The 111043-nt window shown below is 40.2% G+C and overlaps 5 protein-coding genes across 13 annotated transcripts; 1 reads left to right on the forward strand and 4 right to left on the reverse strand.

The window, feature by feature from the left end:
* Positions 1-10388: 10388 nt before the first annotated feature.
* anp32e (acidic (leucine-rich) nuclear phosphoprotein 32 family, member E) lies at positions 10389-20182 on the reverse strand. 2 transcript variants are annotated; one of them, XM_012879307.3, is made up of 7 exons: positions 20004-20182; positions 16539-16688; positions 14970-15092; positions 14715-14877; positions 14548-14639; positions 14000-14039; positions 10389-10845 (listed from the first exon to the last, which is right to left on the reverse strand). In XM_012879307.3, the coding sequence occupies exons 1-7, from the start codon at positions 20055-20057 to the stop codon at positions 10760-10762; spliced, it is 708 nt and encodes a 235-aa protein (XP_012734761.2). In that variant the 5' UTR covers positions 20058-20182; the 3' UTR covers positions 10389-10759. The 2 variants fall into 2 exon arrangements, with proteins under 2 accessions (XP_012734761.2, XP_012734760.2); XM_012879306.3 differs by having other exon boundaries at positions 14512-14639.
* Positions 20183-21675: 1493 nt separating this feature from the next.
* gabpb2a (GA binding protein transcription factor subunit beta 2a) lies at positions 21676-41883 on the reverse strand. Of its 3 annotated transcripts, none has more exons than XM_036145455.1 (8): positions 41738-41883; positions 38361-38468; positions 34877-35044; positions 33186-33380; positions 32215-32368; positions 27990-28166; positions 27778-27896; positions 21676-24545 (listed from the first exon to the last, which is right to left on the reverse strand). In XM_036145455.1, exons 2-8 carry the CDS (start codon positions 38466-38468, stop codon positions 24204-24206), a joined length of 1263 nt encoding a protein of 420 aa, XP_036001348.1. In that variant the 5' UTR covers positions 41738-41883; the 3' UTR covers positions 21676-24203. The 3 variants fall into 3 exon arrangements, with proteins under 3 accessions (XP_036001348.1, XP_036001347.1, XP_036001346.1); XM_036145454.1 differs by lacking the exon at positions 41738-41883 and adding an exon at positions 40482-40839; XM_036145453.1 differs by lacking the exon at positions 41738-41883 and adding an exon at positions 40360-40478.
* Positions 41884-43531: 1648 nt separating this feature from the next.
* Positions 43532-48263, reverse strand: mllt11 (MLLT11 transcription factor 7 cofactor). The gene is made up of 3 exons (XM_012879290.3): positions 48137-48263; positions 45614-45789; positions 43532-44248 (listed from the first exon to the last, which is right to left on the reverse strand). The coding sequence occupies exons 2-3, from the start codon at positions 45776-45778 to the stop codon at positions 44156-44158; spliced, it is 258 nt and encodes an 85-aa protein (XP_012734744.1). The 5' UTR covers positions 45779-45789; positions 48137-48263; the 3' UTR covers positions 43532-44155.
* A 3612-nt stretch (positions 48264-51875) lies between these two features.
* On the forward strand, positions 51876-81800 carry cdc42se1 (CDC42 small effector 1). The gene is made up of 5 exons (XM_012879221.3): positions 51876-52007; positions 66810-67207; positions 75149-75253; positions 77111-77182; positions 78352-81800. Exons 2-4 carry the CDS (start codon positions 67058-67060, stop codon positions 77177-77179), a joined length of 324 nt encoding a protein of 107 aa, XP_012734675.2. The 5' UTR covers positions 51876-52007; positions 66810-67057; the 3' UTR covers positions 77180-77182; positions 78352-81800.
* A 12193-nt stretch (positions 81801-93993) lies between these two features.
* Positions 93994-106660, reverse strand: LOC105937755 (BCL2/adenovirus E1B 19 kDa protein-interacting protein 2). Of its 6 annotated transcripts, none has more exons than XM_036145456.1 (14): positions 106453-106660; positions 103348-103395; positions 103134-103216; positions 101292-101351; positions 101100-101192; positions 100859-100915; positions 99312-99395; positions 99009-99188; positions 97495-97728; positions 97306-97408; positions 97074-97205; positions 95074-95160; positions 94856-94954; positions 93994-94725 (listed from the first exon to the last, which is right to left on the reverse strand). In XM_036145456.1, exons 2-14 carry the CDS (start codon positions 103386-103388, stop codon positions 94701-94703), a joined length of 1278 nt encoding a protein of 425 aa, XP_036001349.1. In that variant the 5' UTR covers positions 103389-103395; positions 106453-106660; the 3' UTR covers positions 93994-94700. The 6 variants fall into 6 exon arrangements, with proteins under 6 accessions (XP_036001349.1, XP_021180528.2, XP_036001351.1 ...); XM_021324853.2 differs by having other exon boundaries at positions 101100-101195; XM_036145458.1 differs by lacking the exons at positions 103134-103216; positions 103348-103395; positions 106453-106660 and adding an exon at positions 100986-101022 and having other exon boundaries at positions 101100-101214; positions 101292-101340.
* Positions 106661-111043: the final 4383 nt, after the last annotated feature.

The raw sequence follows: 111043 nt of genomic DNA on the forward strand, positions 1-111043 counted from the left end.
CTTCTGGTTACCAAAGAGTGGACCGCTGAGGTAAAAGGTCCCGCAGGGAAACCCAGACCTACCACTTCCAGGCCACACACTCCCTCCAGCTCATCCTGGAGGAACCAAAGATGTTGCCAGACCAGAAGGAAAATGTTGTCTCTTAAAGTGGGACTTGCCTGGAAACCCACCAATAGGAGACGACCAAGGATGCATCCTGATCAGATGAATGACTCCTTTTGAATTGAATGAGCAGGAGCTCTTCTCCAAGCTCTTCCTGGATGATGGAGGTCCCCTCCTTTTTGTTGCTCATTCCAAACAGCCTATGGAGGAAGTTCATTTTAGCTTGGCTGGTCTATAGCTCATGACCTTAGGTGAGGGTCGGAACGTAGAAAGACCATTAAATAAAGTTAGAGCCGCCAGATTACTGCAGAAGAAGACTTTATCTGTTTTATCCATTGACTGCTCCATCTAACACCTTTCACCCAGGAACAGGACTTCAAGGGTATTACTAACCTGAAGGGAGGAATCTGTAATTTTCCAGTTCAGACTTATGGACTCAGAACTTGCAGGAATTGACTCTCTCTAAAACACTTTCACACGAGTGCATTTCAAAGGTCATGATTAGAAGACGCCAAAATAATCACATCATCTGCGAAAAGCAAAGATGAACCCCTGAGGCTCCTAAAACACGCGCTCTCCTCTCCATGATTACCTCTTGAAAGCATCCTGTTTACGAGCCCCACGAGCAGGATCAAAGACAAGGGGGGGCAGCCCTGGTGGAGAACAAGCCCCTCAATATGCAGAACACCATCACTTTCTCCGTATCCACAAAGCACAGACAACCAGACTTCTTTGACCCATTCAGTAACCCTCTGAGGATAAAGATCTGCTGCATGGTTACACCGCCACAACGAAGGTCCCACTTCTTTTACCAATTTGTCTGAGCCTGTTGACCAACACCCTAGGAAATCTTTACCAACTAAGCTAAAAAACAATATCCCTCAGTAGAGCACATTTTTTTTCATCCCTTTTTTGATCCAAAAATGTTTCAGACAGCAAATTACACTGGCCCACGTTGCTTTATGACGGCCCCTCAGGGTTCAAAATGTTTCTTTCTTTCTTTTACAATCAGACTATGTCTCAAGGGCAGGATTTTGGTGCAACACTTGATCCTGATCTGCGGCATCAATATGATCGGGCGATGTCGTGGCGCCTGTGGGCCCTGGGCTGCGACTGGCAGGCTGACATCATTAGGAGCGAGAGGCAGAGTTTCAGCTGCAGTTTTGTCATCCGGCCGCTCTCATGGCAACAGAACTAAAAATACTTCCTGTTTATTATCCACACTGTGACACACACACACACACACACACATGCGCGTTGGGTGGCATTACTTTGACTTGAATGCCATCCCTGGACAGTAACTTTTTCCCTAATGTTTTGTTTTATGATGTGCCGATGATCACTTTTGCCCCCCCAATATGCAAACGTGAAAACACACTGAGGTACCCACCACCCTAATAATATAACCATAAACAAACACAAGGCATGAAAATCAACAAATAAAGAAAAAGGAGAACATGAGTACGATAAGCTGATCATCAAATGCGAATTTGTGTCGCATCTGCATGTATCCATGTCTCATAAAAAGACCATGACAACTGAAAGGCTTTTAGGTCAAAGAGTTTTAAATATTTCAGAGGAGCTAAAATGCATTAGGGTGTCACACACTAACACACACAACTCGCAATTCGACAGAGCTTAAATATTAGAATTGGGCTTCTTACATTAAATTTAGATGCTCGCTTTTAAGAGATAACTTTTCTCATTTGGAGCTGAAATGTAAAGGCTCAGACACATAGAGCCAACCAGAAACCAGGCCTGATTTATCTTCTATCTGAGGGGACCCATAAGCCCCCGCTAACAACGCTATCCTCTGAACATGAACCCTGCAGTTACCAGCAAAGACTGATTCATATTTCATCACTAAAGCTGCGCCACAGACTGACCGGCTCCTCTGAGGAAAGGCAAGCTGAAGCTGATAAATGTGCCTCATATTGATCTGCGGGAATGCTTTCCGGGAAACACAAATGTATCACGTAATGAACTCATTGCAGACTACATAGCTTGTATTTTATGGGTGTAGCAAGGAGTTTTTAATTTCTGTTTAAACATACGGAGATTTGAATGTGGAAATATCTGCCAGGTAATTACGATCTAAATAAACCAGTGGGGCTTTGGTGCTGGTTGGGATGTTAGCTGAAAAATGTGAAAAATTGGATGCGGAAGAGCGCATCCAAATACCGGATTATGGTATTTAATATTTAACTCAGTACCGTGAAAAGGAAGTATTTTGGTACACAGAGACAACACTGTATAAAGATGCATTCTTTTGGTTTAATGTCCCCTGCGTACAACATAGACACACAGCGAGGAAAATACCTTCTCAACTTACAAAGAAATAAAGATCCTCTAATTTTATGCCAATTTTATTTTAAAATAAAATTAATTTGTACGTCTCTCTTTATTTTTCATTAAAACTGAATTTAAGGGCAAATGTTATCAAAAAATCATGTCGTTGGACCATGTAAATATTTGATTCCCTAAAATAAAGCCAAAATCAAAGCTCCAACCAGCCCAACTAACTAACTAACTAACTAACTAACTAACTAACTAACTAAATAAATAAATAAATAAATAGTCAAACAACCTACTGACTAACCAACTAATCAGTAAATACTCTAATCTATCTTACAAGTCAACTAACCACCTCGTCTAGGAACCAACCAACCAACCTATTGACTGACCAAGCAATCCGTTCATCAGTATCTCCACCAATCCACCAAACCATAAGTTAACAAACCACCCAGTCAGGACAAACAAACAAAAAAATAGAGAAACCTGCAACAACTCAGTCAACCAGCCAACCAGTCATCCAACCAGTATATATACTAATCTGCAACCACCCAGCCAATCAACCAACTAAATAATTGGCCAAACAACTGACCAATTGAATAACCAACAAATTCAACCAGTATCTCCACCAAACCACAAATCAACCAACTAATTAATACACTAATACACAACCACCCAACCAACCAAGCAAGCAACCAAGCAACCAATCAACCACCCAGTCAACCAACCAACCAACCAACCAACCAACCAACCAACCAATCAACCAACCAGCCAACCAGCCAACCAACCAATCAGCCAACCAACCAACCAACCAACCAACCAACCAGCCAACCAGCCAACCAGCCAACCAACCAACCACCCAGTCAACCAACCAACCAACCAACCAACCAACCAATCAGAACAGGTTATCCAGCACACACCACAGATTGGAGTGTAATCTGTGGAATACTGATCCCAATTCAACAGCTCAAACTCAACTTTGTGGTCCTTCCTCTATTCCTCTATGTTTGCCATATAGCAGGATGTATTATCTGGCTGAAAGGTGCTACAGGTAAGGGAATACATTTTCTATGAAGGTGTGTACACAGTCTGCACCAGTGCTTAGATAGGTGGTATATGCCCAACAGTTTTCCAGGACAGCATTGTCTAAAGAAAGAAGTCCACTTTCCATCATTATATCTAGTGCGGTTCTAATGCTAACTGCTTGGTTGGTGTGGTGGACAGGGCTCAGCATGGGCCCTGATCTGCTGATATGCTGTGTTCTCTGAAACCTTTCGATAAGAAGTAGTGTTATCTTCTCTAGTAATGTCAGCTACACGAGCTAATCTGGTGAAGCAGGCGTCACCAATCAGGTTAGATAGGAACTTTTTAAGTTAAAGAACCATCCACTCTCTGGTAATTAAAGAGCTATTATACAGCTACCATTGGGTTCTTGGTCTAACTTCCTGATTTCTCAGTTCAGGTGAGCAGCCAGATCTAGGTAGAGTCCTGGTGGCTCTAATCATCTTCTGAACTCGCTCAATTCCTGACGAGTTTTCCTGTTTCTGACAGTTAAACTTGCTTCCCATCAATCCCAAAGATTGTGCTCACGGGGACAGTAAACAAATGTAGTAAAACATCCTTACAGCATGGCCATTCAAGCACATGGGACCCCACAATAACAGATTTCTCTTCCCACCTAAACGAAACAGTCTGAACGACCTCCGTACACAAAATCAATCAGCTCCCATTGGTCATTGATTCTCCACATTTCTCACTGGCGCTCCATGTCTTGCCACCCCCTAACACCTCCTGAAACATTAATTGATTGATTGATTTGAAGATGCAGCTCCACGGTGAGCTGCTCCTGCAAGTGAAGCTGCATAAACGCCCCGCTTTGTAACGCATCATATCACTAAATCCTTATTGATGACACGTCTTCTGCGATCAGCTGACCTCTTAGCGACCGACCGGCAGCTGAATGAATGCTTGCAGTGTGAAGTGTTTTCTCCGGGGAGGCAGACAGACAGGGAGCTCTCAGGGGAGGATGGAGGAGACATGTGTTAATGTGTGTGTGTGGCCGCAGCTGTTGTCTCCATCAAAGGACAATTTATCTATCTGAGCTGTTTAAATTCCACAAAGTGGATCAAGAGGAGGAGAAAAAAGGGGGGGTTGGGCATTGGAGGTCATGATTGGGAGCGTCCTGATCTCACCTCCTGGTTTCCTTCCCTTGCTCCCTTCCCTCCTGCTTTAATCTGGCCAGTTTCAGGGAGACTTTTGGGCCTCTGCAGATCAAATGTTCCTCCTCTGGTTGCTAAGTAGTTGTGTCAGAGGCCTATTATCAGGGGAGAATCAAACATCTTTGAACAGAGCGAGAGCCACAATGGGGAAAGAATAGGAAAGAAAAGGCTTGATTAAGTTTTGATCTAATAGACTGAGGAAACCAAAGCCGTGAAACGTCCTTTCATTTATAACGAATATAAATATTCTTTCTAAAATCCTGAAATTATCTTTGGTTTGAAGCCCAGTGAAGAGATACCAGAACCAGGACAAGATTGCCCCCTGCAGGATGTGATTAGAATATACAGGGTGATTCAAGAAATCAGTTAAAGTTAATATTTTTTTTATTTTGAACCAAAAAGTGCAGCCTCTGTGTTATATAGATCAGCTACAGCCAGAGATATATATTTAAAGAGTTTCTGTAAACGTCAATGATTATATGTTATAGCTAAACCCAAACTCTACTTTTTTTTTTTTAAATACACAAGCTTAATTGTGGGAAAGAAGCAGAACTGTCAGCCTGCTAAGATTTACGCTCATATGTTATAGAGCATATATGTGGTGGGAGCTCCTTTTGTATGAATTACTGCATCGATGCGGCGTGGCGTGGAGGCGAACAGGATGTGGACCTGCTGACGTGTTCAGGAAGCCCAGGTTGTTCTAATAGTCTGTCTGCATTGTTTGTCCTCATCCTCCATAGCCTCTCTGCGGGGTTCGCTGTCATAAAAGCAGATGTTGGTACTTTTAGCAGTGTGCTTCCCAATAAAGCTCGTTAGAAGAGGGAAGCATGAAGTTCTCCAGAATATCCACGCTGATAGCCGAGTCGACTGTGGGCTCAGTAAAACCCAGTGGACCGACACCAGCAGAGGATCATCACTGGTTCTGGAAATGTCCCACCTGATCTGAAGCAGGCTCCTCCTCCAGACTCTAGGGCCTTGATTTAGAGCAGAAATGGAAAATGAAGCTAAAGGCGGAAAATTCAACTGAAGAAACTCTTGCTTACTTCCATCCAATCAGAGGCCGGTCCGCCTCCGACGCAGCCAATCCGCTTCGTGCCACACCTCCTCGAAGCCCAATCATCATCCAGTGTTCACCTTTAAAAGCGACTTCAAATCATCTCTCGGCCTGCTTTTCAGCAAGCGCAAGAACTGTCACACCATGTTGGATTTTGATTCAGACGACCATTTCAACCCACCTCCATCCCCTTCTCCACCATCGTAGCAAGCTCCATCTGACTTTTCTCGACGCTCCTTCAACCTCGCCTTTCCAGAGTGTAGTTCCTCCTGGACTCTCATGGAGCTCCCTGTTACTCTTAAAACGGTCCGGCAGAAGACCGCCATGTTGAGCCTGGTTCTGCCAGAGGATTTCTTCCCAAAGGGGAGTTTTTTCTCTCCACAGTCGCTTAATGCTTGCTCATCATGGAGAGTTTATGCAAACTTTGTTTATCCAAGTTGACATTTAACTCAAGCAAGTACTATGCAAACCAGCCTCTATGGATTAACCAACTTCATCTATCTAAACTCCACCACCAGTTTCAGGCCTGGGGGGAAAATATCCCTATTCTCATATATCTGCTTATCTACATTAATGTTTAAATCAGCGTTTATGCTTCCTGCCGAGGTCTGAGCGCCAAAGTTTAAATCATTGTATCAATAAATTATTATAATTGCCTTTCCTCTCTTTGTGAGTTTTTCAGATTGAAATATCTTTGGACGACCGAGCATCAGGTCCGGACCTTCTGTCCTCGTCCCAGGTGAGACACTTCTGACCCCCTGGGAGCATCTTAACCACAGCCGCAGTCCCAGGGGTAAGCAGAGATGGGTCACTACTAGTCTATGGAGTGGCACACCAGAGCCACAAGTTGGGGAAGATTTTCAGGAATTATATTTAGCTTTGCTGCCATGGCAGAATTTTATGTTTAGGTCTGAAAAAAACATTTTGGGTTAAAGTTTAGATTTTTTTTTTTTTAAACAACCTAATGGGTAAATATAATGTTGTATAAGCACCCCCTTTATCAAATATCAGCTGGTTTGATGTTTTAGAACACATTTATTTGGCCAAAGCTAAATTTTATTGTTTCTGTGAATTTATAATTCTGCAACTCTCCTGATTTTAGAGCGAGATTCTGTCACCTGAGGGCAAAGACTAGGCGTACGAGAGTAACCACAAAATGAGCAAGGACGAAGAAATAAAAACAAACCTATTTAAAGTCATCAAAACTTTCCTTCTTCCCTTTTAAACGTTTGCATAAGGAAGACGCCTGGGGCTCCAGCAGGAGACGGATGGATTGACTGGGGTCTCGGCTGCAGTGGTGCCGGTGCTGCCTCAGTCTGTCAACAAGAGGCCAAAGCGGAGTCACCAATCACCATTTACCGGCTCTGTCCAGCGTCAGACACTAAAGAACGACCAGAAGAACCAGATCCTGGATTCAAGAGGTAGAAATGAGCTTCCTCTCTGAGGTGGTCAGGCTCAGCCTTAAAGAGAGGCTGAGGAGCATTCAGGAGAAGCTCAGACCAGAGGTCTGACCCAGATGCCTCCTGCAGGTCTTCTTGGCACCCTCCGCCAGGAGAAACCCAGAGGAGGATATGTGCTTCCCTTTCTGGTTTTGAGGTTCCTTCAGAATGAGCTGGAGCATCGTTGGAGAGGGATCTGTGGGTTTCTCTCCTGGACCTGTTACCTCAGATCTTTGTCTCAGATCAGCAGAAGACAATGAATGGATGGATAAGTCATATTCAGCAGTTTTATTCAAAACGCCTTTCACGTGTAATGATCTAGAAAAAAAAAAAAGGTTTCCTAAACAGGAGATGAAGAAGGCCATCTGAATGCTTCTTTGCATTTGGTGAAATTCGAAGCAATCTGGATCTAAGCCAGAAAATATGTAACAAAATCGCATTAAAACTAGGGCTGCACAATTAATTGCATTTGCAATATAATCGCAATTTAGAAAAGCAGTTTCCAAATCACAGAGGTCAGCAATTTTTGGCTATGTAACAATTAGTCAATGAGACTTGTCCTTTAAGTTTCAGTAAAATGTTTAAAGTGGGTTTTCCTCCACGTGGAAGGGAAGACAGTTGCAGCAGTGAGATAATCAAAATCTTACTTGTTTTAGAGTTTATATAATCATACTGTTTTACCCGAAACTTTCAGGAATCTCATCATAGCATCAAGTACCGGTCAAACAGTTTAATACACAGACTTGTTTGTTGGTTGCACTTTAAGTTCAACAAGGATTGATGTCCAAATCAATTAAAATCTGTTCTCTTGAATAATATTCTGATTAATAGAAACATTAAAAGTTCTTGTTTTAAATAGTCCTTGTTTACAAACAAAATCTTTATCTAGAGGTTATTTTTGTTGCTTAATGCAGAGAAAAGTCAAAATCAAATCACAATTTTGGTTGAAATATATCGTAGGCAGAACGCAATCATTTCTGCTCAGAGTTGAGACGCAGCGGCTCTTTTAGCACCTAGTCTGCACAGCGATGAAACAGATTGATTTGCGGTTTGTATATGTTTAAAAAAACATGATGAATTAAACTGAAGAAAAAAAAATCGTATTAAATTAAAATTGCTATATTAAAATAAAAAAAAACGCAATTAGATTATTCTCCAAAATTGTTCAGCCCTAATTAAAACCATGTTGTTGTACCCGAACAGGTCTAACAGAGTGGACTTTGCTTTGCCTCCGCTGCGTCTCGTCATCTCCTCTCTGCTGCAGCCGCACTCAGAAATCAGCCCCATTACAAAAGAGGTTAAAACAGTAACGTGCAGAAGAGAAGGCAAACAAATCCCACGTGGTAAACTCAAGTCATAATAAATAGATTTTAATGAACACTGTTAATGCTGATCTGTCAGAGATCATAAAAATAACAGAATGACAGTCAGACGGAAAGTCAGACAGCAGGTTGAACTCATGTTGCTTTAAAACGACAGCTCTGACAAACAAAGATGTCTCCCTTTGTTAAAACCAGGCATCCTCCACATCTCTCACGCTGAGCTCTCGGTGTTTGTCTGGCCCGTTTCCAAAGGACAAAACTTTGTGTTTACTGCAGGTTAAAATACAAAACCTGCAGGAAACAGCAAGGAGGAGGGAGGAAAAGAAGGATGGACGGAGGAAAGAGAGAGACAAGAGAGCAGAGAGAAAGAAGGAAAGGAGGGAGGAAGGATGCACAAAAGGAAATAAGGATGTAAAGGATGCATAAAAGGAGGGAAAAAGAACAGATGGAAGAAAGGAAGGAAAGAAGGAATGATGCGACCAAACAAGGAGATAAAAAAAGTGGATTGAAGATAGGAGGGAAGAGAAAAAAGAAAGGAAAGACAACAAAAGTTGTAAAGGAAGTAAAGGAAATAAGGAAGAAAGAGGGTCAGAAAGGACAGAAGGAAGGAAACAAGAGAGGATTGAAGGACAAGAAAGGAAGGAAACAGAAGGACAAAACAAGGATGAGGATGAAGGACAAAAGGAAAGAGCGTTTAAAACACAAACTAGGGAATAAAGTCTGGAAACACCCTTCATCGTTATTTTATCCATCCTATTCAGACCTGGAATAAACTTAGAAAACACTCCATGATTTCCAGACTGTGCACGAACCTTGTAAATATGCAGCTCCGCGCTCCGCCTCCTGATTACAACAAAGAGAGCCCGAGGAGGAGCGGAAAGGAATCGCCGCTGTTTCAATCTGAGATAGGTGAGGACCAGAAGGGGGCGGAGCCTGAGCTGTGACGACTTGGTGATACGACAGGTTTGATGTTCTTTTTTTTTCTTTTTTTTTTAAACAAAACAACAAAAACGAGCCGCTCGTTTTCAAAATATTAACAGCTGCTGATTCATGAACACATAAAACCAAAAAAAAGGAAGAAAGAAGAAGAAGAAAAAAAAAACCAACAACACTTTAACAAAACAATAAAACACACAAATCAAAGTAAATCCACAAATCTAAAAATGTCCTTCCACTCTCTTTTGCTATCACAAAAAAAAAAAAAAACAACGTACAAGTCAAACACACAAGGAAACGACAGGATCTGCTTCTGTGGACCTGAGGAGAGGAGGCCTACCTACCGCTACCTGGAAAGGGGAGGATGGGGCTCCATCTACGCGGTTCTAAACTGAAAACAAAGACGGATGGCTTCCCTGAAGGGCTCTGAGGTTCTGATGCGAGGGGAATAGTGGGAACACAACGCTACCAGCTGCAGTAGCAATCAGCTCTTGGGTTCATTTTTAAAGTATTTGTTTGTAGCTGGGGAACTTCTGCAGGATCGCCCTGAAACAGGAAAACCCCCGAAGGTCTAAACACGATCTAGAGGCGGGGACATAAAAACGCGCAGCGACAGCAGAAGAGCAATTTCTGGTTTTCCAATCAGCCGGACACATGAAGAAGTCAGTGGATTTGGAATGAAGTGATCAATGAACCCCAGCGGAAAGCAGTGACGGGCGGAGATCCGTTCAGTCCCGGGCTGCGGTCAGACTCCACCGACGGGATTTTGAGATTACGCAGCAGGAATACGCGAGGGTTCCTGCAGCAGACTGACTGGATGCAAGCTGGATGCAGGCTGGATGCAGGCTGGATGCAGGCTGCAAAGACAAGAGGGTCTTGGTTTGGTGTCAGAGTGTCGTACAGCTTTAATTAAACTACGTGGATAAAAGCCTCCGTTGACACTGCCGGGACTGAACGGCTCTCCGGTCTGCACTGTGCTTCCAATAGGTTTTTCCCTGAAGATCTAAGAGAAGCATGTTTTTGATTTTTTTTTTTTTCTGTGCTTGAAGTCGCGACGAGGAGGCAGAACTTCAGCGGTCCAGCGACGCCTTCGGGTGGAGAGCCAGGATTTTTGGGCTGTGTGGGGTTTTGAACCCTGAAGCAGGTTTTTTTAAAGGGAAACGAGTCTTCAGCTGGAACCAACAGGTAAAGTTCACATCAAATCTCTTTCCCTGTAAATATAATTTTATCTAAAAAACAAAAAAAAAAAAAAAAACAAGTGACTCTCTAACAAACTGAAACCAACTATCTCGGGACGCAGCGCCGCGGCGGCTGCTGCTGCTGGGTGGAGGTCGGGTCCGGAGGAGGACTGAGATGGGGCAGGACGACACACGGACGACGGCGCCAGGCGGACCACTAGTTGTCTTCATCTTCGTCATCTTCCTCCCCTTCGTCGTCTACGTCTCTCTTCCTCTTCTCTCCCTTAGCGCCCTCCTTTTCCTCTGCGGAGACGGGGGGGAACGTGTGAGAAATACTGACACCATTCAGATTTACTCACATTTTGTCACGTTACAAACGCAAACCTCAGGTTTTTTTTTTTTTTTATTGGGATAGACCAATGATGAAGTGGAAGGAAAATGGGGAATCCTTTCAAAAATGTTACAAATAAACATCTAAAAAGTCTGCCGTCTATTTATGTTCAGCCCCCCTTTACTCTGAGACTCCAAAATAAAATGCATTAGAAGTAAGCAGATTAGTAAACAGAGGTTCACAGCTGGATTGGTTATTCTCAGAACCAATCCAGCTGTTCGGTGATGTCTCTCTAATTAAACATTAATAAACATTAATAAACCGTTTCAAGCAGGTTTAGGTCATGTATGTTGTTTCCAGGCTGTTAACGTCTCACAAATCCCTGTTAAGTCGGGCGTACACTGTACGAGTTTTTGCCCTTTTTGGGCCGATTCCTCAGTCGTGCGAAATTTTTTTGGATCGGGCCGAGTTTCATCTTGATCGTGCGTCATGCGTCGTGTCGTATATATTGGGGGTAACGAGGGGCGATTAGCCTCTCACGATCACCTCCCATCAGGAATCGTACGGTCGGATGAAAATCAAACATGTTTGAAATGATCGTGAGCGCCTCCTGCTGTTGGTGCAGAGCTATGAGCGTCTATGAGCCGATTTCCTCCAACCTCGCACACTGCGCATGTGCAAACAAGGGAATTCTTCTTCTTTTTCTTCTCAGACAAAAACATAGGAGTGGAGAGAAGCATGACGGCGGTACGGGTGACATGCAGTCAAACTACAGGAGCAACACGTAGAATTGCCAAGGCACCGCGTTTCGTTCTAGTGAGCCTCATATTTAACAGTTTCTTCTTCTACTGTTTACGTTTGGCTGCTGCATAGACAAGAACGACAAGCGCCATCTCTCTACGGGGCTGAGTCCGACGTGTGGTTTTTGGACGTACAGTGTGAGCAGTCAGATCGCATCAGAGCGTACGGTAAGAACAGATATGGTGAGCAGGGAACTTTTAATCCCTGCAGTGTCGCCATACAGTTTGAGCTGTATCTGCGTACAACGACTGAAAATATCGTACAGTGTACGCCAGGCTTAAGGCGCCACTGCACACCTAAAGACTCAAGTGTAGCTGCTTGCTCTGCATGTTGTGTGACGGCAGAAGTAGCCAAGCGGCCTCAACTCTGCCTGCGTCCTCACTAAGACCAAGAAAGTAGAGCACATAACCCCAGTTCTAAAGTCCTTCCACTCGCTCCCTGTATCTCAGAGAATAGACTTTAAAATACTTCTGTTAGTCTATAAATCCCTAAATGGATTAGCACCTAAATACATCACAGACTTGTTATCAGTGTATCAACCATCCAGACCACTCAGGTCTTCTGGCTCCAGCCTGCTCTGCATACCTAGAACCAGAACTAAACATGGAGAAGCAGCATTTAGTTCCTATGCTCCGCTTATCTGGAACAAACTTCCAGAAAATTGTAAAAGTGCGGAAAGCCTGAGTTCCTTTAAATCAAGATTAAAAACACATTTGTTTAGGATTGCCTTCAACTGTTAACTGAATCACCACTTTTTTGTTCTATCTACATTTTATTCCTACTTGCTTTTATTCCGTTTTAATTTGCTATATTTTAATCATGTAAAGCACTTTGCATTGTCTTTGTACTGAATTGTGCTATAGAAATAAATTTGCCTTGCCTGAACTCTGCCCCCGTCTAAAAGAACACCCCAAGAAGATGAATGGCTAACGGCTCGGAGGAAGAAGGTTGCCCAACAAGCGACAGGAGGAAATACATGTAGGGCATCAGCAGGAGCACCTCCTATTGCTAGTTTCTAAATTCCAGGTAAAGATTATGGGGTCTTAAAATGAACGAGTGCCGGATATGCCCCCGATTTCAGCGTTTTGTGAGTCGCACGCAACAAGAGCTTTAAAGTGACCTGGTTGAGCTGTAAAATCGGAGCGACAGCCACCGGTTTATCGGTGTATGGATCGCACTAAGGACTGCATTTATTTATTTCATTTAGAAAGAATTCAATTACTGTTTTAAACAGATGTTTCTTCTGTTCCCTGTTATAGATATAGTTTAAAAAGATAAACAGCTGTTCAATGGATATCGTCCCCCTGCCCCCTTTTTTTTTATATTCCAACATAAATGGCAGAAAATCATCACTGCACGTTCGTCTACATAAATCCTGCCCACAGGGAGACATTGTTATCTAAATGATCTTCTGACTCCTGACTCTGTGCAATAACCTGTGTAATAATCCAGTTAAATAAGTGACTTCAGCTGTTATAGCTATCTCACTACCTCACTGTTGTTCTTTACCTGGTACCACTTTAATGTGCAACGTCAAATCCATATGTAAATAAGTCACCTTAAATGTACATAAGTCATCTTAAATCTCTGCTTTATTTCCTTTTTTTCCTTTTTATTTTTTTCGATCCACTGTATATATTTGGATGCACTGTATATACCTTATGCACCTCATCCTCCTTTTGGCACCTTCTTTTGATTATTGAGCCGATGTGACACGTGAATTTCTCCTCTGTGAGATCAATAAAGTCTATCTTATCTTATCTTATCTTATCCTCTCACCTTCAGCTGTCCCTCCCGCGCTCTCCGTTCCTCCAACACTGACTTTTCACACGTTCCTCGGACTTGATCGCCCACCGTGGGGGTCCGGGCCTTTTCCTGCGCCGCCCCACGGCTGTGGAACAATCTCTACACACCCTGACCCATTTCATAACAGGCCTTAAAACCTTCCTTTTCACCCAGTGTGTTTAACGCTCTCCCTTTAGTGCTTTGCTCTTGCTTTTAGTTCTCTTGCATTTAATTGCCTCCGAAACTGTTACTTCTGCAGTTTATTCGCATTTTAATGTCCTTGTTCTTATTATATTAATTGTTTTCCTATCGACTATAGCGCTTTGAGATTTGTTGCAACTATAAAGTGGCTTAAAAAATGAAATATATGATTATTATCAATCAAGCTTGAGGTCTATCAACAGGAACTGAAAGTCCTTTTCCTTCCACTTCAGATTCACCACTCTGTGTTGATCTGTTCCTATCGCACACATCTGTAACTGTAACACGACAACAAGTGGAGAAGGCTAAGGGGTCGTAGCAGTAGTGCAACTTCCTCACCTTCCTCTTCTGCATAGTCATCCTCATCCTCGTAATCTTCCTAAAATGAAGGACAGACACAAGAAGAGACGGAGAGAGAGGTTTAAAAGCACATTTAAAAACACAGCGTAATTTAAAACCTTTAGATGCTTCTATTCGGGCGGCACTAATGAGGCTCTCCGTCTACTCGTCAGGACAACGGGGCGACCGGGCCGGCATCCATCAGACCAACTCTGACGGGCTGTGATGCAACAAGCATGAGGGGGGGCTTCAAAAACGACCCCCCCCCCCCTGCTTTAATGAAAAGCCCTTAAGGGAAGTGAGCCAAACGTGCCGTCAGAGGTGGCCCAGTTGGTGCCGGACCCGGTCCACAACGACACTACGCCTGAGGTGAGTCGGTCCGACCAGCCAGAGAACGGACCGAAGCATCGGCCGATCGTTCTCTGCCTGATCCAGCACTGTTGCATGATGGGATGGGAGGGAGCGGGTGGGGAGTGCTACGAATCCTGAAACGTCTACGGTGAGTTGCCCACCTGATTGGCCTGGTTCACCTGAAAGCTCAGCCCCACCTCTCTTCCCTCTGAGCCATCCTCATCCTCCTCTTCGTCGTCCTCCTCCCCGTAATCTCCGGTCGGCCCCGCCCGGTCCTCGCCGTCCTCGTCTGCAAACGGAGACCGACTGGTAAAAAGCCGTTATCGCGCGTCGAGTCATTTCTGGCCCGTAGACTCGGGCTCACCTTCGTCGTCAGCCTCGGAGTCCGGCGCCTCGTTGTCCTCCTGGTCGAAGCCGTCCAGGTAGGTCACCTGAGGTAGCAGCTCAAACACGCTCTCCCTGTAGTCCTCCAGAGATGTGATCTCACAGTTGAACAGGTCCAGGCTCTGCAGGCTCTTAAGGTTTTGCTGCGGCGTGTAAAAAACGTTTACAGTGAGTATCTACGGAGAATAAACCTTAAATAAGCCTTAAACAAAGCGAACAACACGGAGCAACCGACCAGCGCCTCCAACGTGCTCAGCTCTTTGATCTTGTTCCCACTCAGGTTGAGGTAGGTCAGGTTGGGACATTTCTGTGCGAGGGTCTCCAGAGACCCCGATAAGTTGTTGTCGCTCAGCTCCAACTGAGGGAAACGAGAGAGACTTTTGAGTTTATAAAAAAAAAAAAAGAAGTGGTGTAACCTCAGCTTTACTCAGACCTTTCTTTTTTTAAGCAAACATTAAAAGAAACGGAGCTTTACAAAGATGAAAATGACCAAAGCAAAGAACAGTTTGGGCGTTTACGGTAGCTAAAATTATTTAACAGTGCATGAACTCATTTAACGTGTAAATTAAAGTAAAAAAAAAAATCAGCCCAGCTTAAACCAGACTACTAGTAAAGCTGATTGTAAGACGATCAGGACTTGCCTGGCTAGTGTTTCATTGTTGCTTTAATCGTGATTTCAAATCATTTTGAACTCTGGATCTTTAGGCAGGCCCCTGAAATTAGGTTGCTGACTCGTTTTATCTTGGGTTTCCTAGCATTAGAGGCTCTGGGTAAAAAAATAAAAATTAAAAACTATGCCTGGGCTAATGAAGCACATACAGAAAGAGCAGAAATGGTCCGAGTCCAGAACCTTGTGGGACACCATACTAAACAAAACCTTTTGAAAATGGCCAACATCGCCCAGATACACTGATCTAAACCAACCCAATGCAAGACTCGTGATTTTAAATGTATTTTAAAAGCTCCCCGTCTTCACCCTAAGCCTCAAAATTAATCTTTGTTCAAATGTGCATCGTGAATATGCAGTTGAATGGCAATAAAGTCTAAGTCTAATAAGATGTGGAGATTTATGGATTAAAGGCAGCACTGAAACCTAACAGGGAGGTTAGGAGACAGAAGGACCAAACAATGGTAGAAAACAATGAGTATGAAAACAGGATCAATAGTTGGAATTAAAAGAAAACGATGAAAGGCTTTTTCTCTGACCTATCCAGAATTGACTCCTGGATAGGTGTGGAAACGTTTTCAGAAAAACTGAGCAAAAGTCCGGTCGCCTCTGATTTAAGCCTGCCTGCTGTTGCCATGACCCAGATAACTGACAATTTACACAGGCTTTGCTAAACTTTAACTTTCTTACCAGGATCAGAGATAAAAACAAAACAAAAACTACTGACACTCTGGTGTCGAGCACAAGGCTCGTAGCTTTAACCTGAAAGTTCATTGATGATTTATTTCTCTTAAACCCATCAGCAGCAACCTGCTCTGGCTTTCAGGGTTTCAGATGAGAACAAGGATGACACCTAGCGGATAAACAGGGGAACTACACCAACTATTCATTACACCAGACAGAAACCCAAAACCTTTTTCTCATTCATGCCCAAACCAATCCAGCATGAATCAAGTTAAAATACCAATATAATAAAAAAAATGTTCCCACCCGCTCCTATTAGAAATCTTTAAGCTGTTAATTTAATTCTTATAAGGTGTTTTTTTTTTTTGCATATTGATGGTTATTGACTTAGATTCCCTTATTGAAGTACCAAAAAAACAAAGTAATATTGAAGTCAACACAACACGTGATTACCTTACGTAGCTTGGGCAGCGACGGCAGCTTCGCCAGTGAGCTCAGACCCACGTTAACCACGCTGAGAAACTCGAGCTCCGTAAATTCGTCCGTCAGACCCTCGACCTCTCCGTCAGCAGACCGGCTGTTGTCCACCACCAACTCCACGATCTGAAACAGCGAGGATGGATCCATCAGTTGGCGACGAGAAGAGAAATTACTGGATGCTTTCTTTCTGTTCGCTAAACACATCGAAAACTGAAATCTCCCTTTTTTTTTTATGACTGCAAATGGATCGATAAACAGAATCTCTTCGTACGATTTATTCGGATCGAGTGGCGATGAAAAATAGCGGCTAAAAAAAAAAAAGTGATCTCTGTGAAAGCTACAGGGCTGTAAAGACTCTGACCAATCAGAGTTTGATCAGATGATTGGCCCCGCCCTCACACCCCTCTGTCCATCAAGTTGCGGGAGTATCACCTCATCTATTGGTTGTCCCACATGCCAATCATTATGACGCGCTCACATGTCGGCCATGTTCGTGTACGTTCCTTGTTACGTTTCCGCTTGCTGGCTGCGCATTAGTGTTTATGTGTGTGGTTAGTTTCAGCGCTAGCCGCTCACTGTAGCTCCGATGCTCTCGCTGTATACTTTGAACATGGCTGAGAGTGGCAAGAAGCGAACCGCGTACAAGGAGAAGAGGAAGGCCTCAGTTAAACGAAATTAGCCAAAACAAAAATGTAGAACAGATTCCTGGACCAATGTGTGCTTCTGTGCTTTTTTTGTTTCTCTTGTCTTTTCTAACCGTTCACACTGAGCCTGGTTCTGGTTCTGCTGGAGGTTTTTCCTCGCTGTTAAAGGGGAGTTTTTCTTTCCACTGTCGCTTCATGCTTGCTCAGTATGAGGGATTGCTGCAAAGCCATGGACAATGCAGACGAGCTCAATGCTCTTTCAGGAGTAAATGCTGCTTGTCAAGACTTGATGCAATCTGCTGGGTTTCCTTAGAGAGAAAATTTCTTTGACCAATCTATGTAATCTGTTTGAATTTGACGTTGGAAAGTCCCTTGAGATGACATGTATCATGAATTGGTGCTATATAAATAAAAAGGAATTGAAAAAGGTTGATTTTAGCCAATCATGGTGTCAAATTAAAACTTAAGCAGCAGCTGCTACGAGAAACGCTTCTTTTTGTTCTACTATCAAAGAAGAAATCGTGGATTCTTACAAAGCAGACGTGACAGCAGCAGCTACGCGTGCGTCCTCCTGCGCTGCTGTGTTTGTTTCGTTCGACTGTGGGCTCAACCACTAATGCTTTCATTAAAGCAGTATGTCCCGCCTTAAACCAACACGCCGCAACGCGATTGGCCCGAACTGTTTTTGGTTCGGTCACAAACCGGTTGAAGCTGGAGGGGTAACAAGATGGATTCTGGTGTGTCTGTTGAACGCACAAATACGGGCAGAATTCAGCTTGGAGGCAAGGTTAGCTTTGAAACTTCTGGGCCAGTCGATGTTAGTCGTAGTGGAGGGAGGTGATCTGTTACGGCGCCCCCTACTGTGCATAGCCAAAAAAGAAGAACACTTTCTGCATTTCGCTACCAGACATCCACGATAAAGAACATATCTCTGCAACCAGACTGTCAGGAGCGCGCTACTCAAAAGATTATACTGTGCCAAAGTATAAACGAATAATAAATGTTGCGCCCAATGATTATATGTTTCACTGTCCATGTTGCAACTAGAAGTTGTTTCATCTTTAGGATTTTAAATGACCTCTTAAAGGGTTAAACAAGAGTTTTTTTAATGCTGTGTTCATGAATTGTTGCTGTGCTTTTCTTAATGTGAGTGTGGCAATAAACATCTTAGCTATGCATGATGTATAGCTATGTATTTGGTTTCCACCTATTCAATATAACAAAAATAGTCAAAAAAAAAAAAAAAGAATGGACTAAAGAGATAAATGAGTCAAAACTGTTTAATGTTGAGTAGATTGTGTATTGGTGAGATTACTGGTGGGGGGTGGGTTACTCTGACTGGTAGATGCTTTTATTTCCCAGAGTCCTTTGGTCTTCCAAGCTTATATAACGTAAGAGCCTGAGCAAAGCATCGGCCTGCAGCTCCATCATCATCTGCTGCGCGGTGAGCGTGCAGGGTTTAACCCACTGTAATCTGCATGCAGGGCGCTGCAGGAGGAGGAGGAGGAGGAGGAGGTGGTGGTGGTGGAGGAGGTTTCTCTGCATTAACCATCTGCCGACTTCCCCCAATTTATAAAACATGACCGCAGCGTTTCATCTGCTCACGTAAATTAACTGGGAGTATTATTTAACCTGAGCTGCAGGTTACATAACACACACACACATACACACACACACGCGCGCGCGCATTGACAGCTTCAAAGACCTGGTTTATAACAGGCGACACAACCGGATACACCAATTTCTTGCGCTCACGGCTTTCACGTAGCTCGTCGAGAACCCACCACAGTAATCTCATTCCGCGTACTTTTAAAAGCTCGTGAGTAACGCCATCTTGTTCCGTTACGTCCTCCTCGTGCCGTCGCCGAACGAACGCGCCCCCCTCCCCTCCCTTCCTCCCCCGTTACCTGCTAAAACCGCGTTACCGCGACGGGGCCGCGGCGTTAACGCTGCCTCGTTTTAACCGGTTTCTGTAGGTCACGGGAGTCGGTCGACATTTACGCGGTCGTCGAGCATTCCGCTCGACACGAAAGCTAATCCGCTTTCCCGTAGCGGCAGGTCGGTAACGCGTTACCGCTCCGCTGCGCAGCCTGTGACCGACCTTTGCGCGCCACCGAGCTGGGTCGAACCGAAACCAACGCGGAAGAAAATAGAAAAAAAAGAGAGACGAAAACACGATGATTTGACTATAAATTTAAAAGGTCATGTCGTGGCGTGAGCGGACCTGTTGAAAGAAAGTCGGCTGTGATACAATGTCGTCGAAGTTTAAAGCGGCGGCGACTTAAAAATGTCCGCTCATAAAGGACGGCGAGTCTGTAACGGACATCAGAGGAGTTGTTGTTTACACCCCTACTGTAATGTAAAAAAAAAAAAAAAAAGAAAAAGAAAAAAACAACAAAAAGGCTGAACACAAATACAATTACTGCCTAAAAGAGGATTCGCCCAGAGCAGCAGATAAGACGGAAAAGTTAAAGCCGAACAAGTTGAAGGAATTAGCAGCGTCTATCGACCGTTGAGCCGGAGTGAGAGACGGAATTTTATCGGAGAGCAGGGGGGCGGTGCGACCGAGCAACCCGTAGGATGCTCCACATAAAACCCCCAAAACAACTGTAACGAGCTGGGCTCGAACTCGCACTGTCAGCGCGTCGATGGATACAGTTTTTGCAGGCAACGAGTCCGTCCGAACTCCATAACGGGAGTAAGTGATTGCTGAAAGGCGAGCAGCAGGGTCCGGGCTCCGGACGCGCATCGCGGACAACAATTACCATCTTATTACAGTTCCGACTCGCCTTACCTCTGCTGGGCTCCGGTTCCGGAGCTCTAAAGTAATCCTCTTCTTCATATCCATGTTTGAATGTGACTGTGTGGTTGTTTCGGAACGGAGCGCCGAGCAGTTGAGAAAAGTCTCGAGGATCAGAGCGGTTGCTGCCCTTCTCTGTTGGCCGCAAGTTGCCTACTGATCCTCCATGATAACTTGCGCCCTGCCCCCTCCACTACAGCCCCGCCCACCGAACGAACGGGGGTTGGCCGGCCCTGTTTTCCTCGCCTGTGATTGGACGGGAGCCTTGTCAATCACGATCAGAGGCATAATAATCCTCTGTCTGGATGGCTTAAAAGGCGTAGGAGTTGTAGTATTGGATGCAGGTGACATTTTTAAATTTGACATAGAAAGGTGGATCTATTTAGAAAATATTATCAGATTCGTTGAATTGTTGGTGACCTTAACAATTACGCCAGAGTGAATGTATCTTAAGTGTTCCCCCCTCTAATATACTGCAAGTTTTTAAGTTAATCGGGATTCTTTAAGACCTCCTTAAAGTAGTCCATTACTTCCCGTTTCCCTGTAGTGTAAATGTGACATGACACAGAGGCCCATATTCACAAACCTCTAGGCTACATGAGGACCTATTTTTATCTTGCCACCACTCGCAGTGGTGATGGCTTTAAGGGACGTAAACAAAGGCTCACCGGTAAAGAACTGCTGCAAAGAGGGATTTCTCAGGATCAGTCTCCATTAGACACCGTTTACATGGTAAATGGTTGGAGTTGATGCCAGGAGAGAAAGGCTTACTCCGTCCTACCATCACAAATGTAAACACGTGGTTTTTGATAAAGTCCAGTGAGACATTTATTTGGACCATGTGAGTTTTTTTTTTTTTTTTTTTTGTCAGATCAGACATTTGGCTTTCTTAAGACTCGAGTGGGTGTGGCTCAAAACAAGAGCTCCCCTTGTGGAACAACATCTCATGGGTTAAGTTTAGAGCGTTTCTCTTCCAAACGCATTGGCAACCTTGTCAAGAGTGTGTGAGATTATTCAAATACTCTTATTTTACGAGAAAAATCTGTAGAACTCTTAATATTGATCATCATTGGGTCTTTCAGATGGTTAAGTATCCAAAACATACGGCCATATACAATTTATATACAGTACATTTCAATATAGTCTGTGCAAAATATATTGTTATATGTCCCATCTGTATAGTACGGAAGAGGATTAGGGACATAAAAAAAAAGTCTATTAAATTCTGACTTTAGTCTCAGAATTCTGACTTTATTTTCAGAATTCTGAAAATAAAGTCATAATTCTGAGAAAAAAGTCATAATTCTGAAAATAAAGTCATAATTCTGAGACTAAAGTAAGAATTCTGACTTTAATCTCAGAATTTTGAGAAAAAAGTATTTTTAATGTTTTTAATGAATTATCTTACCATATATATTGTTGCTTTAAATGCCATGATGTTTATTAGAAAATAACATAAAATGACTCAGATTAGATGGGGGAAAAAAAAATAAAAAAAAAAATCACATATTTACTTATTTACAAATACATTTCTACAAAAATATCATGACCAACATTAAACTATAGAGCAAAGCTAAGCTCTATAGAAAGCTCCTAAAGATGCAAAGCATGATCGTCACGCTGAGGGTAGCCATTTCTTTAAAAGCTCAGAGACACGACAAAAAAAGTTCTTCAAAAAAAGTTTTATATTTAAATGCAGGCAGCCATCATCAACATCATCATCACAGAGAAGCCAATAGGTAATGTTAAAAAAATACAACTTTGTATGTACATAGAAAAGGGTTGGTTTTTGCAAAGCTTATAAAAATAACTATAACACAAACAACAGCTAGTCTCAGGGTGAAGAAGAAGAAGAAGAAGAGGGGGGGGGGGGTGACGGGCAGCTGAGAGGATACGTGTGATCGGGCGAAGTGAAGTGGACGAACAGGAACCTCCTCAGAGGAGCGCGTGTTTGGCTTCAGGGCATTCACCTCAAACTTTACTGTAAAACTTCAACCTGCTTCCTAATTTCCCTTAGGTACATTCATCTCCACTGGAATTCAAATTCTTGAACCTGCAGCCAGGTTTAACTCGATTATTATAAATCTATTTCTCTACAGTGATTAAATTCATAGCCAAAAAAAAATCACAATTTTTCTCCCCCTCAAAAAAAAAGTCAAAACGGCTCAAAATGAGAATATCAGTGGTGCCTTTTTCTGCTGGTTTGTTCCACGCCTAGCATTGTACTGAACAAACCGTAAAGAACCGGTAACCATTGGTAGGTGGATGGACTGGCTGGGTGTGGACAGACGTCCCATAGAGACGCAGCAATGGAAAGGACTGAGATCGGACTCTGTTTTTTTTTTTTTTTTTTTTTTTTTACTCAACTGGCTCTGATCAGCAGATTAAATACCGAAAGATTTGTAATTTCCATGTTCATCAAATCACAATTTAGAGACCTGACTAAATTATTAACCAAGAACATGTAATTGGATTATTAGCAGTCAGATGAGACATTTTTCTCTTTTATGTGTCAAAATCCTTAAGGGAAGAGAGGGAAAAATATCCTAACGGGTCCAGAATCGGAAACCATCAAGCACCAGCCTGGGAGAAATATAAAAATCTTTACTGGTTAGGGCTTCTCTAACGATACAAATCACAGCAGAGCAACCTTGAGGAGCACTTTCATCCCGTCCCTCTGAAACCTCAACAGGGTATTAATCTCACGCAGAAAGAGGAACACTGTCTATGATCTGGTTCCCAACCAGGAGACCCTGACAGCAGGCAAGATTGCGTGAAGCTCTAAGATAAGGCGGAGAATGCGCGGAGAAACGGGAAACATCAAGTATTTATCAGCTTCTCAAGGGGAAAAAAACATCTTCATTTCTGCTCGGAACAGCTGATCTGGGTTCAGCTTTGACATACACCTCAATTTCAGCGGTATTTAGCGAACAATCCGCTTTTAGAAAGCGATTTGTAAACCATAAATAGACAGTTTGTTGGTCTAATAGAGAGGAAACTTGTTTATGCAGGCGTCTATTGAGACGCTGAATAAAATTTAGGTAATGTAATAAAATAAATGTATAACTTTTACCGTTCTACATCTTGGCACTATTGGATGTAAAGGACTTCATAAGTTACTTGATGGTGCAAACGAATTAGGCTCTAAATAATTAATACTGTAGAAGAGCCTTCCTGATTCACACCTGGATCTTCTCTAACCAGGACTATGGGAGTGATTTAAAGACGTAGCATCGGAAAACGACCCAGAAAATGATCCTCGCTGCTTGTTGAGAGTTCGACCGGAGCTACCTAAAGCCTTCCTGCTCGATACGAGGATAAAAGTTGTGCAGAAGGTGGGAAATGCTGCCCGACGTGTAATCGATCCCTACAGCATCATGTGACATGGTTTAGGGTTTGCCATTAAATCATGCTGAAATCACATCTGGAGGAATAAAACAAGAAAAAAAAAAACAGCTGGTTATAAACATCACTGAACAGGAAACGCGGTGGAGAAGGAATCACTGTAGTGTCCCGATACTAGTTAAAAAAAAACAAACCTTTGTGTTTTTACTGTGATTTTTGAAAGAAGCTAAAAAAAGTCGTTCGGTTATGAAGCGATTACACAAAGTAAACCGACTTTGGGATTCACTAAATTAAACTCTGAATGTGTATGATGGCCTTCAAAAAGAGGAGGTAACAGGGCAAACCTTGCATTAAGACAAACACTAAAAAGTTAAGTTTCTGCTGGGTTACATTTCAAATAGGGAAGCAGAAAGCTTTTTTTTTTTTTTTTATAGCAACGTTCAGGGAACATACATGTCTGTGTCCATGCAGGAGAGCCCCTACGTCTCGTCTCATTACTGCTCGCAGGCGGGACCACAGAGAAAAGCAAACCATGGGTTTCAGGGTCCTTGACAGTTCATGAAGCTCGTCCCGTTGTGTTGGACCGGCTGAAGGAGGCGTTCAGGGACACGGCGCAGGCGGAGTTTACTGGAGATGTCCCGGCACGTCCGCCCACCTCCACCTGACCTGTTGCTGTCAAACGGTTTAGGGATTGAAACCTAAACTTTGTGAGGACCCCATCCTGTCTGGGGTTGTCCGTGACGCTGCACTTCCTTCAGCGAGTCGCCCCCCCCTCCTCCGCCTCAGTCAGATGTAAGAGTCTAATCAGCCGCCTCCTGTTGTGATGCGTCTCCCCGCCCTTCCTCTCCGTTAGGAGCTGACCTGCGTCGCCTCGCCACCCGTCTCCACCAGCGTCACCTGGCCTTCCTCCCCTTCCATGATGATGCCTCCCTCCTGCAGCACCACCATCTCCCCCTCCTCCTCCACTACGCCGGCGGTCCCCTCCTCCTCGTCCTCCCCTCCCACCACCTCCTCCGGGCTTGCGGCGTTGGCGCCGGCGACCGTGTTGCCGTTGCTGGTGTTGGCCTGACTTTGGGCCATGGCTTCCAGCTTCATGCGGTACTCCTCGGCCTCCTGCTCCTTGCGGAGGAGCTGCTGGCGATACTCCTGAGCCTTCCTGTTGGCTTCCTGCAGCTGCCTCTGCAGCAACTCCTGCACAGAGAGGAGGGAAGTAAGTAAATTACAGGGTTCCCACACCTTGGTGAACATCAAATTCAAGGACCTTTCAAGGACTTTCCAGGATCAATTTCCTCAAATTTAAGGACCACACGTGGCGGCATTTACCTACTGTGACCGCTGAATAGGTTATCATATTTTAATACAGTACAAATTCAATAAAAGACTAAACGGCATAGAAGTCGTTGGGTCAGAAGCAATGCAAGAAAGTGGACTTAATTTATAGCCTACATTGATGTTGATCATATTCATAGCCTACATTTATATCCACAGTACATGGCTATGCCATACTACATTACATATAAGATGTACATTAGCCTACCGTTTCATGTAATTTTATGGAAAAAAGTGCAGCATTGAGATGTTCAGAATTATATCAATTTGTTTCACTTACTTTCATCTTTGATTAAGCTAGTTTTCGACTTTGACTCTGAAAAGTTACTAAATATAGCGACAAAGTCGCTGAGTTGGCAACACTGCGTGAATGTAACCTATTGGACGCACGTAGGCCTAAACCGTAGCCTACCAACTAACGAAGAAGAGTAAACGTACTTTTGCAAATTAAAAGTCTGCGGAATCAACATAATTTTAAAAGATTGTATGGTAGTAAAATAATGACACACGAGTCGTCATCCGTGTGAACTTTCAACCCCACAAAAAAATTCAAGGACTTTCAAGGACAAGGTGTTTTTTTTGGCTGTTTTCAAGAACTTTCAAGGGCCTTGAATTTATTTTTTCAGATTCACAAACTTTCAAGGATTTCAAGGACCTGTGGGAACCCTGAAATTAGAACTGACAAAAACTATCAGAGCATTTAGAGAGCAGAGGTTCATGTTCTGTCATCCACATTCACCTGAGTCACTTTGCACCGTGGACCAGTTTTTTGTTTCTCCGCACCAGAAGTAGCCTAAATTTTCATGTTTTTCCAGATATCAGGGTCACATTCGTGATCCATTTTCCACATTCACCAGTCGGTCTGTGCTGAGTCACGCTCTATTTTCTCTTTACCTTCTCTCATAGGGCGAGGATCAGGAGAAATGACGCCGTTTTCCCCCGTCAGTAACAAAGTTTATGCTCACATTTAACCGCTTTACCGTAGTCTCTACTGCTGACAGAACGCTTTGAAAACAAAGCTAAATCTTAAAAATTCATATTTCACTGCCTGCGTTGTGTATTTTTAAAATGCACAGTTTGATTTTCTTAACTTACATTATTTAATCTTTTTTATCTACCGTATTTTCCGGACTATAAGTCGCTCCGGAGTACAAGTCGCACCAGCCATAAAATGCATAATAAATAAGGAAAAAACATATATAAGTCGCATTTTTGGGGGAAATTTATTTGATAATATACAACATCAAGAACAGACATGTCATCTTGAAAGGCAATTTTAAATAAAAATAGAACGGAGGCAACAACAGGCTGAATAATTGTACAGTTAGCTTACGCTACATGACACAACTGAGAACGTGTCTGGTATGTTAACATAACATATTAAAAGCTATTCAGATAACTATAGCATAAATAACATGCGAAGAAGTTAACCAAAGCGCCCGTGTCACTCCAAATAACTAAAATCCAGTGAAATCTTCATCCTCGGTGTCACTTTCAAATAACTCCGTTAACTCTGGAGGCAGAAGATGCGGCACTTCCGCTTCTACGTCGCTTACGTCTGATTCAACACAGGCCTAGAGCGCCCCCTTGTGGTTTGGTGTGAGAATAACAGGTGTAATGATATACCGGTAAAAATGTGTAATAATTTCACACATAAGTCACTCCAGAGTATAAGTCGCACCCCCGGCCAAACTATGAAAAAAAAAAACTGCGACTTTCGGAAAATACGGTACTTCACATTTTCATTTGTATTACCATTTTAATCTTCACTCACTCCTGTTTAGTTTTTTAAAAACATTACAATGTCTGTTTCATGCCCATCTTTTGTCTGAAAAGTGCAATAAATTAGGATTTAATAGACATATGCTACAAATTGTGAATAATAAATTAGACATGACATCCTTTTATTACTTTTATAGCCTGTTAGGTATTTTCAAATACATTTTTTTTAAATAAAATTAGTTTTAGATATTTATTAAAGTAATGAATAGCCACAATATTAACTTGTGTAGATTGATAAAATGAGGCAATGATGATTTATACTTTTAAACTTGACACAATTATCAACGTTTAAAACAAATACTCTAAAATTACTGCAAACAACCAACAACTGTGAGCAAAAGTGTCTTCTATGATAATGTCCAACGTTATCAGAAATTAATGGACGAATTAACCGTCCGACGCAGAAACAGAGGAGCGTAGCTTCCACAAAGTCCATTATTTCTGATAACGGGCATCTCAAAGGGCATTATCCCGCTTATATCACGGTCACTTATCAAATAAATAAATATTAAATCAATTATTAATACTTTAATGTTGTGTTTCACTAGTAAAATTTTTTCACCAGAAGCGGCTATTTAATGTCTCTCGTTGTAACGCGTTGCCAAGGTAAGCGCAATAATTTAGAACAATCAGGCTATATGACCAGAACTTAGGACGTATTAACTTATTAACAGGGTGCTTGCTCTTTTTCCAAATTAAAATTCCAGACTTTTTACAGACTTTTTTAAAACTGATATTTTTTTCCCCCCCAATACCTTAACTTTATGTACTTGTATACTTGTGTGCCTACTGCCTACTTCATTGGTTGAGATTGTACAAACTGTTTATTAGAAATGTTAATTTTTATAGGCTAGTATTCAATGAACAAATGCATTATTCACAGTAAATTATGCTTTTACTGATGAAAACGTTTCAAAACATGAAAATCACAAGTTCATGAATTTCACATCAAACAAGTGTTTGATTTCATTAGGCTAATACAGTACGTGACCAGTTAGTAAAATTATAGTTTTATAGCCTACCTTCCCTATTTCTCATTTCACAATGCCTTTGAGCATACTGTAAAATTCTACCACACATTTTTTCCCATACTTTATTAAGACTTTCACACAAAATTCAAGACTTTTCAAGGTCTGGAAAACAGTGTTTCAAAATTCCACACTTATTAAGACTTTCAAGACCTGATTAACGAACACCACACAGCCAATCAGAATCGAGTATTCACCCAGGCTATGGTACAATTAGCGAAAAGTTACTTTCTGGCAAAACAGGAAATGCAGAAGTCTTAGTCTGCCGCACATCCACTACTCACCGTTTCTCCAGTTTCGTTGTGGTTGTTGGTCACCTCCAGCTTCCTCTTCCTGGAGGGCGGCGGCTGAGCCTCCTCTGTCACCACCTCCTCTGTCACCGTGTTGGCTGACATGGCGAGCACTGAAAACACAAACAAACAAACAAACAAACGCTGAGCACACGAGCCGCCCCGCAGCCTCCGAGCCTCTGATGAGGAGCGGTCTGAGCCCTTACTCGGCTGGCCGTGCTGCATGGTGACGAAGAAGGGCTGAGACATCCCCCCGGTGGTCTGAAGGTTGCCGTGCTGGTCCGTTACAATGGTGATGACCCTCTGGCCGCTCTCGCTGACCACGGTGGCATGCTGGATGTTGGAGTCCAGAGCGTTGGCCGCCATCGCCTCTTCTGATTCTCCTGCGGAGCGAGTAAATGTGGGACGTCACTTCGACTGGAGACGTTGACTTTTTAGGATGAGCAACACGTGTTTAACTTCAGTGGAGTGAAGGAGTATTAATACGGCTTAAACCTTTTCACATTTTGCAACATTACAACCACGGATTTCAGTGTAACGTATTGTGATTTTATTTAGGAAATACGTTTTTTTTTTAAACAAATGAAGACCTGAAACAGGGTTCCTACAGCATAAGTCAAGTTAAATTCAAGACTTTTTAATGCCACTTGAAATAAAAAGTTAAGACCAACATGACGATAAACAAGAAAAAACCTGGTTGCGACAACTTTACCCAAATGTTTATTTTAACATAAACCATTACTTTCTGGTCCAGTAGACATGTTTAAAATATAGGAAGAAAGCTAAAAACACACAAATTACAGATATATTTTTTAACAACTACTGAACTGAATTCACAAACGTTGTTTTGTTCCCTACTAAAATAAACTATAAATCAGTTTTAAAAACCACAACATAACCAGCGGCAACTCTTTTTCGCAGCTATGGTCCGGCCACAACAGTCTTTATTGGTTCCGCTATCGGGACGGAACCAATAATGGTTACGTTGAGCCGTTTGGTAAATTAAAAAATATATAATTGTGTCAATTATTTTACTGTTTGGTAAGGATTACAAAAATAAAATCCTATTTATGACCTGGTAACAATTTTAAGACCTAAGAAAGACTGATTTTAAGACATTTTAATGCTAATTAAGACCTTAGTTTTATATTACAGTATTCAATGCCTTTTAATACTTTTTAAGGATCCGCGGGAACCCTGTGAAAGCGTTGAGAGGTCCTGCAGCGCGTTCTGAGCGTCGGGGGAGCGGCACGTTTTGAGATTTCAAACGTCTGAGGATGGAGTTGGAGAATCTGAACTTTTGCAGCTGGACGCGTAGCACCAACCAATCAGAGAGACACTGTTATGTGACGTAGCGGCAGATTTTACAACAGGACGGAAAGACCGTGAAAAGGCGGGAAGTCGACAATGGAGGACAAACTCCTCGCGCTGTTTGTGTGCCTCTTATTGCTGGTGAAGATTCTCAGTCATCCTGGGGTCCGTTCTTCGTACGTTGCTTAAAACATCCAAGATCAAATGAGACATCCAAGATGATTTCATTCGGCTAATCATGATCCGGCTAATTGGGTTCTTCGAACACACCTGTTGTTTATGATTAGTATGGCTGGATTGAGTTATCTGAGACAACTGCACGTTCATGCGTTTGTCTAAAAGGGGAAATGTATCGATAGTAGAAACAATGATCAGCAACGCTGCTACTGGCTGTTCAGCAAAGAACGCCCACAGTTTTTCTCCCAAGCAGAACACGAGCTTTTAATGGAAGGTTATGTCGAATTTGAGTCATTAATTAAAACACCTCAAAATATGTTAAAGCCAGGAGAGAGGGCTGGCAAAAAGTAGCAGACAAATTAATGCGTAAATACTGTCCATGTTAGATGTTTCTACCACTTTCTACAGTATGAATTTTTGCATTTTAATAATTTGATATTAACTTTGTTCTTTTATATCAGAGCCTCCACGGGACCCACTAGAACATGGGGACAAGTAAAAGTGAAATACAACAATATTCTACAAAATGGTAGCCTTTAATTATTATACTTTATTTTAAAAAGGCACTTGTTATGTCAAGAGATCCAAATGTCAGTGTCATTCCTTAGACACGGGAAGTAAAGGACACGTGCAAATTGGGAATTTTAACAAAAAAAAAAAAAAAATCTTTATCCATAAAAAATGAAAAATTTCCTTTTCCAAGTCATACACAGTTTACACGGTAAAACTGTATTGCTCCGTGTCTAGATAATCCGTCCATAGTTTTTTTCTAATACAATATACGGCTCGACAGGAAGCAAGCCTTTCAAAGTAAACTAAACTTCACAATAAAATGGCCCGAACAAATCTTCTTACTATAGGATAAAAATAAAAAGCAAACCATCATACAAATAACTTCAATATTTTAGATTTATGGCTCCAACATCACTTTTTCCTCTTTAAAAGCCACTGTTAAATGATGTGTCTGTTTATAACAGTCACCAAGAAAAATCTCTCTACAATTACACTGTCGCGCTGCGCTAAAGGATCCTGTGTATTGCGCAATACGCGATTAATTCGAAAAACTCTGCAAATTATTCTTGCACCTTCCGCAACAGGTTGCTGTCCTAAAAATGGACATGGCTACGGCAGACTTCCCTATCTCCTCCGCTTATACAGCCGTGATCTAATCTTGTTTACATGAAATAAGCCTGCTCGCGAGCAGGTTTAAGCTGGCGCACATGTTGCTATGACAACAAGTGCAGGATGTCTTTCGAAGAACCAAACGATCCAAGATCATGCCAAATCGTCAACAATGAAATCCTGCTAACTGAGTTAGCGACGTACGAAGAACGGACCCCAGGTCATGGTCATTCCAAAAACAAAACAAAAAAAGTAAAAAAACAAAAGCAACTGGACGGAAAACAAGTCCAGTTGCTTTTGTTTTTTCCCCCCCAAAATATATTTATTAAAATTTTGGCAGTTTAAACAAACATCTTGAACAATCTACAAAATGACAACAGCAGTAGTAGTGTTACTTGTTCAAGTCAAAATAAAATGAAAAACAGAAGAAAAAAAGCCTCTCACAGTATTAGTTCCTGTGCAACTAGTCACATTTCGTACTTAACCTCTTTATATTGAGAATTACGTTTAACAGTATATGTCCATAAATAAATTTACTTTGGGAACTGCAGTTCACACGTTTTTCAATCACTTGCATCTTCTTCTGAGATATTCAAGTTCTTGACATACTTAATGAAGGAATTCCAGATAGACTCAAACAGGTATTGTTTTCCTTTAATATATATGTAATTTTTTCCAGAGGGAGGACAGATAACATTTGCTGCAGCCATTGGTTTATGGTCGGTCTGTGAGTCTTTTTCCAAAACATTGATATACACCTCTTCGCATTAAGCAAACTTAAGTTTATAAACACTTGTTCATTTTTTTGTATAAGTATGTTTTTCAGGGTACAGTTCAAACACAAACAACCTTGGCTCAAAAATTATTTGTTTGGACATGCTTTGTTTTTTACTTTTTTTGGAGTGTGCCTCCTATTATCGATGATCAGTCGAGCTGCCGCTACACAGACAGTAACAGAAAGGACCTCGCCTGGAGGAGGATTAGCCAGGAAGTTGGGATCTCGGGTGAGTTATCAAAGCTTTTCACACGGTAAATATTTCCCCGCATTTGAGGGAAAAGAACGGGGCGTCTCCTCCCAACGCGCGTCAGACGCGTCTGGCCACGCTTTGCTGACGCTCTGCACAAGTTGAGGCGCTGGACGCTTAGATCGCGTTACATCTGAACGCAGGGTTACACATGAATGTGTTTAGAGTCGCTTTCCTGCTGGGAGAGAAACCTCCGCCCCCAGTCTCAGGTCTTTACGGCATATATCAGTTTTATTCAGGACTGCACAGTTTTGTTTTTTTTAGCGCTACCCCATTTTCCCCTCACCTCTGGCTGATGTCCAAGTCCCTGCAGAAGAAAAAAGACATCCTTACATCATCATGCTGCCACCGTCATATTCCACCACGGGGTCGGTGTGTTCAGAAAAAAATGTAATGGCTTCAAACATATGAACCAAAAATAATATAAAGTTATCTACACGGCAGCTGGACAGACTACATTAAATTTTTCGGCACTCCTAGAGACTCCAAGTACATGACGAAATGTATTGAAGGGCTAATTGAGTGGACTTTGCATGATATGGACTGTTTAAAGCCACATTTTGGAGATTTTAAAACCATCAGTCAGCTTCATTCCTCCTTAAACCTTTGTGTTCGTCCATTAGATAAAATCCTAATGAAATACACGGTTGCAACGGGACACGTGTGAAGTCCAGAGGCTGTGAGGAGTGTTTTAACACTGGTCTATAAACAGGACCCTGTTTTGTTTTTTGGAGGTAATAAGAGTTTAGCTCTGTTCCAATAACAGAGCCAACGCGAACGTGTTTTGCGATCATACCTGCGTTGGCCTTGTTGAGCAGCTCCGCCAGGTTGACCACGCCCCCCTGGATGGCAGGTATTCCCTGGATTATGAACTGTGGCTGGTTGGTGGTGCTGGTCGTCTCAACATTCATGCTCACCTGGTTCATGTTAACCTGGTTCTGCATGCTCTCCTGTAAACAAAGACCAATCAGCATCTGTGTACATGGAAAGATGATCATTTTATATATATATATATATATATATATATATATATATATATATATATATATATATATATATATATATATATATATATATATATATATATATATATAGATAGATAGATAGATAGATAGATATCCACAGCTGGTTGAGTAAAAAATTTGTGAAATCGGACAACTTATTATTTTTTTATATATAAATCTAGACCTACCAAGAAAATTTTGCTTTATTATTATTATTAAACATATGGGCACATACCAAATTCATACAAAACAAAATGGAAAAAACTGCCAAATTATTTTTTTTTAAAATAAGTGTCAAATATTTTTTCCCCATGAGATTTATAGAATATGCCGCAATCAGAACATGTGATGCTACAAAAAAAAGAAAATAAAAAAAGTTTGGAACCTGTAAATGATTATTTATAATTTTTTTGCTTTAAAAATTTGTTTTAGTTATTTTTTATGCATAACTAATGCATAACAACATTTTTTAGTTATATTTGACTTTTTGTTAATTTTGTTAATTTTACATAAAAATAGTGGTTTGCGTTGTTTGTATTGTCTCTACAAGAAACTGTGATAAAGTATTATTGATTTTTTTTTTTATTCATTAATACTTTATCACAGTTTCTTGTAGAGACAATACAAACAACGCAAACGTGCAGATTTTAAGTTGGCAACAATAATAAAAACAACCCAATCAATAAAGAAATGTCAAAAAGGCCAACTTCCTGCAGAAAAAGGTTAAAGCCCGAAGCAGAGCGGATGTCCCAGCTCCTCCCACCTGCAGCATCAGCATCAGCTCGGTGCTCTGGATGTCCGCTGCGATGTCAAACGGCGTCTTGTCAAATTTACTGCGTGCGTGCACGTCAGCCCCGTGCTTGATGAGGGTCTCGCACACGCCGTGGTGTCCGTGCTGCGCCGCCCAGTGAAGAGCCGTCATCTTCAGCATATCTTTGGCGTTGATGTCCGCACCGCTCTGGAAGTAGATTTTACAGGAATTTATCCGACATTCCCGTTTACGCCACACAGTTTGCTTTTTATTTATTTATCTCTTTCTTTCCAGTAATCTTTTAAAGCTGTCAGGCATGAAAACGGGTCAGGGGTGCGTAAACTGCATAAAATACGGGCAACGTTGCCCCCTCTGCCTTTACTCCCCTCAGATCCCATGTCAGCCTAGAGCAGTGAAGACCCAGCCAATATGGCGGCGACGCAGGATGCGCTCCAGCACGTAATTAATCAGAAACACACGACGTACAGGAGAAATAAACTGACACCCAAGAGATTAGGTACATGGATATAAAATGTTTTTCTCTACAGGCAAGAAATGGAAATAGGAAGGGATAAAACGGCCTAATGTCAGCATTAACGGGTAAATGAGTTGGTGGAGTTACGAATGTGAACGCTTAAAATAGTTTTTAAAGCAAAAACTGCACAAAATGTTGCAGATCAACAACAGGTTATTTATTTGCATATTTTCTGGTCAAATTGTTAATTCGTTGGCTTCTTGTCACATTGCACAAGTTTATTATTTAGTATTATCTGTGTATGACCTGCTGTTATACATGTTGTGTAGTGAGCTACATCCAACCCAAGTGTCCAAAACGAAATTTAACCCAATTACTTTCTAGGGCTGAACGATTTTGGAAAATAATCTAATTGCGATTTCTTTTCTTAATATTGCGATTTAATGCAAGTTTTTTCCAGTTTAATTTATCATGCGTTTTAAAATATATATACAAACAACAAATCAATTTGTTTCCTCGCCATGTGGATTAGTTGCTAAAAGACCAACAGCATCTAAACTCGGAGCAGTAATGATTGTGTTCTGCCTACAATATATTTCAACCAAAATTGCAATTTTAAATTTTCTCCGAATTAACCACAAGCAACAAAAATGGCGTCTAAATAAAGATGTTTGTAAACAAGGACTATTTTAAATATGAACTTTTAATGTTTCTATTGATCTGAATATTATTCAAGAGAACAGCTTTTAATTTAATTGGACATCAATCCTTGTTGAACATAAAGTCCAACCAACAAGCAAGTCTGTATTAAACTAATTGACCAGTACTTAATGCTTTGTATAATTCTACAAACTCTAAAATAAGTAATAAAGTTAGATTATCTCACTGCTGCAACTGTCTTCCCTTCCACATGGAGGCAAACCCACTTTAAACATTTTACTGACACCTAAAGGACGCGTCTGATTCACTAATTGTTACATAGCCAAAAATTGCAGACCTCTGCGATTTGGAAATTGTGTTTTTTGAAATCACGATTATATTGAAAATGCGATTAATTGTTCAGCCCTATTACTTTCCGGTATGCAGAGAAATTAAATATATTCAGTTAAAACCTCAAAAACATATTCGAACATCTCCTCTTTGAATCTATCACACTTCCCGATGATTCATTAAAGATAAAGAAAGGAACGCAGATTATAACTAATGACACGAAAACAAGAAGTCCCACCCTGATCAGCAGCTCCACGATGACTGTGTGTCCCTCGGCGGCTGCCATATGCAGCGGGGTCCTGTCCACTTTTGTACGGGCGTCTCTGCTGACGCCAGCTCTCAGCAGGACGTCTGCGGTGGAGTAGTGGCCGTGCTGAGCGGCCAGGTGGAGGGGGGACGTCCCCAACTGCGGGAAGCATAGAAGAAGTCACAAGCAGATGAGTCAAGCGTGACGCCACTGCAGCAAATAAAGCGCCTGCGTCGGATGACCGGTGTGTAAACGTGAAGTTAAAGGCACAGAAAGGGACACATCACAATAAAATATGTCATTATTAAAGCAGCGCGTTACATTTTTAGCATTCATGACCTTCTAGACCAGGGGTGTAAAACTCATTTCTATATGGGGCCAGTTTTGCGTCATGAAGTCATTAAAAGGGCCAGTTGCACGTGGATAGACGATACTTTTTATTACATAATTTCATTCCAGTTCACATAGAAATATAAAAAATGCACAGTAACATAAAAGTAGCAACCTTAGGCCCAGTTTATACAGTTTATCTGCAAAAAAAAGTTGATTTTGGGGTGAGTTACACTTACAGGAGGCACAGTTTTAGCCACTTTATACACTTTAAAATGATATATGCCTCTACTTTATGAAATGATATACCTTTTTTTTGGCTCTTGAGGGCCGGATAATTTACCTTGATGGGCCAGATTCGGCCCGCGGGCCTTGAGTTTGACACCTGTGTTCTAGACGTATCCGTCACCTCCTTTCTGAATTTTGTCACATCAGAAACACAAACTTTCTTCTATTTTATGCGATAAACCAACAAATTATTTAAAACTAACATCTATAAAGGAAGCTGTGTGTTGGTATTCAGGCCCCTGAAGTAGTTTTCTGAACCTGATTTCATTGTAATCAGAGCTCAAAGTGCTGCTGTGGTGCGTTTCTACTGACTCTACATCGAAAGATTTTAAAATCACTTTCTAAACTAAATTTATGTCTGGACTTTGACTGGTCCCCCATCAAAGCGTTCTCATTGTAGCGCTGGCTTTAAGTTTAGGGTCACTGTCCTGCAGGAGGGCGCACCGCCACACCAGACTAACAGGTTTTCTTCTAGGACTACCGTATTTTTGGACCATAAGGCGCAATAATTATTCTTCCCAAGTGTGTAATATCACTCCACCCCTTCGCGTCCACAGCTCTCTATCCGTCTCTGTCTAAAGGACAGAGTGGTTGGACTACACTGCCCTGTTTCTAACATAAGGCCAAAATAAACGTAACTTTTATATTGAATTAACTTACTAGGTTTATTGTTGCTAGCATGTACTCCAGGCGCACGCTGCCTAGAAGCTCCCGCATACTTGGGCGTACTGTGCGCACGTTTTACCCTTCATAGTCGAGCATATTGTTGCCTACATTTCTTGTGGTAAACTCCCACAATTCCCAGACTTTCTGCCAGTGGGACAAAGCGGTGGAACTGATGGTAAAATGTGTGATTAGCGAGCTTAGAGCCGTTTCTTTTCCAGCAGGCTCCCACCAGTCAGTGAGAACGGAGAGGGACTGAGATGCTGCGCGTCACAGTTTTGGTAATGCTGTCCTATCACAAAGCAGCTCAGTGAAAAAAAAAAAAAAGATTTACTTTGCAAAGACAGACGCTACAAATCCTTTCGTATCAAGCCAGAACGCACGGTGCTTTTCAGATTGGAGCCACTGACCGGTATCACTTCTGCCAGCAAGGCTCCAGATGATCCCGCTTTTTGATACACGCTTGGAGCAGCTCGGTGTATCAAGCTTGGTGTCACATATAAAACTATGTAACAGGGTGCTTGCTCTTTTTCCAAATTAAAATTCCAGACTTTTTTAAAACTGATATTTTTTCCCCCCAAGACCTCAACTTTAAGTACTTGTATACTTGTGTGCCTACTGCCTACTTCATTGGTTGAGATTGTACAAACTGTTTATTAGAAATGTTAATTTTTATAGGCTAGTATTCAATGAACAAATGCATTATTCACAGTAAATTATGCTTTTACTGATGAAAACGTTTCAAAACATGAAAATCACAAGTACATGAATTTCACATCAAACAAGTGTTTGATTCCATTAGGCTAATACAGTACGTGACCAGTTGGTAAAATTATAGTTTTATAGCCTACCTTCCTATTTCTCATTTCACAATGCCTTTGAGCATACTGTAAAATTCTACCATACATTTTTTCCCCATACTTTAGACTTTTCAAGGTCTGGAAAACAGTGTTTCAAAATTCCATACTTATTAAGACTTTCAAGACTTGCGCAAGCACCCTGTGTAAAGACTTCTTGCCGCCGAGGTGTCGTAAAAATTTACCTCAGCACGTAGCTGTCCATGGAGTGAACTACACCCGAGTATGTGGGGGGCCTTTACATGAATGCACTTCTAGTTTAGACATTACAGTCAGGCAGTCTTGTAGACAACTCAGGGGTCCGATCAGGTAGTGACACAGTGTACCGTAATGCTCTGAATATCCATTGAGTGGAGCAGCTTCGTTGCTTACCAAAGTTCCACTTACACATTTTAACAGATTTTTGAGCGCATTGTACCACATAAAATCAGTCAGTAAACACAACGGTAATCATTTATAAGCATATCATAATTTTTTGTGAAAATTTAAGGATTTTAAGTGCGCCTTATAATCTGAAAAAAATACAGTAGTTGTGCATTTAGCCGCATCAATCTTCACATCAACTCTAACCAGCTTCCATGTCCCTGCTGAAGAAAAGCAACCCCACAGGATGATGCTGCCACCACCATGTTTCATTCTGGGGAACAATGTGTTCAGGATCATTTGCTCTGTCAGTTTCCTGCCATGCTAAGAGTTATAAATGTAAACACAAAAAAAAAGAAAAAAGTCACATTCCGGCTTTATCTAACCAGAACACCCCCTTATTTCACACTTTTTTCGTGCCCCTACATACCCTGTTGCATTTTTTTAATAGAACGGAGCGGAGCAGAAAATAGACTTGTTCCATATTTTGACGGTGACGTTGAGAGAAGTCGCGGAGAACGTGGAACCGTAGTCATTAATTAAAATAACGTAGTTACTCTGTTGGATGGGTGTGCACACATTTGAACGGAGCAATCATGGAGGATGTGGTATTTAGGAGTGATTCTGTGATTGATGCTTTCCTTACCCATGCGTTCATAAAAGAGTTTTATTCAAAATAAGATTAAATTATATATAGTGGACTCTACTTACTGATCAAGAGCCTCTGAAGGCGATGGATTTTAAGTAGGGATATTATATTAAAAGGGGCTGATAATGTAAATATGCCACATTTAGAGAGAAAAATGCATTAATATATTTTAGAAATTAGTTTCTCTCCACTACTACCTTGTGTCTTTCAATCAAACAAATTACGTTGAAGTGTGTGCTTGTAAGGTGACATTGTCTAACGTAGGGGTGAAAAAACTGATTGTTTCTAAAGAAATGTGCTTCTGTGCTGGAAACAGGCCTCTCACCCAGTCGGTGGTGAACGGCGCTCCGTTGGCCATCAAGTTTCGGACCTCGTCGTCGTTCCCTTTCCGAGCCGCCTCCAGCAGCCTCTTCCCCAGGTCCACCAGCGACATCTGAAACACATCATCCAGGAGATCATTACGTCCTGATTTATCGTCCTGTGCTACAAAGGCTTACAGCTTGTGTCACCAGGAGGGAGAACAGAGATTAGAACTGAACATTAAAAATGATGCCTGTTATCACTTAAATTTACCAATAAACAGATTCATTCTGATGAGGCTTGTCAGATAAAAATATATTAAAGTAGGCAATACACATACTTTTCATTAAGCCCAAATTTCTGTAGTAAATGTTTTAATTGACCTGATGTAATATTTTTATCTTAAATGTTATATTTTCATTAACAGTAAGCGGAAATAATCATCATGAACAGAAATAATTGCTTGATTTACTGAATAAAGTTACTCTGACTTTATTCTAATTTAATAAACATGCATGTGTATTGTTCATTTATATTTATCTTATGGTAAAATAAAATAAAATAAATAAATACATGAGACACTGTCACTGCTAGTATGTTTAGACGGAAAATAATAAACAAATGAATCAAAACCACAAATATGTCGAAGCTGTAGCGTCTTACACTTAATAATGAAGTGAAATAATGAAATAATGAAAGTTATTTATGGAGTTTTAAGGCAGGCAAATTGATCAACTAATTATGATCAATTTGTTGTCTGGTATTGATCTTTAGAAGTACTTAGTGGATTGAACTATTATTGTTTTTATGTTAGTTTTATTATTGTTTTAATTTCAGTTATGTTTAGTTACTACTTTTATGTTATTGCTGTCGATGTATGTAACAGATCTCTCTTATAAATGAGTCTCAAGAGATTTTTCTGTATAAATATACGATTAAATAAATAATAATTTTTTAAAAAGACGTTTCCTTTCCCCCCTAAATGTAAAATCTGTTTTTTATATAATGAACTGAATATTTTAACAGTGATTACACCTATTTTGAACTTCTTTCAGGGTAATTTCTCAAATGTTATGTTTAAGGCTGGTGAAAGCTTATTTACAAAATAAATGCAACATTAAAAACCCTTAAAAGATGCATTCTAATGTGTGAAGATTATATTGTGACAATGTATTAATTAACAGAAGATACATTTATGTAATTTAAGTTCACTGAAGCTCTCCATACAGGGTAAACATCTTTTAAACCAGAGGGTGTGTTAGCTTCCCCCCCATCGATTCACTGTGGCTGTGCTCCACAGCTAAAGGTGTGTCCATTTTCGGACGCAAACCCCGCCTTGCAGCAACAAACTACGTAAAACAAACTAAAGAAGACATTTTATTAAAAAAAAAAGCGTGACAACTTTTCCGACGTGTGGATATATTGATAAAACCCACCGATGCTCCTGTAAAAAAAAGTGCTAAAGGCTCATTATGGACGAGTGTCCGATAATGGAAGCAGGTCCAGAACCACCCTTTAGCCCGCTAACAGATTCCTTTAGCAAAACATGCTAATATAGCCTCAACGAAATATTTACTTAACGCGTTATTGTGCTGTGGCGGTTCTCTAAGCTTAAAGTGAAAATTTAAAAAAAAAATTGTAACTGTTAAAAGTCATGTCCGATAATGGAACCCGCGTCAAGCTACAGCGTTTTCCATTGCGAAACAGCGGAGCGGGACGAGACTTTTCTCTCCGCGGCCGAGGAGCCATTTTACGCGCCTTCACGGCCAGAAAATAGACCGCCATGTGCCACGTACCCCCCCTGTTCCCCCTCCATCTAAGGTGCTTTGTGTCCAACATGTAAAACTCTCCCTCCGTGCCGCCGAGAAATAAAGCGCAGCACCGACAGGAAACTGTTTGATATTAAGTTGTTGGGTTTTCCGGGGGAAGTCACACAGAAATTTCCTATTTTACACGCGGAGAAAAAACTACTTCCACATCCGGTTAAGTTGCCTTCTGCAAGCGTGCGCCGTCAAAGCGCTTACCGGAGGAGTGTGCGGGGGCATTGTTCCAACCCTTTGTCGTTGTTTCTGTACGCTTTAAAAGGTGAAAAGGCTCGGAAAATATGAGTCTTCTCTTGGCGTAGGACGACAGAGCGGCTACTCACCGCGTCCAGGTTTGTTCGGGTCCGAGCTGGCTGCCCCTCTCTGCTAATGTTAGCAAGCTAGCCGGGCTAAGAAGCGCAAAACCCGCGCTGCGTGAAGAGGATCTGTGCGATGCTATAGCTCGTCGATACGCAGCATGGGCTGGTTTTGCGCAGAATCTGTTTCAAAATTCGCAAAACACGGGTATTTGGGACCACTGTAGCTTGTCGTAGTCCTCGGAGCTTGTTTACTGCGGAAAGTTAGCGATTGGTAGCCGTACCGCAGCCGGATGTTTGTGATTCGGCCTTCAAAATAAGATACTAATATTAAGACTTTCTTCTCGTCGACATTTCAGTTTAAAATAAATAAATATGCGGTTATCAATTTATTTGTTCATGTCAGAACTTATATTTTATAGACAATGCATTTTTCCCAGTTAGGCTAATCTTGCCAGATTAATTAATATAAAATGAAAATTACAAAAATAGATGGATTATGTTTTAGATTTAGAGCTGCCCAGCATATTAAAAAGCAATATGTTCACAACAGAAAATATTTTGAGGATACTTTGACAATAATACACCGACAACTATTTCAAATGTGGTGCATGCTGTTAAAATATTTGACCATTTCTTCGTTTTATTTTGCTGAAATGTTATTCAGATGGTTTACAATATGTTGAATGCTTTTAAAGGCAACAACAACAACTAAATTTAACATAGGTCAGACTGCCTTAAAATGTTTATAAAAATTAAAGCCTGAGACAATACTGAATAGGCAACTCTGGTCAAAACATTTATAGAAAAGTAATGTCCAGTGTCCATCAGGTGTTTTACATTTTATCTAACATAATTTTAATATTTTAAATAACATTAGTTTTTTAAAAAAAACATTATACTACAGGCTATTTAATTGTCCTTTCAAAGCTAAATTTAGTAGTCTGAACTCACAGAAAAATGACACATTATGTTGAGTAATATTTAAATTTAAGTGAAACAAATGCATCAAAAATATTTAGCTAGTTTTTAAGTGAATTACCTTTTGAAGTATATATAAATAGGGTATAATAAATGTAAAACCTCGTTAATTGTGTACGAAGTTAACTGGGATTTAAAATAACACTAAATATTTCACCGAAATACGTTCAGCGCAGTACATTTTATTTTGAAAGTCATGGCAGGAAGTGCGTACTTCCCTCTGCTATTTACCAGCTAGCTACATTAGCTGTTAGCCTACTCGCATGCAAAGGGTTAACAAGTGCAATTTAGGCGGGTTTTACCTCTCTTTCTATCGGGTAAATCCTGTAACCGCACGTCCCCAGGCGTGAGCCGTAGTCTGGCAGGTATTTACCGGCCGAGGAACCTTTTAAAAAGTCTTTATTATTGTTTTTCTCTGGCACAAATATGGCGGCGGCGCGACACCGGAGGTGGAAGCCATAATATGCGTTAACCTCCCAGTGGGCGGGCTTAGTCAGCGCGACCAGGAACAGACCTGAGGTCAGTTCCCCGCAGCACCGCTACGGGTCAGACTGATGATGGTCTGTTTGAGACTCTGCGCTCTTTTAATATCGTCAGTGTTACACATGAAAGGCAACTGTGTATTTTTTTTTTTTTTTCATTTAAAAATATCTATTTTAAACCTTACAATATAGCTACTGATCCTAAAAATTTATAAATTTGATGTTGAGAATATTTTAAGGCAAATAAGCAGCCAACATTGAAGTGGGGAAACAATATTTAATATCTGCTATTCTTCTCAATATAAACTGTAGAAATTATTAAACCTAATTAGAATCTTTTCAGGTGTTTAGACATTGCGCCTGACAAAATACATTTAGCTTCTTATTTACACAGATGTTTCCTCAATTCTTCAAACAAACGTCGCCTCTGCTAACTATCTTTATGAGCTGCTTGGTTTATCTTATGTTATATTTTGTTTTCATCGCCATAAAATGAGAAACTAGAATTTATATATATATTTAAAATGTTTTAGAGCTATAGTTATGCAAATTATCACAGTAAAACAAAAGTATAACTAAATTATACTTTAACTGTCAAAATGTTTATTTCTGCTTTCTATTTAGATTTTGTTGGTTGTTTTCACTTCATATCAAAAACAAGTGGTTTTACTTTAGCTTAGTCCAGATCAGCTCCTGGAGGAAAATGCAGGGATCTTCCTGCTCTGTGAAACTCCCCTTAAAGCGCGTTGAATCTCAAATACGTCACCAGCTCTGGAATAAATTTGGAGGCAGCTGCATTTTGTTTCTGAAATCGGCGTCTTTTGGATAGCAGTCGCTATCTCACTAACTAAGATGACGATTAGATGGTAGTGTGAACCCAACATTGATGTGAAAGCATACCAAGACACATGGAAGTTAATGAAATTCACCAAATTTCTGTTGTTAAAACATTAATATTGAATAAATATGAAGTTGTGTTGCATTATGTGCACAGACACCCTGCAGGAACAGCAGATGTGGACATTTTCAGTATTGGCCTCCTTTACAGATGTTGTTTTTTGAGCATACTTAAATGTTTCAGGGAAAAAAAAAACATGTTTTAATATCATAAAAAGATGACCAGAATTTTCAAAACACTGTTGAAAATGTACTTGATTTAACTGTGACTTACCTAATTTTGGTTCAATTTCAATAGCCACACCCGGTCTGATCATCATTTGGAAACTGCTAATTTTGTTGTCTTGGGTTATCTGTGTCAGTTAATAAAAGTTGTTTGATGATCTGAGACAGTTAAGTGACCCCCCCCCCCCCCCCAAAAAAAAATAATAAAGGAACTGTTTTTCATTTCTAGTTTTTTTGCACAAAATTTAATAATTTTGTTTTGGGTAAAATACGATAGTTGAGACAAATTTCCTTTGAAAAGCCATAAAAACAAGATTTACATTTACATTGTTTACTTTTTAATCACTGCTGCAATTTTCCTGCATTGTCTACATTTTAATTGTTTACTTTTAATTACAAGCTGTATGCAACGAAATTTTGTTCTGTATGCACTCTGTACATACAAAATGACATAAAGATGTTTAACACACAAAAACAATCACACTGAATTCATATATTTTAAAAAGGATCCTTTTTATTTCTCGTGTTGGGTCTGTTCTGATGTTTCAGTTTTGCTCAACAACAGCGGGTGAAATAATTGAATAAATAAATAAATACATGCATACATAAATAGAAATGTGGGGAATTTGCTGTCAAAGCAGCTCCAAAGAAAACAAAAAAGGCACAAATCAAAGTATTAACTCATATTAGACGTGTAAAGTGCAGAAAATCAAATAATTAAAGTCTCTTTTCATACCAGATGAATCAGACTAATGGGATCCTGCAGCCAAAACGTGCAGATAGGTTCAAATAAACTCAGGGTTTACCCTCATGGCTGTGTTCGTCATAGATTAAAACCGTGCAGATTTTTAGATGAGGCATTTTTAAAGTGTCACACTTTGTGAGATCCAGTTTAAAAGCAGTTGCAAATAATTAAACTCGAGCAAAATGAACTGTAAATAAAGAAACTTAGATAGTCGCCATGACTTCAGGTGGACTTTAGTCTGGTTGCAGGATTAGAGATCTGGTCAAAGTGATCGCTGTAGGTCTGGGGGGTTTGGATGCAGCAGGGCTGATCAGGATTCAGACTCTGGGGGGGTGGGCGGAGGTGGGCTGGGTTGGGGGGCGGGGGGGGGTTCAGGGCAGCAGGTTCAGATCAGCCAGCAGGGCGTCCACATCAGCGATGGGAGCTCTCCAGTAATTAAAGGAGGAGAACTCAGGGAACTCGTCCTGCAGGGGGGGAAAAAACGACAATAAATGTGCTGTAGATTCAGGGAGGGACGCCTCCTGACCAACTCAAAGGCTCCATCCGAATACCCTTGATAATAACTTCTAGCTCCCGCTTTTTGACCTTTTTACGGCTTCAACAGGAAAAACTTTATCTTGGGGAGGAGTTTCGGACGGCTGTGCTGAATTCGGACAGCCTTTATCTCCGACCTCGTTACGTGACGGAAACGCACATGGATGATGAGAGTCAAATCCAGGCCTACAGCCTTCTGAAAATAAACTACAAAGTGCGCGCTCTCTTCTCTCCGGACATTTTCGTTGATTTCCGTGAGGTGGGGCTGTACTGATCCATCATGTCACGCAAAGAATTGTGGGATAGCTTAAGGCTCCTTTGAGCCGGTAATGGACGTCGTGAGGTTTCTACACTGAGCTATATAATACACTGGAGTGCTGATTTTGCCGAAAAACTGAAGTCACTGGCCGCCATCTTGCTACTCCCTACTCTCACAGAATCCCATAGGATTTGGTTGCAACAACAAGCAGTTTTCTGGTTCTGTGAAAATGTTTCACAGGTAATTCTACAGTCAGTGGATGTACTAACACTATCAACTACTAGAAATTAGGTGCTGAAATATTTTACATGTTATTCATATAAAAAAAAAAAATATATATATATATATATATATATATATATATGTAAATATATGTTTTTGTATATTGTTATTTATATATTTATAAATGTTATTTATTATATATATATATATATATATATATATATATATATATATCTAGATAGATCTAAATAAATTATATATATATATATATATATATAAATAATTATATATATATATATATATATAAATAATATATATATATATATATATATATATATATATATATATATATATGTATATGTATATAAATATATAAAATGCAAAATATTTCAGCACATGACTTTCTCAGTACGTGATAGTTTTAGAACATAACATAAAAGTATATGGCATTTGACATTTTAAAAGTTTTAAGCCCCCTGAACATGAGAAAATCCTCGTTATTCGATGCTGTAGCGCACATATTCCCTAGTTACTGGAGGAAAATAGGGAGTACCAATATGGCGGCTGGTGGCTTCAAAGCGACTCGTTCTAACAGCCGGTGATTAGCACTCCAGTGTATAATATAGCTCAGTGGGTTTCTAGGGTAAACTAGCCGTGAGAGGAAGTGAAGAGGCTCCTTTTCCTACCTCCTTCCTTACTGACTGCACTATTCGGACAGCTCTTATGGCGACCGCTGACGCTTTGGCTAAAGAGTCCTTGCTCTCTAAGGGTATTCGGATTGAGCCAAACGCTTTGCAAACAAAAATCAGCTCGCCTCGGGGTTCTGTCCTCGCTGCTGGGACGCCTTGTCCTTTCCTTTGCTGCTGCTGCTCGGCGCGCCGGCGGTGAGCCCCAGGTCTTCCAGCTCCGACAGGTCGAGGGACGGGATGGGCTGCCTCCAGAAGAGGAACGAGTCGTACTGGCTGTTAGATTTCTCCATCGTGTCGCACTCTGTAAATGATAAACATTTCATAATAAACATGGACCGACCTGCATGATGTGGCAATCTGATCTTTTTTGGACACGAGGAACTCAATAAAACCATATTTTCCAACTGAGGAAAATATGGTTTATAATTTGTTTGTACTGGAAAAAAAAGGCTTGTAGTAGGGTGTCAGAAATTATTTTTCAGAGTATTTTAATTTCATTTAATATCAGAGCTATTACCCAGACTTTCCTGTAAATTCAAACTTCCCTAGATATGGTGTGTCACCTTTAAAAACAACCTGGGACAGTTTATTTTTATTTTTCCTAATTTGTTGTTGATAAAATCTCTTTTCAGACTTTATCTACTCCAAAAAAATGAGCTTGCAAACGCATCTGCTCACATTGCACAAGGCAACAGTAAAACACAAGATCTGGACAAAGGATTAACCGGATTTAATAATCAAAGGCTCTTATTAGGGATGTATGATATATTGGCATTAATATCAGTATTGGTCACTGTTAATCATTTACCATATTGGTACGATAAGTAGAAATATTATTAAATGGAGGTTTATTTCCATCTTGCTGCTGTATGTGTTTCATCAGAGGGGGAGGGTGTTGGCCGTGTGGTTTTTGTCTGGGCATGTGACAGTGATAGGGATGCAGAGCAGACATGTTTGGTGTTTAACTGAAGCAGGTGTTGAAAGAGTAGGGGAATATGTGTAATATAGGTAAATATCGGGTATCGAAACAGGCCCAAATTTTCATATCGATGCATCTTTAATCTTTATCAAACACTTGGTGCCGATATGTTATAACATCTAACTTCCTGGGTTGAGTTTTGTTTTGAATTAGAAATAGTTTAAATGATCCTTGCCAGGCAGAAAGGCAGTTAAACCTATGCCACTGCTAACGATTTGCTAACACCAGAGGGAAGAAGTAAGAAGAAAAGAAAAAAAGAAACTGCAAGTGCATTAAGGTCCGGAAGAGAGAGAGTTCAAGTAAGCTAGGAGTTCACACTGCTGCTGTACTGGCAAATCATCTAGTTATTTAGAACAATACAATCAGGATAGAGCATTTACTTCTTTTCCAATCGGTGAATATGCACAAAGGCCAATCAGATGGACAAATTCAAACAGAATGTTCTGACCACTAAAACCATTTAAACTGTTTCGGCATCATCAGCACAACTGTTTGGTGGTAGGAGTGTAAATCACCAGCTTTATTATGATACAATGTTTTATTGAGTAGTTTGGATGACGATACGACATTTGCCGATATCATATCACCGATATGATGCGATATCATCTGCCCACCTAACACTAATATTTACATTGATATTAACACCCCCCAAAAAACTGATAGGATTATTTCTAAGTAGGCACTTAAAAGACATTCTAATTTTAAAATACTGCTAATAATAGATCACCTGTTCACTTTAGTCTTGTGCCTTGTGAATTTCAAAATAAGGGTGCATCCTAAAAATGACAATATGGACGATATTTTCATTTTGCATCGATGTAATTGAATATATATAGATATAGATTCCTTCAACGGCACTAAAACCCATCATTACCCAGATGTGTTGTCATGGTCTTTGCACATTGGTAATAAATATACAAATACACCAGTTAATTTAAAATAAGCTCAAATATAATATGCTGAGGCCGTATGGCATGCATGGCAGTCACCAAACAAGGCGCAGAATTAACCCCGGCCTGAATTAGAAGAAGATGGAGGTGATTATTGTTTGGAGGATCCCAGCTGCTCCTCTGTCTCACCGGGTGTGGCTCAGCATCCCGGTCCGCACCGGTCAGCCTTCATTGCATCAAACCGATTATTCCTGACACTGAAACAAAAAACCGGGCCATGGCGTCTCAGCAGACGGAAATAAACGCTCGGCTTTCTGCGGTGCGGGTTTTATTTTAGGCTGCTTTTATTCCTGGAAGCGCGTCCGGCGTGCGTCAGCCGGACTCATGCGGATCAGGACCGAAGAAAACCTGCCGGCTGGACAGCAAAAAAAAAAAAAAAAAAAAAAAAACGAACAAAGACGCGGGTTATCTCGCTGTTGTAGCCATTGATTACTGATTCTTGGTGACAGACAGTAGCTTCAGCACCAGTTTGAGGCGTTGGCCGGCGGAGCTGCAGGCGCAGAAATCAGGATATAACATAACATTTTACGCAGTTAACCAAAATAGATCTTACTGACAATCAAATACAGACTAACTAGAATTTATAGCTTTTGATTTGTGGCATGTACATTTTATTATATTATATATTATAACCTAATTTGCGCGCGTCTCAATCAAAAGATGTGAACGACTGATAAATTAAAATGAAGAATCAGCGGAGGAGAAGAAGCTCAGTTTACCTGTTTAAAGCAGGATGTCTCTCCTTTTGTTTCTTTTGGTTGCGGTTGGATCAGTGGCGCTACTGATGTTCTGCCGCAGCTTCAATGAGCTCAGCGCAGCAAATTCAGAGTTTTATACAGCAACACCTCCGGTTGTGCACTTCAAAATAAAAGAAGAGCAATTCTATGGGAATATCAAAAGAATATCTCATTTATTAGTCACCCATTTTAGGGATGTTCTCCAGTCGTGCAATTTTATTAGCACAACTAAATTTATTTTTATTTTATTTTTTATTTTTTTTATTTTTTTACATTTAGACAAATTCAATTGTTTGTTAGTATAGCTCAGTTCTTAAATGTTCTCTATTGCCCCCCCCAATCCCAGCAAAATGGGTACAAACCGTTTTCTGTTTTAAGGCATTGAAGCTGTCGTTCCGAATATCACCCAGAATACCTTTTAAACTTTCTGACAAATATATGGTTTCATGTAGGCCTGTAACATATAACAAGGGTTTGTAACAACCAGAATGTTTTAACATTGCCACACTTTGTTAACTATATAATATTAACAACACTATATAATATTAACAAACCAGTTTCTTGCAAATCACTGACATTTACGTTCAGGTTTTTAAACACAGAAGGTCTACTATTATTTTGAAAGGACTCGGGATATCCGGTATGCTGGACTAGTTTTCAGATATTTCTTGGTGACATGTGCAAACTGAAACAATACATAAACCTGCCAAATGGTCGCTTAGGTTCAAAATCAAATATGTATGTATTTATTTATTTATTTATTTGTGTGTATGGGGGGTAAATAAGATCTAAAAATGCAATAACATTAACAAGGAGAAGAAGAAGAAGCAATAGAACAGCTGCACAGTGGTGCAGTTAGAACTGTAGCCTCACAGCAAAATGGTCTCCAGCTCCTTGTTGGATCAGTTATGGGTTCTGGTAATAAATCCAATACCGACTAGCTGTAGCTGTGCCACCTGGTGAGTTCTCAGTCAGATTCACTGCAGATCAGCTAAAACTATAGTATAGGAGTAGTAGGTGATGCCATCGCCTACCCACTTGGAGAAGCCTGGAAGCCGTATGTCGATGATGTTTCCTGATTTGTCGAGTGCTTTTAACACCATCCAGCTGGGACTTCTGATGGACAAGCTGGGCGATGCAGGATCTTGTGGGCTGATGCCAGTGGCACCAGCTCAGAATCAAAGCAAGGAAAACCTAGGCTCTGGTCTTCATGCAGGTAGTGGGCGTTAAGACTGTGGACTATTATAGGTACCTGGGCGTTTTACCTCAACGATAAACTGGACTGGAGACACAAAACAGATGAACTTTACAGAGGGGTCAGAGCAGACTCTGCCTGCTGAGAAGACTAAACTTATTTGGACTGCAGGGGGCGCTCCTGTATACCTTTTTTTTACTCATCTGTGCCTGGTTACCTAATTTTTTACTCATCCACAGCATATTCTGTGGTCTCCTAAGCCAAGAGATGACTTGATGAGCTGATCACAGAGGCCTAAATTGTCCAGGGAAGTCCTCTCGACCAAGTGCAGGCAGGATGAAAAAGGAGAACGCTTGCAATAATATTGTCAGTTCTGGATAATTTATCCCACCCTGTGCATGAATCCACGATAACACTGGGAAGTCCCTTTAGTAACAGGCTGCTGAATCTGAAATGTACATTGCAGGTTGATTCTTCTGAGCAGCGTTTAGACATTACAACCAGCACCGATCCCAACAAGACAAATAAAAATCCGTCTACAGCAATTTTTGCACAAATGGAAAAAAGTTAAATACATACAGATACACTTCATTTAAATGGAGGTTTAAGACCCATTCATAACTGTATAGTTTATCGTTTTGCATACTTGTCATTATGTAGTTTTACATTTTTGTGTATTGTTATCTTTTTTAATAATGTGCATCCCTTTGCTTCTGAAAGCAAAGGGATGCACATTATTTTTGCCCACTGTGAGGGACGAGTAAAAAGTGATTCTATTCTATTCTATTCTATTCTATTCTATTCTATTCGATTCTATTCTATTCGATTCTGTATATTTCTATGCCATTCTATTCCATTCTATTCTATTCTATAAACTGCCAATAGATGTGTGTGTGTTCTGTCTTTGCATGCTTGTCTATTTTCATAGTTTCCCTGCAATGAGCTGACCCACCTGACCAGGTACCCCTGTGACCACGCTAGTATGAGGCAGACATAAAAGATGGATGAATGGGTGGATGGATGAATAATAAAAGGCATATTATGTTCATGAAAGAATGAAAAAATAAGCCTTTTATTCATGGATGACTTAAAATCTCTATTTAAATTCCACAACATAGATAAATAATGCAAAATGTAGTTTATGAAAGTGGAAAAACATAATTTGAGTTTGTGAATATATAAGATAGGTTATCTTGATCCTCGCCAGTCATTAAATAAAAACATGAGGAAAATAACTCAGCAAATTATTGTTTATAATATAGGGCTAATTAAATGTTAATTATGTAGCGCCTTTCATAGTCAGAAAGACAGAGCTTAAAGATTATAACATCAGTAAAAAAAGGAACATAAATTAAACAATGTGGAAATTTAAAAGCAAATGCAATGATACAAAGAGCTTAAGTAAAAGCGCATTTGAGTAAAATATCTTTGGCTGCTTTTTAAAGGGGTTGGGGCCTTTTTGACAAACTAAAAACAAAGGGAGCTGATGCCACAGTTGAGGTGCGACAGCTTTAAAAGTGCATTCCCCTTGAGTTTATTATGACCACGTGTAAACTTTGTAAGTTTATGGACTTGAAAGCTGAAGTTGGAGTATGTAGCTTTAACGGTTTGTAATGTAGGAAGATCACCCACATGTAACAGGTGTAAAGACACTAAAACTAAAGCTGCAGAGTTTTGGGCCAGTTGATGGTGATCAAGGAATAACCATCTCATGTTCATCTTCCTGTATTCCCACCAGCCTTCTTGTTTTGCATTTACAGTATTGGTAAATGTAAAAAAAACTGTTTGTGACAAAGTGTTTTGACCTTCAACACCCACACACCTGATGCCAATATCCTAAAATTTTGTCTTGACAGCAGAATTCAAATGACAAATGACAAGAGAAAATAAGCTTGATTTGGCACTCAAGACATTGCGACAGTTTGAAGATCTATGAGTTGTTGAAGAAGTACAGCTTAATGTCATCTGCATAAAAGGAATGTATTAATAATCTGTCGAAGGGGAAGTAAAACTAGCACATGTAGGTGGGCCCCCCCAAAAAAAACTTTGGCGTACCCCGCATATTAGATGCTTTAACCATTGTTTGTAATGTTAGTATCTAAAAATGTGTTGTTAGTTGTTGTAATTCTTGTTTCATAAATGCATGCTTTGTATACCAAGCAGACACATTCAGCCTCAATGCAGTAGGCCCTGATATAGATGGAAGCACCCAAGATGAGAAACAGAGAAGTAAAGAACGTTTATCTATTTTATTTTTTCAAAACATCATAGAGCCCTAGTGTGAATTGTGTCCTTAAATTTAATGTTAAATAATGTTTTCATAATTAAACCATGACATGACAAGAGACAAACTGTATTCATTTACAGCCTGTATTTTAAAGTGGGTTACATTTTTAAACTGCAGGGCTTGGACTGCATAATGTGCCGTGTTTGCCACAAGGAGGCGCTGTTCGGCTGTTCAGTATCACTAAAAGGGAGGGGAGGAAAAAGAGAAAAATGAAGGTCTTTAGTGAAAAAAAAAAGAAGGAGGATGGATTTCCTGGTTGGAGCCACACCTCACTGAGAGAGAGAGGCAGAGAGACTCTGTCAGAGACGCTGCAGCTGGTTCATGATCTCACTTCTACAGCCACACTCTGCCTGCATGTCTGCTCGTCCCTGGTGAGTCTGCTGCTATTTTGCTTTTTCTTACTAGACTGAGCTACTTAAAAAAAAAAAACACACATTTCCTCTTAATTCAGTGGAGAAAGGTTTAAACCATTTTTTTTCTTAAAAAAAGTGAAATCTTCTGGTGTTGGCTGAAGTTACCAGTTCAGCCACCCCCCCACTGAAGGACAGATTAGTCTGTGAATCATTAATCTACTATACACAAGAGTCACTTCACATTATTTGAATGACCCTGACATGTGGACAGAGAAAAGATTAGAGCCTTTTAGCGATTTTTTGACAACCCTTTGGTCCTTTTTTTCTCTTTAGGCTGAAAGCATGTTAGTAATTATGGCGTTTAAGGTACTTGTGGAACATCTGTGGAGCATTTCTACTTGGCGTTGTACAGTAACCCCCCTGGCCGTTTGCTTCAGCCTAGATGTCCAGCTTTCACGCCTGTTTTTCCCCCCCATAGAAGGAAAATTCAGGTTGTGTTCGAGGTCCAGGAGACCAGAGTAAGTCCTCAGTCAGGTCAGAGGATCTAACCAGTCACAGGATACGGCATAGCAGCAGAACTCATGGGAGGAAAAACTCCCCTTGGGCTTTATCATCCTCTGCTCTCTGGTTTGGATTTCCTGTCTGTATGAGGTAAAATTATCCCAGTTAATACAGCTTTTTTTTTTTCTTCCTTTCCCTGCTGTAGAGAAATGCGCAGGGTGATTCGGGGTTAGAGTGGCAAACTACATTGAATAGAAATAAGGAGGAAGCTGCTCATTTGGTTCTGTAAAGTCTAAATATTCAAATTAACCTTCAGCTAAATGCAGCAGACAAGCTCCTATGAGTGAGTTTTTAAATTAAATAAAGTGGTCCGAATATAATATAGGACTCTTATTTATTTCTTATTATTTTTTGCTTTTTTTTTTTAGCGAAAAAAGAGTAGAACCAGTCAGATTAGAGCAAGTCTGCAGAGGTGGAGGTGAAAGTCAAAGGTTGGAGCCTGCAGACAGCCTCTGCTCCATCCGTCAGGCTCAGGATGAACCCTGAGAAGATGCATCCGGACAGCCAAAAATAACTCCCCTGTCTTGTGCCGGCTGTGGCGGAGTAAAGTTCTTGTATTCTGGGTCTGCAGTGTGAAGATCCGGATCTGGGGCCAAATTACAGGTCTGGAGTCGGTTTAGAGGAGTGCGGTGAGAAGGAAAGAGGGGAACACAGCAGTGCTCTGTTCGCAGTGTTTGTGGGATGTTTTCAGAGCATTAGGCTGCGTTCGAGAGTTGGTTAGGAACACGGTTTAGTCATACTGGAAAGCCCTAAGTTTCCACTGGGATTCACAACTCTCCAGGCAAAGATTTCTGGATAAATAAAAAAACAAAACACACAGAAATACCTCTGAGCCGGCAGATCTTTCTCAATGTTTCTTGCTGCTCCTTAGAGCTTTTTCGACCAGCTTTTGTTGTGCCAACTGCAAATACTGCATTTTAAGGTATGTTAACAGTGCTATCCAGTTACATGCAGCGAGTTTGGGGAGGCAGTTGTCGAAAGCGAGCGACCCAGTTATGGATTTGACCTCCTCGCAGATAACCTAGTTAGTCCTGTTTACAGCAGTAGGGGGGCTGTTTTTATCTGGCTGTGTGCGTGTCACGCAAACACACTTAGCCGAAATCATGAGGGGGAAAAAAAAGGCTTTTTTTTTCAGGAAAATGTCAGCAGATTTCTAGAAAAAGTTTAATTCCCCTCAATATTATTTTAAATAAACTTTTACCTATATTGTTTCTGGATGTTTTCCAGAGAGTTCTTGTCTCGTATCAAGACAAACAATGTAGTGTTGTACATGCGGCATGTTTGGAAATTTTAATTCTGGGTTCCCTGCGCAACGTTTTTTTTTCTACATTATTTCTTGCCAGTTTCTCACAGAAGCAGAGAATGGCCTAATGTCTGTTTTCGTGACACAGTTTCAAGATAACGAAGAAATCTCAGTTTCTCAAGATCTCAAAGCTACTTCTCTTTTAGGTAAACAGGTTAACGTATTCAGTGATTGAGCAAGAAAAGTTTTGTCGTCGCAACAAATTAGCTGAACAACTGAGATTAAAAAAAAAATAAAAAAATCCAGCCAGAACCTGGGTGGTCTTTGCAATGTCTTCCAGAAATCTTTAGGGGTTCCGGTTTATGAGTGTTACGAGTGTAGTGAGGGGTTTTGAGCATGCTGTGTGCTGAGATTGGGGTTTATGAGTTTGTGTGAAAGACCCAAATGCACGCAGGAGATAGGTGAAATGGCTATTTCCAATAATAATAATAATAATAATAAAGAAGACTGAAAACCTACGAGTTGAATGTCCGGGAGTTGCAACTAAATCCGAACAGGGGAGGCAACAACAACAATGGCGGCCGCGGGATGTAGCGCATAAGAGGAGGGCCTGGCACTAGGCTGAGGGAATTCGGGAGGTATATCTGATGAAAGGCCTACAGCGGAACGAGGAAACGGTGAAGCTGATTAGCCAGTGGAAGCAGCTGGAAACCCTTGATGCAACCGAGGGAAGCTGGCTATAGAGGATGACTATAGCACAAAAGGGAAGCACATGGAGCAGAGAAACAAACACTAAACAGAAGCAGTCCAAGCACAACAATGCACAAAGATTTAAACCAGTAGAATATACCAAAAAAAAAAAAAAAAAAGCACGGGAAGATCAAATGTCATGAGTGGATTTGGTGGCAGATATATGTTTTTTCCTCATGGCTAGACTACAACCCTACTGTGACCACTTCTTGATGGCAGCAGTTGTCGTATTGCTCTTGGTGGCAATGCTCAGTTGTCCTTAATTCATCTTTTAGAAGCAAAGCAAGAGCGGTCAAAACTGTGGTCAAAGTGGCCAGACCCGAGAAACGAGAGAGGAAGAATTGTGAGTGTGGTTGAGGTTTGGCACGGACAAAAAAAAATCACTTCACTTCTTCGATGACCTGGTCAGGTATGAAAACACTGATGATATTTTTTGTCGTCTGTAGCTAGGCTGGAACCAGAAATCTTCTTTTGTGGATGTGGAGAAGTTGTAGCAATCACACTGAGGTTGTGGAAACATTATCAACGTCCGGGTGGCGTTGTGCGAGGTGTTTTGAGTCAACACAGCATCTAAAACTTTAAGACACTGGCCCTGATGTTGGACACCACTGCACTGAGGGTTCACAGGAAATAATATCCTGATTATTTGTTGATCGCCATCTTTAAGCATCCATGAGGCAAAAACTACTATTATTATGTAATTCATCTTTCAAAGACATTTGCTGGCACCTTTTTTATTATTTGGATGTTTTTCTGCCATTTTCTGGCTGTATTTTACTGTTGTAAGTTCTCCGGGCGTCTCGGTTTCCCACGGTCGCCCTTACTCACTGACTTGTCAACGGCAGCACTGGCTGGGTTTCAGTTTCTGTGAAACAAATGTGCCGGGGCCGGCAGCAGATGTGTGCTTCGTCTCGGCGTGAGGCGAACGCTTCGCTGAGCTCATCCTTTCAACAACCTGCATCTAGTTAAATCATTGCAGGAGTTTCTCTGGGCTTTCTCACCAAACCAAGGCGGTTCTGGTCCAATAACTCTGCCTTTGTGCGTTCTGCAGCAGATTTAATCTCTCTTTTTTGGATGTGGTGTAATATTTAAAAGCCCAGTTGGGTTGTTCTGCAGTTACTGGTCACTGTTTGGGGGTATTGTACCTCTCCCTTTGTTTTAGAATTAAATGATTTGATCAATCTTGGGGAAACTGAGTGCAAACCTCTGCATAAACAGGACTACTTTATGGCTGATGGCTACACGATAAAGGCTTGTATCTGATGATGGTACGTCATTCCATCTTCACAAAATCAGTTTTTCATTTCAGTTTAGCTCCGTTTTTTTTAAATCTGCCAATAGACATGCATTATGGTTCCGCATTATGCGTCTGAGGTGCTGAACCTAAAGACTTACGTCATTTTCAGGGGTGTTAATTTTTTTTAATTTTTCTGGGGGGGGGGGGGGGAAGTGAAAGCTGCTCGTTGTGTTGAGACAGGAGGGTCGACCGTTAACCAGTTGGAAAGTTTTTTTCCTTCAAACGTCTGAATGAAAGGGCTTCATTGTAAAGCCGCGTGCTCCTTCTCCCTCTCTGTCCTCCAGCTGTAGTCGGTCTACTTTCTACAACTTTAACCGCTCTGGCTTTACATTCAGAGGTCAACATTTTCCGATACTGTGGTTGGGGTGTGAGCTACTGTTGAATGGGCAAGATAAAGTTAATGCATTTTTTTAAAAAGAGAAAGCTTAGTGAGAGTTTCCTGTTAGTGCCCACGATTACCTGCTTACTGTGCGCTAACATGAAAAGGTTTTATTTTACAGCTCTTACCGGCACAATTATAAAGTCCAATGAGCTCACAGACTATCTGATAAAGAGCTCTGGACCTTTGACTCCTTAAACGCTTTTGTAACGGCTTCTCAGCGACTTCTCAACGGCTAATAGTTTAATAAGTATATAAGTACACTGTAAATAGTATTAATAGGATTACTGAAAAAATTTCCACTTAAAAAATGTCCCAAATAAAATTAAGCATGATCATTATCCACTTGTAATCGTTTCAAATGAACATGAGTTTAAATTAAAGTTGCAGCAAGTTTTTTTTTTTTGCCAAATGAGATAAAGGTGGATTGTCTGATCGCAACAAAGAGGAGCGCCGTGTTCTGCAAAAAATTTCATCCCATCCACTGGTTCTTTATATTTTGTTTCCAAGAAACAGATTATTTAATAATCCTATTAATTAACCAGGTTAGTTTAGCAATGCTTATATATATCGTTACAGGCGACATATATAATCATTGCTAATAAAGTCAGGCGAAACAGCTTCTTAAAAAAGTATTTGTGTGAAACAACCCGCAGAACATTCAGAACTTAACAATAACAAAAAAAAAAAAAAAATCTTGGAAAAATGTTCAACCGGAACATTTTCAAGAGAACAATTCAGTTTATTTGAGAACTGGCAATTGACAACAACTCTCCACTCAAGCAACTTTACAATACAAATAAGTCCAATTCGCATTTAGATTAATTGAGATTTAAACTCTCTTTACCAAAAGGGACCTGGCAAGACAACAGAACCATTTACAGGTATGAGAAATCTGATTCAGGGACATACGATGATGCAGTGTTAAAAACACAGAACAATATAATCAACTAAATGCAGTCATATAGATTCAAATCTAATTAAATACAATGCAATCCAGTTTTATCATTGTTTTAATACAGGGCATTATAGATCAGATATTTTAATGTTGGTATAAATGTTGTTCTAAACAAAACAAAAAAACTTATAATGAGCAAGAACTTGGTGACAGTGGAAAGGAATGACTCCCTTCTAACGCAACAAGACCTCCAGCAGAACCTGGCTCAAGGTGAGCTGCTGTGGCCAGCTGTGGGTTGAGAAGACAGAGCAGACACAAAAAAGCAAAGAAGCAGGGTTTGTTTTCTGAAAAAGTGCACAGAATGCAGGGCAGCAGCAGTGGGTCAATGTTTTCTTCTAGGGAAGGAACAGCTGAACAGAAGGTCTGAGCATGTGCTACAATCGATGGGGTGAAAAAAAGAGAGCACCTATAGTTAGTCACAGCAGTTGCTCCTTCAGTGCCAGAGCTAGCTATCATCAATAGATAGAGAACCAGAAGCTATTGGCAATGATTGCTCAGCTAATAGCCCCTTCCAGGAAGGTGATGTTGTTTTTTCTTTGAGGAAAAAGATATAACTGAAAGGGGCAGCTATAACTGGAAATAATGTGTAAGTGGAGAGTAGTAGGAGAAAGTAGCAGAGTGAGGAAGAGTGGTCCGTATTTCCTCCAACAGCCTAATCCTGTAGCAGCCCAGTAGATCCGTACCTGACTGTGAGAGCAGCTCGAGGCTCTGGGGCAGTTTTGTTTCAGTGGAAGCTTGTTGTTGCGTAACAGGGAGTGGCTGATGAGAGCATGAGGACAAACCAATAGTAAACACAAACGCAATTGAAGAGTGCTCAAAAGAAGGGCGTTTGAGCAGTTTACTTAACTTAAGGTCTTGTCTCAAGAGTTTAAATTTTATAAAGCAGGATATCTACTTTATTTGATTGCGCATTAACGGCCATATGTTGCCTAATAGCAGTAAGGAGTTAGTTTTCTAGGTGTTTCTTAAGTATTCTCTTTGTAGTTTCAAGGAATATTACAGAAATCTTGATGAGTAATCTCATATTTATCGGTGAGTTTTTTTTGTGAAACTGTGTTTTCCTTTAGGCCACTCTGATTTTTTTTTCTTCCAGAACCCACATGAGAGTCTGATCAGGGCCCTGCTGCTGACTAATCAAAGAAGAGAAGGAGTCAGTCCTCCTGACTTCTCCTTTTGCTGGATATGTTGAAGACAAATACATTTCAAATTGATTCTTTTTTAATGGAGAATTTAGGTTTCCAGAGTGGCCTCATTAAAGTTTTTACCTCTATTAGTGAAAATATGTGAGAAAGACTTCATTACTGCCTAGAAAAATAGCTGAATAGGCAGCAAGTTGTTTTTGGGTGACTGCCAAAAAGTGTATAATCAAGAAGTAATTCACAGTTTAACCTCATATTTAATGTTGATTTGGTAATTTTTCCATAAAGAAATTCAGAAAACCCACGACAAATAAAAATATGTTCACCAAATGGTGCTTCTTCTTAATAAAATGGTAACATAGCCTTGAATAAAACTACCACAGTTTCATAGTATATGCTACAAAATGTAAAGTTCAAATGCAAAACATCATCTGATTGCTCTTATTTAAAACAGACAAGTAATAACTATTCTTCTGCTTAAACAATAATAAAACATCCATCCATCCACTGTCTATACTTTTCCATCGTTTATATATTAATGGTAAACAATAATAGAAATATTAAAACGGTAACTAAACATCAATTATTACTGGTATAATGAAAGTAATTAGCATTGTTCTGCTTAAACAATAATAAAACTTCCATCCACTGTCTAAATTTGCTCATCCATGCAGGGAATGTCTCCATTGGTCAAATATTAATGGTAAACCATAATGGAAATATTAAAACAGTAACTAAACATCAACTATTACTAGTATAATATTGCTTTCTATAACGTTTATTTATTGTGATTCTGAATTTTATCCATGTACTTAAGCTATTAAAAAAAATATCACCCACTAAATCTAATAAATCAATTATGATTGCATGTGGAGAGCTCTTTTCTGTAGAGTAAAACTGCTCATTATATGGTGTTCCTGAGATGCCAAGAAAGGACATGTTGGGGGGGAAAAAAGAAAAGAAAGATAGACGTGAATGAAAAGACTTCAGTCCACTTGTTAAAACTTTAACACTGGATTTATTTAGGTTGCACATTTTCAAACTTAAATAATAAATTATTGTGAAATTGGAGAGGATTTCTTTGAAAACCAGAGATAAGCAGATTTCGTGAAACCTAAAACCTTTAATCCTGTCTTTCTGGCTCCTTCCATTTTTCTTCCTTTTTATTTTACTTTGTGACTGATGCCCTTGTTGTTTGTTTTTCATCTCGTCTCGGGCGGCTCACGGTCTGAGAAAAGCTGTAGTAGGAAGTGTGAGCAGGTTTATAAAAGAGGAAGTGGAGCAGAAAAAACACTTCAGTCTTTGTTATTTAAATATTTGATCCTTTACGGGCGGGGTTCAAGATTTATCAAATGTGAACTGACTTTTAATTTGTCACATGAGCAGGAAATTTCTTGGAATTTTGCACAAACGGGTTCTTCTGCAAAAGAATATCTGTCCATTATGAGCCAATCCGTTGATTAAGGATTTGTTAAAAAAACAAGACTGAAACAGCAGAACGTTGCTTTTAAACAGAAGGAGGTTTGCAGGCATTGGTTTGTGCTGCATTAAAACAACTTGATTTAATAGACGTTAACTTTTTTGGCGTCCTGCTCGCTGCCTGTGGCCTCTTCTGACGTTCGGCGCGGTCGTGGTGAAACTGTCAGAGGTCAGACGTGTCAGCAGACGCGTGTGAATAAGCGTTTCTCCGCCTTCCCCCTCGTCTGCTCCCAGTGTGACCATGTGACCCGCAGACCGCCGTCTCTCCAACAGACAGACTGTTGTTTCCGTTTTGTGGCGATTCACCTGATTCTCCACTCCAGCGGATTAACGCTCAGCTGCTCTCAGATCAGGAGGTCGATGGTGACGATGGCTTATCTTTTGTTTTGTTTGTTTTAATACTTTTGGACGATCCAGATCATGAAGCGTTACAGAAGCAATTAGCAGATAAATGCGTGGCTACAGCCGCGATGTAGATTTAAGTATTTATTCCCATATTGAAAGCATTAATTGTTAAAGAAATGTGCATAGTGCATTTTTCTACAGTTTTTAATTAAACCCGAAATTCTTTTTATCATCCCTCCAAACAGCCTGACATTCGTATAATTTGTCTTGATCTGGCTTTCTGAAGGTCTTTAAAGTTTTTTTTTCTTTAAAACAGGATTGTTTAAAGGACTTAATGACCTGGGAATCATTAAGGTGTCGAAGGACTCTTAAACTCAAAGGATGAACTGTGGTTGTCCCTGCACAACGACAGATAAACTAACAAAGAACCCATTTTAAATAGATTCTTTAGGAATGAAAGGTATTTCTTTGGTCTTCTGGACCCGTGTCACTGTGGATGATGACACTGGGTTACCAGTTTCAGCTTCTGGGGACGATTCGCACATTTCGCATCAAAACATGTCCGTCCCTCTGACACAAATCAAGTCACTTTGCTGAAGGGCTGGACATCCCTACAGTGTTTCTATTAGCATTAAACTTGTTAAAACAGATTAATATGGCACCAAAATTTGCATTTTGAGGCGTCGCCTTAAAATTCATCCACATCTGTGGCTCCATTTAAAGCCAGATGAGTTTGACAACCACGGATCTTCTGTGTCTCAAGTCGGCAACTCATGGCTCCTTGGAAATCATCTTGTTGGTGTTGCCACAATGTTTTATGTCTGTCAAAGCGTGGCTTCTTTGACATTTTACATTATGTCATCAAAAAAGTTAATTACGAAAACAACACTTGCACTTCTCATAGATTCGTTTGACACAACCTGGTATAATTCAGGTGTTTGATGATTATGGCTTCCAGCAAATGTAAACTCAATATTTAGGTTTATGAACATTTACAGGCATTACAGAAATGTCATGTTAGAGCTGTGTTTTGATGAGACTGCTGGCTTTTACTTTTGTCCAGTAGGCAACCAGTAAGCCATAAAAGGTCACTGCTAAAGAAATCAGTTATTCTGTATTCTCTCTGATTATTGGAAAATTTGGTGGAAGGAAAAAGTGTGAGATAAAAAAGGATGATGGCAGTTTAGAGATGATCGTGAAGCAAAGCCCGTTCGAGAAATGAGGTGGAGATTCAAAGCAGGGCTGGACGATATTAAACCGAAGCATATCAATAAAATAGAAATCATATTAATTGATATCGATAATGATCAACACATTGAAAACATAGATTTTAAGTGCAGGCCTGGCCATTTTATGCTGTTGCTTAGCGACCTATTTTTAGATACAGAACAGACAAACACTGAATTCAAAGGCAACCCTTTATTCAACCAACTTTTAACCATAACTGCAAGTTTTTTTAAAAAAGACAAAAGAATGCTCAGTCGCTGAACTCTGTGAAGGGGGCGGAGCTTGGTGACGGAGTGTTCCTGGGTCTGATTGTGATTGGTTGAGAGGATGTAGCAACTGTAATATTAACCTACATGATAGGCTAGAATGAAAAAGGAGGGAAAACTATTATTCTATTGAGGTTTTTATTAACTCCTTTTTTTTCTACCACCAATATACATCTATATCGTACATAATTAAAGTCTCTTGAGGTCAAAGTTAGCGAGGATTTGGGGACCCGTGCCATCTGCTGGGCACTATTTGGCTAAAAACATTTGTTATTCAAGGTTATTTGAACATATCGCGATATATATCGTGTATCGTGATATAGCCCAAAGATATCAGGATATTAGATTTTCTTCATATCGCCCACCCCTAACCTGAACCCCACAGAGAATCTAAATTGTCAAGAGGAAGATGAAAGACTCCAGCATCAATGATGCAGATGAGCTGAAGGTGGCTATCAAAGCAAGCTCAGCAGAACCACAGGCCGATCACATCCATGCCACGCCGCATGGATGCAGTAATTCCTGCAAAAGGTGCTACAACCAACTACTTAGTGCATATACTGAATATACGTTCCAGTAGGCCGACATTAAAGATCATTTTCCATTGTTCTTATATAATATTCAAGTTTTCTGGGGAAGTAAATTTTAAAATTTTCATTAAATGTAAGCCATCATAACTGAAATTAAGAGAAGTTGTGAGTCCTTTCGGCTGCTCCCTTATCCAGGGAGTCGCCACAGCAAGTCATTACAACTTAAAAACAAGTTTTTATAGCAGATGCCCTTCATGACGCCACCAGGATTTTATTCCGGGTCTTCGGTATCAAAGACACAGACACAGCCCACTACACTACAGAGGGACAAATGAACAGAAATAGACATCTGATACGTGCCGCTCTGTGGTATAGAGTCTATATGATGAGTTTCATTGAATGAAATAAGTTACTAAAATAAATAACTTTTCATTGATTATCTAATTTACTGAACTTCACCAGTAGACTCGCAAGGAATGGGAGCAAATTGTGTGTTTGTGACAAAAAAGCTAAAATCAAAATGATGAAAGCTGTCTGTCTCAGGTCAACCGAACACGCGGTTAATTCTTTCAGTGGTTGCGAGGCTCTGACGACTTGGGAGCAAAACAAACAAATAAACGGGAATTAATCAAGACTCGTGCACAGACTGTGGATCCTGCCACCTGCGAGCAGTACAATAGGAGCGAGGGGAGGCTGTTTTACCTCCTCCCAATGACGTCACGGGGCAACATTTATTCTAGCGGACACGCAAACAGACTGTAGGTCAGGAAGTTTAGACTGCGTTCGCACTGTCTCGCTGCAGAGGATTCATACATTCGGCCGTCTATTGGTGTCTTTGTCGGCCCATAAATCCGTCTATCCGCTGCAGACAGTCGGGCCTTAAAGCCAAACTCTGAATATTCACGTCAGCGTGAATTCTGACACCCAATTTAAGCTTTTTTACGCTCTTCCTCTTTGTTCTAACCCTTTTTTCGTTCATATGTGTATCTAATAACCTGCTGCCAGGTGACAAGAAACTGTGTGAGCGACACAAAGATTGTAGTCGTTTTTGTAAATTAGATGCAGTTTTATTTATCTGCCTCATGGTCTTTCATGCTTTCTGTCCACCCGGACCTTCTCTGATTTTATTTTTCTCCCTGTTTTTCCCCATTTTACACAATGCTCCGGCTGTAATCTAGCAGAGAATATGCCTGTTACCACACCCTGAGCGTGAAAGTGTGGGTTTATAAATGGACAGCAGCATGTATATAAGTAGCATTTTTAAAGAGACAAAAAAAAAAAAAAAAAAAACAGCAGGCAAAAAAAAAGATGTTTTCTGTTCTGATCCTCTTCTCAGAGTTTTTCCCGACCATCTCTGATATGTTGAAATGAAGCTTTGTCAAAATTTATGAAAGATTAAGCTCAGACGTGTGGAATTTCTTTTCGAGTGACGGCTCGTTAAGACAACACAGGATCCGAGTGTGTCTGAACCAAGCTGAAACGAACCACTGAAGGGAACCAAGTAAGCCAAATAGAGAATGCGTCTTAGGAGTGGGAAGACAAAAAAAACATCTCCAACATTTGTTGGAGACCTTCACGGGTTTTTAAAAACTGTAAATTGTTTGATTCCCAAACAGGAAGTCCTCTCCTCGGTGAAGCGGACTCCCTCGGGCTGAATTCCTCTCTGCTGATCTTGCTGGATGTCAAGCATGAAGCTACATGTTTCTGGCCTCCACATTCCTCCCTTATCATCTGCTGAAATGTGTTGGAGGGACTCCAGATATTTTTCTAGCAGGGCTAGAACAGACTGAGAATAGAAACACGGTTAAAGCATGTAATCAGGATACCCCGAATGCCTCCTGCCATCCCGTCGCGGTGATCTGCAGCAGATTTTTCAAGTTACTCACTTAAGGTTTAAAGGCCAGTCGGTCGTTCTTTAGACCCAAAGGTTGAAATTCAGAAAAAGAAGATTTAATTCTCCTTAACTCACCAACGGCATACAGTCACCAGATGAAGATAATTAAGATCCAGATCTGCCAAGCACTAAACAAGCCTTAAAGCCTAAAAGAAATGCATCCCTTCAGGTGCAGAATGGGCTTTGATTTAAGGGAGGCGGTTTTCCAGCTTTTGTTTCTGAATAGTTTTTGCATTATATACCTGCAGTTATACATACGTGATCTTCGGTATATAAATGTCTTAATAAATATTTCCTAGGGCTAACCTATTTATCATCAGGTCATAAATCAAAATCTTAATTTATTTATGTTCCTGTGAAGAAAAAAAAGGGGAACATTAAACAAACCCATCTTCATAGTCTTGAATATGTGTACAATTTGATGTAAATCTGCTTTTGGAGACGATGATGCAGAAACTACAGACAGAAGGCCTTAAAGTCGGCGCAGACGAACCGAAAGTCCTGCAACGGATGGTCGGCCGGCTGCCGTCCATGTTGAGGACGTTTAAATTGATTCAAGTGTCTCAGCTTATTTGTGACAGAGGAGAACATTTGTTATCAACTTGTAAGGGACGGGCGTTTGGTTTCCCGCTGACATTTCTTCTGGAAGAAGCCCGGCATCGCAGAAGGGGCCAAGAAGCAATCCCTCTGCACTCAAACAGGACCTGTCCTTCTCTACACATCTGAAATCTGGACCATGATAAAAGAGTAAAAAAACATGACGTTTATTACGTGACGTGTAGGCATCAGAGTCTCGGTCTCACTGGCTAGATTATTAATGGAACCATTCAGGAACAATGTTGTTGCCCACCGGCCAATCTCTCCTCTCTTCCTCAACCTGATACTAGGGCTGGGTATCATCTAGGATGAGCCGATTCGATACGATTCTCGATACATCGCTCACGATACAATACGGTTCTCAATGTATCTCAGCTTGATTTGATCTGACTCCAATGTCGATATTTCTTACTGTCAAATTAATGCCCAAAGTCATTCAACGTATCACAGAAACCAAAAATGTACCCAAACATCTGATTTTAGGGACGAAGGCGCTTCTAAAATCCTGTCGGCCGTTCTGCAAATTCGTCTCACTTGTACTTCCTCGCTGTGAACAGTAATGGCGGGCTGCAATACCGCCCCCTAGGGGTTGGGAGGTTAATGCAGAGAAAAGTCAAAATCAAATTGCAAGTTTGATGTATGGAAATATATCGCAGTCAGAACGCAATCATTTCTGCTCCGAGTTGAGACGCAGCGGCTCTTTTAGCACCTAGTCTGCACACCGATGAAACAGATTGATTTGTTGTTTGTATATGTTTAAAAAGACATGATAAATTAAACTGAAAGAAATAATCGCATTAAATCGCAATATTAAGATAAAAAAAAACGCAATTAGATTATTTTCCAAAATCGTTCTGCCCTACTGGGGACCAAATAAAAGTAAAATTTGTATTTAAAAATGTAATCATAACAAAAAGCACATAATTTAGACAGAACATTCCCTCTGCTGTAGATTTTCTTGACCATTTTTCTTGCCATAACCAGAAGGTTTTTGAAGTCTAGACACGTTATCCTCACATTACCAACGTGAGGTCGCAATCTGACCCTGATCTCCACAAAGGCGGAGATGAAACGCATAATATCACATATACCGTATATACAGTATGTGTTTAATTTCATATTCATTTACAGCTTCACATGTCGGGGTCATTCAAATCTGGTTCAGTTTATCTATTCTGAAAACGAACGGCAGGAAAGAAACACCAGAAAGGCGTGCTTTACGTTCAGCATCACCACTCGCTGTGTGTGTGTGTGTGTGTGTGTGTGTGTGTGTGTGTGTGTGTGTGTGTGTGTGTGTGTGTTGCTTCCTGCTCCTCTGTTTGGACCACACCTAATGTTTAGTCATGCTTAATGTGCTCGCTGTGTTGACGTCTCAGAGGGTTTGGTTCCCATGCAGCTCAATGATAGACTGTGTCAAAAATGTTTCTGCTTCTTTTTTTCTTTTTCTTTTTTGATGAGGAGTTTGGTCATGTTTAAGGATTTCTCTTGGAAATGTGGTGATTTCTGGGCCATAAGTGGTATTTAAGCATCTAGAAAATGTAATCACATATTCCATTACATTGTTTTTCAGGCAGGCGAAAGAGTTTCCCTGACCTAGCCTTATTTGGTAGCTTGTAGTGGCTGACATTAGCAGATACGTCTGTAAGTGCTGCTCTGCTTACTGTTATGGCTTTGATTTGATTCGTTTTTTTTTGTTTTTTTTTTAAACTAAGTGAAGGTTAGATAGGGGTCTGGTTGGGTTAAAAAAAACGAGTTCAAGCTGTTGGTGCATTGCCTCGTAAACAGACAAAGCAGATCTAATACGGGGGAATTTAAAGATTGTAGATTGTGGTCATTTAGAGACTTGAGGCCGTTTGATTCTTCGGGGTGGACAACCATAGAGACATTAAAATAACTTCTGGTCGGTGAGGCATTGGAAGGCAAACAATCTGATAAATGAAAGGAACAACTCTCAGCCTTATTGCAAAAGACAAACTCTCATAACCAGTGGATGCGTCTATTAGACGTCCTCCGTGTGACAAGAAACAAAGTGTAGACTGACATAAAATCTTTACATGTTTTTAATTCTGATGAAAAAAATACTAAATTAATTTCACAGTTTGGATCTGAGTTTATGTTTGTAACATGTTTTTTTTTCTCTCCCTTGTCTCCACAGATATAACTCGCACCTCTGAACTTGACATTTTGGATTGTAAAGTTTGAGTCTTCAGCTTTTCTGAGGAGGCAACACTTTTTTTACCGTGAGGATCTTTCAGCAGAAGAAATTTGTGGATATCCCGTTTTTTTTTTTACCATCTGAACCACTTGGAGTCCACCTGTAGAGTGTTTTTAGTCTGAGGTGGGGGTTTTTTATTCCAGGGTTTTACCCTCGGACTGTCTACATTTGTGTGGCCTTTTGTCTGGATGCCCCAGGATTACCCACAGGCTGCGGTTCCATCTCGGGCCTGCAGGGCGGCAGCAGAGACGAACGGCCAGCCGCTGGACAGGCAGAGTATCGGCATGAGTGACTTCTGGCACAAGATGGGCTGCTGCGTGGTGGCCAAACCCCCTCCGGTGAGACACCTGCGTAAAAACAATGAATACAATATGAATAACAATGAACACAGACATAAAAACAATCTTTACGTTAAGATCTTTGTTCAGATCATCTATCTATTTATGAAGTCCAAGGGAAAAATTCAAAATGGTTGGGAAAACATCCTTTATAGATTAAGTGATTGACTTATATTGGAGATGATTTACTTGTACGAAGTTATATTATTATAATATATAATTATTACTGTATATATTACCATATTCTTTGGACTATAAGGCGCACTTAAAAATCCTTAAATTTTCTCAAAAGAATTATGGTTCGCCTCATAATCCGGTGCGCCTTAATGTCCCCAAAAATATTATTATATAATATGGCAATATTCTTATACATTATAATAATCTATTGTTATTATTAGTAGAGATCGGGATGATCTGGTGACTGTAATCGGACGATTTTATCCCAAACAAGCCTGATCAATGATATGAAACTTGGTGAAGCTGTGAAAAAGATACTTTTTGGTTCACTGAGATGAAACATATTGTCAATAATTGTGAGCAGGGACATGTCAGGTGTTCTTTCACTGTTTTTACAAGAGCAAGTCTGACATCCAGCAAAAGCAGGAATGTGAACCCATTAGCAAAATTTCTCTCTTTTATCCCTTTGAGGACCCCATAGATCATACTGGGTCAGGAAATACTGGCAGTCCTTTAGCGTAGCGTCAGGGTTTACTAATTCTGCAGGGATTACTGTTAATGGCAATTTTTCTAATCCAGCCAATCATTATAATCCCTAATGTAAAATGCTAAAATCAAGCCAGGTATCATTCTATCAATATTCTTCTTCTTCTTGCTATTATTATTAATATTTAAGATCTTCAAGTATAAAGTTGTAAAGAGCTTTTATCAGCTTTGAATGGGTCCTGTAGGAAAAAAAAACAATATTTTGGAATATTTTTGCTATATTTTTTTTAGATTGTGTCTAATTCGTATCTATTTAGAAAGTGGAAAATGTGTTTGTTGTCTATAGTTCTTAAAGCCTTTATATTTTATGCCCTATCTGTGCCTATTGTCCTCATGGACTACATGGACTACATGAAAAGGCCCAGGATGTGATGGTTTAAGTGCAAACTTTACCAAAGTGACCTAAACACTGACTGCTGGGCTGATCCGAACACCAAGTTGTTTGCAAATAACCCTCTCAAAGCAGAATTTGGCAATCAGTAATAAAGTTGTTGTAAGGGGCTTGTTGAAATAGCTTGATTCACCTAAACAAGGTTCAATCCTACACCATGGTGACTAAATCCGTTTTCCACACACTGTCCTCATATTATGGACATTTCCACACGATGTCTTAAAGTCGCACTGGTCCTCGCACACGAGAGGGAAAAACAAGAACAGACACAAATGCAGCAAACAGGTTTCAGGACTTCCACTTTCACCGTGACTTTTGACCTTCTTCTGCAACAGCTTTGCAGTTCCCTTTTTATGCTTCATGCCAAGGAGCCACAGCATACAGAGCTGCTCGCAAAGCAATGCTGTCATTCCACAACATGTTCGAGGCCCAGCAGAGTTGGATATATTCAGCCAGTGCTGCTAACAGGGGTGGACAACCGGGTCAGTTGTCCCAGGCTCAGGGGGGACCCTAACTGGGCCCTCTATCAAAAAATCATGGTCAAGAATATCTTTTTAAAATTGGCCAATTAGTGAAGAAAAACTCATTAGTCTTTTCTTCCTGGCTGACTAATGTTCTGATTTGTAACCTGCTCTGCATTTACCTGCACGCCAGATTTGAAGCTAGAGGTGAAAAAATAAAAAGGGTACCTTGACTGCTAAAGGAAAGCTCGGTCTGTTTGAAGCTTAAATCTAAGCATGTCACACAAGCAGAAGCCTAAAATATGAAGGATTTGGACAGCAGGAGGTATGGAAAGCCAAAAGCGCCACAATTCAGTCAACTAAAATGCCTAAAAATTTATATTTATGCATGTGAAAGTTTTAAGAGTTTGACATGCACATGTTACAGTTTTTAGCCTAAAAAATGATATATACAATCTATGTTTTATCTAAATTATTAGTAATTATTTCATAAAATGTTCACTTCATGGCCATGTGATGCATACAAATTATTTAATTTTATCTCTCTGCCTTGCAAATCAAAATGTCGCTTTCCGAGGTGTACAAAGACCACACGCTTTTTAATTAATCAGGAAGTTTCTGGCACAACTGCTTGGATATTTCACCTCTCTTTGTGCACAGTTGGATTTCGTTTAGAGGGTTTAAAGCATTTTCCACAAACTTTGAATAGGGCTTTTGGAATGGCCATTCAAGAAACTTGATTTTAGCCTGATTTATCCAAAACGGACCATGTTGCCAAAAACACATTATAGCTGTACTGGTATGAACGCCCAGTTGTGTTCAAGTTTCACACACAACTTAATCCTTTCTCTAAAAGGCTTTTCCTGACTGGCCCCAAATTTCAGTTGAGCTTGAATGTGTTGATTTTGGAGCTAAAGCTTCTTTCTTGGTCAGCACCTTCCGGTCCTCGGTTTTAGGTGTTTCCCTGCCTCCACACACCTGTCTTAAATAAGCCGGTGTCCGGTGCCCAGGTCAGGTTGCCAGTCCTTCACAGTTGTTGTGTTTCTGGACTGTGGGAGGAAGGTGGAGTACCGGGAGATAACCCAGACATACATGTCGAGAACATGTTAACTCTGTGTAGAAAGAGTGGGAGTTAATCTCCATAATACATTCAAATATTACCAGCCAATTCTTCTTTTGAGTCAAATAATGTCGTATTTCATACAAGTATATCCCATCCTGGAAAATAACTGCTTGAATAAATCATTTAAAACTCAACCCTATTATGGCAGCGATCCACGCGGTGAGTGAATGTAAATGTCTCACCTGAGCCGTAATGTTTAACACATTAAACAGGTTTGTGATTACCAGAGACTGAGAGAGTCCCGGGCATTATGGGAGTAAACCCCCCCCCCCCCCACGTGTCCTCGTGTTCAGCTTTACTGCAGCCGGCAGACACGGTGTACACTGGCGCTCCGACGGAGGAAGTTCTGCTCTGCGGCGTCTCTCCCCAGAGACCTCCTCCCTCCTTCCTCCGCTTGTATTTTTAGAGGTTTCTGTTTGTTCTATTGTACCGCCGCAACAATACACCTTTAACAAACACACTCAGATGCACGGCAGTGCCAGCAGCGACTTCCCTCTGGATATATATATATATATATATATATATATATATATATAAGGAGTTTCTCTTTGAGGATCTGCATTGTAAAACTGCTGCAAAGTAACCAGCTGTAGAAAATAATGTAAAAGCGACGAATGCATTATCAAACATGATAAAAAAACAGAACAAACAGCTTTTTTTCTCTCTGTATAATTATTTTAAACATTTCTAATTCTCTGAATAAATGTTTAAATGTGTCAGCTATGTGTGTTTAGCTCTTGAAGATATAGAAATGCTATTCTATGTCCCTTTTTTGTCTATATGTTTCCTCTTTCTGTTTCACTTTTTGTATCTCTAGTCTATTCTTACCTGTTTTCTATTTACACCTTAATCTTTAGTGTCTGTAGCAATGTTTTGTGTTTTTCTCTGCATTTCTTTTAACTTTCATGGGGCTTTTTGTGTTTTGCATTTTGTAATTGATTTGTGTCTGTTTTTATTTAGTTTCGCTTTGCAATATTGTCATTTTTGTGTTGGTTTCTTAACTGTTTTCTGGGGGATGTTTTTACGTTTTTGTGGTGTGCCTCATTAAAAAAATTGGCTGCACTCATATTAAGGTATATATATTTATCACAGTAATTCACTGCAAGCGATTTCTTTTCTCTGCTTGCAATGAAAGCGCCTGTGGTCGACATTATTGGTCTTCTGATGGAGGTCTAGGAGCAGCTGACGGTGTTAAAACATAACATAGGACCAGGATCAGCTGTGCATGTCTCTGACAGGCTTTTATTTTGAAATTCCAGCCTGTTCCTTTGATGTTGGTGACTCAGATTACATAATGATGATACTTGGGATGAAAAAGACAGCGCTGTTTATCAGCCCTACACAGAGGTTGCCAGGAGAGTCTTTTCTCTCCCCCTGCCTCCTCTTGATTCAATAATTGCAGCAGACTCAGTGTTGCATAACATAAACTACTCCAGGATTAGATTAGACCTCACTTTCTTGGATCTCAAAGCATGCTGCTGCCATTAAGAGCTGTAACGTTAAGCCGTGGGAGCAATCCCAAAGTTTTGCAAAATGACCACAAGTAAATCTAAAACAGAAAGCTGAAAAAAAAAACAAAAAAAAAACATGAGGAGAGTTTGTTTAGCTGTTGCCACGGAGTCCAAAGTCGGAGCTCTCTGTTATCAGGATCTGTAACTGCTGCACTTTTACAGCGCCCCAACTGTGCTAACGTGTCGTGCTGAAATTAAGACTCAAACTCGTTCCAGCGTCTCCATCAGCGCTACCCAGCTGCCTCTTTAAAAAGTGTTGCCATGACGGCAGCTGTGGCCGTGGAGGAGGATGCGTGTAGGCGGAGCGATGATCAATCCCAGCCGGTTCAACATAGGATGCAGACATGCTGGTGTAGTGTAGTGTGTGTGTGCTGTTACTCCGGTTTACATCTTGCTGAAATTTTCACGTGTAGATACAATTTTCTACACATATTTTCAATTCAATTAAATCCAATGTAATTTATATAGCGCCAATTCATGAAACATGTCATCTCAAGGCACTTTCCAAAGTCAAATTTGATCAGATTATACAGATTGGATTTGTAATGGTTTAGGAAATACTAATGTAAACATTGAAATGATATTAGAACAGGAGTTATATTAGCCTCATGCTCTACTGGAGCATGAGGCCACAAAAATTAGGGTTTGTTTTACACATGCAAATTACAATAGGTTGATCAGCAGGTACACACACATACAACCTGCAAGATTTGTAAGAATTTTCTAAATTATTTCTTGAAAATATGCCATCATTTCAAGAAATATGTTGACCCGCACAAAATAAGTGACCCAAAACGGTACTGTAACTATGCCAGGCCTGCTGTATGCGCTTATATACACCAAACACACAGAAGAAGACTAAGAAGGCCTAAAGTTTTGGTGTTGGAAATGTTTATGGCTTGGGTCGAGGGTCAGGTTAGACATTAAAAATAATATCCAATGCATTAAAAACAGGACAAATAGAATTCCTTTTCCTGAAGTCAATTAAACAATTAACAATTAAAGCCACTTTATTTATTTTTTTCCCCATTTTTATACCTGCATTTTAGGTTGTTTAATCCCCTTATGTAATTCCCCTCTTTGTGATTTTTGTTTTTTATTATCTTTGTGTTTATTAATGAGTATCCAAGAGATTTCCAAACATTTTGCTACACGGTAAAAAACTCTGAACTATAAGGTACCTGCAAACATTTTTTTTTTAAATATTGAAAGCTCAAAAGTAATCTTTATTGTTTATTTCTGTAGCTTTAACTGCTGAACAACAAACAAATAAATGTGTGCACAGTAGCACAGCTGGTAGCACCGTTGCCTTGCAGCAAGAACGTCCCGGGTTTGAAGGATGTCCATTACCCCTCATGGACAAGCGAGTGTAGACAACAGCTGGATGGATATCATAATTTGATTTTAAAAAATGTCAGATTTTTCTGTAGAACATCTGAACTGAAACAAAGAAAGGTCCTTGCATGTTTGCCTTATAAGAAAGCCACACCATGTCCTGCCTGTGCGTATTCTCAGCCGTCTGAATTATGGCGACATGGTAACTGCCACTTATGAAAGGCCGTTAATGTACCACCCTCAGCAGAGACCACAACATCCCCATTTGGCCAGCAGACAGGCGTAGATGCGCGGTGGTACTCAACACAGCAGACTATCATGAAAAAAAAACCTCCTTTACTGGTGGTTGCCCATGAAGAAAATTAGCCAGCTAACGACTACATCAGGATTCAGGGGAACAAGTAAACGCGTCACACCAAGAAATATACCCCAATGACCCAAGAGATGGACGGGCAGGTTGTGTATTTGCATCTGACTTGGAAGAATGAGCCTCCGTGTGCTGAAATACAGCAGCTCCCGATCTCCAGAGTGCTCAACAATGAGCCTCAAGGACTGACAAAGACGCCTGGATAGGAGTCGAGACATATTCGCAAAAATTGAGTAAAGGTCCTGTTGCCTTTAGCCTGTGGTGCATGCAATTTCCTATTGCTTTTTTTTATATGGTCAATTGTTCTCTTGATTTAGAAAAATGCTTTAGTCCATTCTCAGCAACAAGAACAGGCAAAGGGTCCCTTTTTTATGTTAATGGACTGATTCTGAGTAAAAGTAAAAGGAAATTTGCCAACCTGTTTACTGTATAATCAAAAGGAAACCTAAGAACGGGGTTAATAAAAGCTTAGTACCAAAGATGTTCGAGTCCTACCCTTTGCCCTGGGTCTTTCTGCATAGAGTTTGCATGTTCTCCCTGTGCATGCGTGGGTTCTCTCCGGGTACTCCGGCTTCCTCCCACAGTCCAGAAACATGACTGTTAGGTTAATTGGCCTCTCTAAAATTCTCCTTAGGTGTGAGTGTGTGTGAAAATGTTTTTTTTTTTGTCCTGTCTGTCTCTGTGTTGCCCTGCGACAGACTGGCGACCTGTCCAGGGTGTACCCCGCCTCTCGCCCATTGAGAGCTGGAGATAGGCACCAGCATCCCTCGCGACCCCGGCAGGGATAAGCATGTAGGAGAATGGATGGATGGGCCTTATGTTAATAGGGAAAAACTTGAAGCATTGTCCGTCCATTAACTTCCTCTGCTCGTTGGGGCAAATTCTTACCCTTTTTGAAAGTTGCTTGTGGACCACCTTAAAGTCATTCTGAGGCCCACAAATGGCCCTCGGGTCACATGTTGGACATCCCTGCTCTAGATCATGCATTTCTTATTCCAACATTCAGTTGTTTGTTTTTTTTACCCTCCAGCATATTTTCTATGATAATAAGATTAATAATTAATCAGTTTATGATCAGTGTAGTTAGACTTTTTTTTAAAAAACCCTGCATTTTCTGAAATGATTGTTGAAACGGCGGCTCCTCTCACTCCCACACTCCAGGTTTCGTGTGATCTTCAAGGCCTGTCGCCTCGGTCGTGTTCAACCATCACTTTTAGTTCTGCTGTGTTACATAAAGGCTCTGAATAATCCCGGGCGTAAGCCTCTTAAATCACATCTAAATGGTTTTGATTGTGGCTTGGATGTGTTTCCACACAGCAGGGTTTACTGGACTTTGGGAGCCAAACAAGGTTTTAATGAGGGGGTTTCACTGGCTGATTTCCAAAGCTCGGACTGTCCCTGTATGGACCAGGAAGAGCTCTGAAGAAACATTAAATAAAAATTTCAGGTGTTGGATGTAGTTTCTGATACAAAATCCAATGTATACTATATTTGTTTGAAGGCTTATTTTTTTTTTTTCCTCCTGTTTTATTATGGAGGCTCGGTCCAGAGCAGGTTGCTCTGGTGTTTTTCCCATTTCTCCTTGTGTTGCGTCACTTTTTTTTGTTCCTACATGATTCACTGTGGTGATTTGAGACTAAGAGTATGTGGACATGTGGAGACACATCAGAGACAGACCATCAGAGGAACAAAGGAGAGTCATAAGAAATATTTTAACTGTTTCAACACCAGAGGAGTCACATTAGGGGCTAATGATGATGATGCATTTATGTCCTTGTCCTCATTTGGCCTTATAGCTCAGGCCAAGGGGGAGAAAAGATGTCTAGATTAACAGGCAATCACAGATACATCTGTTTTTTTTTTCCATTTTAACCTACTGCTATTTTATTATCTCATATCTAAGAGTCCACCTATGTAGCCTCAACCATAGTTTCTTTCATCATCAACCATTCTCCTGCAGATGCATTGATAAGGAGAGAAGGGCCACTTCTCCAAAGTAAATAATCTCCTCTCTGTCCGTTTCTGTGCAGAAGAAGAAGAGGAGGAAGATCGACCGCAGTATGATCGGAGAGCCGACGAACTTCATCCACCTCACGCATATCGGCTCCGGGGAGATGGGAGACGGCGCGCAGCCGGTGAGACGTCGCGCTCTTACGCTAGTCTGTTACGTGACTGTAAATCAGGACAGAAAAGGAAAAGTGAAGGTCTGCAGCTTCCTAGTAAACGGAGATGACCAGGCTTCGGTCCAACACGAGGACAGAGGGGCTCTGTGTGTGGGTGTCAGCGAGTGTCGTGTGGCAATGCATCCTTCCTGCTTCTATTTTGGCTTTTCTGTCTTACGTCTGGTGAAGGAAAATCTGCATCCACTCTGACAGTCACTGAGGTCTTTCTTGAACCAGCCCAGAAACTGTGCCTCTACTGTCTTTAGGCTGCCTTTAGGTAGGAAGTGACGCATGAATATGTCAGACAAGTGACTGAGTGTTTATTTCTCAGCTGCAGCTTGCTTAGGTCATAAAATACTCAGAACCTGGGTGGGTTTTTAGAAGTTGCATCATTCCTGCATGCATGTCAGGCTGAATAGAGGCATGAAAAAGCTTGTAGATGTTTCAGCTCATAAGGATAAGATGGAAATTTAGGCTGAAAAACACTTGATTGTCTCACAGTGGTAAATATATCGAGTAAGATTGTACCGTACTTGCAAATTTCTGATTTTATGAGGCTCAGTCCATCAAAGTAATGGACAGTAACTTACTACAGAAGCAAAAAAAAAAAAACATATTTCATCTACAAATAATAAAAATAGACATTCAAGATGTCATAAATGTAAACAAACAACAACAAAAAGGTAAATGAACTTAGAACGGGTCACATTTGACAGTATAACACAGCGAGAGGAGTGTGACATCAACACATGACGTCAGTGTCCCAGTCTGGCCTGAGTCAGCAGGTGTTCTTCCTTCAGGATGAGATCAGACCTTAAATATGTCTCTGTTCACTCTTGCTTCATTTCCCCCCTTTCTTTGGAGTCTCTATCTAAAACAGCCCACAACATCTACATAGACATAGAGAAATAAACCTATACACTGGAAATCTGGAAATGAATCTTATCTGTAACCGTGCAGATAAACATATCAATAGAAATGATGAAAATATAGGTATCACTTCACAAAATAAAGCTTTTTTTTGTGGGATTATCTAGTATTATATTAGATTTTACAATTTCATATTTTATCAAATTAAAACCCAAAAATATAAAACCTATTTTAATTTATTAGGTATGATGTAAAGTCATTTTTGAAATGGCTGTTTTACATCTTCTTTAAACAGAATATGATATACATTTTTAATATATGACCTAACTATTTATTATATTCATTTGTTTCTATGATGAATCTGTATTGCTTGAAATAGTAGCTTTCAATTCTCTTCATATAAAGTAATCATAATTATTAGTAAACGTAGTTTTCTAATTAGGCATTTCTCAGATAAACATTTATTTGGTGATTATTTATTTGTTAGCTTTGTTTACAAAATTAGCTTCTAACTATTGATAAACAAAAAATCTAAAATTGCTTATGGATTATTTTCCCTCTGGTAAATATAGTAATTATCTTTTGCTTTTAAAAGTGTGTGGAGTGAATAGGTTTCTTTAGCTTTTGAAGTGGCTTTTAACTAGTTTTATGTTGCATGTGTGCTGTTATATCTCTTTTTAATCTCTTTATGTTTGTTTCTATTTTGTGTTATTTTTATTGTGGAAACACTTTGTGGGCTTTGTCCACAGAAAGGTGCTATATAAATAAAAAATGTTTAGGGAAACAATCTGTTTTATTTTAAATCAACACATTTATGATATATTTTCTGGTTTGTTCTCTATCTTGTTCAGTTTTCTTATTTTTATCATTATACGTTCCAATAAAGACTTTTTTTTCTGCGCTGTGTCTTTGCTTGTAGTGTATGACTAAAAGCTGTTTTTTTTTATTTTTTATTTCCAGTCAGGGCCTGTTCAGGAGCAGATGAGGTCTAAAGGCCCCAACATGAACTGCAGGAACAGCCTGTTATAGCCGGTAAGCACACAACACGTACCGTCCAGAACCATTACTGCTCATATCAAACTCACAACGTGTTTACATACCTGCTGTTTTTGCAGTTTTCCCCTCTTCTTATATGATTATGCTATTTTTTATGTATAGTACCTTTTTATTTCGTAGATTTCTGTTACTCTATGGCATGCTTTCATTTGCCTTTCACTTTGCTGCTGGTATGAATTTCCCCACTGTGGAACAATAAAGGTTATTTCCATTCTTTTAAAAAAAACACACAATTAAAGGGGACATGTCTAGCTTTTCAGTTCTTCCTCTTTACTTTTAAATCATTCAGTTGTGGTCTATATTAAGTGGAACTGCAAAGCTCTGATCTGAATTCCTCATTAATTTACTCCCATGTTCCTCTATTTTTACCCCTGCTCTGAACTTTGTCTGAGAACGACTCGTTTTGGTGCTGTCTCTTTAAATCTAAAGGAGACACTTCGCACCCCGCCCACTCCAGGTTGCAGAGTGTCACCCTATTTGACCCCGATCAGCCATTTTTGTGGTATGCTGGGGGATCTGTGTAATGAACTGTGTGGGTTAACACACCCAACAACCGAGCATTTTCACTTATCCTAATTGTAGCTTCGGCATCCTTAAACTGGGACTACAATGTCCCTCGGAGAAATAAAAATGGTGGATTTACGAAACTGGTAAGCCGAGAGCCGATGACTTAGTTTAGCAGCTCCGTAGCAATTACTGTGACTTAATTGTTCAAAACAGAGAAAACTTAACAGGTTGAAAAATATGACCCGGTAACAATATAAAGAGATCTATGCAGCATCTGGAGAGACTAAATTCAGATTTTCTGCATCACTAGAGTTTACAAGTACACAACAAGGTGTACTTAAAGGTTAAAAAAGTGGATTTTTCATGATATGTCCCCTTTAAACTTACTCACTGTCTGTGTCATTTTTTTCAATTCTTAATTGGTCCAGTAATCTTCATTTTTGTCGAACCCTCAATCGGATCTCAGCTTTATAACGTTTTATTTCCCCTTTGCATCTTGTGCATTTCTTCAAGGGCTGTTACATACCTTGGCAAGTAATGGAGTGTTAAATTATGATTCTGAGGGATTAATTAACTCTTTAGAGGATCAAATTTTAGATTTTAACTCCACGACTCTGTTTTTGTTTGATATGTTTCAGGATTGTATTAAATTGACTCAGACCAGCTGACTGACCTCCTCCGTGCTCTGAACCTCTGAGCCTGTCCTTCAACATCCAGCTGATGGCTTTACCCACCCTGCATTCCTGCTGAAGTGTCATTGAGCAAATTCTGCACCCTTGTGACCTTCATTTCAGAATATTTGAGCAAATGCACAAGAAGAAAATGTTGTATTTTTTATTTTTTTTACTCTTGGTTAGGTCTGAAACTAGATACCCTAAAATGAACTATAGATATTGTATTCCAGGGGGGTTAAATCTGTCACCCGCCCCAAAAGTTATCCTGTATAATAAAACTGTCCCTACTGGTATATATGTCTATATATATATATATATATATATATATATATATATATATATATATATATATATATATATATATATATATATATATATATATATATATATATATATATATATATATATTGGGTAAAATCCCTCAAAAGACCAAATTACACAGCATGTTCATCTCTGGAAGTTTTCCCCTTCAGTATTAAATTAGACAAAGAGCTGGCGCCACTGGGCCCAGCATCCTTTGCCGGCAGTATAGAAAACTGAGTTACTGTGTAATAACAATCAAATCAGGAACATACAAACAACATTTAACTGCATTTCTTTGGATGTCCTCTGAATTTGGAAGCTTCCCAGATGGATCTTGAACTTTAAATATGGTTTATTCTCCTAAGCTCTTGGTATTCAGCATCTATATTTGTTGTTTCTACTGTTTCCAAGCCGTTCAACTTTATTGGATGTCTTGTGGCATCTTTGGACTTCATTTCCCAGAATGCTTCAGTTTGGCCATTCCCTGCTGCTGGTGCTCAATGACGACAGACTCTTGTTTCAAGGAAACAGGAAAGTCCCACGAGTCTTCGCTACACTGGACTGGAGTGTGTGTGTGTTGAGGGGGAGGAGTGTGTGTGTGTGTGTTTTTAAATCTGAACTTTGTGGGGGAACTTCGGCAATTTTACTTGTGGACATTTATGGTAAGTCCTTGGCCTCTCATTTTAAATAGCTGGGTATAAGGTCATGGGACTGCATTACATCAGCAAAGGTCCTAGAATAGGTATAAAATAAGCACAGACATGTGAATGTGTGTGCCAAAATGTTCCCAGTTTAAATATAAACAACCCACATGTCTGCGAGTTCTGTTTTTATCTTTGTTTTACTCAAAAATGTTGCCCAGCGCACCCCAGTGTTGGCTTGTGACATAAAAATGGTTTTCAGCCATCACTGTTTGAGATATTTCTAGTATTTTAATACATTTCATGCTGCATTTGGTAGAGGATTTAGAGTTTGACTGCTTTATATTGTGAGTGCTTGACTTAAAAGAAAATCTGTTATTTGTAACTTTATGCTGTTTTTGGGATTTACTGTGTTATATATATATTGAATTTATCCTGCTTGTTTTCTTTGGTATGTCTCCCCATCCTGATTATTTAGTTTTTTTAATTTTGATTTTTGTTGTTGATTTTAGACATTTAAGTGTATGTGTGGATGGAGTCTAAAGTTCTGTATTTCATGTTTTTGAGCAAAGAGTTTAAAACACTTTGAGATATTGTGGAGCTGAAAATATTTTGATATACTTTGAGCTATAATATTTACCTGAGAGATTTTTTTTTAAAGCAAAGTATATAAAATCTGTTTAGGTTTTTTGCTTTTTGGTTAATCGGACAGATTAAATCTAGCACTTTGTAAGAAAATGCAGTGTGCAGTGCCAAATAAAAACTGTACAGTCCCTTTGAAGCAAGTATTTTTAAGTAATTCCAAAACGAAATAAATTTTCAATGTAAATACCTTATTTTATTCTTTGAATTCTGTACTTACATCATGGTTCAAATGTGTTGACAGTTTGTCATGTAACACATCATAAAGAAGAGAAAGATCAAAACACATACACCCATTAAGTATTTTGTCACCAATTATCTCTATATTTAACAGGAGTGAAAGCCCAGACTGTTTTGAAATTTTGATTTTTTTTTTATAGCCATTTAGAGGAATTTTAGAAAGTAGAGGTTAAAATCTAATTTGCTTTCTTTTTGTAATAACAAAAGTACCATTAAATTAAATTTTTCGAATGAAATTACATTGAAGCTAGCGTTAGCAATGTTGCACAGCCTGGTGCTACAGTAAATTGCTTGTCTAAATATCTTGTGTGCTACTGCTTTGAAAGTGTTGGAACTGTTCAAATGCATACAAAAATGTTTAGTTGTTTAATTTTGTAAAGCGAGATGTAAATAAAAAAAAAGTAACTTGGCTGAGATTGAATCTATACCTTTAGCATTAGCATTGAGGCAAAGCTAACTGCTACAGGAAGTTGGAGAATGGTTTACAACAGCATGAACCACTAATTTAAAAGTTGTTGACTAGCTTACAAATATTGTTTTGTGCATTGATACAGTAGAGGACAAAAAATGAAAGAATAAACCTGTTAAAAAAACAAATCTTCCATGATTACACCAGTTGTCCACAAGCTAGCATTCGCTCTGCAGCACAGCTAGCTTCTACAAGAAAATGAATATTTTGTGGTTTTACTCTTAAAGCTGTTTTTGAAGTGTTTTGTTGTTTTTAACGACTTGAGCAGATGGATAGGGGGTGTTTAATACATCTGTCAATATATTGCACTACAGCACAACTAGCTATTAAAGGAAGTTAGAAAAGTTGTAATTTGAAAGTCTTCCTAAAACACAATTCAGCCTAAAGATTGGTCTTTAACGTCCCTGTTTTCATAATACCTTAAAAGTGTGACTCAAATATTCCAGATAAATGTTATATTTATAAAATAAAAAAATGTTGCTCCTCTGGGAAAGAAGATCTGGACTGAGCTCCCCTAAAATAAATTAATCTAAACCTCCAGCTTATGTTTAGACTCCATACCAACAAATTACTTGGGAAAGTTTTTCCTTCTACCCTCATTTTAGATATGGTTAACCTATTTTTGGTGAATAGATACTTACCACAGGTTGCAGTATATTATCCTTGACTCAAGAAACTTGCTCTAAATCAAAACGCTGAAACAATTAAAGAACATTATGATCCCCCCTTCTTATGTCAAATTCTTGAAAAATATTGATTGCATGAGCTGCTATGTTTGAAGAGTTTTAGTCAGCTTTCATTATAGCAAGGAACCGCTGACAGTCAGTAGATATTCTCTTACGCCGGCTTACACTGACGATGGTGCGATTATGGTGCGGGCGCCGTGAGGAACCCAATGTCATGAAAGTCAATGTGTACACAGTAGCCGGGGTGCAATGCGGGTCCAGTTACGGAGGCTGTGCAGTGCTGTAGAAACTTCTGCAAGGTTTTGATTTTTGCCGGACGCCACAGCGGTCTTGTGTCAAGCTCCAGGGAATTACATGAGTCAAACAGGAAGTCAGATGCCTCGTTGTAACAACTTTGGGTGTATTTCAAAATAAAATACTTCTGCAAACTTGGAATTTTCTCTTTTCTTTGTCTGCACACGTGTTCCCTCGGAAATGTGTGAACATTATGCCATAATCGGTGACATGGAGTCAAACGTAGAGCTTCACTAGCATCAAAAGTGAGGGAAAACAACGAGATAGTGCTTGTACAGCCGAATACGAAACTTCCTAAATAGTGCACTAGTTATCGTGTGAACTCCCGGCAAGGCGTTTCTGTTTTGTTCTTTTTTTTTGTAGAGACATTTCGGCATTCAACGTCATAGCTGACTGCTGTTTCCCTAGGAGCAGTGTGAGTGGGAGTTTGCGGAAAAGCTGCACTAAATCCAGACACTACCAGCCACATAGTCAGTGTGAGACCGGCGTTAGCCTCAGCGAAGTCTCTACTTGTTCTGTTTGGTTTGATACAGTCCGTAACAATATCATTTACTGGATTAAATGTTGTAACGTAGAGAGAATTGCCCTTAACCTTGTTTAGATCTTATTTGTCTGAAAGATTCAAAATTCTTAATGATAAATCGTCCTCACACTTGATCGTTAGTTATGGAATACCTCAGGGCTTGGTGCTCGTGTCAGTATGAGTACCCTTTACTATATGTCAGTTTTTCCACTAAGTAAAATTATCAGACAGCATCTGATACATTTCCATTGCTATGCTGTGATAACACAGTTGTAAAAGAATGTTGACTTACTTTGCATTAAAGCTGACTGTGTACTGCAGCACAGTTAGCTGCCACGGATGGTTAGAAGAGCAGCAGTCTCTTTATCCATTGTTTTTTGTTCTTTTCCTGCTAGTTTTTGATACTGGTGTTGATGGATTTTACTTATTTAACAGTTCCACAGTTGTTTTAATTCTTTGGATTTTCAACATAGATTTAAAATAAATGAGGTAGTACATACCTGGGGGAAATCCCAGGTCTCCATGGAAAACACTGAGTCATGGTGTTCTTCCCCTCTCTTTGCCATAGACCTTATGACCGTCCACCTCCTCTCTGCGGTTGACACTAAAGATGGTGAATTTCTGTAGAAGGGAAAATCTGAGCTGCCGCTTCTGGTCATCATATGTTCACAAGACTCCTTTCACAGCGTGAGTTCAGAAACAGCTTCTTATGCCACTTTTATGGCTCCCCAAATAACTTTGAATCCATGTTTTTTACCCACAACTACATGTTTCAAACAGAACTTGAAGTCTCCAGTAGACATTTTTAAGGTTTAAAGAAAGATTTAAACAGAGTTCACTGCTTTGATGCCTGAACTAATGCAAAAATAGTTTAACTACTTTTGGCTTCTGTACAACAGACCTTTATGAATGACTTTGGGCCCATTTGGACACCACGTGTGTTGGAAGATGTTTCCCTTCCTCGTTTAAGTCTGAAGGTCAAATGGATGAAAAGTTTTCACATATATGTCGACCTTTTGTCCCCATCTCCATTTGTCCTCCTCTGATTCGTGGAAATCCTAACCTGCTCTATGGCTGCTGAAGTGTAATTCCTTTTGTTTATCTCAACCACAGTCTCTCCCTTCCTCTTCCTCTTCCTGTTTGATTCCCATCTACGCTTACAGTCCAACAACACTGGAAAACACTTTCCCCTTCAGACTCACCTTAAAGCAGGAGCAGGAACATGATGCTTATCTCTTCTGTTATTATTATTGAGCTATCCCTGTGCTTTTTGTTGTTTTGTAAGGTAGTAAGCATGTTGTATTATTGTCTGAAAATGTTCCATGATTGCTGTATACATGTAGAATCTGTAAAGTATTGATCAGCAATCTCAAACCTCTTTGGGTCCTGTAGTCCAAACCAGATAAAAAAAAACTGCCTTTGTGATGTTTCCAGTCCGGAGGAAAATTCTAATTACTAACACAATATAGCAAAAGATGCTCCAATGAAAATCTTCTTATTTAGTAAGATTTGAGGAACAAGTTAAGGCATGCCTACATTCATCTTGGATTATTTGCAGTTGACGTGAAAAGTAGAATAAAGCCTGAGATTTAAAAATGGTATAGTTCAAATTTTGCAACATAATTAGGTCTAGAACATGATATTTTTTAACTGGATTGAATATTTTACCTGAACTCAACAAACCTCAAAGAGAATATAGAGAACCCACTGCAAAAAAACAAAAAGTTTTCCCCCTAAATCTTCAACTTTGAGGCAAATTTGTGCAGCCCTTGTTTCACTGGATGACGTCTGAGCCGGTATGGTTCCCTGTTTATGCATTCTCATCATGTATATGAGGTAGGTAGCTAAACTTAATGGTTTTGCCCAAGGACCAACACTGGATGATGTTATAAGCCCATCCTGATCTTCTGCATGGGAGTCGGACACCCTACCAACTGAGCTATCCAGCTGGCTATGCAAAAAGGCCCCAGAAACCATCCAGCATCTCACAGCAGGGTGTAAGATACTAGCAGGGAAGGAATACATGGAACGCCATAACCAAGCGGCTGGTATAGCGTACAGAAACATCCGTTCAGAATACTAACTGGAGACCTCCAGGTCAAAATGGGAGTCACCTCCCAAGGTGGTGGAGAAAGACAGAGCTAAGATCCTGTGGGACTTCCAGATACAAACAGATAAAATTGTAAAACCTAAAACAACCGGACATTGTGATCATTGATAAACAGCAGAGGACAGCCGTTGTGATCAATGTGGTCCTCGATGGAAACATCAGGAAAAAAGAACATGAGGAACTGGAGAAATACTGAGGGCTCAGGGAAGAACTAGAAAGAGCCTGGAAGGTGAAGTTAACAGTGGTGCCTGTGGTCATCAGAGGACTCGGGGCAGTAACCTCAACTCTGGTGACGTGGCTCCAACAAATACCTGGACAAACATCAGACATCTCAGTCCAGAAGATCTTAGGAACAGCTAAGATCCTAAGAAGAACCCTCAAGCTCCCAGGCCTCTGATAGAGGACCCGAGCATATATATATATATATATATATATATATATATATATATATATATATATATATATATATATATATATATATATATATATAATGTTATGAACAGGGATTTGTGTGTCACTGATGGTAGATTTTTGTATTTGCAGTTTGGACTTTGTTTGTTATATAATCTGTTCCTTGTTGGCAGGAACAGACCCACAGCATGACTTTATTCTCCTTATGTAATAAGTGTCTCATGGCGGCTGAATAAATCTGCATCCTCTGCATCCATGTGTGTGTGTGTGTGTGTGTGTTAAAATAGTTGTATTATAAGAACGAACATGTTGGAGAGCGTAGGCAATAACAGACATAATCTGCAAGAAAAAGAGGATTGTCTGCCAGTTTTAAACTCTTGAGATTGGATCCAACCTTTTTTTCCAAACTTGGTTAAACAATTAAAGGCTGAGACTTTCTCAGTGAAGACAAGAAATCACTGTGTCAGAAAAACGCCACGCTTCTAAATAAACAGCCTCATCATCGTATAAACATTGCATTTCAGGGAAATTTAGTGACAACAGGATCGTCGCCTACACGTTAGATTCAGCTCAGTGTAAAGTCATAGTGACAGCCTTTTCAGCAGATGGGGTCAGAAAAGTGACGTATGTGTGCATATATGAGCATCTTTATATGCATATGTAAATAAAGTCAGTGACTTTATCTTGGTACAGCTTAAAAAATAAAAATAACTAGGATTAAAGTCGCTTTGATATAGAGCGTTGTAGTTTCAGCGGTCCAGGTATAATATTGTCACCTTCCTAAAACAAAGGCTTAAACCTTTTTTATTTTTTGCCAAAAATTATTATTTTTCCAGCTAAATCAACGTAATTGCTTATTGCTTTATTATTTTGTGTGTTTTCTGAAAACCCTGAAAAAAAATGACTTAGGCCATTATTCAAGGAAGGTGATAATGTTGTAATTAAAACTACAATAACATTATTAATAAGGTGGTGCTCTTTTTTCCAGGATAAAACTACTGGTGAGCATGCTGTCGGGTTATTTATGGGTTTTTGTTCTAAGGTCTTCCATTTAATCGCCTTTTCTGGAGATGCTGGTGAAGATTTTCAGTAATTCAGGATATGATGAATCCAAAATAGATTAAAAAAAGGAAGCCCTTCAGATGAAGAGCGAAACTCTTTCCACAGCAAGAGCTGAAGTCCAGTTGTTTTGTTTTTCTACTTTCTTTCCCCTTTTCTACATAATTTACAAAGAATTGACCAAGCTTCCTGGATAAAAGTATCACACTGACGGTTTTTAGTATTTTCTATGAAGCCTAACAAACTTCTTTTTTTTTCAATCTTCTCGTTTTGTTCTGTATTTTTTCGTGAGCGCAGCTGGATCCCTCCACTACATGTTTTGACCCAGTTCAAACACGGCGTCACACTTCAGGATCACGTTTTATTACAAGCAGCTGCACGGAGACCACAGGGCTGAAATAATGATGGTTAAACTCTGCGTTTCCACGGCAACCCGAGCCGAGCGCCGAGGACTGGGGGGGAACAACATGGGCGGAAAAAATGAAAGATGTGGTCGCTGCCTGGCTTGTTTGGAGCTGAGTGTGTGGGGAAACACATGCACACGCTGAACGTCCAAGATTTTAAAGGATCGCCGTGTTCCAGCAGCTGGAGTTTAACGCAAAATGACCCATTGTTTAGGAAATTAGTCATTTGGCTGAAAAAAATAAACACTCTCCAAGAAGAAAGCATTTGCTCCGGATTAATGTCGGCCTTCGGTTTTTAAGTCACTTTGTTGGTTTTGACGGTTCTGGGTGAATAGGGTTTAGAAGTGCTCTTAGGTATTCAACGATGCATTGATCTGCTGACGAAGATATCCAAGAACCTGGTTTGCAGTCGTTACTGTAAATCATTCGTGAATTCAAACTACAAACCCTGATAATTCAAATGTCAAAAAGTGTCTAAAACAGTGGTTCTGGTTCCAGCAGTCATTGGGCAAGAGGCCATTTCACAGAGACACAAAGGTCAAGCAATCGGGCATGCACACACACATACCAAAAAGCAATTTGGAGAGACCAATTAAACTAATAGTCATGTTTTTGGACTGTGGGAGGAAGCTGGAGGTGCATGCAAACTCCATGCAGAAAGGCCTCAGCTTGGGATTTGAGCCCAGGACCCTATTATGCAAAGCAACAGTGCCACCAACACTGTGTAGCCCTATTTTATGATCAGTCTGGAACATTTCTGCCCGGGTTTAAATGTAACAGTGGTCGTGTGCCCAAAAATAGAGTCTAAATATGCGTTATTCTGCTTACACATACAAAAAAAACTGTGCCCTCAATCTCAAACTGTGTTTTAATGAATCTCTCTACCTTTAAAGGTATACTATGCAACCGGGGTTGATTTTCCAGCGAGGCTCCCCCTAGAGGGCGAAAGTAAAAGTGCACTGTCGTAAAGATGCTCAGCTGTTCTGGTTTCTCCGTCAAGCCAGGCGAGGTTGTTTTGAGCTTAGCAGACAGGCGAATGCAACGAAAAGTTTAAAAACCGGCAGTACAAACAATGACTAACACAGTGAAAGTATGAACATGCACATAGAGAGAAAGAAACCATTCCAATGTTACTTACAATCACATCAGCAGAAACGCCAGGTCCGCGTCAGCCTTGCAGCCTTCTTTTTCTTTTAGCTCTCGCCAGAGCCATAGAGAGAAAGAGTTGCGACACTCTTTGATGTCACCGCCAGGGCAGTCACGTGGTTCGTGTAAACCGCTATAGTTCCAAAACATACGCTGGCTTAAATGTTCTTCTATGGGACAGACAGCAGCGATTGCGTTATTGCTGTTATTGGCGGCAAAAAGCGTACAACGGAGTCCAACAGGAGTGTCGCAACTCTTTCTCTCTATGGCTCTGGCTCTTGCCATTCGGAAAAAGCTTGCTCGATGTTCATCCGTGTACGCCTCCTCTCTCTGCCCAGAGCCCTTTTCCTCTTTCTTGCCTGCTCCGACATGGGCTTTCGCTGTTTTCTCGCTGGTTCCGCCATGATAACTGCACAAATATCCCCACTGCGCTACCAACGAGCACGCCTTTCACTGGGGGCGTGTAGCAGTTCTCGCCGTAAAGCAAGACCGACTCTCACGATGCACCAGACTTCTGAGCCTGTGGGTGCGGGCCGAGGGCTCCTGCAAGTACGGGCAAGTGCGGTATTTCCCCCACAGACCACCAGGGCGGCCGAGAAAACCTTTGTTCGACCTGAAATGACTCATTTAATCATCCAAAACGGTATGGAACACATTAATTAACTGAAAAATGTTGCATAGTATGCCTTTAAGAATTATCCAGGTCAAATTTATTCAGTCTGAATATTTTATATTTGAATGAGAGATAGGCGACAATTCCAGATTAATTCGAAAAACGGTGAAATGGCCCTTTACTTTTGCTCTGAAATGGGTCATATCGAACCAACAGCAACATTAACGAGCTGTCACGTGCGCCCATATTCTCACCATGGTTTGACACGAAAATAACAAACCTACTTTATCATGACCCATGAGGCTTTGTGTGATGTATGTGTGCAATTTCTATACCAACATCATTCGCTTATGTATACAAATGGTCTCTCACAGAACAAATACTGATAAAAAACATGTTGAAACATCCAGTTTTGCACCTTGGACCGCATAATACGAATATAGCTGCAGCTTCATCATTCGAGGATTGTGAGAAGGACCTGAAGAAATGGTGTCTGATGAAACATAATAGAACTGCTCTGTCAGCTCTGCAGCAAGAGTTCATCAAATTTCTCGCTCAGTGCAGTTGATCAGTTACCTGACGCCGCCAGATAGATTTGCTCCGCATATCCATCTGGAAACCTTCCGTTGAAGTAACTTTGGGAAGGGGCGAAAATACTGGTCAGCTGATTGGCCTATGTTGGTGATAGACGGGCCAAATAAACCAATCAGATTCGTCGTCGCTCTGTTACGAGCGACGACGAAAACACAACCACAAGCCAAGCTACTCTTGCTGCTGCAAGTAAAGGCTCGTTAGCTCAGCAAAGAAATACTCTGTAATTCCGATAAAACTTGCTCGATAGCCGCGCTAACGCTAGTTTCATCGGCTGAAGCCGCCATGTTCTTTAGACTGAACTGACGCGCTTCCCGTTGCGTCACACCTCAACCCGCCTCAAAGCCAACGCTGATTGGACGTTCGTTTGGTGAACGGCTCCAAATTTTCTTCAACGGAGGGTATCCAGACTGATCTGCGAGTGAAACCTTGAAACCTCGCGAGATCAGGATGGTCTCACGAGGCTAGTTGATCAGGGGAGAGGGTGTAATTCTACACAAATGATATTGATCCATGTCGCTGTGGCCCTCTGCACACACCCGCAGATGTGCTTATTCTTTTATAACTTACTCTTTTAATACATTTTCACGAATTCAGAAAGTGAAGGAATTTGCAAGAAGAGTGAAAACGGGAGAATTAGTTGAGATGACACAGAACAAGCGGATAAATGACTGATGAGGGGAGTGAGGATGGAAAAGAGAAAAGCCTTGTCTCAAATTGTTTAAAAAAGTTTGTTCCTTCTAAGTTTTTCTGCGTTAACCAAAATATAATGGTGAGCCTTTCTGTGCTAAAATGTCCCAAAACTATTTTTTTTTCACATAAAGTGTGTCAAAACTTTAAGAGCACTTAAAAAAAGATAAAAGATACATTTATTGAGCCTTTTTTTTTATTTCATCTGCTTTATAATAAATTAAACATGCAAGCAATTATTTTTGTAGAACAGGGATCTATAATTCATGGCAGATCTTAAACATTAAAAGGGTTTTGAATGATTGCGTTGTTATAAGACAGACATACTGTTTTGGGTGGTTTTCTTTTTTGGGCAAGAACATTTTTTTAGTCTAAGTTTGGCAACATAAATGGGACATGTGTCAATCTTCCTTCTTCCGGGCTTGCTTTATTAATCAATTGGGGGGGGGGGGGGGGGGGGGGGCAGGTGAGTGGGCTTTTGTGTAAAAGTTTCTGGATTTTTATGGTGTATATATATTCACAACCAAATTCAAATCAATGCAGAAACCTACTGAGCCCCTAAAGGGACATCAAAGGGAGAAAAGAAATAAAATTAACTTTTTTATTGGCCACCCTTTAAATGAACACGCCTGCCTTAAGTTATTCAAAATTATATGACACATTAGAATTATTTTTAAACCTCATGACAAAAATTTGTTCAGAACATGTAATTACAAATAAATATCCCAACATACCTAAAGGCACGCTTCTGTTTTGTAGATTCTGAAGAAATTGGTATAAATAGGTTCATCTCTTGAGTCTTGGAGCCTTTTTATGCTTAGCTGATTAGAGATATTTGGCTTATGATAAGTTAGAAGCATGAAAATGAGTAAAAGTCTGTTTTTAGAAATACAATAAAGGAACAAGGGACGGTTTAAGACTTTTGTCAATAAGACATGAACACCAACTGCAGGACTTAGCCAACATTAGAAGTTAAGTATCATATAGAGGAGTCGTTCCAGACGTCCCAGTGTGCTTTAGTTTCTTCCCCATTTTCTGGTTCCTCTTATGTGCTTTGTGTACATGGAGGGACGTTGATACCTGGAGAAAGAGGAACAAAACCAGTCAACACGGTTTCTTCATCAGTTTAAACTGTGATGGCTCTGAAAGCCCGCAGAATCCAGTAGTTAAAGTGAACCGGGAGTCACACGTGATCTGCTCTGTGTTCCTGTTTATGGAGTTTCCTCAGCAGCTACCTCACCTCCTTCCTGTCGAGCTCCATATCCTGACAAAACGGTCCGTACAGGCCCGCTCAGACACACAGGAACTCGTACACATCCTGACATTACAGTAACCTCGCTCCAGCTGTGACGTAACCTTCGTTTTAACACGACTTTTCAGTTTTATGTCGTGATTTCACCAGTGCGGAGCTTTGTAATGTGGTTATGTTCTTAAAGGGCTCCCCTTCAAGCACGTCTAAAGCTAACACTCACAGTTTTAGGCTTCCCCGGTCTCTCTGTAAATGACCACGCTGCTCCTTTTCCTGCTCAAACTGAAGGTGTTTACATGCAGCTCACTTCGATGTTTTCATTAGCGATCGGGATCAGACATGCTGGGCCTGATAGCAGCTCACAGAGACCTGTGGTCAGAGCCAGATCAACCTGCTGGGAGGCCCCAAGACAGATAACATCCACAGGACCCTTAGAGTGCTGTATTTTTGGACTTTGTCGGGTTTGCTCCACACCATTTCCAAGTCGCTGACATATTTAGAAAAGATAAAAAAGAGGATGCAGATAAAAGTCGACTAAATGAGTTCTGATTACGTATTTATAGCATGCAACAGCACTGTTAACGATGCCAGACATGTAATTAATAATCGTGTCAGCATTTCTGGTCAGTTTGATTTGTTGTGAAAATCAACTCTGCTTTCACGTCTGTCTGTGGTTTCGCTTAAAGCAGCGCAAAGTAGTTTTTGAGTGGCCCCCCCTCCTACAGAACCGTTTGAAAGTACCACGGTGGTAAACACTGGTAGCATCTGATAGCAAGATGGCGACATACTGTGGCTGATGAACTAGAGGGGAAATCGATCACTCTTAAGTCACAATAGTAGTGTTGTAGTCAAGTCACTATGCCTCGAGTTCGAGTCCAGGTTCGAGTCTCCAGTGTTCAAGTCCGAGTCAAGTCCAAGTCAATAAAAAAAAAATCTGAGTCGATTCCGAGTCAAGTCCGAGTCATTAAAAATAAAATCTGAGTCGAGTCACTATTGATCAAGTCGAGTCCAAGTTCCGCACTAAAGTAAGCATAGCCTACATGTTTTTAAACTAAAAAAAAAATCCACACTCCACCACATTGCACTAATAATTTAGATATTAAAATCATACACCAAATAGTATTCTAATGACATATTAAAATTATAGCCTAATGATATATAAAAAAGTATTTTTCTCAATTTCCGAGTCAGAATGATCTGAATGTAGGAGTCCGAGTCCAAGTTCTACACTGCAAAAATGGATCTAAAAATAAGTCAAATATTCTTAAAATGAGTGTATTTGTCCTTGATTTGAGCAGGTAAATAAGATTATTTGCCAATGGAATGAGTATTTTGACCCCTAAAATAAGATAATTAGACATCCTGCACTTAAAATAAGATGATGGAGATGAGTTGTTCCTATTTTAAGTGCAAAAATCTTATTCCATTGGCAAATTATCTTATTTACCTGCTCAAATCAAGGACAAATACACTCATTTTAAGAACATTTTTACTTATTTTAAGTTCTGTTTTTGCAGTGTAGTCATCAGTGCTCAAGTCCAAGTCAAGTCACGAGTCTCTAAATTTAGCTAATGACATGGACTCGAGTACTACAACACTGCACAATAGCAATGCTAACAGACAGGTTAGCGCTTACAGTACTTACAAGTCCAATGACAACATTGCCAGGTCTGTATATTGGTTTGAGGTCTCGTCCTTTTCCAAATTCCCTCTTGTGCCGTGTCCCGATCCGATTCACGTTTTCTCTTCCTTTCCTCTTGGACGTAGGCTTTCATTGTCTTTTTTTTTTTTTGCTGGCTCCACCATGTCATAAGCCTTCAAGATCCAAAAGTGTTCAATGATCAGCTGTGAGTAGCGCAACAAGGTGCATGTGGCTAATGGGTTTACATTGGGCTGCCGTAAAGCTGTCCGTCTTACCACGAGAACAGAGCCGCAAGACCGCCACCGGGTCATGGCACAAAAAGTTGCAAGTGGCATTTTGCGGCCAAAGACATCGGGGGGGAGGTGTCAGACCCATAAATACTTAGATTATCCTCACATGGACTTAGATGAGGATATATTAAGGTAAAAAGGTCATTTTGTGCTGTCTTCACACATGCCCAGTAAAAATTATCAGAACGATTTATGTAATTTTGACCAGTGTTGTATTTATTTTATTGCTTGAAAAGTGAAATATTTGGAGATATGAGATCTCTGTCTGACTGTGTCGATACGTGGATGGGGAAGCTGGAGGTTAAATATTTCGTGTGCATCTAGTGTTGAAACTAAAATCTAAAAAAAAAAAAAAAGATTTAATGTAAACCTGAAAATAAAAGAAAACCTCCTCCTGGTGGGTGATCCTGTACTGAGGCTGTTTGTACAGCTTCACCAACCAGAGTGAATCTGAGCACGACGTCTGGGTGAGACGAGGGGAATTTAGCCTACCTGACACAACGGGTGATCCGTCTCAACATTTTCTCCTTTCCTCTGGACAAACACTGCGATTGCAGATAAACGTGGTTTGATCTGAACTCCCGGCTGTTACTGCCAGTGCCCTGCTTACAAGTTGATTTCCCAACAATTTCAGGGGGTTCTTCCCCGTATCGCGCTCCAGGAATCTTCCCATCAACTCCGACCCACTTCCTTGCTGAAGTAAAGCACGCCCATAGTATCATGTTGCCACCGCCGTGTTTCACACTGAGGGATAATGTGTTCAGGGCGACACGCTGTGTTGATTGGACTAGATTTTATTTAACTGTGTCAGAGTAAAAATAGACAGTCTGGAAACAGAACGGCTTAAATTTTACTTCAAAATTAAAGGAGCCATAAGCAGATATTTACTGTAAAATCAACCTAAATTATTGTCATTTGTCACCAGGATGGAAGTATGAACAATCGGTCCTCTCCATCAACAACGTCTTAGTCACGTTTTTCTCCTTTCAAGCCTAGAAGTACGGTCCAGAACTGCATCTGTTCAGAGTGTAGACCGTGTTTACTTCCTGGTTCCGGAGCCAATCAAATGAGATTTCCCAGGGTTCCTAACACAGAGAGCACCATTTGATCATTTATGTTGGCAAAAGAGCAGCAGCCTGCAAACACCAGTAAGAGAAGCGGACCAAAAATAGAACCGAATACAACACCATTTACCTAACTAAAAAAATAAAAAATCACAACAGCAACATAGCGTTTTAAAAACAGCATATTAGATTGTTGTGACTGACAAGCTGTTGTCCGGACTTGAGCCAAAAGGTGTCAGTATTACTTATAGCTCCTTAAATGTCATGCTTTTGATGAGTGCATTTACAGTAAGTAGCTGAGGGGAACAATAACTTTAAATATCCATAATAGAGACATCTATTCACCCATGTATGGTAAACTATGTTTATTTTTTTAAAGATACCACACATTTCTTATGAGGTAAGCGTCAAAGCCCCCATACAGATGGCAGAAGGATGTAGTGAATTATAATTATAGTACATGAATCATTTTTAAAACTGCAAACTCTTTAGTGTTCGGGAACATTAACCTCAAAGACAAAATAGAGTCTAACACAGGGTTATGTCAGACGACAAAAACAGTAAACCACTTTTATTTTTATATAAATCAGAAAACGTAAGCAACCACATTTCCTGATGGGTCTGGTGACTAAACTTGTCTTCATAACACTGAAAGTGCAGAGACAGGGCGACTTTAAAAAACCCTTCACCGCGTTATGGAGCTAGTGACTAAAAATGTGCAAAATCTTAAAACATTTTATTTCTTGTTTACCTAAACCCCTTTATAAAATGTCTGTTAAAAATACGAAATGACGGTTCACATGAAGTTCATGACTTGCAAATACAAACATACAACTGATGTGTTGTAAAAAAACAAAACAAAAAAAAACCAGTTGATTTTTTTATCTATTGTGGTTGATTTCAGAGCTTTGGCTCCTAACAATGTGTCTGAAGAACTGACAATTCAAATTACTTTACTGCTAAAATTCTGACAAAAAAATAGATAAAATTCAATAAAATAGTTTAATTAGGCAGCGTGTGTTCCAGCTTAATTTGCATGATGCTCTTCCCTGTTTAAGTATGTTATTTGAAACACATAGAACCAAACCTCCATCAACACTGATAAAAACTGTAAAACTAGTGTATTCCTCATCCCGAAACACAGACTGAAAGTGTCCTGGAGATGCAGAAGCAACCCCCTGCAGGGTGAGAGAACATAAATACCACAGAGTGGAATATTTCCATCTGTTCAGGCAGTACTAGAGCTTCACCTGGACTGGTTCTGGTCGTACCTGCAATGAAATCAGAGCAATCAGTAGTTCATTATTTCATCTTAAGCACAGTTTGTTGTCAGTCTTTACTGTTAGGAGTTAATCTGCTCTGTTAGTTAAGCGGTCCTTTGTGTTTTTGTGTTTAACTCACTGTCTGACACAGTCTGGGATCTGCACATGCTCAGTAGGGATGAGGTGAGAAAGCTGCTGAAGCGTGTTGACAAACTGAAGCTTCCTGCTGAACTTAGAGCTAAACAGGTGACACAGAAAGAGACAAACGTCTTTGTTTTACTGCAATGCAGTCGCTAAAAGATTTTATTTTCCCTTTTGATTTGCTGCTGAAATAGTTTAGAAGAAGAGGCAGCAAACCTGATGAAGGGTTTGATGACGGTGATGAGGATTTTTATGTACCAGGTGGGATGAACCACATAGAAACCCTTCAGGTTCTTCCTCAGCCTATAAAAAGATGGGAACCCAAACAGATTTTAAAGAATTCAGTGATTTTAGAATTGATTGTTCCCCAAACAGCTAAATGCAGCTGATTTAAAGCCTAAACGGAGCCGTTTTCAATACAGATTTTGCAGACCTGATTATCTTAAAAGAAAGTAGATGGTACAGAGGGATACCACAAACAAACTTTAATTATGTCAATCAGTAAAACAGAAATGTAAGAAAAAAAAATAGACCCAAATATATGACATTATAAATAAAAGTATAATTTAATTAGCAAGTTAAGCTATATAAATTATATTCAGTCTGTTTTTATGGGATCTGTATTGTTGAGTTAAATTTCCCTGTGGACAAAGTACTCCCTCTACTGGGATGTTGCTGAAGCAACACAACAAGACAAATACTGTAGGTGGTAAATGCATAACTCTTAAAATATCTGATTCACATTTTCAAATTAATCATGTGTTATTAAATTACTTATAAATCTTACAATTGACACATTTTACCCAATTCTAATAAGGCAAAGACAAGAGAAGATTGTTTCCATATGTGGCTATATGACAAAACGGTTTCCTTTTTTCACCTCAGGAATATCGCCAAAATTAGAAATATTCTGTCCAGGGGTGATGCTGAAAAACTAGTCCATTCATTTATTACTTCAAGGCTGGACTTTTGTAATTCTTTACTATCAGGAAGTCCACAAAATGCAGTTCGAAGTCTTCAGCTGATTCAAAATGCTGCGGCAAGAGTTCTGATGAAAATCAACAAGAGGGATCATATTTCTCCCATTTTAGCTTCCCTTCATTGGCTTCCTGTTAAATCAAGAATATAATTTAAAATGCTCCTTCTAACGTATAAAGCCCTTAATAATCAAGCTCCATCATATATCAGAGCTCTGATTACCCCGTATGTTCCTAACAGAGCACTTCGCTCTCAGACTGCAGGTCTGCTGGTGGTTCCTAGAGTCTCTAAAAGTAGAATGGGAGGCAGATCCTTTACCTATCAGGCTCCTCTCCTGAGGAACCAACTCCCAGTTTTGGTCCGTGAGGCAGACACCCCGTCTACTTTTAAGACTAATCTTAAAACTTTCCTTTTTGATAAAGCTTATAGTTAGAGTGGCTCATGTTACCCTGAGCTATCTCTATAGTTGTGCCGCTGTAGGCTTAGGCTGCTGGAGGACATCAGGGCCTATTTCTCTCACTCTGCTGAATTTTCCTACTGCTCTCCAGTTTGCATTTTTTGTTATTTAAACTTTTAACCTTATGTTCTCTCTGTCTTTTTTCTCATCATAATATACACCTGGTCTGGCATTCTGTTAGCTGTGACACCATCCAAGGAGGCAGATCATCCGCTATTACCATCTAACATAGAAAGTACTCCTGGATCAATGTGTGCTTCTGTGCTTTTGTGTCTCTGCTCTGTCTTCTCCAACCTCCAGTGGGTCAAGGCAGATGACCGTTCACACTGAGCCTGGTTCTGGTTCTGCTGGAGGTTTTTCCTTCCTGTTGAAGGGGAGTTTTCCTTTCCACTGTCGCTTCATGCATGCTCAGTATGAGGGATTGCTGCAAAGCCATCAACAATGCAGACGACTGTCCACTGTGGCTCTACACTCTTTCAGGAGGAGTGAATGCTGCTTGGAGAGACTTGATGCAATCTGCTGGGTTTCCTTAGAGAGGAAACTTTCTGACCAATCTGTCTTATTTTATTGAATTTGTAAAGTGTCTTGAGATGGCATGTGGTGTGAACTGGTGCCATACAGATACAATTTAATTGAGTAAGAAGTTTCATATTAGGGTTATTCATCAACAGTTATTTAATGGCGCAAAAGAAACAAATGGTACCCAGTAAGAATTTTGAAAACGACTGAAATAATTTTGCTCATGTTGAGCTTTTCCCTGGGTTGTTTGTGTTGCTGTTACCTCCGGTCAATGGTGGTGTAGCACTCTTTAAGCCAGCCGATTCCAGGGAGTTTCTCCTTCTGACCTCCAGCACAAAAATAAACTATCACATAGTTTTCTGCCACCATCAGCTCCAGGGTCCCGGTGACAAACCTGAAAAAACAAACAAAAAAATTAATAAAAAATAGAAATATCTAGGAAACACGATCAAAGTCACTATGAATCAGCTTCCAGATCTCTTTCAGCTTCTGACCTGAAGAGGTTGTCCATCACATACTGGTAGTTTTCCAGAGTGTTGTCCGGAAGGTAACAGGAGGAAAAAACAATGATGTCATTCTGACCGTCTCCATAATAGCCTGAGAGATGACAGCAGCAGGTTAAGTTAAACCTATGGGTAAGGGTTAAACAGGTAAACCAGTGCGCCGCCGGCAGCAGGTCGAACCTCCATGTGACAGAACCCTGAGATAAGGCTCCAGGACGCTCATGTTGACCCTCGAATCCTGAGGAGGGTCACCCGTTGTGAAGCAACGCCACCTGGTGCCTTCGCTGTCCACCGCGTCCTCCCTTTCCAAAGCTCCAAGTCCAAACTGGTCAGGACCAGGTCCAGAACCCGACCTGGACCTGGACCCAGACGCTCTGCGGCGATGGGAGGCCCAGCCGAGCCGCCGCAGGTCATCTGAAAAAGAAAAAAGAGCTGCCATCAAGCCGGCCCTCACATCAATATGAAAACATGTTCTATCACTTCTCAGCCTTATGGAAAACACACACGTTCACAGGATGAAAACAAAAAGAAACGATCACAATTATCCAATAAGAATCTTCAGTTTGATATTTGGGAACATTTCTGCAAAAAACGTGTGTAAAAACGTCTTGAATGAAGAACGTTTTCACACATGGGTTCACATGATACTGTTTCCACATGTGAAGCACATCTGATGAAAAGTTTTACATATGTATGGTTTTCCAACATGACACGGAAATTTTTGTTATGATTAGATAATTTTTTTACCAGCTCAACAAAATATGATCATTTTAAATAAATAAATTTGTCAGATTTTCGGTAGGAAATGAATGTGTAAACTTTGCAGATCCAAAGTTAGAAGAAGGGTTTTGCTCATTTGTTGTATTAAAAGATGGTCATCCAGTTTGTAAATTATTTTGAACAATTTTATTTGACTCTTTAACAATAAGAAACTTAATTCTTTTCAGTCTAGCAGTATAAGAACAGTATTCGGGTCAGTTGTTCTTTGAAAACACTTGCTGTAATTAGCCAATTTTACATAATAACTGAATTAAAAGCAGATTCTTAATGCACCAAAGTCTGTATTTGAGTAATTAAATTTCATTTGAGAGATGTTATTATGAAATTGAAGAGAATATCAAAAAGTGTGTTTTTAATAAGATGAATACTTTGTGTACTTAACATTTTCAATTGTAGGATTTAACTTTTTCTGTAACCATTTTCTCTAATTAAAAACTAAAATCTTCCATCTGCATCAGCCACCTGTGCTGGTGGACCAAATCTTTCTTGAAACATAATTAAGGGGTCACCCAAATCAGCACAGGGGCCACAAATGGCACTTTGGACGTGCCTGACTTAAAATATATAGGCAATTGTTGCAACACCAGTCTGAAATAAAACTCCCTGTTTGAAATTTTTTTGAAGAGAATAATGTTTCGGGTGACTGGGGTTCAGTGAGTACAGGAGTCATCTTCTAATCAGAAGGTTGTGGGTTCAGTGCCAGTTTCCCCCATCGTATGTAGATGTACCCTTTGGCAAGGCCCTTAACCCCAAGTTGCCTGAATGTGGCTCTAGAGTTTGAATGCTCAAGTATGAATAGAAAAGAGTTGCAGTTGCTGATGGGAATTTGCAGGAGCCTTCACATGTTACTACATTAAGATGTTTAAAGCACCAAAAATTTTCACATATCCTACATATGATTTGCTCATGGGCACCTTCAATATCCAGGTCATAGATGGGGAAGTGCAGGGATTCGCTGTCGGACGGCGTCTCCATGCCGTCCAAATCAAAGTCGAGCGCCGCGTCCTCTGCGTCCTCTGCGTCCTCTGCGTCCTCGGGTGAGGGGGAGAGGGCGGCCGAATGCAGGTCGTCCGACGTTATGGAGCCGGTCCCACCTGAAGGAGAAATACCATCACCTGTAAGGGTCGGACGACTGAGGCGACACTGTGAGAGCATGATACAGAGAGACACAGATAAAGAAAAGAAATGTCTAAGTGATAAAGCCTCGACTTTTTCACCTAAGGACAGACTCAGAGATGGAGCCGCCAGCACTTTCTTCTTCATTTGTCGGTCCCCCGTCAGAGGCAGACTGCTGGGGGGAGCTGCAGACAGAAATGACGGACATTCAGAAGGCATACACAATATACAATAACTTCAATCAGGACTAAACATGTACGTGTAAACATGTAACATCCCTTTATATAATTTATTGTAATTTAAACCTAAGCACACTTTAAAGGTACTATCCAGTGGTTTATTTGTTTCACTAACAAATGCTCATTGACAGTAAAGGTGTCGCTGTATTATTACAATTTCTCAAAATACTAAGTTTTTAAAAAGTGCACTGAAGGGGGGAAAAAAAACAACATTCTGCTGTTTCTGCTTTGTGTATTTGAGTCAACGACATCACTCGAGGCACGAGAATAGCTCTGATCAGCGGGAATTCAACATTATGGTGAACTATTAGGAGGTAATTATGGACAAATTTTGACATAGGTTCTGAGGCATTTTGAATTCCTGGTGAAGATTCTCAGTCATCCAGGTCATGGTCATTCCAAAAAAAGTAAAAAACAAAGCAACTGGACTTGTTTTCCGTAGTTGAAGACGTTTCGCTTCCTCTCCAGGAAGCTTTCTCAATTCAAAAAAGTGGAGAGGAAGGGAAACGTTTTCAACTACGGAAAACAAGTCCAGTTGCTTTGTTTTTTTTTACTTTTTTTGGAATTTTGAATTCCCTTCCAGTCTGCTCTGGCCCTCTTCATAAATCTGTTTCCACATGTTTTGTTGTTGCACATTTCTGGCAGAAGGCTTGTCTGCAGCTGTACAGAATACCATTACACACCTCTGAAGGACGAATATGACCAAAGCGTGCAAATATAAAGGGAAAAACAAGAAGACGGGTGCATTATGCGATGTCATGGGAAGCAAGCACATGGAGACTTGTTTTTGGAGAGTAGATGTTATCTTGATTAATTACTAACAGTAAATCAAAGGAAATAAAAATGACCCTGACATGTTGATCGGGGATAAATCGTTTCTAAAATGAGGTTGATTGCCTTTACAGAAAAATTTGCCTCGCAGCTTTAAAGGTTTGACTTTTCTTGCCACTATGCTGTTGCATTATATTACATGATTTTTTTTTCTATAGTGTTTTAGCATAGTTGTACTAAGGAGTGCCATTGCAAACATGTTTCCCCACATTACTGGTGCTTACATGAGCATATGCAATTTAACTTTCCGTTTCCGAAACAGCAATTAAACTAAAAACTGTCCCTGCACTAAAGGAGGATCCATGTGTCAGGCCTCCGGTCACTTCTTTGCCTAATTGTTTTTCTATTTAGGACTCTTATATATCCTAAGTATGTCCACTTTCCTATTTTATAAAGAAACATAATAAACATTAGCTTAAGCAGAGAGACTGGACTGAAACTTTAAAAAGCAGCCAAAAAAAAAATAAATAAATAAATTAAAGATCATAAAAATAACCTGAGCAAATATTGACTGTGACTACTTTAAAGGACTTTAAGAAACACAGAAAGAAAAGGAGCGACAGACTGCTCTTGTCTACCTGGTCTGCCTCTGCCGGCTGGTTGTTTCTGCTCTGGTCCCTCGGACTCCTCAGCTGCTGATGGACGAGACAAACACAGGAAGTAAGTGAGGAAACTGAGGAGGAAGAAGGAATGCTGCAGACTCACCTGGCTGGAATTCAGACTCCTGCTGGATGCTTCCCTCCTGACATTAAAAGGTATAAAACTGGTGAGAAGAGACCTTTCTGAAGATTATACAGAATCGTGTGCGGTGTTGCTTACCCTCTTCATCTGCAGGTTCATCTGCAGGTTCATCCGCAGCAGTTTCTTCTCTTCCTACTTCTACTTCTTCTGCTTCTCCTTCTTCTCCTTCATCTCCTTAAAACAAAAGAACAACCTACAGATCGTTTTGCAGATGGTCATCCTGTCTTCAAAATGATTATGAAACAGAGACTCATGTCCGGCGCCTCTTACCTGCCGAGTCCTCACCTGGCACCGCTGTAGCAGCTCTGCCTCCACCTGGTTCCTCGTCTTCTGTTGGGAGACGACAGGTTTGGATTATCAGCTCAGATAAAGAATAAAGTTTGATTCTCCTGATATTCGATAATGCTGGGTTTTTTTTAAACTATAAACGTAGCGGAACAGATATCAAAAGATTCAAATCTTGTCAAACTGTACACATTTTCTTCACACAGACCCTTTTAACATGTAAGATGAAACAACAGCAAACCTCAGGGATATTTCATTTTTAATGTTTTTGAATAAAAGTGCTTGAAGTCAGTTATTGGGATGTGTTGTCTCCATCTCTTAAAATAAAAAGTGCTGTACACTTTAGTTTCTTTAGGAACAATCCCATATTTAGAAATACTAATTTTTAATAATATTAGGGCTCCTATTTTCATTTCCCGCCTCTTTTTAAGAACCCTGTTTCCCAACAGGACAGCGCTTTGTCTTCTCCTATATTTCATGCGCTCTGAAAACGGCTCCACGGTCCAGAGGGCCACAGCTTCACAGATCCTACACCGTGTTTACCGTTGGGGATGAGTTTCATACCGGACTAGTTTAGGCTGGCGTGAAAACGCCCGGTCTTAGTCATGTCTCACCAAAATGCATGGTTCTGGCCAGGGAGGACATGCGGCCTCGTAACAGAGCCAGTTTTACCCAAACAAATTTACTTTATGCATGTGAATTACAGATGCACCTATGCATCAGTGGGTAGGAATTCATGCGCGGTTGGTTTAAAACATCTTCTGACTGACTGACGACTCCATGTTGACTCCAAAAGGACAAACCAACCAGCAATTTTTCTTTAAATCCATGGGAAAAAAATTGTTTTCTCAACCATCCCGGGTCTGTATCAATGCAACTCAGTCACCGAAATACAATGAAAGCCCAGGAGTTTTGGTCAGATTATGGAACAACAGATGCTAAATGTGTCTTCATTGAAAAAAAAAATCTCTGGGGGGCCCACACTTTGGAGCCCAAGGCTACTGCCCTTATGTGCGCTTTTTAAGGTTTGGGGCCCCTGGTCCTGGTACAGTTTGGTAGACTCCACACGGTTATATTTGTGATGTTAGTACAGAAAATGCATTTTTCTGGTTTACCTCTAAAACAACCAACTTAAAATTCTCAGTTTCTCTGAATATTAATTAATTAATTTATATCTTGTCTTTCCCATTTTGAGGTGTGGCTGGAAGAAATTGGTCCTTTTCATGACCTTAAAGGTCAGTGGAAACAGTTAGTCATGGAAACCAATTAAACCCTTTTTTAAATATCTGAACAACTTAAAAAAAAAAGCATAAATAAAAAAAAATGCTTCAGTTATATTTATTTTAGGTGAATTGTTGAGGGCACAAACAAGTGTGAGCTGATGATTTTCATTAAAATTATTATTTCCTAATGTGATATTTTCCCCCCATGGAATAAATGAACTTAAGTTCACGTTTGGATTCCTGTAAATTATCCGATATTATTCTCCTGCCATAAAAATATGAATTCACGCATGACTACATGTGCACGACTTGACTAACAACGTTTTTTTATGATGTTGTTTCTGCTTGACCTGGGAAAACATGACAACTGTGAGAAACTACAAACTACTAAACACGCCTTTCTGCTGAAACGTTCATTAATGCTACGGCGCTTTAATCAGTCGAATAAGACAATTTATCCTCTGTGAGAAGTTGCATCAACATTTGAACAGGTCTAATACTAAAATTACAAGATGAGAGAACAGCAGAAGCGGACGACTGTGTACGTGAGACCGTTTAGCAGCTGTTTGATCATGAAATGTCTCATTGAGAGTCCCGGTTGTACCTGTCTGGGTTGTTGTTATAGAAGTGGTTTCATTTGAAGGAGAGTGCTGCTTGGTGTCAATCTTCTGATCCCCCAGAATTATCCTACAGAAAAGCACAGTGGATGAATTTAAATTAAAAACGAAAGTATATTTTAGAGCTCAAACGCTGGTGTTTTCAGTAATTCAGTAATTCACCGTAAATGGAAATCAAAAGTCTCGCGGACGGATTCTTACCTGGATGTCTCTTCCTTGTTGTCTCCTCCTGTGGACTCCATGTTTCTCCTGTTGAGTGGGACAAAAAAAAAAAAAACGTTGGTACAAAAGACAAATCCAGTTCTTGTTTGATTTTTTGCTTCAGATGCCACGGATGCAACCCGAGTTAGCTGACAGAGGCAGGAACTTAAGAATATCAGTTGTCACCTTCACAAACCTGTTTTTCGGTAAAACAGGTTTTACATCACATCAGATGTAAACCAGTTCATACTCAGTTACACACAGGTTTACATACACACATCTAGGGCAGGAATGTCATCTTAATCTTGGGATTTTGAGCCTTTATGTTAACCATTCACTTCAAGGATAGACTGCTTGTACAAACTACAACTAAAATAATAAATAAATTTGTTCAAATCTAGCTGAGGTGAAAAATCATAAATACTGGCTCTACATACAGTTCAACAAACATAAACATCACTGTACACTCTGTGCTAAGGTTATGTCCTTGTGTGGCTGTTGTCTCCGTCATTGATATTTATTTGTTTAAAAAAATTTTTAGGCATCACCCATCTTACCAATCGTGTTTTTTAACAAAGAAAACCCCAAAAAACAAAACATGGATGCCACAATCTATAATTGATAGATGGTCTGCAGTTTCTTTACCCAAAGTAAGAGCAGCTTCTACTATAATTATTTCTGGATATTTCGCCACTCTTGGCTGAATTTGTACATTTCATGTAAAATGTAGTTGAAATTCTAAAATTTCTAAAACATTTGGGATCATTGCCATGCTGGACCCTCTGGCTGGACCCTGGTTGAATCCATTTTCCTTCTCGTCTTTTGGTAAGGTTGAGGAATTTAGAGCAGGTAGCTGTTCTTAGTTGTTCTAACCACTTTGTGCAATACAATAGTAACCCTGGAAAGTGAGACAAGCCCCACAGCATGATGCTGCCACCACCATGCTAAACTGTGGGTGAGGTATTCTTAAGATCACAAGGCTCGCTGTGATACCTTTTTGGTTTTCTGGCCGAACAGGTTTGTCTTTATCTTCTGTAATCATGAAAATCTTCTCTAGGAAGATTCCAAAAAAAAAAAAAAAGTAAAAAACAAAGCAACTGGACTTGTTTTCTGTAGTTTGAAGACGTTTCGCGTCCTCTCCAGGAAGCTTTCTCAATTCAAAAAGTCTGGAGTGATGTAGAGTACCAAGCTTTATACTGCTGCCTAACAAAGGCCTTGTAATGACTTGTAACATTACAAGGCCTTTGTTAGGCAGCAGTATAAAGCTCATCTCCTCCAGAGATGAGCCCTACTACCGGGGTATCATCAGCAAACTTTATGACGATATTATTAGGGTGGGTGGAGGTACAGTCATGGCTGTAGAGAGTGTTGAGTAGGGGGCTTGGCACACAGCCTTGTGGAGAGCCGCTGCTGGTGCTCAGTGCCGAGGACAGGTGGGATCCTACTCTCACCATCTGGGAGCGGTCTGTCAGGAAGTCCGTCATCCAGCAGCAGATGTTGTGGGGGAGACCCAGGTCCCCCAGCTTGCTCACCAATCGGCTCAGAATGATGGCGTTAAAAGTCGAGTGAAGTGGACTGGTGGGAGTCGAGTCTGGGTGCCAGATGTGAAACGATGTGAATCCGAACCAGTTTCTCCGACCACTTCGTGATGATGGGTGTTAGTGCCACTGGCTGGTAGTCATTGAGACTACTAATGTTTTTCTTCTTTGGCAGAAGGAATGATGGTGGAGGACTTTCAGCATGCTGGGATGGAGAACTGGGTGAGGGACTGGTCAAAGATGATGGTAAAACGCCCAGCTAGCTGATCTGCACTGTTCCTCAGCACCCTCCCTGTCACACCGTCAGGTCCAGCAGCTTTTTAGGGGTTCTCCATACTTCCTGTACAGTGATAGTCTGGCTGTAGAGAGATGCCTGCTGTAGTAGGGGCTCCACTGGTGCTTCAGCCTTGAAACGGGCCAAGACGTGGTTGAGCTCTTCTGTAAGTAAAGCATCGCCAGAGATTTTATGGTGTTGCTGGATCTGAAGTTGGGGATGTGCTGTACCCCTTACCACACATACCGACTGTTGTTGCTGCTGAATTCCTCCTCAATCCCCTGCATGTAGTTCGCTTTGGCCTCTCTAATGCCTCCCTTCAGAGAGGCTCGGACACAGCTGTACAGATCCTTGTGTCCGGATCTGAAAGCGCTGTTTCTCTCCCTCAGCAAGTTCATCCAGGGCTTCTTGTTAGGAAACACCCGGATCTAGCTAGAGGGGTCTCCCCTCTCCAGCACACCTGATTCAAAAGCTTACATGACCTCCTCAGCATGCCATCAAGTGCCACAGAAGCCTTTTAATCCCCAAGGCATTTAAGTCAGGTGTGGGTTAGCAGAACGACACCTAAAAGATGCGGAGGAGTGCGTCCTCAGGACCAGGACTGAGAACCACTGTCCTAACCAGTTTGCTTTCCTATTCAGTGGAAACCTAGGAACTGATTGATAAACTAGCTTTGACACACCTTGTCTCAGGTCGGGACTGTCAATAGATCTTCAGTTCCTTGTACTTTTGGTTTGTTCTGAGTATTGGTCTGTCTAATTAGTACAAATAAACAATGTTTATGTTGAAAACAGGAAACATCCATTGCGCTCAATCATGATCACAAATGAGAAACTAATAGGTTTGAATGTTAAAAGAACACAGTTGTTATGGCTTTCCATGCCGAAGATGAGAGTGAGGAAACTTCTGACAGCAACTGTAGGTCTTAAATAAAAGTATATAAAACAGAGCAGCCTGTATATGTATCATTTAAAGCGTGTTTTATGTAATAATGGGTGCTTCAGAAGACCTGAACACGCCGAAACGAGCTGAACTGTTGACACAATGCTGGACAAATGTTGCTGCACCAAGAGTTTTGCTCACTGGAGCTGAACCAGGAAAACAAACCGAGCCCGCGTAGTCGTTCATAAAACCATAATCCACAATGATACCGCTCCTATCTGATCGTAGGCAGATCAGAGTCAGTCATAGAGATGGAATGAGCTACAATGTGAAAGTCCAACCCCGCCAGGAAAAAAGATAATAAAAAAAAACACACACACTTTACTTTAGAGTAGAACTGAGCAGACTTACAGCGGCTGCCTGAGTCCCGTCGGCCGGCAGGTGAAGGGAGACAGGTGAGGACGGGTGAGACGGGTTCAGGACAAACAGAGAAGACCTGTGAGGGAACCTGCTCCACACCTGGTGACTCAGGTGATCAGTTTATGAGCGGACTCTGACACCCCTCCTTCCCTCCTCCCACCTGTGTCTCACCTCTCAGCCTGTCTGTACTTCCAGATATAAAGAAATCGGAGGTGTGTTGCAGCAATGAGGGTCCCGCCCTGTTGCCGTGGTGACCGTGACTGTACAAGCAGGCGTGCCTGGGTGGAAACGGCATGTTGCTGCCTGCTGAATGTGTGCGCATGGTAAAAAAATTGGTTGTACAGCTCATATTAGTGTGGTTTGGCAAGCTACGTCTCACAGGGCTGAGATTTTGCAACAGACTGACAAGTTTAAAGGGCATTTGCTTTTTAGGAAACAAAAGCCCCAGCGATAAACGTCTAACTGCACATGCTAGCTGCCTAATGTATGTTGAAAAAATTTGTTTTGTCTGATCATGCAAACACACCACAAAGACCAAAAATAAAAACTTTTTAAATAAAACAACAACGAAAAAAAAAACATTATAACTTACAGGTTGTTTTTCAATGAATTTTCTGTAATGAGAGGCACCAGATTGTAAATCAGCTTGGAGTCACTGAAAGCATGGAACAACCTTTTTTAACTAGATTTTAACTAGATTTGAAAATCTTCAGTTTATGCAAATAACCTTCATCCATCCATTATCTTTACACGGTTGTTTGTGTAAGGTCGTGGGGGGTTATTGGGTGAGAAACGAGTCCCGCATCAGAATATTTCCACCAAAGTCTAGAACTAATCTTTAAAATCCCAGTAGTCCCATACCATGAGGATGCAACCATTGTGCCGCACATGATGCTCTGGGATGGTGATGCTAGCAAAGTAAATTCCAGTATAAATTACAAAAAGGTTTGTATTATTATTATTATTATTATTATTATTATTAGTAGTAGTAGTAGTAGTAGTAGTAGTAGTAGTAGTAGTAGTTGTTGTAGTATTTATATTATAAGTAATTATTAAAGATTATATCAACAAAATATGGCAGGAAAGATGGAATACAGGAGGAAAGAAAACTATTTATATAATTTACAAAAGGAGGTAATTGCAAGATGAAGTTTAGCAGTGAAGAGGCAACAGGAAATATGGATAACGCGAACACACATCCATAGACATTATATATAACCTGTATAATGTTTATGCACATGTCTAAATGGATTTTAGAGGTATACATCCATCAGGGGCCTGTGCACATTGTGGAGGAGTAGAAAGTGTTGAGCATGTTTTGGTATAATGTAGAAGATACGCAAGAGAAAGAGAGGAAATGAGAAGGCCAATAAGTCTTCCTATGAATATGATTAATATATTAAGTAAGACTGAGTCAGATTCTATAATAAAAAACACTAGTAAAGTATTCAAAGCTGAGAGAATTTTATGTTTTTTTTAATGTAGATTTTATGTGTAGTAGAGTACAACTCCAATGGCGGTATTACACAGCGACTGTAAACAACCAATTACATTTACAGTAGAGGAGAACAGCATGAATGTTTTTAGGTGGCAAAATTTGTATTATTACTTGTACCAGTCAAACTGAACCCTCATGAATATCTCCTTCCCAGACAAAATACGGTAACAACAAAACATTGCTGCTTTGGTGTCTGCCGGAGCGACTCGCGGTAAGCTCACCGTGACCACACGAAGGGACTTTTTTTCCCCCCCACTTCTTTCCCCAAGTCCTGAAGGAATCTTGAGAAATGCCAACGATGCATGCGAGCTTGTAGGCGAGAGGGCTTTACCGTGGAAAATGTGACCAAGCACACCTATATGTGCTCGCTACATTTCGTCGGTGGAAAGGGCCCAACTATTTCATTTCCAGACCCGATTCCAGCGACTGCAGCATCTGCACAGGTACGTTTATTTCCTTTTTTCTTGTAATCGTAAAAACGCCCTACTGCAGCACAGGGCATTTCATGCTGTGAGTTTACCTCTGCAGGCCTCTGTTGCTCAGATGTGTGTCAGAATTATCAATCAAAATATCAGGATTATGGGCCCTTAATTAATGTTTTATTATATGATATGTAGCATGTCTGTTGGCGTTACTGAGAAGCCAAATCATTTTTGTTGCTGTTTTTAAATTCACAAAACATATCAAAACCCGAGTACTTAGGCCTATTGCTATATTGTTATGTTTTTTTAACATAAATTAATGAGCCTAATCTAATAGTATTGCTTTTAGGTGGAGAAAATGGCCCGCAAAAAGGAAAGCCCCAACGCCACGAAATGAAGTGGCAAAGAATAAAGGGAAAAGGTTGACCCGTGACAACACCACTCCTGCAACAAGCACGCCTAGCAGCCAAGAGGCAGAGGATGAGTCGAGTGATCTTCAAATCATTGCTGACGCAACCATGAAAATAGATGCTGTAACAGCCCTTCTGCACATTTCATCAGTCTCAGGTAGGGTGGTATATTTTCTCAATCTGGCTCGTGCCATTTCGACATCTTTTTAAGGCTCTTACTCTTAAACTGCCACAGTAATATAGTCAAGGAAATGCTGTTATTCTCTGCTGTCTTTTGAATCATTCTTCATTTTTTTTCTTCCAATTTTTGCATTTTCAAGAAAGAATATCACTTTTTTTTGTGTTTCTTTTAATACCAAAAGGGTTAAAATATTTTTTCAATCTATATTTTGCAGGTCTTGCAGCCCGAGTCGTGTCGGTGCATATCACATGCACTCACAAGCTAAAAACACTTGAAAGAAAACAAAAAAAATAAGCATCCTTTAAGGAAGAGATGATGGCATTAGGAATATGTATATGTACATATCTATGCATACATATGAACACAAACGACGTATGTATATGTGTCGGTGTGTTGGTTTGTGTGTATAAATTTAAAAAACCAGAGGCGCTGTACACTCCCACGCGTTTTCAAACTGCTCTGAGCCTTTGTTCCCCTGTGTCCTTATTTAATTCTCACCCCTGAAAGTGTTCCAATATATAAGTGTATGCTTTTTTGTAGACACAGAATGCACGCACATCCCTGATCTCCATTTATTCTCTGGATATCGGATTGACCATTGGTAGTTACACGTTGCTATGAGGTCACCAGCCGCCATATTGATACTCCCTAGTTACGACCAGTCGGGATGTAAACAATACGTGCGCTACACCATCGAACAACGATGATTTTCTCATTTTCAAGGGGGCTTAAGACTTTTAAAATAAAGATAAATTCATCACTTTGACTCAAGCTATGTTACACTTCATTGGCTAGGCCTATATATTTAGATCTATGACATGAATAGGGCTAGGAAGGCTAAAGCCGCAGTAAAGCCTACTAACATTAGGGCTACTCGTACTAGCCTAACTAAGCCTAGTCTAAGGGCCTAGGCCAAGCCCTTTGGAAAGGCCTAATGTTTAGGCCTACAGGCCACAAATGATTTGGTCAACCCTGCATATGGCTTGCATGGCTAGTGAGCAAGTAGTTCCCTCACGAGGCAAGATTATTATACCCTAAGCACAGTCTAAATAATAAATAAAGACCAATAGATCTAGTCTACTAGTTGAATAGACCATCGGCTGTGACCGTGACTGTATTTGACAATTTGTAGGCAAAGGCCTAAACTGAGAAGCACAAGGCATTGACTGGTGTCACAGTGCTGTATACCTAGGCCTAGTCTATAATTATTTATACGCTCTGCAAATGTTAGATGCACTATAATTTAGTGCTAGTAGGATTAAAGTCCCGGTGGGTTTCGTTCTCTGTCCATGCATGATAGGGGATTGAGGCCAAGAATGGCAAGTTGTGATGTAGACTTTAGAACTATATATAGATCTATAGGTCTTTCCAAGACGTATATCCGTCTATACAGTGACTGTGATACTGTGGATGGAGAACCCTGTATCTTGTAGTGCTCGTCCCCGACAAAAGTCACACATCACTAGATTATTCACAGTCATGTTTCATGTCTGAAGTGAAGTAACAGAAAAATCTGCCATATTTAACTAAATATGCCTTTGTATGAGTGCCATTGAGTGGTAAAATATACATGGTTAAAAAAATCTGTAATACTTAAAAATAATAGAGAAAGAAGCAGAAGGGAAGAGATAATTTCCACTAGACTAAGAACTGGACACACCTATTTGAATGAGTTTTTGTTTATACTAGGGAAGAGAAATAATGATATAGCCTATGTGAGGGTTGTGGAGGAAAAGATTTTTTTGATGAATTGCTATAAATATGCCAGTGAAAGAGAGAGGATGAGGGAAGTAATAAGTGAAAAAGGGAGAGAATGGAGTATTAAAGGGATTTTAGGGACAGATGGAGATAGGGATGAAATTAGGGTCATTTATAAAGCATTTTCTTTATTTTTACATAACACAAAATTAAAAATTAGAATATAGTAGGTGGAACTTTAAAGCTACACACGCTTGTACAACCTGAAAGTTGTTTGCAATCCGCCAATCAAAGGAAAGAAGAAGAAGAAGTAGAAAACCTAATTATTTCATAGAATTTGATTATAGCAGGTGTGTTTATGAATGTGTGTATA

The sequence above is a fragment of the Fundulus heteroclitus genome, chromosome 13 (genome assembly GCF_011125445.2).
Source record: "Fundulus heteroclitus isolate FHET01 chromosome 13, MU-UCD_Fhet_4.1, whole genome shotgun sequence".
In the NCBI taxonomy this organism is placed as follows: domain Eukaryota; kingdom Metazoa; phylum Chordata; class Actinopteri; order Cyprinodontiformes; family Fundulidae; genus Fundulus; species Fundulus heteroclitus.

What these genes read in the sequence shown, in the direction of transcription:
- anp32e (XM_012879306.3), bottom strand. Translation starts at nt 20,057, where the DNA reads ATGGATATGAAGAAGAGGATTACTTTAGAGCTCCGGAACCGGAGCCCA. An exon ending in GGAACCGGAGCCCAGCAGAG is followed by an intron (nt 16,689 to 20,003) that starts GTAAGGCGAGTC and finishes TCGCTGTTTCAG; the next exon opens with ATCGTGGAGTTGGTGGTGGA. An exon ending in CTCCGAGGCTGACGACGAAG is followed by an intron (nt 14,640 to 14,714) that starts GTGAGCCCGAGT and finishes CTCCGTTTGCAG; the next exon opens with ACGAGGACGGCGAGGACCGG.
- mllt11 (XM_012879290.3), bottom strand. Translation starts at nt 45,778, where the DNA reads ATGGAGAAATCTAACAGCCAGTACGACTCGTTCCTCTTCTGGAGGCAG. An exon ending in AGCGAGGACAGAACCCCGAG is followed by an intron (nt 44,249 to 45,613) that starts GCGAGCTGATTT and finishes CCCCCCCTGCAG; the next exon opens with GACGAGTTCCCTGAGTTCTC.
- gabpb2a (XM_036145453.1), bottom strand. Translation starts at nt 40,380, where the DNA reads ATGCCCCCGCACACTCCTCCG. An exon ending in TCGTGGAGCTGCTGATCAGG is followed by an intron (nt 33,381 to 34,876) that starts GTGGGACTTCTT and finishes ATCTACTTCCAG; the next exon opens with AGCGGTGCGGACATCAACGC. An exon ending in ACAACGAAACTGGAGAAACG is followed by an intron (nt 24,546 to 27,777) that starts GTGAGTAGTGGA and finishes CTCTCTGTGCAG; the next exon opens with GAGTTGCTGCAGAGGCAGCT.
- cdc42se1 (XM_012879221.3), top strand. Translation starts at nt 67,058, where the DNA reads ATGCCCCAGGATTACCCACAGGCTGCGGTTCCATCTCGGGCCTGCAGG. An exon ending in TGGTGGCCAAACCCCCTCCG is followed by an intron (nt 67,208 to 75,148) that starts GTGAGACACCTG and finishes GTTTCTGTGCAG; the next exon opens with AAGAAGAAGAGGAGGAAGAT. An exon ending in TGGGAGACGGCGCGCAGCCG is followed by an intron (nt 75,254 to 77,110) that starts GTGAGACGTCGC and finishes TTTTATTTCCAG; the next exon opens with TCAGGGCCTGTTCAGGAGCA.
- LOC105937755 (XM_021324853.2), bottom strand. Translation starts at nt 103,388, where the DNA reads ATGGAGTCCACAGGAGGAGACAACAAGGAAGAGACATCCAG. An exon ending in TATAACAACAACCCAGACAG is followed by an intron (nt 101,352 to 103,133) that starts GTACAACCGGGA and finishes GTCTCCCAACAG; the next exon opens with AAGACGAGGAACCAGGTGGA. An exon ending in ATCCCAGACTGTGTCAGACA is followed by an intron (nt 94,726 to 94,855) that starts GTGAGTTAAACA and finishes ATTTCATTGCAG; the next exon opens with GTACGACCAGAACCAGTCCA.